This window comes from Melospiza melodia, chromosome 8 (assembly GCF_035770615.1).
Source record: "Melospiza melodia melodia isolate bMelMel2 chromosome 8, bMelMel2.pri, whole genome shotgun sequence".
In the NCBI taxonomy this organism is placed as follows: domain Eukaryota; kingdom Metazoa; phylum Chordata; class Aves; order Passeriformes; family Passerellidae; genus Melospiza; species Melospiza melodia.
The window spans coordinates 36,868,937-37,008,616 of NC_086201.1; the positions used below are offsets into that span (position 1 = coordinate 36,868,937).

The following is a 139,680-nucleotide window of genomic DNA, read 5'->3' on the forward strand; positions in this document are numbered from 1 at the left end:
CTCCAGAACACCCAATTCTCAGTTCATCCAAAAGGGAGGAGTCCTTCTTGTAGCCATTGTATCTTCTTCCTTTCCATGTTCAGTGCTCTCAGCACCGAACTTTGGAGCCAAGCTGTCCTGAGGGTTGTCTTTTAAGGATGCATTGTCACACTCCAAAAGGCACAGTCTCTCCTTTCGGGACTTCTGTCCCCCCCATATTTCTAGCACCCCCTTGGGCCGAGGGGTATCCACACTGCACTCCTCCTGGTTCTGAGGCCCGGGCTCCCCCTCGAATACAGTCTCTGCATCGCACGGAAACAGTCCATAGCTACACAAAAAGCGTCCAGCAACAATGCTATTTCATCATCCTTTCCACCCCCTGCGGTTCTTCTTTCTCTCTGTCTTCCTCAGACCTTCCTCTCCTTTACTCAGTTCCTTCTTCATCCTCTAAATTCATATCTTCTCCAGGGGAAGGTTAATGCTCTGCTAAGTTTTCATTATCCACAAAAGCGTTAGAAGCCCTTACACTCGGCTGGACACCTTGCAGCAGTTCCCCCCCCCCAGTCCTCCTCCACAGCCGTGTGGCCCTGCTGCAGGTGCATGTTTATGGAATTTCAAGATAAAAAGCACAGGCTGCCTTCTCTCTCTCAGTCTCCCGAGGCGGGGGTGGGGGGGTGGGAGGGGCGGGTAGAATAAATCTCGTGCTCCTCCATTCCTTCCATTCCTCCACCCTTGGGCCCCTCAGGGTCAGGCCTACCTCCCCCAGGCCACGCAGCTTTCCCCTCCCCAACCCAGCAGCAGACAGGTGGGCAGGGGAGAGCTCTGACCTCTTTCTCTGCAGGAACCCAAGCGATCTCCCTGGTGGGCAGCTCTGGTTTTTACCCCTGTGTTTTCTCAGAGGCAGATCTAATTTTCAGTGCCTGTGTTTTCTCAGAGGCAGATCTAATTTTCAGTGGTCGTACCAAGTGCCAATCTTAAAATCTGAGCATCCATTGGTGGTTTGGTGGTAATGACCGCAGCATCTCAGAAATCTCATTTCCAGTAAAATGACCAAACCTCCTCTCCCAGCTGCCTTGTGCACTGTTCATTTTCCCTCTCTCCTTTCATCCACAGTGAAGGTTATAGGAATGAAGAGTTTTCCTATTTTCTACCTCAGCCATCCCCTCGATTGATTCCTTTCCATCTGCCTTTATTGTCAAGGTGTCAATATCTAAGCCTCAAAAGAAATCCTCCTCCAGTTCCATCGTCTCCTTCTTTTTATATTATTGAATTAGGCTTTAAGCTGTCCTGGGTATGGATATCTCCTTTAAAATTCCATTTGGGCCTTTGTGGTCCAACATTCCCATGTTCATTTGGCAGCCTTATCTGAGTTTATGGCCTGTCTTCTGTGCATCTCCTTGCTCTGAGCTGTTTGAAAATTCCAGTTAAGTTAATCCATGCAGTAAACTACCAAGATGGGATCAGCGTGGGTGATGGAGCTGCTGTTCCTTTTGGAGGGCAGGTTCTCAGCAAAGTCCAAGATTTCCCACCAGGCTTGGGAAGAAACCTGCAGAAACTGCATGGGGGAAAAAATCCAGCAGGATTTTGAAGCCCAGAATGCCCTAGAGAAGGAAATTGCTTCGCGTATTCACCCGCTTTTATAGGCTTTAAGGAGAGTTTATCACCAGTATTAAACCCTAGCAATGTATAACCAAGAAGGATTTGGACACAGGGTTGAGGTCATGAACTGACCTAGCATTGGTCCTAAACTGACCCTTCAGTGGCCGTGAACGATTCCTGACCTGTGCACTCCAGAGGTGTTGTTGGTCTTTGTTATCTGGCATAAAAGGGTGAAATGCTCTTTTGTAACTTTATTTTATACCTGATAGGATAAGGAATTAGCTGAAATTCATATGGAGAGATGAGGAGAGATTTTCTGCTGGCTGCTTATGTTGCAAAAAAATGCAATTTTGCATTACAGAAAATTATTTTTTTCTCAGGGGTTCCAGCTGGTTTTGGTTTTTGAACAAAAAAGCAAAGCTCAAACCCCAGGTACTGTTACACAGATTTCTCGTATTAATCCTTACTATAAATTATGTTTCACTGTAGTACATGCTTTCATTTCATTAGGGAAAAATATGGTTTTAAAAGTGCCCAATTACCTCAGACTGTGACAACCCTGTCAGCCTTCAGTGGCAGCCATGGAAAAGAGTCCTTTCTTGGCTCTCTTTGATAGGCACAATCCTCCCATGTTTGCTCTGTCAGCAGAGTTTTTGTCCAGCCACTCTGTGGGTGCATTGTTTTCATGGGTTTTCCCTGCATTTTGCCATCAGACCTTGGGCGTGGTGGGCTGGTGGCAGGAAGTGCCACAAAGCCGGGGTCCTGCTGAGGGAAGAAGGTGGCGTGGAGCCAATAACTTTAGCTGAAGTGTGTGAAGGTGACACACCTTTCTTGACTCGCGCAATGCCACCTTTGTGTCCCAACGTGCCTGGAACCCTCCCTGATAATTTATCGCTTTCTGTGACCTTGGTGCAACATTCTGATGACGCGAAATGGGCGGAGAGTCAAAAGGGCAGAGGTGTGGCATGGCTACAAAAGCTGGTAAATCATCCTTCAGTTGCCTTCCAAAGCATTTTCAGGCTAGAACTTGTAGGAGAGATCTCTTATACAGCTCCTACTCCGACCACAGCAACATGGCTTTGAGACTTTGCTGTGCCTGGATTTCCATCCTCCTCCTCCTCCTCCTGCCTGGCCTCTCAGATGGAGGGAAGCTCCTGGTGGTGCCCATGGTGGGAAGCCACTGGCTGAGCATGCGGGAAGTGGTGGAGAAGCTGAGCGAGAGAGGACACGAGGTGGTGGTGCTGGTTCCTGAGGTGAGCTGGCAGACGGAGACCACAGAGGCCTACAAGGTGGTCACGTACCCGGTGAGCCAGACCCTGGAAGAGCTGGATAACGCCTTCCGGGAATACGTCACCGTGCACCTGACGCAGAAGCCTTTCCCCCTCAATGCCATGGCCATGTTCAGGTCCTCAGTGGATCTATTCAACATCTTCTTTGACCAGTGCAAGGACCTGTTCCGCAATCAGGAGACCCTGAGGTTCCTCAACCAAAGTGGCTTTGATGCCGTCCTGACGGATCCTCTCTTCATGTGTGGAACCGTTGTCGCGCACCATCTTTCCCTTCCCTTTGTCTTCTTCATGAGGGGATTTGGTTGCAACCTGCACTTTTCAGCCCCACAGAGCCCAAGCCCTCTGTCCTACATCCCAAGAGTCTTCAGCTTCAACTCGGACCGCATGACTTTTTTCCAGAGGGTGGAAAATGCTCTGATTTCCCTCCTGGAGCTTGATTACTGCAACGTTTACTATGAAGAAGCGCTTAAGCTTTCCTCAGAAGTTCTTCAGAGGGATGTGTCCCTGATGGACCTGGTGAACTCCGCTGCCGTTTGGATCCTGAGGTTTGACTTTGTGTTTGAGTACGTCAGGCCAGTGATGCCCAACATGGTCTTTGTAGGGGGGATCAACTGTGAGAAGAAGAAACCACTGCCTAAGGTAATGTTCCTTTGCCTAAAATTGTACATTTCCCATTGAAAATTCATTCTGTTGTTCCAGCACATTTATAGCTATTGATTTTTATTTTTTAAATTTTCCGGTAATTATTTCGTTCATGCAGGTTTGGGTAGTTGTTTCCCAAACGCTCAAATCAAACAACCTTTAAAGAGACTTGAACTAATTAAGTTTTTGTAACAAACCAAAAAAGAAAGGGATTACTTCTGCCAGATGGGAATTTCTGTCCACAGTGAATGTGTCTTAACCACCAACGAGATCCAGTTTTGATATCATTTTACTGGCACCGGACATCTGTTTCTGTTATCTGATCAGAAACCCAAGAGTCATCTTTTATTTTTAACACCAGGCTCAGCAGCATCAGTTGATTCACTTGAGTTGTATTTTCATGACAAATCATTTCCAAACTGGCTGTCTGTGTAAGGTTACTCCCGTTTGTGGGGGTGAAATATAAATGTAATGTTGAAATGGCAAGAAATAATCTTGGATTGGGTGAAAAATAGTCATGGATTGGGTGAAAAATACTTGAACGCAGAACCCAGATAAGTTCTCATAATTTGACATCTGCTTGTACTGGAATTGTTCTGCAGGGTCTTAAAGCTAATTGAGAAATCTAAATCTATTGTGATAGTCAACAATCTTTAAAATGGTAAACCTGGACATTTCTATCGTGGCACAAAGCAGGACATAAATCTCTTTCCGAGGAAATTGCTCCCTCACTTCGGAATGGTGGTAGTGCAATATCTCTGCACAATGTCTGTGAGGTGGAAGGGTGGGATTTTTCTTTCCCGTTTTAGATTCTTTTCAGATTTCTTTGATGATCTTTGACAGGCTGATGGAGAGCCCTCTACATGTGATAAACAAGGCACAGAATAATAGTATAAACTCAGATATTAGGATGAAATTTATCAAAGACATTCTACCACATTAGGGCTCAGGACAGTGTTTCTTGTTTGAGATTAAAGAGGCAAATTCTCGCTGGTTCCACAATATGTCTTCATTTTTATATCCTAAAGGACACAGAGCCATAAAGAGTTCATCACTTTGCTACAACTGTGGAGACATCCTGCCCTCATTGTATCCCTGCCATCTCGTGTCTTCAGACTCCTGTTAGGTGCAAATCACAAGTTCCACACCTGGACAAATCTTGTATTGGCCTTTTACAGCCAACTGCTGTTGCAATAGAAAGTGCAATCGAGTCCAGACTCAAAAATATACCAAGCAGCAACTTGCAAGTTAATTTGGTCAGCTCTTGTCACAGCAGTTGCAATGAAGTCTTTGCATCCAGATTTCTGGCAATTAATGACAATTCTTTGTAAATCCCTTCAGTGTCCTGCTTTCAATCTGGGCCGTCTCCCATCTCTCTTGCACTGGGCCTCTCCAGAAATTGGTTTTCCATGTCTAAAGGTTGTTCCTCCATGTGAAGAGTGACAGAGTGGAGCTACTCAGGGCAGTCGCAGCACCCTTTGGGTGTCATGAGACAAATGGCTTTGCCTCAGGCTGTAAGGATTTGCTTCTCCTGACTGAGGATGATGGAAGTCCCAGCACCATTAATAATAATAAGGGGAAAACATTGTGCTGATGACAGCTTCTCATCACGAGGACTCCTTCCTTAGCGCCCTCCAAAAGGTTTTGCTCTGGCATTGCTCTCACTTGCACAAAGAGCAAACATTCCTGCAGTGGCATTAGTGGGAGGTGTCACATCTTCAACTTGATTTTGTCTTGCTCACAATGCATGGAAAGGGTTTTCAAGACAGCATCCAAAGACCAAAACTCCTTCTTTATGTACCTGTGCCAGCCTCCTTTCCCTTTGTCTGCCTGAACCCATCCATTAGTTCACTTTTGTGTGTAGTGTCAGGAGGAAAATAGCCAGTGTGGATTGTTCTGCTCAGATTTGGGATTGCCTGGTACATCCTGGTGGCTGTTACATCTTTGTAAGAGGTGGAGGTTGTGCTGCTTCCAGGGGCTGGGAATTCAACATCAGCCTTGTATCCTCAATAATGGAGTTGCATCCATTCTGCTGAGTGTATTTTTATTATTTTCTCGCCATGTATTTTTCAGGTCAGTGATTTTAACCACGATTATTTTTGCAACATGCCATCCCTGCTGGTGGTGTCACAATCGTAGTGCTGACAGTGTCTTAGAGCTGATAGAGTATGAAGTTTAAACATTAACAGAAAGGACAAACGTTTCTGTAAGGACACAGCTTCCTTTCATTTGCACAAACACAGGCAAAACCACAGACTAATCACACCCGTATTGGGAAGTTAAATATTAATTTCTGCAGGCAATAAATTCCCTGCTTGCTCTGCATGTACCATCATATAAAGGAGTGCGTGGATCCCTGTGGAGCAGAACTCTCTGGATCACTCCCACCAAAATGGCTCTTTTTTACCAAGGCACCTGGATACTTCTCCTCCTGACGCTGTCTTTAATCCTGGCTGAAGGTGGAAAGATCCTGGTGGTACCTCAGGATGGAAGTCACTGGCTCAGCATGCGCCCTGTAGTGGAGAAACTGCAGCAAAAGGGACACGAGATTGTTGTGCTTGTACCCTCCACCAGTCTATATATGAAGTCAGAGGAACATCAGAATTACACAGTCCAAGCCTATCCAATCCCTTACACAGAGGAATACTTGGGGGAAAAGCTCAAGGCCTTTGTTCATGCCCATTTTCTTGAACAGTCTGTTTGGAATGTTGTTCTGACCTCGTATCAAAGCACAATAGAAATCTCCTCAGTCTTCTTCACCAACTGTAAGAGCCTTCTGCAGAACGAGGAGCTGATGCAGCACCTGAAAGAGAGCAAATTCGACTTGATTTTCACAGATCCCATCCTGATGTGTGGGCCCCTGGTGGCCGAGTATCTTGCCCTTCCTTCCGTCTACTTCCTGCGGGGCTTTCCCTGTGGAATGGATTCTGCTGCTACCCAGTGCCCAAGCCCTCCTTCCTATGTCCCCAGGTTATTCTTGGATAATTCAGACAGCATGACCTTTTCCCAGCGGGTGAAGAACATGCTGGTCGATCTGCTGGAGCTCTTCTACTGTAAGCCCATCTATGATAACTTTGAAGAGCTTGCATATGAGGTTTTCAAAAAGAAAGTGACAGTGACTGAACTCCTGAGCCGTGGATCCTTCTGGCTGATGAGATATGATTTTGTCTTTGAGTTCCCAAGGCCAGTGATGCCAAACATGGCTTTTATTGGAGGGATTAACTGTGTTCAGAAGAAAAAACTGTCTGAGGTACAAAATTTTCCTTTCTTTTTATATGGAAAAATGCAAAGTATAAAAGTGTCATAGAATGGCAGAATGGTTTGGGTTGAAAGGGACTTTAAAAATTATCCCATTCCATCCTGCTGCTACCCTGGGCAAGGGATGTGACACCCATCCTTACATTGAACACTGACTGACAACAGCTTGGTGTTCAAAGACTGAAATCCTGCACGGTGCAGAAATGGTATTTCCTAATGCTCAGCATTCAGATTATATCACATCCTGCCAGACCTCAAACCTTATCAGACTTAATTAGGACATTTTAAGTGACATGTAGCTTTTATGCAATTCATAGTCTCTTTTTTTGAGCTGAAGAACTTTGCTGTCCTCCTCTCCCATCTGTCTTGTGCGCTGTCCATTTCTCCCCTCTCCTTTCATCCACAGTGAAGGTTATAGGAATGGAGAGTTTTCCTATTTCCTACCTCAGCCATCCCCTCGATTGATTCCTTTCCATCTGCCTTTGTTGTCAAGGTGTCAATATCTAAGCCCCAAAATAAATCCTCTTCCAGTTCCATCCTCCTCTTCTCTTCTAGATGATTGAATGTTTTAAGCTGTCCTGGGTATGGATATCTCCTGTAACTTTCCATTTGGGCTTTTGTGGATCAACCTTCCCATGTTTATTTGGCAGCCTTGTCTGAGGTTATGGCCCTTATTCTGTGCATCTCCTTGCTCTGAGCTGTTTGAAAATTCCCATTAAGTTAATCCATGCTCTAAACGACCAAGATGGGATCAGCATGGGTGATGGAGCTGCTGCTGCTTTTGGAGGGCAGGTTCTCAGCAAAGTCGCAGTTTTCCCACCAGGCTTGTGAAGGAACTTGCAGAAACTGCATGGAGGAAAAAAAATCCAGCAGGATTTTGAAGCCCAGATTGCACTGGAGGAGGGAATTGTTTCCCGTATTCACCTTCCTATAGGCTTTAAGGAGAGTTTATCATCAGTATTAAACCCTAGCAATTTATAACCAAGAAGGACTTGGACCCAGGGTTGAGGTCATGAGCAGACCCAAGACTGGTCATGAACTGACCCCTCAGTGGCCGTGAACGATTCCTGACTTGTGCACTCCACAGGTCTTGTTGGTCTTTGTTATCTGGGGTACAAGTGTGAAATACTCTTTTTCAACTTCATTTTATACCTGATAGGATAAGGAGTTGGCTGAAAGTTTTATGGAGAGGTGGGGAAAGATTTTCTGCTGGCTGCTTAACTTCCAAAAAATGCAAGTTGTTATTATGGATAATTATTTTTTTCTCAGGGGTTCCAGCTAGTTTTGGCTATTGAAAAAATAGCAAAACTGAAACCAGGTACTGTTACATAGATTTCTCGTATTAATCCTTACTATAAGTTATGTTTCACTGTACTACATACTTTTGTTTCATTAGGGAAGAAAATGCTTTTAAAAAGTGCCCAATTACCTTAGACTTTGACAACTCTGTCAGCCTTCAGTGGGAGTGATGGAAAAGAGTCCTTTCTTCGCTCTCTTGATAGGCACAGTCCTCCCATGTGGGCTCAGCAGTGTTTCTGTCCAGCCACTCTGTGGGTGCATTTTTTCATGGGTTTTCCCTGCATTTTGCCATCAGACCTTGGGCATGGTGGGCTGGTGGGAAGAAGTGCCACAAAGCAAGGGTCCTGCTGAGGGAAGAAGGTGGCATGGAACCAATCACCTCAGCTTGGCATGTGTGAAAGTGACACACTTTTCTTGACTCACACAATGCAACCTTTGAAGTCCCAACTTGCCTTGAACCCTCCCTAATCATTGATTGCTTTCTGTGACCTTGGTGCAATGATCTGATGACCTGAAATGGGAGGAGCCTCAAAAGAGCTTAGGTGGAGTACGGCTACAAAAGGTGGCAGAGCACTCCTGGCCTCTCTGCTGCCAGGCTTCCACTCTGCACGGCTCACACCATGCTGGTGGCACTGCTTCTGCCCTTCCTGTGCCTCCTGAGCCCGGCTGCTGCTGGGAGGCTGCTGGTGATCCCCATGGAGGGCAGCCACTGGCTCAGCATGAAAAAAGTGCTGATGGAGCTGAGCAAGAGAGGGCACCAAATCGTGGTCATCGCACCAGACAACAAAATCCTGATTGATTCCTCGGATGTCTACGAACTGAAAACCTACTCTGTGCCATTGATGAAGGAGGATGTGGAAGAACATGTACGCACCTTCATTGAAAAATCTTTCAGCCAAGAGCATTTCCTGGTGAGATTCTGGAGGCTTTTGCTGGAGTACAGGCAGAGTGGAACCCTTTTTCATGCTTCATGTAAGTCCTTGCTGCAGAACCAAGAGCTGCTGAAGTACATTGGAGAGGGTCACTTCGATGCCCTGCTCACAGATCCTGTGTCACCCTGTGGGCAGATCATTGCCCTGCATTTCTCCATCCCCAGTGTTTTCTTCCTGCGGATGGTTCCGTGTGCCTTGGAGGTTCGCGCGGCTCAGGGCCCGGACCCGCCGTCCTACGTCCCACGCGGGTTCTCAGAAAACACCGACCACATGACCTTCTCCCAGAGGGTCAAGAACTTCCTGATTGCCCTTTCCGAGTCCTTCATCTGCAATATTGCCTATTCTCAGTTTGAGGAGCTGGCCTCAGAGTTCCTCCAAAAACCCATGACAATGACGGAGCTTTTAAGTCACGGATCCATCTGGCTGAGGAGAATTGACTTTGTCTTTGAGTATCCCATGCCTGTCATGCCCAACATGGTTTTCATTGGAGGCATCCACTGTGGAGAGAAGAAGAAGCCCTTATCTCAGGTCAGTGGCTGGCTGGGAGAGGTTGTGGGACTCACACACCTGCATGGTCCAAGTGAGGTGTTTGAGAGGGATGTATCTTATCTCTCTCTTGGAGGGAGACTATTTCCAAGAGCCGGAGGTGTTGGCACAAGGGCAGTGGCTTTAAGCTGCCAGAGGAAAGGATTAGACAGGATATTGGGAAGAAATTCTTCCCTGTGAGGATGGTGAGGCCCTGGCACAAGTTGTTCCGAGAAGCTGTGGCTGCCTCACCCCTGGATGTGTCTGTGTCCAGACTGGACAGGGGTTGGAGCAGCCTGGGATAGTGGAAGGTGTCCCTGGCCATGGCACGGGGTGGAACGAGATGAGCTTTAAGGTCCTTTTCAATCCAAACCATTCTGGAATTCTACCTAAGGATATTATTTCATTTAATCCCTTTAGTACAGCCAATCCTCATAAAGAACAAGGAGCACAAGATGTCATTCCAGGTCCTTTCTCTTGGTCTTCTGAACGTGGGGATTTTTTTTGGTGATGGCATCATGTGCTATACTGTGTTTAATTCCAGCTGAAATCTGGCACAGAAATTCTTAGGCAGGAATTAATGCCACAGTGGGCTGGTGAATTATAACAGCTCTTCCAATAATTCTTTCCCTCATGTAGAAGGCAGGAGAATATTTCTTCACGACCATTAGCTGCTTATATAGTCAGAAAAATACCTCACTGTGTCATGTGCAAGAGCATCATGTTCTCTTTTATATACCAGAAGTTTTTGAGTCATAGGCTTATATTTTCTGAAGGTTTTGGTCTAAGAGTTTCCATGAAAACCAGCTGAAATCTGAGCTGCTATTTTAGGACAGATTCAGTTAGGATTGGGAAATTGTGATGGGTCGCTGCTGGGGAATCTGTGGTCTAGAAAGCCCTTGATTATCTCGCTGGTGCTCAGGATGTACATTAGCTTCTTGCTGCATGTGATGTGTATTGTTGCTTGCTTGTGCTGTCAGTGGAATGGTCTCATGTGAAGCCAGGGATTAAGTGGAAAAGGAATGAAGGAGAAGGGCACTCTCCTCAGCGGTGATGGATCTGTAGTTAGTGTTATGCTGCTTCCTCAGCAATACATCATTTTGTTTCCTATAAAGTTTTCTTTGTGAACATTATTAAAAAATCAACAGTCTCCTCTGTTCTTCCCTCAAACTTTTTTTCACTTGCCAGCCTTTCCAAAGCCCTTTAGAATGGATTCTTCTGGCCTAGCACCACTGTTCCCCAAAATTCACAGTCTTTTGATAACATGAATGCCAGAAACTTCACAAGAAAAGACATTTGCTTTTCACACCTTCCTCAGAGCCAACTTTCCCTACCGTCAGGCTTTGCTAGTTCAGTTTCATTGAGTTGTTTCTGTTGCTCTTCTGCTTTTTCACAGAAGTCTCTTTCAAATTGCTACCGAACCCCCCTTTTATCAGGGCAGTGCTTTTTCCGCTCTCTTCTGTCCATCAGAGCTGCTTAACAGTTCCTCAGGGACAAAGCCAGGCAGATCCTCTGGGAAAGCAGCAGGACATCCTGCCTGCAGGCAAAGACATGGAGCAGCTTCAGCATGGAACCAGCTCTTCTCTGAGGGCAAGACTCCCTCTTCTTTTTTCTTTTTTTTTTTTTTTTCTTTCTCCCAGGGGTAAAGATCATGGTCCAGCAGCAATATTTATTGCAGAAATACTGATTATTCACTCCTGATTTCTTCCTATCTCTCCCGGAAGGAGGAAATGATGGAGAGAGATAGATTAGGATGAGAACAAGGAGTAGGGTATGTGACTCTACTCAACCCAGTGGTTTTCCTTTACTGATGTAAACCCTCTGCTTCTCCATTGTACTAAATTCGTACCTGGTGGTGTTCCTGGCTCCACTGCTGAGCTATATGTAAATACCAGAGCCTCTTCTTAAGGGTTTACATAGATATTGTGCTGTATAGTGGTGCACACTTATAATTTTAAACATGAACTTGCCAAGCCTTTCAAACAGCTGTAAAATCCTTCTCAAAAAGAAGGAAAGAAATATTTTAATACCTGGTTTCAGCAGGCCTGGTTACTTCCAAGTGCCAGCAGTATTCTTGGGGTTTTATTTTGGCAAAGCCTGGTTTTATTTTCAATCTAGCAACACCCAGCAGAGATTGAGGCCAAAGGGAGCCCCACTTACCAAGCCCAGTACCGTCCAACCCAAATTCATTAATCACTGAAATTATTCATCAATGCCTTCAGTGGTTACCAGTGAATGGTTCTGCTGGAAAAGCCGGGTCGTTAAGGGGGAATGTAGGAATCTGGCAGGGAGCTGTGGCTGTATTTAAAAGCTGCTTGAGGCAGATGAGCAGAATTTGGATTTCTGGGAACATGGCTCCTGTGGGTAAATACAGCTCCTCAGCTTTGGTGGGGATTCTGCTTTTTCTGTCCCTGCTGTGCCTGGCTTGTGGTGGGAAGCTGCTGGTGGTGCCATGGATGAAAGTCACTGGCTTAGCCTGCGCCTGCTGGTGGTGGCCCTTAGCTAAAAAGGACACCAGATTGCCGCCATGGCACTGGAAGCGAACTTGGGCATGGAGGCATCTGCATATTACAGCTTCAAAAGGTATCCAGTGTGGTTATGCAGGGACAAGGTGAGAGCACATGTGTGCTCCCTTGGGAATGTTATAGATGGATAATGAGATGACTGGCTCTCGCAATTAAAAGAAAACTATCGTGTGAATATTCAGAAAAGCTTTAGTGATGTGTAATTATGTTATTGTGGTTTAGATGCCCTCTGTTCTCCCCACAGTTCCCTTTCCCCCCTGTATTGTTGCCATCAGACAGCCTGGGCTCTCTGGGACAGGTACAAAGAAGGCTGCACATGTGTCCCTTGCATGGGGCAGTTGGGAATGGAAAAGCTTGGTGCTTAGGGGGTGCAGCATGACAACACCTGACCCCCAATCCAGTTATAAAGCAGTCTGCACTGATAAATGGCAAAGAAGAGCTGACTGACAGACTTTGGGAGAGGCCAGGGCTGGCTGATGCAACGCCCAGCACCTATCTTGACTGAGCACCCATCTTGAAGATGAACCAGCCACATGGTATGCACAAGGGCAGTTCCCAGTGCTGCAGCTTTTTCCTTATGTAGGCCTTTGTGGTATTTTTGTTAATGTTTAATAAACCTTTTTAAATTTTCAAAGTGAGCAGTTGATTCTCACAGGAACGATCCTTTTGAAAGAAAACCTTTCCGTCAAAGAATTACTGCTCTCCTTAAAAGAGTCCGGTTCACCTCCAACCTCTACACCTCCTCCTGTGGCGGTCCGCTGCGCAACAAGGATCTGACGCAGTACCTCCAAAGTTCTTGTGGATCCTCTTGTACCTTGCAGACAAATCCTGGTTCTGCATCTCTCAGTCCTGTTTTCTTTCTCTGGGGATTTCCCTGCAGTTGGGATTTGCAGGTTGTTCACTGCCCAGATCTGTCTTCCTTCATCCCAAAAACACTCAAGGACAGCTCAGACCACATGGTGTTTTCCCAGCATGTGGAAAACTCAGCTCTCAAGCTCATAGATTCCTTTCTTTCCCATTTTGCCTATTTCCCATTTAAACTTCAGGTCTCAGATGTTCTTCACAGACAATTAACACTGGAGGAGCTCTTAAGCCATGGATCCATTTGGCTTGAAAGAACAGATTTTGGGTTTGAGTATCCCATGCCAGTATGAGAATGTCTGCTCACCTTTAAAAAATTTTAAAGCTTTATTAAACCTTAAGAAAATATACAACAAAAGGACGAAGTAAGGAAAAATTACAGCACTGAGAGCCTCTGTGATTACCAGCCACATGCTCATCTACAAAATGGATGTTCTGCCTTTTATATCTTTGGCCCCTCCCAAAGTTTTGTCAGTCAACTCTTCCTCTGCCATCCATTGGTGGAGATCACTTTCTTACATCTTGATTGGAGGTCAGGTGTTGATATGCCCTGCCTCCTGGTAACAAGCCAGCCTCCTCTAAATGCCCTCACTACTAAGGCTGTTTACAAGGGGGAGGGGAAAGCGGACTGTGGGAGGACATATTACTGTAACATTACATTTTAACATCCACATAACCTCTATCTCTCAATTGTGAGAGCAAATTATTACATTACGTTTCTATAACACCAGTGATTCCCAACATATTTTTATTGAGGGTATAACCTGCAGAAAGAAAAAGCCATTATCTCAGGTTCAGTGGTTGCTGTGGTAGAATATATGGATGTTTAATGCTGTTTGCAAATGTTTTGTGTGTTTATAACTATGTCCATTAATTGGTTTTGCTGTCATAATTGATTTTTAAAAATGGAGAATCTTTTTGGTTAATAGATCCACCCTTTCATAATTTAGAAATAAAGCATCATAATGCACCAAGTGGTAGATAATGTTCTGGTTGCTCTGACAGCATCTGCATCTGTAAGAGCTTTGTGCTGCCTTCCCTTTCCCTACAAAGGATGTGCGTAGAGCTGCAGTAGTTTGGTAAATGTCCTTAAAAATATTTTGGTGTATGCTATCAACCACTACACTAAATTATTTTATTGTCAAAATTACTTCTGTGCAATAATTTTCATGATTAGGGCTTGTCTGCAAATCCTGTCTGTGCATTAATATTGTTTGCTTTCATGGCCCAGGGGCAAACCCTTCCCAGACTGATCTAGAATGGTATTTCTGAGTTCCTGATTCAGTTTTAAGTACAGCTGACAAAAACCATGTCTGTGTCCTTCCTCCTTCCAGGCCCTACTTCATCCTTCCAAAAGGAATCCTTGCAGGGTAATGAACTTTGATAGTCAATTTTCCATCTTCCTCGCAGTGTCATAATATAAGACTGGTGAAGAATCCAGACCATTTCCTGTGTGATGCTTTAGTATCTTTTCTAATCTTTTGCAAATGGAAAACAATATGGAATGGCAGGAGGGCAGGAATTATCTTACACTGAAAATTCATGTTTGGAAAATTAATGATCTGTTAATTAGCTCTTTTGAGCGGGCCACTTGTTGAAGGATCCCTCATTTGCTTAAATCATAGAATGTCTCCTAGGCAGGTCTGTTCCATGATCTTGCCAGGCACAGAGGTGAGGTTGACAGCTTGGTACTTCCCTGGGGATTCCTTTCTGTCCTTTTTAAAGGTGAGTGCAATGTTTCCCTTTTCCTAGTCACTGTGACTTCACCTGACTGCCACGAGTTTTCAAATGTCATGGAGAATACTTTGGCAACTCCATCAACCAATTCCCTCAGGACTCTGAGATGCATCTCATGGGGCACCACATGTTTGGGCCATCAGGTGCCCTTATGTTTGGGTTCCTCAAGTGGTCATGTCATCTTCTCTTACACTGAGTAGAATTTTGCTCCCCCAGCCACATCTTGCCATCCATCCATCCATCCATCCATCCATCCATCCATCCATCCATCCATCCATCCATCCATCCACTCAAGAGATATGGGAAGAGAGGTTGCCAGTGAAGGCTGAGGCAAGGAAAGTTCTTGAGTCCCTCAGCCTTTACTTTGTCCATTGTTTCCAGCATCCTAGTCTTGCTTACTGGGGGAGAAAGACTTCCTTTGACCTTCCTGTTGTGGCCCTTCTTGTTGTTATTTTCACCCCTGGCCAAGTTCAGCTCCACCTGCACCTTGGACTTCCTGACTTCCTCCCTACATAACCAGGCAGCGTTCCTCCAACCCACTGTTCCTCCAATAGAAAGAGGGGAGTGTTTCCCAGGGTAACTCTGGCCCTGATTTGCGTCTGCCAGATAAGATGAACCTTAACCTTTTCTGCTACCTTTGCCATGTCCAGGTTTAAACATTTACCAAATGCAAATATGTCTTAAGACCATCCATAAAAATCAGAGACAGATAACTTAAAATCACAAAGCTAGGGAACTCTTTCTGTGGAGGCTCTCAGCTGATCCCTGCAGGAATGGCCCTGGGGCTCAGTGCTTCTCCACCAGCTGTGCTTCTGCTCCTGTCCCTGCTGGGTCTGGCTGCTGCTGGGAAGCTCCTGGTGGTGCCAGTGGATGGAAGCCACTGGCTCAGCATGCGGGAGGTGCTGGACATCCTGAGGCAGAGGGGACATGAGGTGGTTGTAGTGGCACCTGAAGTGGCTTTGCACATCAAACCATCCAAGAACTTTGTGATGAAAATGTACCCGGTCCCCTACACACAGGAAGATTTGAAGAAACAATTCCAGGCATTTTTTCATTTTTCATTTGAACAAGGATCTTTTCTGGAAAGATTTGTTAAAGCCTACCAGGGTATCAAAAGAATCACTTACTTTGGAGTCACCAGCTGTGGACATCTCCTGGAAAACAAAGAGCTCATCAGGTACCTTGAGGAGAGCAAGTTTGATGCCGTCCTTACAGACCCTGTCCTACTATGTGGGGCAATCCTGGCGAAGCACCTTTCCCTTCCTGCTGTGTATTTCTTACGAGGAATCCCTTGTGGCTTAGATTTTGAAGCCACTCAGTGTCCCAAGCCTCCTTCCTATGTCCCCAGGGGATTTACACAATTTACAGACCACATGACCTTTCTTCAGCGAGTGAAGAATCTGCTTCATGATATCCCAGATATTTTTCTCTGCGATTTTGCCTTTGAACCCTACTCAAAACTGGCTTCAGAGTTCCTGCAGCAAGATGTGACTGTGCTGGATCTCTTACGCCAGGCTTCAGTTTGGCTCATGAGGTCAGATTTTGTGCTAGAGTATCCAAGGCCTTTGATGCCCAACATCATTCCAATTGGAGGAGTAAACTGTGCTCACAAGGAGCTGCCTCAGGTGGGTCACACTCTTTTAATTCATGCCATGATTGGTTTTTGTATTTAGGAGGGGGGAATTTTTTTTATGCAATAGGAAAGAGCTTCTGTTTCTGGTGAGTGAAGTGAATCCTCATGAAAGGAACCATTTATCTCTCCTTCTTCCTGATTTCCACTTCGTGTGTAGACAGCTGTTCCTTCTGGCATTTAAACAGCGCTCTGTTGAAGGGAATCACCAGGGTTTTCTGGTGAAGGTCTGTGATGGGACATTGATTCCCCCAGCAGAGCGCCCAGCTGTGATGCCTGGAGCAGATCTGATTTGACATGTCCAGCAGGCGTTTACTGGCACTGATGGTTTGGGTTTGGGAGCAGCCTTAGGGATGATGCCAAACTTTGTGTTCCCTTGGATGCTGGCAAGAGCCCTGGGCAGTGTTCCTCCTGGAGAGCCTCCTCTGCTGCTCCAGGGGAGAACCTAGCAAATTGGGTGAGTGCTTTTGGTGCCCTGGCTTTCTCTTCAGTCCTGTTCCCTAGGATTTGTGCGATGTGGGCTGGGATAATGAAGCCCTCATTATGGCTATTCCACTCATCCCCATGTGTGGGGGTGGCTGTGACAGACATACCCATGCACACTGGGATTGGCCACGTGAGCTTTCACACAACTCCACCACTGCTGGACATCATGGGTGCTTTGTCTGTGGCAAAAAGGAAGCCAGAATTAGGCCCTGAATTGTTCTGTGGAAAGTCTCCCTCAAAGAGTGCTGTCGGAATTTGACACTGGCTAGAAGCTAGGCACCCAGAAAAAAACCCATTTACTCATTCTGTTCTGCTATATTGGAAGAGAGGAGAGGGAAAGGAAAGACAAAAGGGGCTCATGAGTTGAAGTAGGGATTGGGAAGGAACACTTTAAGGGCAGAACAGGCTCAAAACTTAAAAGGTATAAAGAAAAATTAACAGAATTAAAAGAGGATAATGGTAACTACTTTTTGAATACCTTCCCCTGCACCCCTCGCCCTTCTTTCATTCCCACAACAATGCAGAGAGACAAAACATGAGGGTTGTAGTCAGTTTGTCACTTCTAAAAATCTTTCTTCAGTTTGCTTAGGGAGAGGGGTATGTTCTGCTATGGGGGGTCTTTTTCATGGAACAGTTCTCTGTGAACTTCTCCAACGTGGTTCTGATTTTCATGAGTAGCAGTCATGCCCCACCTGCTACAACATGAGTCCCTCCCAGGGGCAAAGCAATCTTCCTGCAACTGTTTGCCTGGGTCGTTTTAATTCATGCCATGTAGTCTTTTAAGGATGAGCTGTTCTAGTTTGGAAGCAAGGGTCTTCTTTTTCTATCTCTGGAAGCAAGGGTCTTTTCTCTGTGTTCAAATTCCTCACTAGATCACAGCTTTTCTGCATCCACACGCTCCAGCGTGAGCACTCTTTCTCACGGGCTGCAGGTGAACTCTGAATTCCCCCATGCACTTCATAAATTACAGGGAAACTGTTGTTTTTTAGACCTCATCACAGCATGCAGAAGCATCTCAGCTCCAAGGCCTGGAGCACCTCCTTTACCCCCTCCCTCCTTTTCACCAACCTTAGTGTCATCATGTTGTTCTCCTCACGTCTTCACTTCTCCCTTTTCTCTGACTCGCGAGAGAATTGCTGTCTTTGTATTCATTTCTTCTCATGTTCTATTAATTGAAAAGTTTCTGTAGAGTCCTGCAGCACTGAAAGGTTGATCTCAACCGGCCCCGCATCGGGGAATTGCTTGCCATGCTCCTCGCTGCTGGTCAAATGGTGGCCGCTGGCAGCATGCAAACCACACCGGCCACCGGCCTCGCTCAGTGCCTCTCGTCATGCCAGTGAAGCAGAGTGGAAATTTTCCGGGGTAGAAATCCATTTTGATTTAGGTTAAATGTGCATCTTTGAGTTAAGTCTGTAGCTTGCTGATTAGTCTGACTGCCTGTTCTCGCAAAAACCCTCTGCTTGGAGAAACCGCTTCAGCCGAAGGACAGAGATAAGGGGGGAGGGGGAGATCAGGCAGAGTAGGATAACCTGACCCAGGAGTTCTTTCTGATAAAGAAGAATTAGTGGCAAATGTCACAAAAAATCAGTAGAATGAATATGTGTGAACCTCTTGTGAAATTGCATGCATATGTATTTGAGAGGGAGATAAAAAAGGTCTGAGAGGTACGCATGTCATTTAAGGGGAACGATTCCCACATGAGTCCATCACTGTAGTAAACATACCGGCTTTACAACTTCCACAAAAGTTGTGGAGTTTGTTTGCTTCCGCAAATCACTGGGTGCCAAAAAGGAAAAGCTGCTGCCGCCACTCCTGTCTCTTCTGCCCACGGAGCATTGGCTGGCTGAAAGTGACCAAGGAAGCACAGCTCACTGCGGATGGTGCTGGCATAGCCCTGGCTGCATGAGCACTCCTGATACGAGCTCGTGGTATCAGACATATGGCCACTCACAGCACCAGGATGGCCCCACAACGTGGCATGGCCCTGGCCAGGCTGGGAAGGAGCCCAGTGGCCCCCTCACCACCCCACGTAGGAGAGGAGGAAAGAGAACTTGCACGCATTTTCTAGTTCTTAGTTATGTCCTCTCACAACCACCACTAACTTCTCAAATTGGGCCAGCCAATGCGTCAGTTGTCAGAGCCTTCAGGGATTGGCTCTGCTGGACTGAGTAGAAGTTTTGATGAGCTTCTCTCTCAGAAGCAGTCTCTGTGGCATCTCTGCCCCCACTAAAAGCCAGATTGTGTTAAACTAACACAAGTGTTCATAAATCTCTTCTCAGAAACCTGGTATCATCCTTCCACCTCTGCTGTTTTCTCAGGCAAGAAACCATCGTATAGAGCTGTTCCACAGCTGCCATAGGGTCTGGGTCACCTAGAGATGAGCTTTCCACGGGAGAGGGGACAGTCCTTGATTGTGGGAAAGGAGCAGCCTCTGCTAGTCCCAAGGGTGATGTGCATGTGACACATCTCCTACACGTGGCACATCTCCTGAACATACAGAAGGTCCAGCCGGAGGGAAAGGACCAAAGTGCAGTCTGAGAGCCACACCTGCCTCCTTCCTGGGGCGCTCTTTACTGTTTCTCTGATAGAGATAGCTGGGAGTTATCTGGTCGTTCTATGGACTTGGTAGGAGTTCCATGCTTGTTGCGCAGCATTTTATCATATCAGGGATTACACATTCACTGCCCAGCACATAAAATAAGGATCTGCAGTTGGGTTGTGCCACAGATTGCTTGAAAGCGCCGAGCAAGCACTGGTGTTGCTGCAGGTACCCTTCCCTGGAGGCTCTCAGCTGATCCCTGCAGAAATGGCCCTGGGGCTCAGTGCTTCTCCACCAGCTGTGTTTCTGCTCCTGTCCCTGCTGGGTCTGGCTGCTGCTGGGAAGCTCCTGGTGGTGCCGGTGGATGGGAGCCACTGGCTCAGCATGCGCGAGGTGCTGGATATGCTCCAGAAGAAGGGACATGAGGTGGTTGTAGTGGCACCTGAAGTCTCCATGCACATCAAACCATCAGAGAACTTTGTGATGAAAATGTACCTGGTCCCCTACAAAAAGGAAGAGATGGAGAAAGATTTTAAGGCATTTTTTCATGGTTCATTTGAAGAAGGAATTTTCTTTGAAAGATTTTTTCATATACTTGAAGGTATGAAAAGAATCACTAACTTTGGGGTCTCCAGCTGTGAACAGCTCTTGCAAAACAAAGACCTCATCAGGTACCTTGAGGAGAGCAAGTTTGATGCTGTCCTTACAGACCCTTTTGTGCCCTGTGGGGTGATCCTGGCTGAGCATCTTTCCCTTCCTGCTGTGTATTTCTTACGAGGAATCCCATGTGGGTTAGATTTTGAAGCCACTCGGTGTCCCAATCCTCCTTCCTACGTCCCCAGGGTATTTACACACCTTACAGACCGCATGACTTTTCTCCAGCGGGTGAAGAATCTGCTCTTTGATATCCCAAATGCTTTCCTCTGTGATTTTGCCTTTGAACCTTACTCAAAACTGGCTTCAGAGTTCCTGCAGCGGGAGGTGACCGTGCTGGATCTCTTACGCAAGGGCTCTGTTTGGCTCCTGAGGTTGGAATTTGTGCTCGACTACCCAAGGCCTTTGATGCCCAACATCATTCCAATAGGAGGAGTAAACTGTGCTCACAAGGAGCTGCCTCAGGTGGGTTGCACTCTGTTTTTAATCCGTGCCTTGATTGATTTCTGTGTTCAGGAGGGTGGAATTCTGTGTTGCGAGAGGAATCAGGAGGGTGGAATTCTGTTTTGGGTGAGTGAGCTGAATCCTCATGAAAGGAACTGTTTTTCACTCATTTCTGATTTTCCACATCCTGTGTAGGCAGCAGTCTCTTCTGGTTTTAAAATGGTTCTCAGTTGAAGGGAATCACCAGGGTCCTCTGGTGAAGGTCTGTGATGGGCTGTTGATGCCACCAGTAAAGAGATTGTCAGAATTTGTGGACAATAAGACAAAGTGTAGGGGTCCTTTAATGACCAGCTCCAATGGGATGTCCCAGAGACTGTTAAAAACTCTTTCCTGGCTCCAAATCCCAGCCCTGATACCTGGAGCAGATCTGATTTGACACGTTCAATACAGCTTTACTGGCAGTGAGGGTTTGGATGTAGCCTTGTGCATGATACCAACTGCTCCAATGTGCTGCATGCTTGGGTTCCCTGGGATGCTGGCAAGAGCCCTGTAAGTGTTCCTCCTGGACAGTTTACTGTTCTTCTCTGGTGGAGAGCCTGGAGAGTTGGGAAAATACTTTTGGTACCCTGGCTTTCTCTTCATTCATATTCCATAGGAGTTGTGTGGTGCAGGGCAGGATCACAAAGCCCAACATGTGGCAATTCCACCCATCTTGAAGTACAGAGGTAGCTGTGGCAATTTACAGACATCCCCATGTACAATGGGATTTGCCACCTGAGCATTCACACAACTCCACCACTGCTGGACACCATGGGTGCTTTGTCAGGGATCAAACCAAGGACAGAATTAGGCTCTGAAATGTTCTGTGGGAAGTTGCCCTCAAAGAGCGTTTGTAAATGTCCGCTCAGAAACCTGGCGTCATCCTTCCATCTCTTCAGTCTTCTCAGGCTGGAAACCATCTCAAAGAGCTGTTCCACAGCTGCTCTAGTGTTTGGGTCTCCTACAGATGAGTTTTCCAAGAGAGAGGGAGAAGGGACAGTCCTGGCCTGGAGGGAAGGAGACTGCTGATTGGAATAGGAACACGCATGTCATGCATGTGACACATCTCAGAATTTCCACAGCCAGAGGGAAGGAACCAAAGTGCAGGTCCCTCTGCATTCTTAGGGCACCCTTTACTGTTCCTCTGATAAACATATGGGAGTTACCTGGTGATTCTATGGACTTGGCAGGAATCTCATGCTTGTTCTGCAGGCTTTTATCACACCAGTGATTACACATTTACCACACAGCACATAAAATAAAGATCCACGGTTGGGCTGTGCCACAGATAATTTCACAGTGCAGAGCAAGCACCGGTGTTGCTGCCGGTTCCCTGCCCTGCAGGCTTTCAGCAGGAATGGCCCTGGGGCTCAGAGCTTCTCCACCAGCTGTGCTTCTGCTCCTGTCCCTGCTGGGTCTGGCTGCTGCTGGGAAGCTCCTGGTGGTGCCAGTGGATGGGAGCCACTGGCTCAGCATGCAGGAGGTGGTGGATACGCTCCAGCAGAAGGGACATGAGGTGGTTGTAGTGGCACCTGAAGTGACTTTGCACATCAAACCATCAGAGAACTTTGTGATGAAAATGTACCCGGTCCCCTACAAAAAGGAAGAGATGGAGAAAGATTTTAAGGCGTTCTTCCAGGCTTCATTTGAAGAAGGATCTTTTTTTGAAAGATTTTTAAAAGTGTACAGAGGTATGAAAAGAATCACTGACTTGGAGTTCTCTAGCTGTGAACAGCTCTTGCAAAACAAAGACCTCATCAGGTACCTTGAGGAGACCAAGTTTGATGCTGTCCTTACAGACCCTTTTGTGCCCTGTGGGGTAATCCTGGCTGAGCATCTTTCCCTTCCTGCTGTGTATTTCTTACGAGGAATCCCATGTGGGTTAGATTTTGAAGCCACTCAGTGTCCCAAGCCTCCTTCCTACGTCCCCAGGGTATTTACAGACCTTACAGACCGCATGACGTTTCTCCAGCGGGTGAAGAATCTGCTCTTTGACTTCCCAAGCATTTTCCTCTGTGATTTTGCCTTTGAACCCTACTCAAAACTGGCTTCAGAGTTCCTGCAGCGGGAGGTGACTGTGCAGGATCTCTTACACAAGGGCTCTGTTTGGCTCCTGAGGTTGGAATTTGTGCTAGAGTATCCAAGGCCTTTGATGCCCAACATCATTCCCATTGGAGGAGTAAACTGTGCTCACAAGGAGCTGCCTCAGGTGGGTTGCACTCTGTTTTTAATCCGTGCCTTGATTGATTTCTGTGTTCAGGAGGTGGAATTCTGTGTTGCGATAGAAATCAAGTTCCATTTCTAGTGAGTGAGGTGAATCCTCATGAAAGGAACTGTTTTTCTCTCACATCTGATTTACCACACCCTATGTAGGCTGCAGTCTCTTCTGGCTTTTAATTGGTGCTCAGTCGTAGGTAACACCAGGGTCTTCTAGTGAAGATTTTGGTGGGACATTGATTGCACCAGCCATGGCATTGTCAAAATTTGTGGATCTTAAGACAAAATGCTGTGTTCCTTTAAGGAACAGCTCCCATTGGCACTCCCAGAAATGCTTAACACTTTTTGATTGACAAGCCCAGCGCTGTTTCCTGTAGTAGGTCTGATTTAACAGATCCAGCAGGCCTTGACTTGCACTGATGGTTTGGGTGCAGCCTTGGGGATGATGTCATACTTTGGGTTCCCTGGGATGCTGGCAAGAGCCCTGATCAGTGTTCCTCCTGGAGACTCTCCTCTGCTGGTCCAGAGGAGAGCCTGGTGACTTGGGTGAGTGCTTTTGGTGCCCTGGCTTTCTCTTCAGTCCTGTTCCTTAGGATTGGTGTGATGTGGGCTGGGATAATGAACTTCAATATGTGACAATTCCACCCATCCCCAAGTGTGGGGTTGGCTGTGACATCTGACAGACATCCCTGTACACACGTGAGCTTTCACACAACTCCACCACTGCTGGACACCGTGGGTGCTTTGTCAGTGACTAAAGCAATGCTAAAATTAGGCCCTGAATTGTTCTGTGAAAAGACCCCCTCAAAAGTGCTCGTAAATCTCTGCTTAGAATGTGGCATCATTATTCCATCTTCTCTGTCCTCTCAGTCTGGAAACTGTCTTAAAAGAGCTGTTCCACAGCTGCCATGGGGTCTGGGTCTCCTAGAGATGACATGGAAAGGGTGAGAGAGGGGCAACAGGCCTTGAGTTTGGGAAAGGAGAAACCTCTGCAGGTCTGAATGGTGATGCGCATGTGACACATCTCCTACACGTGGCACATCTCCTGAATATGCAGAAGGTCCAGCCAGAGGGAAAGGACCAAATTGCAGTCCAAGAGCCACACCTGCCTCCTTCCAGGGGCACTCTTTTACTGTTGCTCAGACAGGGAGAAGGTGGAGTTACCTGCTGATCCTATGGGCTTGGCAGGAATCCCGAGCTTGTTCTGCAACCTTTTATTGTATCAGGGATTACACATTCACTGCCCAACCCATAAAATAAGGATCCACAGCTGGGCTGTGACACAGATCGCTTAAAAGTGCAGAGTGAGCGCCGGAGCTCCTGTGCTGCCGCGGGTTTCCTTCCCTGGAGGCTCTCACCTGATCCCTGCAGGAATGGCCCTGGGACTCAGAGCTTCTCCACCAGGTGTGCTTCTGCTCCTGTCTCTGCTGGGTCTGGCTGCTGCTGGGAAGCTTCTGGTGGTGCCGATGGATGGGAGCCACTGGCTCAGCATGCGCGAGGTGCTGAACATGCTCCAGCAGAAGGGACATGAGGTGGTCGTGGTGGCACCTGAAGTGAGTTTGCACATCAAACCATCCGAGAACTTTGTGATGAAAATGTACTCAGTCCCCTTCACACAGGAAGAGTTGGAGAAAGCATTCAAGGCATTTTTTCGTGGTTCATTTGAAGAAGGTTGGATTTTACAGAGATTATTGAAAGTGTACGAGGGTATGAAAACCCTCACTGACTGTTGGATCACCAGCTGTGAGCAGCTTCTGCGAAACAAGGAACTCATCAGGTATCTTGAGGAGAGCAAGTTTGATGCAATTCTTACAGACCCGGTAGCAGCTTGTGGGTTGATCCTGGCTGAACATCTTTCCCTTCCTTCTATCTATTTCTTACGAGGAGCCCCATGTGGGGGCAGCTGTGTCCCAGTCCTCCTTCCTACATCCCCAGGTCATTTTCAGACCTTACAGACCGCATGACTTTTCTCCAGCGAGTGAAGAATCTGCTCTTTGACATCCCAAACGTTTTCCTCTGTGATTTTGCCTTTGAACCCTACTCAAAACTGGCTTCAGAGTTCCTGCAGCGGGAGGTGACCATGCTGGATCTCTTACACAAGGGCTCTGTTTGGCTCCTGAGGATGGAATTTGTGCTAGAGTACCCAAGACCCTTGATGCCCAACATCATTCCGATTGGAGGAGTAAACTGTGCTCACAAGGAGCTGCCTCAGGTGTGTCTTAATCCATGCTGCGATGGATTTCTGTGTTCAGGAGGCTTGAATTCTGTGTTGTGATAGAACTCAAGTTCCCATTTCTGGTGAGTCAGGTGAATCCTCATGAAAGGAATGTTTTTCTCTCATTTCTTTCTGACTTTCCACATCTTGTGTAGGCAGCTGTTTCTTCTGGCTTTTAATTGGTGCTCAGCTGTAGGTAACACCAGGGTCTTCTAGTGACCCTGTACTAAGGATCTGTGATGGGACGTTGATTCTGCTAGCCAAAGGGATTCTGAGAATTTGTGGATAGTAGAACAAAGTTTTGTGTTTTTATAATGGGCAGTTCCAGTGGGATCTTCCAGAGAAACTTAAAAACATTTTTCTGGCTCCAAAGCCCAGCTCTGATGCCTGGAGCAGGTGTGCTTGGACACATCCTGCAGGCCTTAACAGGCACTGAGGGATGAACTGCAGTCTTGCCCATGGTACCAGCAGTCAACTATGCCATGTGCTTGGGTTCCCTGGGATGCTGGCAAGAGCCCTGGGCAGTGTTCCTCCTGGAGAGCCTCCTCTGCTGGTCCAGGGGAGAGCCTGGTGACTTGGGTTAGTGCTTTTGGTGCCCTGGCTTTCTCTTCAGTCCCGTTCCTTAGGATTGGTGTGGTGTAGGGTGGGATCCCAAAGCTGCAGTAGCAATTACACCCATCCCCAAGTGTGGAGGTGGTTGTGACATCTGACAGACATCCCTGTGCACACTGGGATCTCCCGTGTGAGCTTTCACACAACTCCACCACTACTGGACACCATGTCCACTTTGTGAGTGACAAAACGGAAGCCAGAATTAGGCCCTGAATTGTTCTGTGAAAACGCCCCCTCAAAAGTGCTCATAAATCTCTGCTCAAACCTCCTAGCTCACAAAGCCAACCCCTGCAATTCCTTGAGGCACGTCTGGGGCACTGGAAGTGCCGCTTCATGTCGATCACATATCCTGCAGAAACCTGGCATTGTCCTCTCCACCTTCTCTGTCTCCTCAGTTTAGAAACCATCTTAAAGAGCTGTTCCACAGCTGCTGTGGGGTCTGGGTCTCCTAGAGATGGGTTTAACAAGAGAGAGGGAGAGGGGACAAACCGTGACTGGGAGAAAGGAAAAGCCTCTGCAGGTCTGAGCGGTGATCTGCATGTGACACATCTACACGTGTCATATCTGAACATGCAGAAGGTCCAGCCAGAGGGAAAGGACCAAAGTGCAGTCCCAGAGCCACACCTGTCTCCTTCCTGGGGTGCTCTTTACTGTTCCTCTGATAGAGATAGTTGGGAGTTATCTGATCATTTGATGGACTTGGCAGGAGTTGCATGTTTGTTCTGCAGCCTGTTATCATATCAGGGATTACACATTCACTGCCCAGCACATAAAATAAGGATCGAAAGTTGGGCTGTGACACAGATACCTTGAAAACGCGAAGCCGGCACAGGAGATCCTCTGCTGCCAGTGGTTTCCTTCCCTGGAGGCTCTCACCTGATCCCTGCAGGAATGGCCCTGGGGCTCAGTGCTTCTCCACCAGCTGTGCTTCTGCTCCTGTCCCTGCTGGGTCTGGCTGCTGCTGGGAAGCTCCTGGTGGTATGGGTGGACGGGAGCCCCTGGTTCAGCATCCGGGAGGGGCTGAACATGCTCCAGCAGAAGGGACATGAGGTGGTCGTGGTGGTACCTGAAGTCTCCTTGCACGTCAAACCATCAGAGAACTTTGTGATGAAAACGTACCCGGTCCCCTTCACACAGGAAGAGATGGACAATGCAATCAAGGCATATTTTAATATTACATTTGAAGATGGATCTTTTTTTGAAAGATTTTTTAAAACAGTAGAAGCTTCGAAAAGATTCACTGATTTTTGTTTCTCCAGCTGTGAACAGCTCTTGCGAAACAAGGAGCTCATGAGGTACCTTGAGGAGAGCAAGTTTGATGCCATCCTTACAGACCCTTTTATGCCCTGTGGGGTGATCCTGGCTGAGTATCTTTCCCTTCCTTCTATCTATTTCTTACGAGAAATGCCATGTGGGTTAGATTTTGAAGCCACTCAGTGTCCCAAGCCCCCTTCCTATGTGCCCAGATCATTGTCAGACTTGACAGACAGCATGACCTTTTTCCAGCGAGTGAAGAATCTGCTCTTTGACACCCAAAACCTTTTCCTCTGTAATTTTGTCTTTGACCCATTCTCAAAACTGGCTTCAGAGTTCCTGCAGCGGGAGGTGACTGTGCAGGATCTCTTTCGCAAGGCCTCTGTTTGGCTCCTGAGGATGGAATTTGTGCTAGACTATCCAAGACCCTTGATGCCCAACATCATTCCAATAGGAGGAGCAAACTGTGCTCACAAGGAGCTGCCTCAGGTGGGTCACACTTTGTTCTTAATTTGTGCTGTGATGTAATTTCTGTGTTCAGGAGGCTTGAACCTTGTGTTGCAGGTGGGAATTGGCTTCCCATGATGTGTGGTTGGATGAATGCTCCTGAGTTTTTATAGGAAGCAGTCTTTTACCTTCTCACCTCCAAAGTGTGCTCTGCATTTGCTGCTTTCGTTTCACATATTCAGAGATACGTTGTGTGACTTTGTGTAACTTTGTACTCTCTTAGTGAGAGACGAACGCGTCTGAGGGGCTGTCAAAGCCTTGCAGACAGGTGCAATTCCTAATTCACAAATTGTTGTAGTTGGTTCTGGTGTTCACTGAGAAATGCACCTAAGGCTTCCGTCCTTGTTGCCTCCATACGTCTTTCTTTGCCATTGAATTTTTGTGCTTCCTCAATGGGATATTTCCAAAGCTGGAATCCGGAGGAAGGTTGCAGGCTGGGGGCTCTCAGGCTGAGAAGCAGGCTCTTGGTTTGCTGGTAGATCTAGGAAAATTTTGCCAGGGTGATGGGAGTTTGCAATCTAGCAGCAAATTTGAGGAGTCTGACAGGGATCTGTTGGCTTGGCACGTGGCAGTAAAAGGTGAAAGATCTGCAAACATATTTTAATAGAAACATGAGGCTTGTCGGTTGCATCCCCATATTATCAGCTGCCTGAACTTTTCTGCTGGTTATGCAGCCTTTTATCACAGCAGTGATTACACATTTACCACAGAGCAGATAAAGCAAGGATACAAAGTTGGGCTGTGGCAGAGATTGCTGAGAAGCGCGGAGCGAGCGCCGGAGCTCCTGTGTTGCCGCGGGTTTCCTTCCCTGTAGGCTCTCAGCTGATCCCTGCAGGAATGGCCCTGGGGCTCAGAGCTTCTCCACCAGTTGTGCTTCTGCTCCTGTCCCTGCTGGGTCTGGCTGCTGCTGGGAAGCTCCTGGTGGTATGGGTAGACGGGAGCCCCTGGTTCAGCATGCGTGAGGGGCTGAACATGCTCCAGCAGAAGGGACATGAGGTGGTCGTGGTGGTACCCGAAGTCTCCTTGCACATCAAACCATCAGAGAACTTTGTGATGAAAAGGTACCCGGTCCCCTTCACACAGGAAGAGATGGACAATGCAATCAAGGCATTTTTTAATATTACATTTGAAGATGGATCTTTTTTTGAAAGATTTTTTAAAACAGTAGAAGCTTCGAAAAGATTCACTGATTTTTGTTTCTCCAACTGTGAACAGCTCTTGCGAAACAAGGAACTCATCAGGTACCTTGAGGAGAGCAAGTTTGATGCCATCCTTACAGACCCTGTAATACCTTGTGGGGTGATCCTGGCTGAGCATCTTTCCCTTCCTTCTATCTATTTCTTACGAGGAATCCCATGTGGGTTAGATTTTGAAGCCACTCAGTGTCCCAATCCTCCTTCCTATGTGCCCAGATCATTTTCCGACTTGACAGACCGCATGACCTTTTTCCAGCGAGTGAAGAATCTGCTCTTTGACACCCAAAACCTTTTCCTCTGTAATTTTCTCTTTGACCCATTCTCAAAACTGGCTTCAGAGTTCCTGCAGCGGGAGGTGACCGTGCTGGATCTCTTACGCAAGGGCTCTGTTTGGCTCCTGAGGTCAGAATTTGTGCTAGAGTACCCCAGGCCTTTGATGCCCAACATCATTCCAATAGGAGGAGCAAACTGTGCTCACAAGGAGCTGCCTCAGGTGGGTCACATTCTGTTTTTAATTTGTGCTGTGGTGTGATGTTCAGGAGGCTTGAAATTTGTGTTGCGGATGGGAATTTTCCTCCCATGTTGGGTGGTTGGATGAATGTTCCTGAATTTTTGTATGCAGTAGTCCTGTACCTTCTCACCTCCAAAGTGTGCTCTGCATTTGCTGTTTTTCATTTTACGTATTCAGAGCAACGTTGTGTGACTTTGTGTAACTTGGTACTCTCTTAGCGAGTGACAAATGAGTCTTTTGGGCTGTCAAAGCCTTGCAGACAGGTGCAATTCCTAATTCACAAATTATAGATGGGTCTGGTGTTTACTGAGAATACACCTCCGGCTTCTGTCCTTGTTGTCTCACTACATCTTTCTTTGCCATTGAATTTTTTGTGCTTGTTCACATGGGTATTTCCAAAGCTGGAATCTGGAGGAAGGTGGCAGGCTGGGGGATCTCAGGCTGAGAAGCAGTCCCTCTATTTGCAGGCAGATCTAGGAAAATTTTGCCCTGATCATGATGGCTGTGTGAGACGTAACAGCAAATTTCAGATGTGTCAAAGGGCTACAATGGTTTGGCAGGTGGCACTCAAAGTGACAAAAGTGCTAAAGGTTTTGTTATAAAACACAAAGCTTATCTGGTACATGCCCCGCATTTATCAGCTGCCTGAACTTTGCTGCTGGTTATGCAGCCCCTTATCACACCCGTGATTACACATTTACCACAGAGCAGATAAAGCAAGGATACAAAGTTGGGCTGTGGCAGAGATTGCTGAGAAGCGCGGAGCGAGCGCCGGAGCTCCTGTGCTGCCGCGGGTTTCCTTCCCTGGAGGCTCTCAGCTGATCCCTGCAGGAATGGCCCCGGGACTGAGTGCTTCTCCACCAGCTGTGCTTCTGCTCCTGTCCCTGCTGGGTCTGGCTGCTGCTGGGAAGCTCCTGGTGGTGCCGGTGGATGGGAGCCACTGGCTCAGCATGCAGGAATTGCTGGACATGCTCCAGCAGAAGGGACACGAGGTGGTCGTGGTGGCACCTGAAGTCTCCCTGCACATCAAACCATCAAAGAACTTTGTGATGAAAATGTACCCAGTCCCCTTCACTCAGGAAGAGCTGGACAAAGTTTACAAAGGGTCGATAATGGATTTATTTAAAGGAGGACCTTTTCTGGAAAGAGTCATTAGACAGTATCAACAGGCAAAGAAGGCCTCTGTTCTGTTCCTGGCCACCTGCTCCCACTTAATCCACAACAAGGAGCTCATCAGGTACCTTGAGGAGAGCAAGTTTGATGCCATCCTTACAGACCCTATCCTCCCCTGTGGGGCAATACTGGCCGAGTATCTTTCCCTGCCTTCCGTGTATTTCCTGCAGCAAATTCCGTGTGGTTTGGAATATCAAGCCACCCAGTGCCCCAATCCCCCTTCCTATGTCCCAAGAGTATTTACAGACCTTACAGACCGCATGACCTTTCTCCAGCGGGTGAAGAACATGCTCTATGACATCCCCAATTTCTTCCTCTGCGACGTTGTCTTCCAACCTTATGCAGAACTGGCTTCGCAGTTCCTGCAGCGGGAGGTGACCGTGCCGGATCTCCTGCGCCCGGCTTCCATTTGGCTCATGAAGCTGGACTTTGTCTTGCACTTCCCAAAGCCCTTGATGCCCAACATGGTTCTGATTAGTGGAGTAAATTGTGCTTACAAGAAGCTAAGTCAGGTGGGTCGCGCTCTGTTTTCTCTTCTTGTTCTTGCAGGCTTTGGAAATCTCAGGGAAGCTGAAACACAGCTTTCATTAGAAAGGAGGATTTCAAACTGCTCATGCTTTGCAGGGAGGTGCTTGTTCTGGTATCTGGGAACAATTATCAGAGTAGAAAGTTGGAGAAAGTACTGTATATGGAGTTATCTCTAGTAGATCCCCATTGGTCCTGTGTCTCTGCTCCGAGACAGCTTTGGATCGAAGTGGGTTCCTCAGAGCCTCTTTCATCAAGGTAGTTGATGTGACGCAAGACACACTTTAAATTGAGGACATGTTCATTCAGAATCTGATCCAATCAGGCAGATTTCCTCTACAATTCTGTCTCCTTTCATTCCCTCAATGAGGGATTTTCAATATTCTAAATTGCCATAGGCGCAACAAACATTGTCACCTGGAAGAACGTTTCAAGTCTCTCTGAGAACCTTCTGTCAAAGCATGCCCAGTGAGCACCGGATTTTCTTTTCTCTGTCACGTCCAGTTTTAAGTGTCCCTACAATCTCTAGTTATTGGTACCTTTGTGTAACTTGGTACACTCTTAGTGACTTAGAAACCCATCTGTGGGGCGGACAAAGCCTTAGAGTCAGCTGAAATCCATAATAAGCAAATTGTTGTAGTTGGGTCTGGTGTTCACTGAGAAATGCACCTAAGGGTTCTGTCCTTGTTGCCTCCCTACGTCTTTCTTTGCTGGTGAATTTTTGTGCTTCCTCAATGGGATATTTCCAAAGCTGGAATCTGGAGGAAGGTGGCCGGATCTGGGCTCTCAGGTTGAGAAGCAGCCTCACTGATTGCTGGCAGATGTAGGAAAATTTTGCCATGGTGAGGCATGTTTGCCAGCTAACAGCAAATTTGAGGAGTCTGAAGGGGTTATGTTTTCTTGGCACGTGGCGCTCAAATGTGAAAGAGCTGCAAAGATTTTGCAATAGAAACATGAGGCTTATCAGTTGCATCCCCCATATTTATCAGCTGCCTGAACTCTGATGCTGGTTATGCAGCCTTTTATGACACCTGTGATTACACATTTACGACAGAGCAGATAAAGCAAGGATACAAAGTTGGGCTGTGGCAGAGATTGCTGAGAAGCGCGGAGCGAGCGCCGGAGCTGCTGTGTTGCCGCGGGTTTCCTTCCCTGGAGGCTCTCAGCTGATCCCTGCAGGAATGGCCCTGGGGCTCAGTGCTTCTCCACCAGCTGTGCTTCTGCTCCTGTCCCTGCTGGGTCTGGCTGCTGCTGGGAAGCTCCTGGTGGTGCCGGTGGATGGGAGCCACTGGCTCAGCATGCAGGAATTGCTGGACATGCTCCAGCAGAAGGGACACGAGGTGGTCGTGGTGGCACCTGAAGTCTCCCTGCACATCAAACCATCCAAGAACTTTGTGATGAAAATGTACCCAGTCCCCTTCACTCAGGAAGAGCTGGACAAAGTTTTCAAAGGGTCGATAATGGATTTATTTAAAGGAGGACCTTTTCTGGAAAGAGTCATTAGACAGTATCAACAGGCAAAGAAGGCCTCTGTTCTGTTCCTGGCCACCTGCTCCCACTTAATCCACAACAAGGAGCTCATCAGGTACCTTGAGGAGAGCAAGTTTGATGCCATCCTTACAGACCCTATCCTCCCCTGTGGGGCAATACTGGCCGAGTATCTTTCCCTGCCTTCCGTGTATTTCCTGCAGCAAATTCCGTGTGGTTTGGAATATCAAGCCACCCAGTGCCCCAATCCCCCTTCCTATGTCCCAAGAGTATTTACAGACCTTACAGACCGCATGACCTTTCTCCAGCGGGTGAAGAACATGCTCTATGACATTCCCAATTTCTTCCTCTGCGACGTTGTCTTCCAACCTTATGCAGAACTGGCTTCGAAATTCTTGCAGCGGGAGGTGACCGTGCCGGATCTCCTGCGCCAGGCTTCCATTTGGCTCATGAAGCTGGACTTTGTCTTGCACTTCCCAAAGCCCTTGATGCCCAACATGGTTCTGATTAGTGGAGTAAATTGTGCTTACAAGAAGCTAAGTCAGGTGGGTCACGCTCTGTTTTCTCTTCTTGTTCTTGCAGGCTTCGGAAATCTCAGGGAAGCTGAAACACAGCTTTCATTAGAAAGGAGGATTTCAAACTGCTCATGCTTTGCAGGGAGGTGCTTGTTCTGGTATCTGGGAACGATTATCAGAGTAGAAAGTTGGAGAAAGTACTGTATATGGAGTTATCTCTAGTAGATCCCCATTGGTCCTGTGTCTCTGCTCCGAGACAGCTTTGGATCGAAGTGGGTTCCTCAGAGCCTCTTTCATCAAGGTAGTTGATGTGACGCAAGACACACTTTAAATTGAGGACATGTTCATTCAGAATCTGATCCAATCAGGCAGATTTCCTCTACAATTCTGTCTCCTTTCATTCCCTCAATGAGGGATTTTCAATATTCTAAATTGCCATAGGCGCAACAAACATTGTCACCTGGAGGAACGTTTCAAGTCTCTCTGAGAACCTTCTGTCAAAGCATGCCCAGTGAGCACCGGATTTTCTTTTCTCTGTCACGTCCAGTTTTAAGTGTCCCTACAATCTCTAGTTATTGGTACCTTTGTGTAACTTGGTACACTCTTAGTGACTTAGAAACCCATCTGTGGGGCGGACAAAGCCTTAGAGTCAGGTGAAATCCATAATAAGCAAATTGTTGTAGTTGGGTCTGGTGTTCACTGAGAAATGCACCTAAGGGTTCTGTCCTTGTTGCCTCCCTACGTCTTTCTTTGCTGGTGAATTTTTGTGCTTCCTCAATGGGATATTTCCAAAGCTGGAATCTGGAGGAAGGTGGCCGGATCTGGGCTCTCAGGTTGAGAAGCAGCCTCACTGATTGCTGGCAGATGTAGGAAAATTTTGCCATGGTGAGGCATGTTTGCCAGCTAACAGCAAATTTGAGGAGTCTGAAGGGGTTATGTTTTCTTGGCACGTGGCGCTCAAATGTGAAAGAGCTGCAAAGATTTTGCAATAGAAACATGAGGCTTATCAGTTGCATCCCCCATATTTATCAGCTGCCTGAACTCTGATGCTGGTTATGCAGCCTTTTATGACACCTGTGATTACACATTTACGACAGAGCAGATAAAGCAAGGATACAAAGTTGGGCTGTGGCAGAGATTGCTGAGAAGCGCGGAGCGAGCGCCGGAGCTGCTGTGTTGCCGCGGGTTTCCTTCCCTGGAGGCTCTCAGCTGATCCCTGCAGGAATGGCCCTGGGGCTCAGTGCTTCTCCACCAGCTGTGCTTCTGCTCCTGTCCCTGCTGGGTCTGGCTGCTGCTGGGAAGCTCCTGGTGGTATCGGTGGATGGGAGCCCCTGGTTCAGCATCCGGGAGGGGCTGGACATGCTCCAGCAGAAGGGACACGAGGTGGTCGTGGTGGCACCTGAAGTGGCTTTGCACGTCAAACCATCAGAGAATTTTGTGATGAAAACCTACCCGGTCCCCTACACACGGGAAGATATGGACAATGCATTCAAGGCATTTTTTAATATTACATTTCAAGATGGATCTTTTTTTGAAAGATATTTTAAAACAGTAGAAGCTATGAAAAGATCCTCTGATTTATTTTTCTCCAGCTGTAGGCATCTTCTGCAAAACAAGGAGCTCATCAGGTATCTTGAGGAGAGCAAGTTTGATGCCATCTTTACAGATCCTATAATACCTTGTGGAGTGATCCTGGCTGAGCATCTTTCCCTTCCTTCTATCTATTTCTTTCGAGCAATCCCATGTGGGTTAGATTTTGAAGCCACTCAGTGTCCCAATCCTCCTTCCTATGTGCCCAGGTTATTTTCCGACTTGACAGACCGCATGACCTTTTTCCAGCGGGTGAAGAATTTGCTCTTTGACACCCAAAACCTTTTCCTCTGTAATTTTCTCTTTGACCCATACACAAAACTGGCTTCAGAGTTCCTGCAGCGGGAGGTGACTTTGCCGGATCTCTTTCACAAGGGCTCTGTTTGGCTCTTGAGGTCAGAATTTGTACTAGACTATGCAAGACCCTTGATGCCCAACATCATTCCCATTGGAGGAGCAAACTGTGCTCACAAGGAGTTGCCTCAGGTGGGTTGCATTTTGATTTTAATTTTTGCTGTGATGTAATTTCTGTGTTCAGGAGGCTTGAACCTTGTGTTGCAGGTGGGAATTGGCTTCCCATGATGTGTGGTTGGATGAATGCTCCTGAGTTTTTATAGGAAGCAGTCTTTTACCTTCTCACCTCCAAAGTGTGCTCTGCATTTGCTGCTTTCGTTTCACATATTCAGAGCTACGTTGTGTGACTTTGTGTAACTTTGTACTCTCTTAGTGAGAGACGAACGCGTCTGAGGGGCTGTCAAAGCCTTGCAGACAGGTGCAATTCCTAATTCACAAATTGTTGTAGTTGGTTCTGGTGTTCACTGAGAAATGCACCTAAGGCTTCCGTCCTTGTTGCCTCCATACGTCTTTCTTTGCCATTGAATTTTTGTGCTTCCTCAATGGGATATTTCCAAAGCTGGAATCCGGAGGAAGGTTGCAGGCTGGGGGCTCTCAGGCTGAGAAGCAGGCTCTTGGTTTGCTGGTAGATCTAGGAAAATTTTGCCAGGGTGATGGGAGTTTGCAATCTAGCAGCAAATTTGAGGAGTCTGACAGGGCTCTGTTGGCTTGGCACGTGGCAGTATAAGGTGAAAGATCTGCAAACATATTTTAATAGAAACATGAGGCTTGTCGGTTGCATCCCCATATTATCAGCTGCCTGAACTTTTCTGCTGGTTATGCAGCCTTTTATCACAGCAGTGATTACACATTTACCACAGAGCAGATAAAGCAAGGATACAAAGTTGGGCTGTGGCAGAGATTGCTGAGAAGCGCGGAGTGAACGCCGGAGCTCCTGTGCTGCTGCGGATTTCCTTCCCTGTAGGCTCTCAGCTGATCCCTGCAGGAATGGCCCTGGGGCTCAGAGCTTCTCCACCAGTTGTGCTTCTGCTCCTGTCCCTGCTGGGTCTGGCTGCTGCTGGGAAGCTCCTGGTGGTATGGGTAGACGGGAGCCCCTGGTTCAGCATGCGTGAGGGGCTGAACATGCTCCAGCAGAAGGGACATGAGGTGGTCGTGGTGGTACCCGAAGTCTCCTTGCACATCAAACCATCAGAGAACTTTGTGATGAAAAGGTACCCGGTCCCCTTCACACAGGAAGAGATGGACAATGCAATCAAGGCATTTTTTAATATTACATTTGAAGATGGATCTTTTTTTGAAAGATTTTTTAAAACAGTAGAAGCTTCGAAAAGATTCACTGATTTTTGTTTCTCCAACTGTGAACAGCTCTTGCGAAACAAGGAACTCATCAGGTACCTTGAGGAGAGCAAGTTTGATGCCATCCTTACAGACCCTGTAATACCTTGTGGGGTGATCCTGGCTGAGCATCTTTCCCTTCCTTCTATCTATTTCTTACGAGGAATCCCATGTGGGTTAGATTTTGAAGCCACTCAGTGTCCCAATCCTCCTTCCTATGTGCCCAGATCATTTTCCGACTTGACAGACCGCATGACCTTTTTCCAGCGGGTGAAGAATCTGCTCTTTGACACCCAAAACCTTTTCCTCTGTAATTTTGTCTTTGACCCATTCTCAAAACTGGCTTCAGAGTTCCTGCAGCGGGAGGTGACCGTGCTGGATCTCTTACGCAAGGGCTCTGTTTGGCTCCTGAGGTCAGAATTTGTGCTAGAGTACCCCAGGCCTTTGATGCCCAACATCATTCCAATAGGAGGAGCAAACTGTGCTCACAAGGAGCTGCCTCAGGTGGGTCACATTCTGTTTTTAATTTGTGCTGTGGTGTGATGTTCAGGAGGCTTGAAATTTGTGTTGCAGATGGGAATTTTCCTCCCATGTTGGGTGGTTGGATGAATGTTCCTGAATTTTTGTAGGCAGTAGTCCTGTGCCTTCTCACCTCCAAAGTGTGCTCTGCATTTGCTGTATTTCATTTTACGTATTCAGAGCAACGTTGTGTGACTTTGTGTAACTTGGTACTCTTTTAGCAAGTGACGAATGAGTCTTTTGGGCTGTCAAAGCCTTGCAGACAGGTGCAATTCCTAATTCACAAATTATAGATGGGTCTGGTGTTTACTGAGAATACACCTCCGGCTTCTGTCCTTGTTGTCTCACTACATCTTTCTTTGCCGTTGAATTTTTTGTGCTTGTTCACATGGGTATTTCCAAAGCTGGAATCTGGAGGAAGGTGGCAGGCTGGGGCATCTCAGGTTGAGAAGCAGTCTCTCTATTTGCAGGCAGATCTAGGAAAATTTTGCCCTGATCATGATGGCTGTGTGAGACGTAACAGCAAATTTCAGATGTGTCAAAGGGCTACAATGGTTTGGCAGGTGGCACTCAAAGTGACAAAAGTGCTAAAGGTTTTGTTATAAAACACAAAGCTTATCTGGTACATGCCCCGCATTTATCAGCTGCCTGAACTTTGCTGCTGGTTATGCAGCCCCTTATCACACCCGTGATTACACATTTACCACAGAGCAGATAAAGCAAGGATACAAAGTTGGGCTGTGGCAGAGATTGCTGAGAAGCGCGGAGCGAGAGCCGGAGCTCCTGTGCTGCCGCGGGTTTCCTTCCCTGGAGGCTCTCAGCTGATCCCTGCAGGAATGGCCCTGGGGCTCAGTGCTTCTCCACCAGCTGTGCTTCTGCTCCTGTCCCTGCTGGGTCTGGCTGCTGCTGGGAAGCTCCTGGTGGTATCGGTGGACGGGAGCCCCTGGTTCAGCATCCGGGAGGGGCTGGACATGCTCCAGCAGAGGGGACACGAGGTGGTCGTGGTGGCACCTGAAGTGGCTTTGCACGTCAAACCATCAGAGAATTTTGTGATGAAAACCTACCCGGTCCCCTACACACGGGAAGATATGGACAATGCATTCAAGGCATTTTTTAATATTACATTTCAAGATGGATCTTTTTTTGAAAGATATTTTAAAACAGTAGAAGCTATGAAAAGATCCTCTGATTTATTTTTCTCCAGCTGTAGGCATCTTCTGCAAAACAAGGAGCTCATCAGGTATCTTGAGGAGAGAAAGTTTGATGCCATCTTTACAGATCCTATAATACCTTGTGGAGTGATCCTGGCTGAGCATCTTTCCCTTCCTTCTATCTATTTCTTTCGAGCAATCCCATGTGGGTTAGATTTTGAAGCCACTCAGTGTCCCAATCCTCCTTCCTATGTGCCCAGGTTATTTTCCGACTTGACAGACCGCATGACCTTTTTCCAGCGGGTGAAGAATTTGCTGTTTGACACCCAAAACCTTTTCCTCTGTAATTTTCTCTTTGACCCATACACAAAACTGGCTTCAGAGTTCCTGCAGCGGGAGGTGACTTTGCCGGATCTCTTTCACAAGGGCTCTGTTTGGCTCTTGAGGTCAGAATTTGTGCTAGACTATGCAAGACCCTTGATGCCCAACATCATTCCCATTGGAGGAGCAAACTGTGCTCACAAGGAGTTGCCTCAGGTGGGTTGCATTTTGATTTTAATTTTTGCTGTGATGTAATTTCTGTGTTCAGGAGGCTTGAACCTTGTGTTGCAGATGGGAATTGCCTTCCCATGATGTGTGGTTGGATGAATGCTCCTGAGTTTTTATAGGCAGCAGTCCTGTACCTTCTCACCTCCAAAGTGTGCTCTGCATTTGCTGCTTTCGTTTCACATATTCAGAGCTACGTTGTGTGACTTTGTGTAACTTGGTACTCTCTTAGTGAGAGACGAACGCGTCTGAGGGGCTGTCAATGGCATGCAGTCAGGTGCAATTCCTAATTCACAAATTGTAGCTGTAATTGGTTCTGGTGTTTACTGAGAAATGCACCTAAGGCTTCTGTCCTTGTTGCCTCCATACGTCTTTCTTTGCCATTGAATTTTTGTGCTTCCTCAATGGGATATTTCCAAAGCTGGAATCTGGAGGAAGGTTGCAGGCTGGGGGCTCTCAGGCTGAGAATCAGGCTCTTGGTTTTCTGGTAGATCTAGGAAAATTTTGCCAGGGTGATGGAAGTTTGCAATCTAGCAGCAAATTTGAGGAGTCTGACAGGGCTCTGTTGGCTTGGCACGTGGCAGTAAAAGGTGAAAGATCTGCAAACATATTTTAATAGAAACATGAGGCTTATCGGTTGCATCCCCATATTATCAGCTGCCTGAACTTTTCTGCTGGTTATGCAGCCTTTTATCACAGCAGTGATTACACATTTACCACAGAGCAGATAAAGCAAGGATACAAAGTTGGGCTGTGGAAGAGATTGCTGAGAAGCGCGGAGCGAGCGCCGGAGCTCCTGTGTTGCCGCGGGTTTCCTTCCCTGGAGGCTCTCAGCTGATCCCTGCAGGAATGGCCCCGGGACTGAGTGCTTCTCCACCAGCTGTGCTTCTGCTCCTGTCCCTGCTGGGTCTGGCTGCTGCTGGCAAGCTCCTGGTGGTATCGGTGGACGGGAGCCCCTGGTTCAGCATGCGTGAGGGGCTGAACATGCTCCAGCAGAAGGGACATGAGGTGGTTGTGGTGGCACCTGAAGTGTCCTTGCACGTCAAACCATCAGATAACTTTGTGATGAAAATGTACCCTGTCTCCCACACACGGGAAGATATGGACAATGCATTCAAGGCTTTTTTTAATATTATATTTCAAGATGGATCTTTTTTTGAAAGATTTTTCAAAGTAGTAGAAGCTTCGAAAAGATTCACTGATTACTGTTTCTCCATCTGTGAACAGCTCTTGCGAAACAAGGAGCTCATCAGGTACCTTGAGGAGAGCAAGTTTGATGCCATCCTTACAGACCCTGTAATACCTTGTGGGGTGATCCTGGCTGAGCATCTTTCCCTTCCTTCTATCTATTTCTTTCGAGCAATCCCATGTGGGTTAGATTTTGAAGCCACTCAGTGTCCCAATCCTCCTTCCTATGTGCCCAGATCATTTTCCGGCTTGACAGACCGCATGACCTTTTTCCAGCGGGTGAAGAATCTGCTCTTTGACACCCAAAACCTTTTCCTCTGTAATTTTCTCTTTGACCCATTCTCAAAACTGGCTTCAGAGTTCCTGCAGCGGGAGGTGACTGTGCAGGATCTCTTTCACAAGGGCTCTGTTTGGCTCTTGAGGTCAGAATTTGTGCTAGAGTACCCCAGGCCTTTGATGCCCAACATCATTCCCATTGGAGGAGCAAACTGTGCTCACACGGAACTGCCTCAGGTGAGTTGCACTTTGATTTTAATTTGTGCTGTAATGGATTTCTGTGTTCAGGAGTCTTGAACCTTGTGTTGCAGGTGGGAATTTTCTTCCCATGTTGAGTGGTTGGATGAATGCTTCTGAATTTTTCTCTCCCTTTCCATTTGTAGGCATCAGTCTTTTGCCTTGTCACCTCTAAAATGTGCTCTGCATTTGCTGCTTTGATTTCATATATTCAGAGCTACACTGTGTGTGTTGTGTGACTTTGTGTAACTTGGTACTCTCTTAGTAAGTGACAAACGTGTCTGTGGGGCTGTCAAAGCCTTGCAGACAGGTGCAATCCCTGATTCACAAATTGTTGTAGTTGGTTCTGGTACTTACTGAGAAATGCACCTAAGGGTTCTGTCCTTGTTGCCTCCCTACGTCTTGCTTTGCCGTGGAATTTTTGTGCTTCTTCACCTGGGTATTGCCAAAGCTGGAATCCGGAGGAAGGTGGCAGGCTGGGGGCTCTTAGGTTGAGAATCAGCCCCTCTGTTTTCTGGCAGATCTAGGAAAATTTTGGCTTGGTGATAATGGATCTTTGCCATCTAGCAGCAAATTTGAGGAGTCCAAAGGGGTTGTGTTGCCTTGGCAGGTGGTGCTCAAAGGTGAAAGAGCTGCCAAGATTAATAAAAAAATGAGGCTTATCTGGTGCATCCCCTACATTTATCAGCTGCCTGAACTCTGATGCTGGTTATGCAGCCTTTTATGACACCTGTGATTACACATTTACGACAGAGCAGATAAAGCAAGGATACAAAGTTGGGCTGTGGCAGAGATTGCTGAGAAGCGCGGAGCGAGCGCCGGAGCTCCTGTGCTGCCGCGGGTTTCCTTCCCTGGAGGCTCTCAGCTGATCCCTGCAGGAATGGCCCTGGGGCTCAGTGCTTCTCCACCAGCTGTGCTTCTGCTCCTGTCCCTGCTGGGTCTGGCTGCTGCTGGGAAGCTCCTGGTGGTGCCGGTGGACGGGAGCCACTGGCTCAGCATGCGCGAGGTGCTGGACATCCTGAGGCAGAAGGGACACGAGGTGGTCGTGGTGGCACCTGAAGTCTCCATGCACATCAAACAATCAAATAACTTTGTGATGAAAAGGCACTCAGGCCCCATCACACAGGAAGAGATGGAGGAAGATTTCAAGGCATTTCTACATGCTTCATTAGAAGAAGGATCTTTTCTGGAAAGATTTCCTAAATTGTACCAACATATGAAAAGACTTGGTAATTTGGCAGTTAGCAGTTGTGAACATCTACTGCAAGACAAAGAGCTCATGAGCTATCTTGAGGAGAGCAAGTTTGATGCCATCCTTACAGACCCTGTAATACCTTGTGGGGTGATCCTGGCTGAGCATCTTTCCCTTCCTTCTATCTATTTCTTGCGAGGAATCCCATGTGGGTTAGATTTTGAAGCCACTCAGTGTCCCAATCCTCCTTCCTATGTGCCCAGATCATTTTCAGACCTGACTGACCGCATGACCTTTTTCCAGCGAGTGAAGAATCTGCTCTTTGACACCCAAAACCTTTTCCTCTGTAATTTTGCCTTTGACCAATTCTCAAAACTGGCTTCAGAGTTCCTGCAGCGGGAGGTGACTGTGCAGGATCTCTTACGCAAGGGCTCTGTTTGGCTTCTGAGGCTGGAATTTGTGCTAGACTATCCAAGACCCTTGATGCCCAACATCATTCCAATAGGAGGAGTAAACTGTGCTCACAAGGAGCTGCCTCAGGTGGGTTGCATTTTGATTTTAATTTGTGCTGTGATGTAATTTCTGTGTTCAGGAGGCTTGAACCTTGGGTTGCAGATGGGAATTGCCTTCCCATGTTGGGTAGTTGGATGAATGTTCCTGAATTTTTCTCTCCCTTTCCATTTGTAGGCAGCAGTCCTGTACTTTCTTACCTCTAAAGTGTGCTCTGCATTTGCTGTTTTCATTTCTCGTATTCAGAGCTACATTGTGTGACTTTTTGAAACTTGGTACTCTCTTAGTGAGTTACAAATGGATCTGTGGGGCTGTCAATGGCATGCAGTCAGGTGCAATTCCTAATTCACAAATTGTAGCTTTAATTGGTTCTAGTGTTTACTGAGAAAAGCACCTAAGGCTGCTGTCCTTGTTGCCTCTCTACGTCTTTCTTTGTTGCTGAATTTTTTCTGCTTTTTCACCTGGGTATTTCCAAAGCTGGAATCTGGAGGAAGGTGGCAGGCTGGGGGTTCTCAGGCTGAGAAGCAGCCCCTCAGTTTGCTGGTAGATCTAGGAAAATTTTGCCATGGTGATAATGACTGTTTGCAGCCTAGTAACAAATTTGAGGAGTCTGAACAGGTTGTGTTGGCTGATCTGGTGGTGCTCAAAGGTGAAAGAGCTGCCAAGATTAATAAAAACGTGAGGCTTATCAGTTGCATCCCCCACATCTATCACCGGCCTGACCTTTGCTGCTGGTTATGCAGCCTTTTATCACAGCAGTGATTACACATTTACAACAGAGCAGATAAAGCAAGGATACAAAGTTGGGCTGTGTCAGAGATTGCTGAGAAGCGCGGAGCGAGCGCCGGAGCTCCTGTGCTGCCGCGGGTTTCCTTCCCTGGAGGCTCTCAGCTGATCCCTGCAGGAATGGCCCTGGGGCTCAGTGCTTCTCCACCAGCTGTGCTTCTGCTCCTGTCCCTGCTGGGTCTGGCTGCTGCTGGGAAGCTCCTGGTGGTGCCAGTGGACGGGAGCCACTGGCTCAGCATGCGGGAATTGCTGGACATGCTCCAGCAGAAGGGACACGAGGTGGTCGTGGTGGCACCCGAAGTCTCCCTGCAGATCAAACCATCCAAGAGCTTTGTGATGAAAACGTACCCAGTCCCCTTCACTCAGGAAGAGATGGACAAAGTTTTCAAAGGGTCAGTAATGGATTTATTTAAAGGAGGACCTTTTCTGGAAAGAGTCATTAGACAGTACCAACAGGCAAAGAAGACATCTGCTCTGTTCCTGGCCACCTGCACACACTTAATCCACAACAAGGAGCTCATCAGGTACCTTGAGGAGAGCAAGTTTGATGCTGTCCTCACAGATCCTGTCCTCCCCTGTGGGGCAATATTGGCCGAGTATCTTTCCCTGCCTTCCGTGTATTTCCTGCAGCAAATTCCGTGTGGTTTGGAATATCAAGCCACCCAGTGCCCCAATCCCCCTTCCTATGTCCCCAGAGTATTTACAGACCTTACAGACCGCATGACCTTTCTCCAGCGGGTGAAGAACATGCTCTATGACATCCCCAATTTCTTCCTCTGCGACATTGTCTTCCAACCTTATGCAGAACTGGCTTCGGAGTTCCTGCAGCGGGAGGTGACCGTGCCGGATCTCCTGCGCCAGGCTTCCATTTGGCTCATGAAGCTGGACTTTGTCTTGCACTTCCCAAAGCCCTTGATGCCCAACATGGTTCTGATTAGTGGAGTAAATTGTGCTTACAAGAAGCTAAGTCAGGTGGGTCGCGCTCTGTTTTCTCTTCTTGTTCTTGCAGGCTTTGGAAATCTCAGGGAAGCTGAAAGACAGCTTTTATTAGAAAGGAGGGTTTCAAAGTGTTCGTGCTTTGCAGGGGAGTGCTTGTTCTGGTATCTGGGAAGGATTATCAGAGTAGAAAGTTGGAGAAAATATTGTGTATGGAATTAGCTCTGGTAGAATCACCATTGGCTCTGTGCTCCCTGCTCAAGGCAGCTTTGGGTTTGGAGTAGGCTGTTGATGTGGTGCAAGACACCCTTTGATTTGAGGAGCACTCCATTTATCCTCTGTCTGATCTCCTCAGCAATTCTGTCTTTTTTTTTTTTTTTTCCTTAAAGAAGGATCCTCTCTGCTTTGACTTGTCTTAAACTCATAAAACATTGTTACCTGGAAGGACATTAAAGTCTTCTCCAAGAACTTTCTATCAGAATATGTCCAGGTCAGGTTGTTCCTTTCTCTCTCTTGTCAAATTTCATGTATCTCCTTTAGAGAACACACTTTATTATATCAAATTGATTCTTGAATCCTGTTTGAATTTTCCATGTTGCAGTGATTTTTACCTCTTGTCCTGTCACTGTTAATCTCATTTATTTTCTTTAACTTTTTGTTATCTCCTGCATTCAAGCTATTGTGCACCTGTCTTGTGGCATGAAATTATCCTGTTTCAGAGGCACAACTTTGCATCTGCCTTTGCTGACCTTTATGAGGCCTTTATAGGCCCATTTTTCCAGCTTGTATATCCCAGGCCAGTGGTGCTCTATAGTTAAATTTATATCCAACATCGAAAAAACAAAGTATAAGTTACTTTATTCTTCTAAAATGAATTCATTTCAGCTGGTTTTTTAATGTGCTTTCAAATAGATTTTGGGGTATGCAGAGTATCCTCATGGATTCTATTTTTAATAATAACTATTCCTATTGGTTTTTTCAGATATTTGCTTTACAAAATGCTGAGATAAGTCAGATATTTCAGAAAAAGCTCAATCTCACACAGAAAAAATGGAGGATTTTTAAGACTATTCAAACTTGGCACTCAGGCTAGAAAAGCAGACAGGCAATAAAGTGCACAGCTAAACCTATGATAATTATGGCAGAGGTCTGTAAAATCTGGAAAATCATAGCTAAAGGCGCAAGGGTTACTGATAGTTTTTCCCAATATTTGTCCTATGACTAACACTGAAATGCAACAAGCTTAGAGCAAACAAAGGGGAATATTTTTTCACACCATGGCCCAAAAAAACCCAAATCAGCCACTCAAGAGGTGCAGATTTTCTTTTTTGTAGACAAACCCTGTGAATTTAAAAGGGATTTAGGGGGTTAATAAGAGGTACAGGCTGCCTGCCAGGATTTGTAGGCTTACAGGAGAGATAATCATGGATTGCATTAGCTCAGATATTTGCTGTACTGTTTCCAGCTTACAACCTTTGCACTCAGTTCTGTACTTTTGCTTGACTTTCTCCTGCTGTCTCACCTTTGGAATGGGCTGGGCTTGTGGACTTCAGTCTCTGCACTCGTAAACACATGGAGGGTGTTGATGTGCTGCTCAAAATCCAGTGTCACAGCTTCTATGAACTTTTGCTGAACTCTTGTGAACTTCTTTTTTTCTTTCAAACTTTTCTGAGCTTGGCCTCAAGGGTTTGGGTTGAGGGGGTTTTCTTACCTCTTTAGTGTTGTTTTATAGGGTTTTGTTTTAGTGTCTCACAGATGATACAAGTTTGGCTGAAATGTTAGCAGAGCTTAACTAGGTGGGAGTGATTTGGTACCAAGTACCAGGATTTGAGAGGCCTTTATGCAGAGTGAGAGTTTTTGAGAGTTTTTGCAACTCTGAGCTCACTACTTGAGTATGTACTGCCACCTTAAGGCTTGTTGAATGCTGCGTCACCTCATTACTTGAGATCTTTTTACCACAGAAAATGCACCCCTGGCAGGTGAGAATCCCTTCCCTCCACCTCCTGTCATTTTTGGTCTTTCAGTGCTACCCCACTGCCAGCTAGAGCCACAGTTCTGCTTCACCAGCTGCAGAATGGGACTGCATCAAGTTATGGAGCTGTAAAATTGGAAAAGCCCTCTAAAATCAGAGTCCAACCATTAGTCCAGCGCTGCCAGGTCTACCACTAAACCGTGGCCCCAAGGGCCCCGTCCAGGGATGGTGATTTCACCACTCCCCTGGACAACCCCTTTCAGTGCTTGACAACCCTTTCCATGAAGAAATTTTTCCTAATATCCAATCTAACCCTCCCCCCGATGTCTGAAATTCCTTCCTATTTAGTTCATTTTCCATAAACATTACTGTCCTTCTTGCTGGCTTTTAAGAACCCCTTTTCTTTAATTGGCCACATGGAAGACCTCCTCTCCAAATAAACATTTTAGGAAACACTTAGTCTTAATCTTGGAATAACACTTAGGATTAGCCCTGGAAGTGTATTTATCACACTCAGGTACCTTTGGCAAAGGTAGCCATTTCATGGATCAGATTTCCAATCATTCCTACCTGCTCCAAAAGAACCCTTCCAGGCCTGCAGAAACTGATCAGATTTCACTCTGTTCAGGAGTGCTTGGTTGGGGGATCTAAAAGAATCTGTCTTTTCCAGCCAGCTCTTGTCCAGGTACTATTCCTGTATCTTGTGTTGCTCTTGTAAACTTGCAAACTTTTGGCATCCAGCTTTTCCCTGCCCGTGTGGAATATGCCTTAATGGCAGGTGAGATCTGCTTGGCCAGGCCCTTCTGTCCAGGAGTATGGACTTCCACATACCATGTACCACAGCCAAGACTTCTGAAATTTGGGAAAGGGACTGTTATTAAGAGCCTTCAAACCCATTTGTCCTGTAGCCTCTCACCCCGAACTCCCGTGGCCCCTCTTGAGCAAGAGCCCCATATTCTGCTGTATCATTGCTTTTCAGAAAGATGTTTAGCCTCGAGCCATTCACCTATGAACTCTGATGGCCCCTCTTGAGCACAAACTGTGCTTTCTGCTCTATCACTGCTTTGCTAAGAAGGTGAAAGGTGGTTGGTTAATGTGTTACCCAAACTTTGGTGACTCCGCTGCTCCATGTGCCAGCTCCAGCTTGCCATGGAGGACATTCTCTGTGAACTCCAGTCACCTTCCTGAGCAAAGTTTGGGGGTTAGGTCTTGCTTGTCAACAGTGCAACACAATTCTTGTGATATAAGCTCTGTGGAGTGGCCTCAAATTTGATTACTGATTTGAATCTGGCCCGGGTCAGTTGAGTGCACAGTGAGTCACTTGAAACAACCCTGACACAGCAAAACCCCTCCATGACAACTGCTTTTTCTACTGATTATTGTGAATAATCTGAGATAACCTAAATGAATAGCAAAGCATAGGTGCCTTGATAGCACTTTAATCAAGGCTTTTATCAGCAATATGGTCTTTGAACTCCAGTAACTTGTATCAGTAAACATTTTGTAGAGATAAAACATTGGTGTCCGCCACAATATAAATGAGGTACAAGGAGCTTTTTCTTCATATGCTGCTGAACAACGCAAGGAGGAGCAGCTAGTTTCTTTGCCTGCCCCCATGACAGTTATGTGGAAGCATCAGGTACATGCTGGGCTTGTGCTTTTCCTTGCTTTCTGGAGTCTGGCAGATGGTGGGAAGCTCTTGGTGGTGCCTCAGGATGGAAGTCATTGGCTGAGCATGCGGATGGTCCTGGAGAAACTCTGGGAGAAGGGGCATGAAATCGTGGCTGTGGTTCCTGATGCTGCCTTGCTCTTGAAAAGCTCCCAGTCCTTCACCATCAAAACATATTCGGTGCCTTACACCCAGGAGTTTGTGGACCAATACTACCAGAAGTTGGGGGAAAATAGCTTTGAGAGTCTAACGCTCTCACTTTTACTCAGAAACATCACAGAGCTGACCAACATGTTCACTTCTGCTTGTCGGCATCTCTTGTCTGACAAAGAGCTCATGAAGTACCTCCAGGACAGCAAATTCGATGCCATCATGATGGACCCTGTGCTGCCCTGTGGGCCCATTCTGGCTGAGTATCTCTCCCTCCCCTCTGTGTACTTCATGCGCGGCCTTCCTTGCACCTTAGACTACAAAGCCGCGCAGTCTCCCAGCCCTGTATCCTACGTGCCCAAGACTTTATCATCTCTTTCCGACCACATGGCGTTCCCAGAGCGAGTGAAGAACTTCTTGATCGGGCTCTCCGAGCCTTTGCTTTGCCACCTGTTTTATTTGAAATACGAGAGCTTGGCCTCCGAGTTCCTGCACAGGGATGTGACGATGCAGGAGCTGTTCAGCCAAGCATCAGTGTGGCTGATGAGATACGACTTTGTTTTTGAGTATCCGCGCCCCATCATGCCCAACATGGTCTATGTTGGAGGCATCAACTGTCTGCAGAAGAAGCCACTCTCAAAGGTTTGTCGCTGCTTACCCTGAGGGTGCTTGTTCAGCATGTGCTTGCTTCAAGTGTTTCATGTAGTGATATTTGTGTGCTTGAGGCAGGATGTGATCAAATCCAAGGATGGCATGGGAGTGGGAATCTTAGGCTTTGAGATGATCACAAGGCTTGCTGAAGGGTTTTTCTCCAGGAGAGCATAGGCTGGGTGGTCACCATCTCTCGTGGCACGCTCTATGTCCAGGCAAATGACAAAATAATTCTAGGTCAGAGGATTTAATATCCCTAAGGAATGTGGAATGCCAGGTAATTGCAGGAGACTTGATTGAACAAAAATTGGAAATATAGTATTAACTCTGTGGATATACCCAGGCACTTTTGCTGTGCCACTGAACAGGAAGCTGGGCAAAGCACAGAACACCAGGAGAGGGGATCAGCTTGGGTTTTAGGGAAAGGTTCTTCCCCCAGAGGGTGCTGGCACTGCCCAGGCTGCCCAGGGAATGGGCTTGGCCCCAAGGCTGCCAGAGCTCCAGGAGTGTTTGGACAATGCTCTCAGGGATTCGCAGGGTGGGATTGTTGGGGCTGTCTGTACAGGGCCAGGGGTTGGATCAATGATCCCTGTGGGTCGGGAAATTCTAACTTGGGATATTCCGTGATTCCATGTGCGCCTACAGCCCAAAACTAGGGGTGTGCAAAGACAGCAGAGGGAGCTCTTCTGCCTCTGGATTTGTGCGAGCAGCAGTGCAAGATAGCAAATAAGAGGATGGTTGGGAAAGGAAGCGTTCAGGATTGTAACTACTCTCCCTTGTTCAGAATCCCGTCGTGCTGTGCAAATAGTGCAGATTTCCCTGGGTTATTCTGCTTTCAGACACTGTGGTGTTGTGACAGCAGGAGTTATTGCTCTGCTTACAATACATTTACTACTGTAAATTCAGGGCTTTCACTTTGATAACTGCTGTGATAGAGCAACAAATCTGGAGATAAACCTTTACAACCCCCTCTTATCAAACCTCTGTCAATCTTAGCTCCTTGGTTACACTCTGGGGGCACAAAGCAATCCAAAGGTCAGATTTGTGCCGAGTTCCATGTCCAATCAGTGCAGTGGACTCAAGGTAGTGGGTTGATCATTAACTGGATGTTAATGATGTAGTGATTGCTGGTCAGCCCATTCATGGCTCTCATTCAGCCTCTCAGCCCCACAGGCTGTCGGTCACGCCTCCCTCCTGGTGTCAGTCCAGACATTCATAGCTTCACCTCACGACAGCCACTCACTGAAAGCCTTCTCTGTGAACAGATGATAAAACCAATATTTACCCACAGTTAAAAATTACCCCAATTTCTGCCTGTTAAAAATTAAAAACCCACCTTAGTTAAAATTCAAGTGGGAAGCACCCCGTGATTCACTCCTCATCCCCAGCCGCAGTTTCACCGCCGTTTATAACTTCGCTAGCGGCACTGGAGAAATGGTTTCTCCAAAGCCAGGATTTCTTTCTCTTGCCTCTTGGGCTGTGTTTTTCCTGCTGCTGTGGACTTCTGGTGAAGGTGGGAAGCTCTTGGTCATACCCATTGATGGCAGCCACTGGCTCAGCACACTCCCGGTCATAGAGAAGCTCAGGGACAAGGGACACGAAATCGTGGTGGTTGCGCCGGAGATAAATTTGCGGATCCATTCATCCCCAATTTACACCTTGAAAACCTACCCTGTGTCCTACACCAAGGAGTTTGTGGAGGCAGAATTTAAAGAGATGGGCCACAGGAGTTTCACACCTCAGCCCTTCTTGAAAAAACTCTCCAAAATTGCCAATTTTACAAGCATGTTCTTGGATTCCTGCAAGCGTCTGCTGTCCGACAAAGAGCTGATCCAGTACCTCGAAGGAAGCAAATTTGATGCCATCTTTATGGATCCCTTCTTCCCATGTGGGCAGATACTGGCAGAACATCTGTCCCTGCCCTCGGTGTACTTCCTGCGGGGGCTGCCGTGCAGCGTGGAATTCCAGGCCACAATGTGTCCCAGCCCTCCTTCCTACGTCCCGCGGTTCTTCACGCGCTCCACGGACCGCATGTCCTTCGGGCAGCGCCTGGGCAACCTCCTGGCCACCCTGGGCAGCTCGCTGGCCTGCTCTGTCCTTTATTCCCCCTACGATCCCTTGATCCGGGAGTTCCTGCAGCGGGAGGCGACCATGCCCGAGCTGTTCAGCCATGCCGCTGTTTGGCTCATGAAATACGACTTTGTCTTTGAGTACCCCAGGCCCCTCATGCCCAACATGGTCTTGGTCGGAGGCATAGGCTGCACTCGGGGAAACAAATTATCCCAGGTTAGTTCCCGTTTTTGTCCCGAGTTTAGCTGTTGGGTGCGCTGTGAGCTCTCTCCAGGAGATGGAGCTCCCAGGCTGGAATAAAGGATGCCAGGTGGAAGTGGCTGGGAGTGCATTTTGCGCCGCTGCATTCCTTCAACAATGAGGGAAAAGTTACTTTGTGGGATGCCTCGGCATTCCCAGTCAAACCTGCACAAAAAAAAACTAAAAAAGGATTTTTCTTTTCCAATTTTCCTGTCTATTTCCATTCCCTTTTCCTTTTTCCTGTCTCCAGCTTTCTTAAGAGGGCAGTGGAGGGACAGCTCCAATCTCTGTTCTCTGTGGCCAGGGACAGCACCGGAGGGAATGGCTGGAGCTGTGTTGGGGATGTTTAGGTTGGATTTTAGGGAAAGGTTCTTCCCCCAGAGGGTGCTGGGCACTGCCCAGGCTGCCCAGGGAATGGGCACAGCCCCGAGGCTGCCAGAGCTCCAGGAGGGTTTGGACACCAGGGATGCACAGGGTGGGAATGTTGGGGTGTCTGTGCGGGGCCAGGGGTTGGATCAATGATCCTCGTGGGTCCCTTCCAACTGAGGATGTTCCATGAACTTCAGACAGTTCAGACAGGCTGGAATTAAATCCCCATCACCAGTGAAGCAACGCTTTTGCCACTTTTGTGTAAAATACTCTGCGCTGCAACTGTATTGTGCTTCAGCTGTGCCAAAATTTCTCAGTATGGGATATCCCCCACTTTCCATTGAGAAATCCTGCTAATTTTCTTATTTTTTGCATGAGTCTCTACTGCAGATATTTTGTAAAAGTATGAGCAGGTGCTGATTAAAACCACTACTAAAATAATGTGCATAACCCCAAAGCAGGGCTGCAAAGCACTTTCTCATAGCAGGAGAACTTCTGAGCAGAAAGTCAGACCTTGGAACTCAAAACCATCTAAAAAACAAAGTAAAACTGATGTCCCACAGAATATAAAAAGGATTAAATAGGCCTTGAGACAGCCACAAAAATATGGAAAAGAGCATAAACTGACAGAGTCAGTCTCTGTTGTCCCTGCCCATGGCAGGGAGTTGGAATGAGACAATCTTCAAAGTCCCTTCCAACCCAAAGCATTCCATGGTTCTGTGGTTATCCCCTCAGATCCCAGAGATAACATCTGGCAATTGCCAGACTTACAGAAACATTTAGTTCATTGTTTCTCTCTTATTTAGCTTTGATGCCTGCAACAATTTCCTCCAGTTTTGCCTTTCCTTCCTTGGCTCATCCAAACATTTTTCTGTTTAAAAGAATTTTTGCTCCAGCCTTGGGCTGGTTTTTTCTGCTTCATTGGAATCTTTTTGTTCCTGGATTCCAGTGCTAGATCTCCTTCTATTATTTAAATCACTCAAACAAAAGAGAGACAAAACTGGCAGCAGTTCAATGTTATCACACCCAAAGCAGATACAATAAATCCAGATATTAGAAATTTGAGATATCTGCTGTCAGAACCCTCTTCCAGGATTTTAATTCTCTCTTGTAGCTGCGTGGCCTGGAGAGAAGAACACCAGCTCTGAATCCAGGCTTGGGTTAAGTGTGCCAATTTTTACTTCCCAAAGACTCATTTTCTTTAGGATCATAGAACAGGTTGGGGTGGAAGGGATGTTAAAGCACATCCAGTCCAATCCCCTGATGTGGGCAGGGACAACTTCCACTATCCCAGGTGGCTCCAAACCCCATCCATCCTCCCCTTGGGCACTCCCACGGATCCAGGGGCAGCCACAGCTTCTCTGGACATCCTGTGCCAGAGGCCTGTGAGGCCTCCCCACCCTCAGAGAGAATTTCTTCCTGATACCTAACACAAATTTCCCCTCTTTTGGTTTGAACCCATTGCTCCCTGGAAGAGCAGGGAGTACTCTTCATGAGGAGTCCTTCTCCAGCTTCCTTCTGGGCCTCTTCAGGCACTGGAAAGGGGCTCTGAGGTCTCCACACAAAAATCTTCTCTGCTCCAGGCTGAACAGGATGTCCCAGCCTGTCCCCCCCAAGGGAGGTGCTCCTGACTCCCTGTCAACTCCATGGTTCTCCTCTGGACTTGCTCCAACAATCCCATGTCCTTCTCATGCTGATGATCCCAGAGCTGGATGCAGGATCCAGGTGTGGACTCACAAGAGGAGGAGAATCCCATCCCTGGACCTGCTGGCCGTGCTGCTTTGGATGCAGAACTACCAATAACCACTCGTTTTCCTGGTCCCAGTTTTGTCGTGCTCACTGCTTGTTCCGTTGCCTTTCCAGAGAGTTCTGTGGGAAGGTGGCAGCAATTCCACCCCTGACAAGAGAAAGGGCTTTAACTAAAGGCCTGCTTTCCTTTGGCAGGAATTTGAAGCCATGGTGAACGCCTCTGGAGAGCACGGCATCGTTGTCTTCTCGCTGGGCTCCATGGTGTCCGAGATTCCCATGAAGAAAGCCATGGAGATCGCGGAGGGCTTGGGAACAGTCCCTCAGACGGTACCAATCCCCTCTTCCCCCTCCAGCAGAGCAGCTCCACGCTGCTCTCAGCTCCTCCCTCCCTTCTCCTGCTGGGATCTGACTTGGCTTTGCTTCCCCTGCCAGGTCTTCTGGCGCTACACAGGCAAGGCACCCCCCAACCTGCCCAAGAACGTGAAGCTCGTCAAGTGGCTGCCTCAGAACGACCTCCTGGGTAGGTCTGGCACCCTGGGCTGACACCAGGCTGCCGTGGTGAGGCCCCAAGGGCATCATCTGTGCGTCAGGTGTGAGTTACCATCCCCTGACTCAGCACTGTGGGTCACAAACCTTCCTCTGCTGGTGGAGCCAGAGCTGGTCCTTTAGGAACTTAGCTGGGAATTGCCAAATTATGACACAAATCTGTTTGAAAAGGCTTTCCAACACTCCAGTAGCAGACAAAGATGAGAGTATGTCTCATTAAGCAGTCTCAACAGCCAGCTGTGGTTTTGTCCTGTCTTCTGGCTTGAAAAGAAATTTCATGGTCCTCAAGGGAGCACTTCCAGACAGGTCTTTGGGATTTTAAAGTGGTGGAATTGTTGCCAGATTTGCTGGTAACAGAACAGGTTCAGCTGTGAGAGACCTTCACTACCATGGAAGAGATGGTGAAAAACTAATTAGTGGTAACATCCTTTCTAACCTCTCCTGGCTCTGGTTTAATCCTAAAGTTGGAGGATTACCCCAAACCAAGACAGAGAATCTACAAAGTTCCAGTCCCTAAGTCTGGCCATAAGGGATGATGCTCTCACAACAGCCCCAAATCCTTGATTTATCCCAACCATGGCCCTTTCTGGTGCATGTTCTTTCCCCAGGGACGTGTTGCTGGGAGTCAGTAATTCCAGGAGCTGACACAAGCCTGTGCTTCCCTCCACAGCCCACCCCAAGACTCGTGCCTTCATCACCCACGGAGGCTCCCACGGCGTTTATGAGGGAATCTGCAACGCTGTGCCCATGGTGCTGATGCCTCTCTTCGGGGACCAGATGGACAACGCCAAGCGAGTGGAGTCCCGCGGAGCAGGGCTGACCCTCAACATCCTGGAGATGACTTCCACCGACATCTCCAACGCCCTGAAAGCCGTGATCAACGACAAAACGTCAGTACCGGAGGCACAGCCTTCCCCCTTCTTACTGTGCAGCCCCAGCACGTTCACTTCCAGCTTAGCAGGGTGTTTTGCTCTTCCTAAATGGCTTCTTGGATCAAAAGTTTGGATTTGATAGCAGCTGCTTCCATGGAGAAGCTGATGCTCGCCCTGGATTAACTCCAGGCTGTCCCCTTCAGTGGACAAGAGAAGGGAGGCTGCAGGGAGCAGGGCAGATGGGCTGGGAATGCAATGGAAGTAATCAAGTTGCCAAAAAAATTGTGTCACCTTCTTAAAGCCAAGGCAGTGACAGAGAGGGCTTTGACACAAGTGGCAAGCAGCTTTTGTTCCCAAATCTCTGGTGACACAGGTCAGTGGGGTTAAATATCAAACATATTTATCACTCATTTATCTTACAGGTGAGTTTTCTCAGGCATTTTTCTCCCCCTCGGTGCTCATGAGGAATTCAGTGAGCACAGAGAGCCTTGCCTGGCTCAGCAAGGCTGGGCAATCCCAGCACAGAGCAGGAGGGACATGCAGGGATGCACTGAGGAAACCCAGGGAGCATCACAGGGCTGCAGTCAGCACACCCAAGGGGCTTAAAGGCAGCACAGAGATTTCTTTGAGACATGAGAACTCTTCCCTGCTCCCATTTAAAGGATGCCAAGGACTAGAAAACTCAACATTCCTGAGAAATAGCAGCTTATTGACATTGTTTCCTATCCAATTTTTATGGCATTTAAATTGCCATATTTAATGGCAATTAAATTATTAATAATAAGTATTATTATAGCACTATAACACTGCATCTAACAAAAACAATAATAATGCAGCTGGAAAAGCTGAGCTGGCCAGCTTTTCCACCCCCAGTCTCCCCTTTCAGCCAGAGACCTTCACCCCAGAGATTCTGCTGAGAGCTCAAACTAAGCTTCCATCTTTTTTCTTTTTTTCATTTTTTTGTCTCTTCCTGGGCCTCTAACTTTGCCATTATCCTTCTCAAGGGGCTCAGTAGCACAAGAGCTGCGACTGCCCCATCCCTGGAAGTGTCCTGGATGGGGTTTGGATCAACCTGGCCTGATGGAAGGTGTCCCTGCCCATGAGGGATGAGCTTCAAGGTCCTTCCAACCCACCCCACCCTGTGATACTGATGCCTTGGGGTGGCTACCTAGAACAGAGGCTAGAAAAGATTAAGAGAGTTAAGAGGGAATTTTTAAAAGCTGAATTTTTCTCTGGTCCAAGGGTTTTCCAGAAGCTTTTCTTGTCCCATCTGGGGTGCCAGAAAACTGATCCTTGGAGTGGCCCTCTAGAACAGAGGCTAGACAGGGTTAAGAGAATAAAGTGGGTATTTATTAAAGGCCTTCAGTAGATACAGCTTGGGCAGTCAGAAGCCTCCTAGACACTACACCCAAGACAAATGATGGTCACGAGTTTTTCCAGACAATTATAAGTTTGGTCCATTTACATATCAGGGGTAAATATCCCAATTACACCTTCAGGCTATGAGGGCACATATCCCCAGTTTGCCCCTCCAGTTCACTGCTGTTTACATTTTTCAGGGCCTGAGGCTGTAGGGTATCCCTGAGTTTCAGGCCCAGAGGAATTGTGCCTGAATAAAATGGGAGAACAGCAGCTGACAGGGTGTAGAGTTGGAGAGTTCCACCCAAAAGCAGTTCAGGATTTTAATAACATAAAAGCTGAAATCCCAAGGCATCAACTCCATGTTTGAGCAACACCTTCTCTTGCAGCAGCTTGGGGTTTAGGTGGTGGGTGCTGATAGCTGTTTTCCTGTAAGCATCTCTGTGGCATTCACATTCTCTGAACAGAGAGAGACATAATTCCCTCTCCCAGGATTTTTTCTAGGGAGGGCAGTGAGAAACCTCAGAGAAGAAAACAATTCTTATCTCTATTCACTGCTCCTGTTTTTGCACATGTGGAATATGTTATGGAGATTGTTTACCAAAAATGATTTTGTTAATTGGACACCAGTGAAAGCTGGGTGATTAGCCAATCACTAAAAGCTGTGTCCTGGCTGTCTCAGTCATGGGTTTTTCTGTAGTGTAGTATAGTATCTCTTTAGTATAGTTTTAAGTTAGTATTAATGTAGTATAGTATAGTTTTGCAATTTTTCAGCCTTCTCCTGCAAACCAGTCTTCAAGTGAATTTGTGTCATTTCTTGTTCAATGGTGACACAACTCCTGTGGAAAAGCCACCTGGGTGAGCATTCAGACAGTCAAGTCCACACAACCCACACTCACCAGGGCTAGCTCAGCCAAGAGAGGCAAAAGGGCCTTTATATGGTCAGTTCCAGTGAAGGTTTATTTCTGCACGATTGTCTTGGTTTGGAAAGAGGAGTCTGCTAAGGAAGGCAGGAGCCTCCTCTGAAATGGAAAATGTAAACCCCCCTCCCTCCAAATTGTTATAAATTTGAAATTAAGGGGCTCTCAGGCAAAAATGTGGGAACAGGAAATAACAGTTCTTTATTAGGGAAGAAAATAAAAAGATAAATAAACAATGCAGTAAACAAAACCAACACTGACAGAGTCAGAACCCAGCCTGACACCCTGTGGGTCAGGGTGTTGGTGGCAGTCCCATTGGAAATGTGGCTGCAGCCCTCCTGCAGTGTCAGGGGTGGTTCTGTTGGAGCAGGGATCCAGTAGAAAGGTGCAATCTTCTTCTGAAGATCCAGTGGAAGGGGCAGCTGTTCCTCTGGGAATCCAGTGGAGAAGCTGCCTTGCTGTCCCACGAGCTCAGATTATATCCAGTTAGGAATGCTTGGCTCCTCCCTCTGGGCTCACATCTCCCAATGGGATGCTGCAGTTCTTATCAGCCATGCAGTGACATTCAATAGCTGTTATCAGCAGATATCTCCTCAGAGGGAGGAGTGATTGTGGGAGAGATAAAGAAAACTGCCCAATTAACAGAAGACATCTGCCACACCTCTAACAGATGGCAAACAGAACACGCATTGCCTTGCAATCTGGGACAATGATGAAGAGGAAATCAGGGACAAAGCCCTGTCCATGTGCTCTGCACAAGGTTAACTGTGGGGTCAGTGGCAAATGGTCTGAGGACAGTGCCCTACAGGGAAGACAGGGCTGGCCACCAAGGGTACCACAAACAATGAGGGAACAGGGAAAGGAAAAACCATGAGAATCTGGGACATACGGGGGAAGGAGCTGGGGTGGATCATAGTGCTGCAAGGCTCCATGGGGAGGTCTCCTCTTCCAGCCTAGACTCTCTGGTGTATCCTGCCAGGGCGGGGCCCTGGGGATTTCGCTGAGGGGTTCAAAGGGCCCCACGTTCTCTCGGCAGGTACAAGGAGAACATCCAGCGCCTCTCCGACCTGCACCTGGACAGACCCATCCACCCTCTGGACCTGGCCGTGCACTGGGTGGAGTTTGTGATGAGGCACAAGGGGGCCCCTCACCTGCGCCCCGCCGCCCACGACCTCAACTGGGTGCAGTACCACTCGCTGGACGTCATCGCCTTCCTGGCCGCCGTCACCCTCCTCTTCCTCTTCATCTCCTTCAAGTGCTGCCTCTGCTGCTGCCGCAGGTGCTGCGGCAAGAAGGGCAGGACGGGCAAGGCCACCAAAGCCAAGTCCCACTAGCACCTGGGGACGGTGGTGGTGACCGAGCTCCTGCTCCAAACACGGCAGCGGGGCCGGGGAACAGCTCGAATTGCACTGCAATGAATCAAACACTGTGATTTTCAGCCAAGGAATGATAGGGATCCTTTGAAATAGCAGCACGAGATGGGCTGTTCCGCTGATCTAATTTTGGCTTTTTAATTAAGAATGGGTTGTTGAAAATGCCTTGTGTAGGAGTGCTGCAGTCACTTGGGAAGGTCTGAGTGTGAAATCCCCGGCCCCTGGCTTCCACCTGTCAGTGTGCAGAGGACTCAGTGACTTTTTCTTTCAACCTCTCCCTGCAGCAGAGATAGGTAGGGATTTTGGAGGACTTTAGGAGAACCATCTGGTCAGACAGATTCCTGTTTGAAATCTCTGCGTGGCTGCTGTTGTAGGAGAGGCAAATGTTGTACACTCGCAGTTCCTGTCACGCAGACAAAGATCTATGCACATCCTCATGGGTTTACAAGGCCCTGAACAATATCAAGCTGCTGGAAAAGCACTGGTGTTTCCCCCAAATTGCCCATCAGGCAGATGTGCTGTAGCTGGAGCTCACCTGCTAGTGAGAAGAGTTTGTGAGCTTTGCTTATAAACCCCCACAACTGATTTGTTCTTTGTAGGTGATGCTCAGGGAAAGACCCCCAACCCCCAGCCCTACAAATAAACCCCAAATACCAAAAATAAAGGCTGCTGTGTTTTCTGTCTTGAGAGTTATGGGGGGGAATGCTTGTTTGCTGATGGAAAAAGAGCTGGAGAAGGGACAGATTGAATCCCCATGGTTTGATGGTGTGAAAACCACCTTGGTACACAAACCCCTTCTCAGCAGTGCTGTCCCTGCTGCCTGTGACCTGCTCCTTGCTGAGAGGTGCCATCCTGAGGCTGCCACAGCTCCCAGGTGAATGTTCCAGGCTCTGAGCTGGGGGGTCCCAGTACACCAGGGCAGCACAGGTGTCCTGCTGAGCACCTGCTGCTGCTCCTTTCCCTGGCAGTTTGGAAAACCAGGGATTTCAGGGGAAGCTGTGTGAAATCCATGGCAGGCTCTGTCCTCAGCCTGTCCCCACTGTAGTGCCCAAATCTCCTGGACACCCACAACCTGCCCAGCACTTTTCTTCCCCTCCTGCTGCCCACCACAAACAGAAGGAGACCTTTCTTTGGGGTGTGTGAGGGCTGAGCTGCTTGGAAATGCAGCTCCTGCAGCTCCACACCGTCCTGAGGTGACAGCTCAGGCTGTGCCCGTGGCTCTGGTGACAGCTGCAGAGGAGACCCTGCAGACCTCTCAGGGCTGTCACAGCACAGCCACGGTGGCTCCAGCGCTCTCTGAGCATCCCTGGCTCCCAGCAGTGTCCAATGCCAAAAAAAAAAAAAAAAAATTCCCCATTTCAGAATGTCCTTGAAGGGGAGTTCTCCGAGTGCCCTGCTGCAAACCGGCTCTGGATCAACCCAGTGACTTTCTCTGCATGGACAAGGGGAGAGCTCTTGGGTTTCAGATCAGAGGAGCACAACTGAGAAAAAAAAAAAATAAAAATATCCCAATTGCAGCTCCAACCCCCTTGTGCAGGGGAAGTAAAACTGAAAGGAAGGAAGTTTCAGAATGCCCATCCCATGACTTATTTAATTTCAGAAATACTTTTAACACAGCCAGAGAAAAACAACAGCAGAATCCAGGTATCCTCTTCCTCCCTTGGCTCTCCTCACCCTCACTGCTTTATTTTTGATTTTCTTTATTTTTTACTCTTGATTTTCCCTTGGAGAAGGAATGAGCAGGGCCAGGGCTGGAGAAGCCTCCCAGTGCCCAGCAGAGGCCACTCTGGGATCACCCAGAGGCAGGAGCAGGGACAAAGCCACCATTCCCAGCCAGCCAGCCCAGTTCCATGGCTGGAACTCCACGGGCACTTGTTCATCCCCCAGCCAGGTGCTCCAGGAGTATGGACACTGCTGCCAGCCAGGAGAGGATTCCCAGAGGCAATTAGGAGCCAAAGTACTTGGGACAAGAGGCTCTGGCTCAGAGGAAGGAGCTGGATCCTCACTGCAGCTCGGGCTCTTCCCAGGAAGGGTTAATCAGGGATGATGTCCCCTCTTATTGCCCCTCAACTGGGGCCAAAAACCAGGGCAGAGCCTCCAGCCCAGCTTCCCTTGCTGGGAGATGGAGGAATCCACTGTGGTGGTGCTCACAGGGGTCTCAGGTTGAGGGAAGAGACGAGGATTTCACTCCACGTTTCAGAAGGCTTGATTTATTATTTTATTATATATATTACACTAAAACTATACTAAAAGAATAGAAGAAAGGATTTCCTCAGAAGGCCAGCTAAGAATAGAATAGGAAAGAATGATAACAAAGGCTTGTGGCTCACACTCTCTGTCCAAGCCAGCTGACTGTGATTGGCCATTAATTAGAAACAAGGGCCAGCCACAGATGCACCTGTTGCATTCCACAGCAGCAGATAACCACTGTTTACATTTTGCTCCTGAGGCCTCTCAGCTTCTCAGCAGTAAAAATCCTAAGGAAAGGATTTTCGTGAAAAGATGTCTGCGACAATCCACAGCCACAGCCCAGACTGAAGCACCAGAGCTGACAGTGGGGCCCTTCCCAAAAGGGGAAACTGAGGCAGGACCAGCCATTGCTCCACTCCCCGAGCTCCTCAGAGCCCCAGGCACTGCAGCCTGAGCTTTCCCAGCAAATCCTTCAAACCTTAGGGAAAAGGCAGCAGCCAAAATGCCCTCCCTGCCCTTGGAGAAAGGTGGTACAAACACCTCCCACCTTAGCAGCTCCCCCACCCAGAGCTGGTGATTTCTGCTCCCACCCAGGAACCTTTTGAGTGTTTCTCCCTTTTTCCCCTGGATTTTAACACCCAGTAAGTCTGGGAAAGAGCCAGTGCTGCTTCCCAGCTCTTCTGCGCTCCTCAGACCCAGCCCAGCTTCAGATGATGGCCCTGAAGCTCTCTGGGTTTGGGATGGGGTGTCCTGGGGGACACAGCAGCCCTGGCCCTGGGGGAGAGGATGCAGCCACCATCCCTGCCTGCTTCCCACCAGCCAGACCACGGGAAATGACAGGAATTGCTGGCATTTTTCTGCAGCCGCAGGGTTTCTCAGCCCCAGCCCAGTCCCCAGGGCCAACAGGGAGGTTTTCCCACTGCTGCCATGGGAGCTCTGGGTGGATCTCGGGCTCCTCCACCCCCCCAGTGTGGGGGTCCATGGAGACCCCTGGCCCACAGGGGTGTCCAAGCTCTGTCCAACCTGGCCTTGGACATTCCCAGGGCTCTAGGGCAGCCACAGCTTCCCTGGGAAACCTCACCACCCTCAGAGGGAAGAATTTCTTCCTAATATTCCGTCTAAACCTATTCTCTGTCAGCTGAAAGCCATTGCGCCTTAGAGGGGGGAATCTATAAATAAATATTTATATATTTATAAATACTAAAATAAATTTTATATTAATTAATATTTATATATTTATAAATAAATATCCTTATAAATATGTACATGTTTATAAATAAATATTATTCCCAGACACAAAAACACTCCCTCTTCCTTACCTGGGGCCCTTCCTTACCTCTACCCCTTGCCCTGGACACTCTCACTTGGACGCTCACACTCAGACCTGCAATTACCCATTTAATTCATTTATTTGCTAATCTGCCTTTTGGGTGGCTTTGTAAAAAGCAAATACTCACTGCTGCTGGTGCCCAGGCAATAATCCAGTTCGGGGAGGTTTTCCCACTATGGGGAGCTCATTTCCCACAGTGGGAAACCATGGAAGCACAACTTGGGAAGATGAGGAGTGCATCCCACCTCCCTGAGGAGTGTGGACGAGGGAAACCAGCCTCATTTAAACAAAACCACCCAAACTCACCCCAAACCCCTGCGCATCCACAAAAATCTCTGGCTTTGGGATTGCAGCTGAGATGGTCCAGCCTGGGGAGCAGTGCAGGGATAATGCAGTGGGAACAACCATGGGAAGGGGTCCAGAAGATGCTTTGGGCCCTGCAGCATCCCCCAGAGCTGTCCTGCAGCATCCCAGATGGTTTGGCACTGCAGATGCCCCATTCCAGGGCAGTCTGGATCCCTGGCACTGCAGATGCCCCATCCCGGGGCAGTCTGGATCCCTGGCACTGCAGATGCCCCATCCCGGGGCAGTCTGGATCCCTGGCACTGCAGATGTCCCATTCCAGGGCAGTCTGCATCCTTGGCACTGCAGATGCCCCATCCCGGGGCAGTTTGTATCCCTGGCACTGCAGATGCCCCATCCCGGGGCAGTTTGGATCCCGGGCACTGCAGATGCCCCATCCCGGGGCAGTTTGGATCCCGGGCACTGCAGATGCCCCATCCCGGGGCAGTTTGGATCCCTGGCGCTGCAGATGCCCCATCCCGGGGCAGTTTGGATCCCTGGCACTGGAGCTGGCACGAGCAAGCCCAGGCAATCTCAGCTGGAGCAGCCACAGAGCCCTCAGATTAATTATCACCTGCAGAGGTGTTTTCAGGAGTTATTTATAGGTGAGTGGGATGAAACCTGGGGAAAAGGGGTTGCCAAAATCTCTGAGACAAAGGGCAGGACAGACTCTCCCTCCTCACAGGAGGCAGCATCAATTCCCTTCTCTTTTCAGGAAGGGTGAGAGGTCTCCTGTGCCAGATCTGACTGCTCGGGGTGATGAAAGGGAGTCATGGAGCAAATCCCAAATCCCTGTTGAGCCTTGTCCCCAAAATCCAGCCTGAAGCAAAGGAGCAGAGCCCTTCCCAGGAATGCCACCAGCCTGGGTCAGTTTAGGGGAAGGGGAGACAAAATCCCGGCTCCACTGGGGCAGATCCCTGTGTGGTTGAGCCCCAGGGGCTCGGTTTGTGCCGGGCAATGCCACAAAGGTGGAAGCTTTAATGGATGTTCGGCGGGGCAGGGATGCCCCAGGGGCTGCTGGAGGGGCTGCTGGGTCGGTGCCAACCCCTCGGAGATGATCTCAGCAGAGCAGGAGGGTGACTCAGGGCTGGAGGAGTCAAGGGCAAACCACAACCAGCGTCACTCCCAACATCCCAACATCCAACACCAAGTGAGGCGTTTAAACAGTAGGAATTTACACATTCCTCCCCCAGCCAGAGCCCTCTTCCCTTGGACATCATCCTCCCACCCCAAATCCTGCAATCAGCCACCCCTTGGGAAAAGCATACCTTTACATCCCTTCTTTCACCCCCGTCATTATAATAAAGTGTTTTTTTAAAAGCCCAAAGGTGCCATTTGTTGCTCAGAAGCCCCTGAATTCCAGCCATGGATTAAACCTGCAGAGCTGCGAAGAGGGGAGCCCCAGGGGATGCTTTGGGCAAAGCCTGTTGCCAAAAAAGAAAAAAAAAAAAAAGAAAAGAAAAAAAAAAAAAAAGGCTTTGAAAGGAGGCTTGAGTGGGTCCTGCTGTGAGCATGGGATGGGAGCTGCATTTCCTGGGATGATCACCATCATCTCCCTGAATTTCCAGCCATTCAAACCCTCTTTTGGTGAAAATTCAGGCCTGATTAAGTCACCCCGGGCTATTAAGGCAAAAGAAATTAAAGATCCAACAAAAAAGGAAATGAAAGATCCAACAAACAAGGAAATTAAAGATCCTACCAACAAGAAAACCCAAAGGTGGAACAGGGCTGCTTGGAACACCAGCAAATCCCAGGGCTGGTGCAGAATTCCAAGGATTCCACTGTGATCCTCACTGAAGGTGCTTCCAGCACGGTTTTCCACAGAACAAAAGCATCACGCCGCCAGCTGGCACCCCAGAGGAGGCTGGAAGCAGGGGACAGCCCTGGGAATGGAGGGATTTGGTGGCAAAAGGAAAACCTGAGGAAGATTTGGGAGCAGCCCTGCTCCTCTAAGCACTCACAGCGTGTCCTGGTAACCCACAAGAGGCTGTTCATGAGGGGCTTCAAGGGAAGGCAGCAAATCCTGCAGGGATTTTCAGCAGGGATTTCTGGGCGTGGAAACCAACACCCAGAGAGCTGCAGGGTCTCATCAGGCTCCAGATTTCCCTGCAGACCAAGCTTTGTGTGGAGACACTGATAGCCAGGGGGTGATTTTCCTCTCCCTCCCCTCAGCCTTTTGGGGCTGGGTGAGCCCATGGAAGGTGATCCCTCACTTGTGAGGGCTGAAGCAGAGGAGAAAATGCTGTGAGGATGCATTTGCAAGGTGACCTGTGCTGAAGCACTGAGGAATAAAAACTCAAACCCTTTCTTTCCCTGAAGCTGAAATATTCCAGGGAGCAGGGGGAAGCCAAGGGGGAGCTCCCCAAATCACCTGGCTGCTGTCCCTGTTTCCCAGAGCAGGGTATCCATGGTGAGAGCCCCAGCAGAAACCAGAATATTTCCCTTCCCTGCCTTGGGATCTGACCTCCACTGGGACTGGGAGCAGCACAACAGCCTTGGCTAAACACAGGGGTGTTTTCTCCAGCCAGAAAGCAACCAGGAAAACTCCTCTGTGCCAGAAGAAATCCTGCAACCACACCTTGTCCCACTTCAGGAAGTTCCCGACCTAGAGCTTGAGCACAAGCAGCAGGCTGGGGGTGAGATGGCTTCCAGGCACTTTTTCCCTTGGAGACAGTGGGGTGGAAAGGCTGAGGGAGGAGATTGGATTCAGGAGCACCGGCTCTGGGTGCTGGCACAGTGCAAACCCCACTAAATTAACCCCACTCTGCTTTGGGGTGGAGAGACAACAGCAGGTGACGTCTAACTGGGAGCCCTGGAGTGCCGCAGACAACTTTTATGGAAAATCCTTTCCTTAGGATTTTTCCTCCTGAGAAGCTGGGAGGCCTCAGGAACAAAATGTAAACATTGATTATCTGCTGCTGTGGAATGGAACAGGTGCATCTGTGACTGGTCTCATGTGGATGTTTGTAATTAATGGCCAATCACAGTCAGCTGGCTCAGACTCTCTGTCCGAGCCACAAACCTTTGTTATCATTCCTTCTTTTTCTATTCTTAGCCAGCCTTCTGATGAAATCCTTTCTTCAATTCTTTTAGCATAGTTTTAATGTAATATATACCATAAAATAATAAATCAAGCCTTCTGAAACATGGAGTCAAATCCTTGCCTCTTTTCTGATCCATGAACCCCTGTGAACACCATCACACTGGAGAGTAACAGCTTCCACTGGAATGGGGTTTTCCCAAAAAAAAAAAAAAAAATCTCCTTTTTCTTTAAAAAAATGACCATGAATGATAAGAACAGTTACTGCACAGGGGTGGCAATGCAAATCCCAGACAGAATTTTGGGAGAAGGCCTTGATTTAATTCAGAAGGGGGACACACTCCCAGCCCCAGCATGGGAGGAAGGACTGGATTTCAGACCAAAAATGGGGAGAAATTAATTCACCCTCATCCCACAGCCCCCAAAACGTGCCGGCCATGTTCCCAAGGCTCTGGGGAGGGCACAGGGTAGTGAGGAGAAAAAAAAAAAATGGGATTATTCATGGATCAGGGGAGGCTCCAACTACTGCCACTCTGCCAGCACAGCCTCCTGCAGAGCTCCGGAGCCAGGGGGGAAAGCCCAGATTGGGGTAAAAAACCCAGATTTGGGTAAAAGCCCAGGGGAAAGGCATCCTGCTGGCTGCACCTGGAGCTGGCCCTCGCTGCAGCAGGGATTTTAGCTCCTGCATGGAAAAGCAGGGACAGGGAAAGGGGCTGGGCTGTGGGGACCTGCACAGGAAACCCCCTAAAGCCCCTAAAAGGAAAACCCTTAAGCCCCCTAAAGGACAAATTTAAGGTTGTGGGGTCCATAGAGAGTGATCACTTCTGGGGATGGGATTTTGGGAAAAGGCACCATTCCCTCCACCAGATGATGCCTTTCCTACTCTTTTTTTTTTTTTCCCCACTGTTTATTTTTAAATTCACCTGAAAAGAAACAAAAAAAAACACCCATCCTTTAGGAACCTCTACACGTCCTCTGGCTGCAGCTTTCCACCAAAAGGAGCCTTTGCACTTAAAATAATCTTTCTGTGCAAAAAATATTCCCCTCCCAGGAGGTGAAATACCTGAAAGCTGGGGAGCGGAGGGAGGGAAGGAGGAAAGGGAGGAAAGGAAGTCACTCAAAAAACTCAGGTTTAAAAGGAGGAGGAGAAAAATAATACGGGCACTGGGTGACACAAATATTGAGGGTTTTGGCACCAGGTTTATAGCAAAGGTTACTTACAAGTTAAACTGGATTTGAGGAGCCTTGAGGAATTAGAAATCAATGGCAAAGAGCACCTGGAACATCCCCAGCGAGCTCAGATTTCAAATTAGGAGAAATAGTCTTTCTCTTGTCTCTTTTTTTTTTTTCCTTTTTTTCCCCCTTTGCCTGTAGAGGGATTATCTGCATGGCAACAATTTCCTCCCCCTTTCTGGCCTCTTCCCCCGAGCAGGGGCACCTGGGGACTTTGATTCCCTCTCACCATCCTCCTGATCCATCTCCTGAGGTCTCTGGAGAGCCCCAAACGTCCAGCTTCTTCCAGAGGTGTCCTGCACCACATCCAGGTGGGAAGAAGCTCCTCCTGGTTAAAAAAACAGGAGCAGGCAACTCCCTGGCCACAAACAAGAAAATCCACATCTGCAGAGACATGGAAATAACCCAAAAATCAACCAGGGCCTGTGAATAAAATAAAATAAAATGAAATGAAATGAAATGAAATGAAATAAAATAAAATAAAATAAAATAAAATAAAATAAAATAAAATAAAATAAAATAAAATAAAATAAAATAAAAGTTGGTTTTGGTGCAAGGGCTGAGTACACCCCAAATTTAGGGACAGCCCAAGTTCCTGTAGTGCTTTAGTCACAGCTGGTAACCCAAAACCTGCCTGTAGTGGGGGGAAAGGGCATTTACCGTGCTTCCTCTTAAAATATATATTTACAGGACTCATATTTGTCTCAAACCCCATCATTTCAAAGCAGTTTCTGCAACTTAAAACCAGCCACAGCTTCCCCCACCCCTCCCCCAAAGTGGTCACAACTTCTACTGCTCGTTAAAAAAATTAAACTTTTATTTGTAAATGCCTAGAAAACATGATTTCTTTTGGGATCCCTCCCCACCCCTTCGCCCTCCTGAAAGTTTTTTTTTTTATTTTTTCAGTAAGAAATAGTTTAACTGGATGAAAAGCCATCCCCTTCCAGATGAGCTCCCATCAGGGTGGGATATCTCCTGCTGATTTCCAGTCCGGGTGGAGAACTTGCAGACTTTGGCCTCTTCAAACCCAAGGGAAGGGTGTGAAGGCCAAACTTTGGCCTCTTCAAACCAAACCTCCACTTCTTCTCCTTAAAGCCAAAGTCTGGAGAGCAGGGGGGGAAAAAAAAACAGAGGGGAAAAAAATTCCCAGCCAAGGAGAAGAGGACAACCACGGGCTAGATGGCAAAATCCTCGTGGTCCTGGGGGCTGAAGGCCGCTGCCCTCAGCATGTCCAAGGAGTTGACGAGGATCAGGGTGCCCGTGAGGTGCTTCCAGCGCTTGGTGATGGGGTTCTTCATCTTGTCCAGCCCCGTGTGCAGCTCCTGGATGACGTCCCTGTAGCTGTCCCCCATCTGGCTGCTCCAGGTCAGCAGGAAGTCGTAGGCCGGCTTCCACATGGCCTGGGGAGAGGGGGGGACACAGGTGGGAGGGGATCAGAGCTCAGCCAGCATCCCAAAACAGGCACATTCCCAGGAAAACAGCCCCCCAACACTGTCAGAGCCCTGTGTTCCTCCGAGGGGAGTGTGCTCTGGAGGAACCTCCAGAGAAACATGGAATCCTTTGGGTTGGAAAGGCCTTCAAGACTTTGGGCCCAACCATTAACCTGGTAAGTCTGGCAGTGCTGCCTCAAAGGTTGGACTCCAACACCTTAAGGGTGTTTTCCAGCCCAGAGAATTCCAGGAACTGTGGAGATCCAGGTGTGCCTGCCCTCACCTTGCTGTCCACCAGCACTGTGGGCCCTTTAACACCATTAAGGCCCTTTAAGACCATTGGGCCCAACCATTAACCTGGTGGGTCTGTGTCACAGACATTTTGTGAAAAATCCTCTCCTTAGGATTTTTCCTCCTGAGAAGCTGGGAGGCCTCAGGAACAAAACGCAAACAATGGTTACTTGTTGCTGTGGAATGCAACAGGTGCATCTGTGGCTGGCCCATGTTGGTTGTTTTTAATTAATGGCCAATCACAGTCAGCTGGCTCGGACTCTCTGTCTGAGACACAAACCTTTGTTATCATTCTTTGCTATTCTATTCATAGCTAGCCTTCTGATGAAATCCTTTCTTCTATTCTTTTAGTATAGTTTTAATGTAATATATATCATAAAATAATAAATCAAGCCTTCTGAAACATGGAGTGAAATCCTCATCTCTTCCCTCAACCTGAGACCCCTGTGAACACAGGCCTGGCTCAAAGGTTGGATTCCAACACCTTGAAGGTGTTTTCCAGCCCAGCCAATTCCAGGAACTGTGGAGAGCCAGGTGTGCCTGCCCTTACCTTGCTGTCCACCACGCTGCTCTTGTCACGCTGTGGGGCCTTGTAGGCCCTTGAACACCATTAAGGCCCTTTAACACCATTGGGCCCAACCATTAACCTGGTAGGCCTGGCAGTGCTGGCTCAAAGGCTGGACTCCAACACCTTGAAGGTGTTTCCAGCCAAGACAGTTCCAGGATTTGTGGAGAACCAGACGTGTCTGCCCTCACCTCACTGCCCACTGTGCTGCTCTTATTGCGGTGCGGGGCCTTGTAAGCTCTTTAAGACCATTAAGGCCTTTAAGACCATTAGGCCCAACCATTAACCTGTGGGTCTGGCTCAAAGGCTGGACTCCAATATCTTGAAGATGTTTTCCAGCCCAGAGAATCCCAGGATCTGTGCAGATCCAGGTGGGCCGGCCCTCACCTCGCTGTCCACCGAGACACTCTTGTCGCAGTGCGGGGCCTCGTAGACCCTTTAACACCATTAAGGCTCCCCCATTAACCTGGTGGGCCTGGCAGTGCTGGCTCAAAGGCTGGACTCCAACACCTTGAAGGTGTTTTCCAGCTGAAAGAATTCCAGGATCTGTGCAGAGCCAGGTGTGCCTGCCCTCACCTCACTGTCTACCATGCTGCTCTTGTCGCGGTGCGGGGCCTTGTAGGCGCTTTAACACCATTAAGGCCCTTTAAGACCATTGGGCCCAACCATTAACCTGGTGGGTCAGGCTCAAAGGCTGGACTCCAACACTTTGAAGATCTTTTCCAGCCCAGAGAATTCCAGGATCTGTGGAGATCCGGGCACGCCTGCCCTCACCTCGCTGTCCACCGAGCCGCTCTTGTCACGGTGCGGGGCCTCGTAGGCGTCCATCTGCTGCTTGGACACCTTGGCCAGCTTCTCGGCCAGCTCCCGCCAGCGCTGGGCCACCTCCACGGCCGTGGTCAGCAGCACAAAGTCCTGGATCAGCCTCACCACCAGCCCCTGGCAGTCCATCTTCAGCAGGGCCTGCAGGACACGGGGAAAAGCAAAGGCCGGGTTAGCTCCCCCCTGGAGTATCCCAAAAATCCTTCTGCCTCCTTTGTAGTGACAGCTGGGGAAATGAGGCCAGCAGGCTTGGCAAGAGAATAATCCCATTAATTGAACAAAGTGCTGTACCCCTCTGGATGAGGTTTGCAGCCCGGTTCTCCAGGCAGCCCCTCCTGAGATGTCCAGGCCTCACCTTAAGCAGTTTAAAGCATCCCAGGGGCTGAGGACAACAGATGCTTTTAATCAAGGGAACTAATCCAGACTCCACCCCAGAGCTGCAGGATCCTTCAGAGCAGTGGGCAAGGCACAGCCAGGACATTCTGGGATGGGACCTGGGGGGCACTCGGTGACTGAGACCCAGGTAAGGACTCTGACACTGCAGGACCATTGCTCGGCTTGGGATGCTCTTCCTCTTCTCCTCCTCCTCTTCCTGCATCATTTATTGTCCTAAAAGCTGAGGTTTTCCACAAATGGTTTTGAAGTGGAAAGAGCAAATGCATCAGTCTGGGTTTTCTAGGTAGGAATGATTTAGTCATGCAAAAAAAGGATGGAGTGGGGTTAGCTCCTGTCTTGAAATGTCAAATCCCATTAAAATCCCTTCAGAGTGGGATGAAGCTGCAGTAGGGGAGAAGCTCCAGTGCAGCCCTGGAAAAGGAAGGGTTTAATGGCAGTGTTCACTCTCAGAGGATGGGATCTGACTGCCAGGATCATCATCCCACTCCCCTGCGCTCCCACAGATTCTGGACCACAACAGTCCCAGCAGCAGCAACCCCAGACCCTGGGCAAATCCCACCCTGAACCTCAAGGGGGGGGCTTTGGTGTTATTAAAAATGGAAATTAAGCAAACAGACCCCACCCACTCCTTCACAGCAGCACGGGGATGGTTCTTGTGGAAATCATCTGGATAAGGTGATTCCCAAAGTGACCTTTCTGTCCCTCTGGGTCCTGACACCCCCTCCCAACACAGGGGTCTGGGAAAATCCAGGTTTGGCTCTGGGGCAAAGAAGGGTTAAATCCTCCCACTGGAGACTGCACAGGGACAGTTGGGGGAGGGAAGATGGGAACATCTGAAACCACTCCAGCGATTTGCAAAGCAAATGCACGCTGATTTTTTCCCCTTATCTGCTCCCAGCTCAGAGCTGAGCTGGGCTCTAATCACAGCTGCAGCCCAGCACGTGCCTGCTCCTCCAAAGTGCTGACACCAGCTTCCTGTGGGAGCCAGGGAGGCCATAAACCCCCTTGTCCAACGAGCAGGGAAAATCCAGCCAAAGGAGCATATTTGGCATGGCAAAAAGACGTTCAGGAGTGTTTAGATCTCACACACCTGCGCCAGAACCGAACCACCTCCTCTCCTACAGCCCAGGGATCAGCTCCCCTCTGGATCCAACACCTTCTCTGGATCCAGCATCTCCTCTGGATCCTGCTCCCTCTCTGGATCCAGCTCCCTCTCTGGATCCAGCTCCCCTCTGGATCCTGGGCCCCCTCTGGATCCAGCTTCCCACCAGCTCCCTCTCTACACCCAGCTCCCTCTCTGGATCCTGCAGCCCCTCTGGATCCATCTCCCCTCTGGATCCTGATCCCCTCTGGATCCTCCACCCTCTCTGGATCCAACTCCCCTTGGGATCCTCCACCCTCTCTGGATCCAGCTCCCCTCTGGATCCTCCACCCTCCCTGGATCCAAATCCCTCTCTGGATCCAGCTGCCCTCTGGATCTTCCATCTACTCTGGATCCAGCTCCCCTCTGCAGCCTGCTCCCTCTCTGGATCCTCCACTCTCTGTGGATCGTGCTCCCCACTGGATCCTCCACCCCCTCTGGATCCGGGTCCCCTCTGGATCCTCCACCTTCTCTGGATCCAACTGCCCTCTGGATCTTCCATCTACTCTGGATCCTTCTCCCCTCTGGATCCTACACCCTCCCTGGGTCCTCCACCCTCTCTGGATCCTGCACCTCTCTGGATCCAGCTCCCCTCCCTGGATTCAGCTCCCCTCTCTGAATCCTCCACCTTCTCTGGATCCAGCTCCCCTCTGGATCTTCCACTCTCTGGATCCTGCTCCCTCTCTGGATCCAGCTCCCTTCTCTGGATCCAGCTCCCCTCTCTGGATCCAGCTCCCTCTCTGCAGGATCCCAAGGAAGGGAGCAGGCTAAACATCCCCAGCCCTGCCTTTCCAGGCAGCTGGATGCCAATCCCTGCACAGCCTGGCCTTTGGGGGAGCAGGATGAAGGAGCTGCTCCCACCTCCTGCCCGAGGTCAGAGGCAGTGCCTGGAGCTGGGCTCAGAAGGATGGAGCTGCAGGAGATGGATTCTCCTGCTCCAGGTGAACAACAAAGCAGCAGCAGGGAAAACACCCAGGAGGGCACCCCATCAAAGAGCTGCAAAATCACTCAAAATCAATCAAAACAACAACTCTGGGAGAAACGGGTGGGTCTGCCTAACTCTGAAACCTTCTGATGGCCACAGCACCACCTGCCGTGCCCTGGCAGCTCCAGCCCCATGGGGACAGGTGACAGGACACCAGGGGATGGGATGCAAGGCAGCCAGAGGGGGAATATTACTGGAAACACGGCGAGACACCAGGATTAGCTCAGCAGACCTAATCCTCCAGTGGGATTATGCCACAATTGCTTCCATCCTCCTCCCTTGCCCTGGACAAGCCTCCCAGGATAGCTGGGTCCACTCACCGTGTCTCCATCCCTCATCACCCAGGTGTGACCTGGGCTGTGCTTTGCCAGAGCCCTTGGAAATATTTATTGTTTATTGTTTATTCCCCTGGGAGCAGCTGGGAACCGGCTGGGCCAGCCCAGCAAAGAGCAAAGAGGGTGTTTGATATTCAAATCCCAGTTCAAAGCAGAAACACCTCAACTTGAAAGGCATCCAGGGGAGGCTGAATTTACATCCCAGCTTTGAAATGCAGAATCCCATTTCCTAATGAAGGAAAGCAGCATTGTGGAGGAAAACAGCTCCCCCCTGGGACTTCCTCAAACCTGGGGGATAAAGGCCCTGTGTCCCCAAGCAGACCATGAGAGCCACGGGGCGAGAGGATGCTCCTGCTCAGGCTCCTGGCTCACCATCCTCTCCAGGATACAGGTCAGGTTTGGACCCAAAGAAGTTGTCTCTGTACAAGTGTTCCCCAAAATAACCCTTGTTTGGGCATCAAACATCTCCCTCGCTCACTGTTTTGGCTGTCACCACCTCCAAAGTCATCTTGCATGTTTAAAATACACACTCTCAGCCTCAAATACTGATTTTTTTTTTTTTTTCGTTTACCTCATAAAGTCTTGCACTGCCTCCCACGGGGAGTGATGCCCAGCTGGATCTCAGCATGCTGAGGGTGGTGAGGCCCCCCTGGTTGCTCAGAGATGTGGCTTCACATCCCTGGAAGTGTCCCAGGCCAGGCTGAACAGGGCTTGGAGCAGCCTGGGATAATGGGAGGTGTTCCTGCCCATGGCAGGGGGTGGAAAGGAATGGGCTTTAAGGTCCTTTCCAACCCAAAGCTTTGGACACCCTGACCTGCAGGACTCTAGGACAGCTCCACAGCTTTTAGGAACACACCAGGGACAAGCAGAAACTCTTGGCAGGAGCCAGGCAGCAGCACATGGATACCTGGATACCGCGAGTCAGAGCAAACAAAACAACGGGAGGGGAAAAAAAAAAAAACATCCCAAGCTCATCTCCTGTGTGACCTTTACAAGCTGCCTGGAGAAGAACAAGCTCAGAGTTTCCTCCCCACAGCTCCCCGCTGCCGTGCCAGGGGCCGTTCCCAGCAGAGCCGTGTTTTTCCCAACAGCAGAGTCTGTTGGAGGGATGATAAATGAGAGTCTCTCTGACAAGCAGGGAGGCACAAAAGCTGCGTCTCAGGGCAGGTCTAACCCCACGGGCCAGGCACCAGGGGCAATGAAATCTTCTTGAATCCATGCCCAGCTTTTTTAACCAAGCCATCCATGTGCTGCCTGCTTCCGAGGGGCAGAGAGGAGGCAGGGAGGGAGAGCTTTCCCTCTCTGCTGAGCAACCACATCCCCCCCAGTTACCTTCACACTCCAGTGCTGGTGCCTGATTAGAGGAGTAGTAATTAAAGGCAGATTACTGATTAACCAGTCATCATGACCAGGCTTTTCCTTGCTTGGCTGCTGGTGCACGACTCTGCCACTGGTGCTTTGTGTACTCAACACTGATAATCCTGCTTCTGCTTCTCCCTTCCCAGCCCTTCTGAGGGGAGACAAACCAACTTTCCTTCAGCTGAAATGGCCACGCTGGAGCTTAGTGCAGCTGGCTCCCCTTGCCAGAAAGCCAGTCCATTTGTTACAAATAAAATCAGATTTGAACACAATAAAATCCATTACTGCTCCATTGCCATCCCCTGAAACATCATTATTTTCTTCTTTCAACAGGCCCAATCTAATTTCTCCATAGGCTAAGGAGGATTTGACGGCAGCCAGGGGTTTTGGAGGCAGCATCACGTTCCACCAAGAAGGGAGCTCATCCTTGATCCACAGGCTCAGCCTCACAGAGAGCAGGATTAGACAAACAAGGAGAATAAAAGCTGCCCTGGGACTCTGCTCTCCTGACAGCCACAGGGGAGCAGGATGTTTTCCTGCAGCTCCCAGCCCTCCCCTGGAGCCAGCAGCTCCCTGAGCCTTATCTTTCCCTTTGTCTCCTCGTGAGGATTCTCCATGACCTACAGGCTGCCTGGGATCCCTGAAAACAATGGGGAGAGATAAAAGCAACACCTAGGGGGCTTGCAAACAGGTAAAGCAAACAGTCCCGGGAGCATCCAGCAGGAGCAGCACGGATTTCATCCCAACAATCATTGAGCTGATGATTAAAGGAGCAAGCCCTCCCTTGGGGGGGAAACAGGGCGGGTTGTCCAATCCTGGGTGAGGAAAGGGTCACTGATGGCCAGGAGAACCCTGCAACAGAAGCAGTGTTGGTGGCATGACCTGAAACTGAAAGTCAGAGCTGAAATGTCACCCCACAGGCCCCAGAGTGGTACCCGGGCACAGGGAACTCTCCAGACAACATTTCCATGAGTAACAACGGATTCCATACTCTCCGTAACACCTTCTACTCAATCCTTAAATTCCCCCCTTCTCCCTAAAAGGAATGTGGGAACCGAACTCCTCCACTCAGCCCCAGCCCCCTTTTGCCATAATTTCATTTTGCCAAGCAAGGCCGCCGCTATTCCTTAATCCAATTGACATTTTAAACCATGCTCTTCTCCATAACTCAGTTACTCTGCTCCTGTGGGACAGTACGGAACCGGAGAGAGCTGCAAATCTCTCCCAGACACTTTGCCCTGTATTTTCTTTGGCTCACTTCCTATTAAGTGCTAGAAAGGATCGTGGAGGCGATATTTTGTGAGGGATTTACTTGCTAACGGCATCCTAGGAATATTGGCAGGCAGCACTTCTCCCAGATTCCTTTCAGGACATGGAGCAAGTCACACATTTCCGTTTGTAACGTATAAAACATCCCAGCTCAGAGGCGCCACTCAAAAACAAGGCTCCCCATCCCTCAAAGTGTTCCAGGCCAGGTTGAACAGGGCTTGGAGCAACCCGGGACAGTGGAAGGTGTCCCTGCCCATGGCAAGGGGTGGGACTGGGTGAGCTTTGAGGCTTCTTTCAACCCAGGCCATTGTGTGATTCTGGAATTCCAAGCACCTTAGCGCAACCCTCATTATTGCCATGATCCTGCTAAACCAAGATCCCACCCACCACAGGGCTGGACTCCCACCTGGCAGCGCCCAGCAGTCCTCAGAAGACATTCAAGGTGGATTTCACGCCCCAAAGACTGAACTAGGGAACTGGCACCTCCCCTGATGCCACTGCAGAGCCAGGAACGAAGCCCCCCTTCGCCAGGCCTCAGACTCACCGTCATCAGCTCCTTCTGGAAGGACTTCCTCTCCTTGTTCTCCACGCTGTTGCAGTCCTCCTTCAGCTTCTCCAGCACGGAGGCCACCCTCTCCGGCTCGCTGTCCAGCTCCGCCCGGCAGAAGAAGGAGAGCGGCAGGTTCAGGTAGCCCAGGGCGTCAGCAAAGGAGCGCCAGCTGCTGAGGTTCTCCATCAGCAGAGTCCTCACCGAGGCGTAGATGTAGGTCAGGAACTTGCAGGGCCTCAGGATCTGCTCCAGCAGCAGGCTGGTGGTGAGGTCCGGCCCGGAGAAGTAGCTGGGTTTGACCTTGCCCACCACCAGCACGTTTTTGGTGTGCACGAGGCCGACCTTGCCCTGGTAGTAGCCGATGTACCACTCCTTGGTCCACAGCTGCCCTTTCAACCTGACCTTCTCCTCGCTGAGGAGGGCGATGACGTCTCCCTTCTTGTACTCCAGCAAGTAGTGGTTCTTGCTCTGCCTCACCACCGTCTTCAGCAGCTTCCCGTACTTGAGGCTCAACACCGGCCGGTCCTGAAAAACCGGGTACTTGGCGGTGGCAGCCAGCGGGGAGAGGATGATCTTCCCCACCTCGTTCTTCTTCAGGAACCGCCTCTGCCCCGTGGGTTTGATGGCGCTCTTCGGCGGCGGCTGCGGCGTCTGGACGCAGAACTGGGTGAGGATGGCATCCTGGTCATCCTTGACCTGTATCCTCAGCGTGAAGTCCGACAGCTCGTTGGGGTCGTGGGAGGAGATGGGGAAGATGAGGCGGCTGACCTTGCCCAGCTTCATCTGGAAGCCCCGCACGATCTTGGCCTGCTCGCTGGCCTTCACCTCGTAGTTGGTCATGTTGGAGAACATGCAGAGCTTGAGGTCCTGGGGCCGGGACAGGGAGAACTGGTGCTTGCCCCAGAGCTGCAGGGCGACGGGAGCCGGGCTGTGGCACTGCCTGGTGACCTCGTTGACCAGCAGGGTCTTGGGGGCGCACTCATGGCCGAACATGGCCACCACGGTCTTGAAGGAAGGGTGGATGTGCTTGGGGCCGTAGACGCCCACCGTGATCTTCTTGCTGATGTAATCCCACACGGTGTAAGGGTAGAGGATGTTCTGGCCCTGCGCCACGGCCGCGATGTACATGCAGGGCTCCAGGTTCTCCAGCTGCACCTGGATGGTGTCCCCATAGGAATAGCTCAGCTGCAATGGCGTGTAGGGCCCTTCCTTCATGTCGCTGCGCAGGCACTGCAGCCCCACCAGGCTCTTGCTCACCGCGTCGCTCTTGACCTCCGCCGACACCTTCATCTCCAGGATGATGAAGGTCTTCACCTCCATGTTGCTGAGCTTGATCTGCAGCACGGGGCTGATGGTGCTGCACTTGTCGCTGTTGAGCTCCAGCGGCGGGTCCAGCATGGCCTTCATGGAGATCTGCTGCGTCTCGCCGGGGCACACGTGGCCCTCGGGCACGTGGATGCTGATGTTGGTGTCGGGCAGCTGCACGGCCCCGCCGGAGCTGTCCAGCTTGCACACGATGTTGGTCTCCACCGGCTGCGTCTGACCCCAGCCGGGATTCTGGCCAAGCAAATCCAAGTCGTGGCAAGACCGGGCCAGCTTCCTGTGGTTCAGCCACGCTGTCCTAAAATCCTCCCTGCTCTGGAACTGCTCGGGGGTGGGGGACTTCAAACCGCTGAAGAAACCCGAGGAGGCCGGCGCGTCCGACTTGGCCTGGAGGACAGACAGCTCGGACAAGCTGTAGGAGCGTTTGCTTCGGAAGAAGGGGTTGTCCCTCCTCACGGGCTGCTCCACATCCAGCCTGTTGGTGGAGGGAAACTCATCAAAAAGATTCCCCAGGCTGCTGTTGGCAGCTGAAGTGGGGAGCGCCGCCGTGGGAGCTGCCGTATCAAAGAGCAACAAATCCACGGCCACGCTGGAGTCGGACTCTTTGTCCGAGCCGGGCGCCGCTTGCGAATTCCCGTTCAGGAACGGGTTGGTGTGCACTCCGTTCAGGAAGGGGTTGTTGTGGTAGGATTTGGCAGAGTTTCTCTTCCCTTCAGCCCACTCCCCAAGCAGGTCCAGCTCCTTGACACCCTCGTCGGGGCTCTCCAGCAGGCTGTCGATGACGCCGCTGTCGGTGAGCGAGGAGTCGCGGTGGCCGACGGGCTGCACGTAGGAGGAGGGGATGTAGCCCATCTCCGTGGTGTTGTGGGCGTACCACCACTCCCCTCCCGACGTGTCCAGCACGTACAGGTGGTCCCCCTTGGAGAACTTCAGCGTGGTGAAGTTGGTGGGGCAGTAGTCCTTGATCGCCACCACCTCCTTGGCGTTCCCGAAGGACGTGGGGTTGTCCACCAGCAAGGCACTGGGAGAAGGCACTGAGGAGGCAAGGAGGAGACAGCAGTGTGAGAAATGCTCAGCACAGCCACCACTGACTTGGAGGCCTTCATTCCAGGTCACCATTCCACACTGTTTTTAGTGATGAAGGTGGTTTTGAGATCCCCGAATCATTAAAGTTGGAAAAGGCCTCCAAGACCATCGAGTCCAACCATTAACCCAGCACTGCTAGGTCCACCTCTAAGCCAGGTCCCCAAATGCCACATCTATGTGTTTTCTGAACACCTGCAAGTCCACTGATTCCCTAGGCAGTCTCTCAAGCCTCCAGGTATTTTTCTCCATAATTTTTTTTCAAGAAAACTCCACTATTTCTGGTAGATTCACACCTCTCTTCCCTAAAGGGTTCATCCAAACCCAAGATAACTCTCCCTACAGGCTAAAAACCCTCTTGCTCTGCTGCAACCCCTCTCCTGCACATCTGAAACATGCCCAGAGCAGCTGTGGCTGCCTCTGAATCCCTGGAAGTGTTCCAGGCCAGGTTGATGGGGCTTGCAGTAACCTGGGCTAGGGGAACATGTCTTCTGCTTTCAGGTCCCTCCCAAATCAAACCAGTCTGTGGTTCTGAAGGTTACCCAGGTTGAACCCTCACAGAATCCCACCCCTCCCTCCCACACTGCTGTTCTGGTGCTGGCAGCATCTCCAAACCCCATTCAGAAGTGCCAGAGTTTTCTGCTAGAGAATCCCAATTTACATCCAGGCTGGGCTGAGCCCACACTGCCACCCTATTTATTGGCTTAGCTCTCATTTTCAGGATGTGTTTCTGTAAAAAGCACTAAAAAAAAGCTGCAGATGATGCCACATCAATGGTTAAATGTGTGCTGCCTCCCCAGAGAGTCTGAGGAAAACAAGGAAAGCTGGATATTCACCAACAGGGAGCTGCAAGGGAACTGGGACAGCACCTGCTTCAACAGAGCTCTGTGGGAGGAAAAGGGAGTTTAGAAAACACAGGAAGCCCTTAAAATCCCAGAGACAAAGGGATGGGAGCTCAGAATGCACATCCCTGCAGCCTCCACTCACAGGCTGGCAGCACTTCTCACTTCCCACAATAAAAAGGGAAGATACAGCTGAGCAAAGAGAGGCCTTTAAATATAGCCTGGGGGGCTGAGTATTCCAAGGAGAAGAGTTTTGTACACATCCTCTGCCAGCAGGCAAAGGTGTGGGGGCATTCATCCAGTGGGAAACTGCACAGAAACTCCAAACTGGAATTCTTTTGGCAGCCTGCTAGGTTGGAAGCCGCTGTTAACTCAGTCATGCTGGAGGATGGAGCATTTTTAGTGCCAGATCAGACAGGCAAGAGGCTGTTCCCTTGTCCCTCCAGCTGGGCATGCAGGGGTTAACAGGGATGTGCTGAAACCCCTCGGATAAGAGGAGCAATTCCTGGTTTTGCATTAAAACCCATCTAATTTGCAGCAAGTGTTTGATGTTCAGGTGCTACACCTGCAGAAACAATCTCCTTTGTGCGTGTTTACTCTCAAGGCCCTCAGCTGCTCTCCAGCTTCCACCTGGAGCTTTTCCTTGGGATGCTCTCCTGCCAGGGGAGCAGCAATTCCCCTCCCACCTGACCGCAGCATAAAAGGAAAACACAGCAGGGAAAAAAAAAAAAGCAATAAAAGCTGGAAAAAAAAAAAAACAAACCTAAAAAGGATTATTGGAGGAGCAAGCTGCAGGCTCCCAGCGCTGGGGAGAGGGAAACACTTTTGTCACCACCTTGTTGGTGTCACCAAGGCTTCCCAGGGGTGGGGATGGGCCTGGAATGAGGAGGGGGGGATGCCCAGGCACTTTTTGAGCCCTCCCAGTGGGTGGGGATGGGTCTGGAATGAGGAGGGGGGGATGCCCAGGCACCTTTCCAGCCCTCACAGGAGGTGGGGATGGCCTGGAGTGAGGAGGGAGGGATGCCCAGCCACCTTTTGAGCCCTTCTAGGAGGTGGGAATGGGCTGGAGTGAGGAAGGGGGGGATGCTCAGGCACCTTCTGAAACCTTCTAGGGGGTGGGGATGGCCTGGAATAAAGAAGGGGGGATGCCCAGGCACCTTTTGAGCTTTCCCAAGGGTTAGGATTGCCCTGAATGAAGAGGGGGGCACGCCCAGGCACTTTCTGAGCCCTCCCAGGGGATGGAGATGGGCCTGGATGAGGAGGGGAGGATGCCCAGGAACCTTTTGAGCCCTTCCCAGGGATGGGGATGGGCCTGGAATGAGGAGAGAGTGATGCACAGGCACCTTCTGAAACCTTCTAGGTGGTGGAGATGACCTGGAATGAGGAGGGGGTGATGCCCAGGCACCTTTGGAGCCCTTCTAGGTGGTGGGGATGGGCCTGGAATGAGGAGGGGGTGATGCCCAGGCACCTTTGGAGCCCTTCTAGGTGGTGGGGATGGCCTGGAATGAGGAGGGGGGCATGCCCAGGCACCTTTCCAGCCCTCCAAAGGGATTGGGGATGGCCTGGAATGAGGAAGGGGGGATGCCCAGGCACCTTTGGAGCCCTCCCAGAGGATAGGAATGGGCTGGAGTGAGAAGGGGGGGATGCCCAGGCACTTTTTGAGCCATTCTAGGTGGTGGGGATGGTCTGGAATGAGGAAGGGGGGATGCCCAGGCACCTTTGGAGCCTTCACAGGGGATGGAGATGGGCCTGGAGTGAGGAGTGCGGGATGCCCAGGCACCTTCTGAGCCCTGCTAGGGGTGGGGATGGGCCTGGAATGAGGAGGGGGGCATGCCCAGGCACCTTTTGAGCCCTTCTAGGTGGTGGGGATGGTCTGGAATGAGGAGGGGGGAATGTCCAGGCACCTTTTGAGCCCTCCCAGAGGATGGGAATGGGCTGGAGTGAGGAGGGGGGGATGCCCAGGCACTTTTTGAGCCCTCCCAGGGATGGAGATGGGCCTGGAATGAGGAAGGGGGGATGCCCAGGCACCTTTTGAGCCTTCACAGGGGATGGAGATGGGCCTGGAGTGAGGAGTGCGGGATGCCCAGGCACCTTCTGAGCCCTACTAGGGGTGGAGATGGCCTGGAATGAGGAGGGGGGGATGCCCAGCCACCTTTTGATCTCTTCTAGGTGGTGGGGATGGTCTGGAATGAGGAAGGGGGGATGCCCAGCCACTTTTCCAGCCCTCCCAGAGGATGAGGATGGGTCGGAGTGAGGAAGGGCACGATTCCCAGGCACCTTTGACGTCGCAGAGGGCGCTCTCGGCCGCGAAGGCCTCGCCCAGGTCGATGAGGGCGCCCTCGGAGCGGCAGCGCGGGAGCCCTCCCGAGTTGGCCGCCCGGATCCTCTGCGCTGCCATCGCCGCTCCCGGCGGGCCCTACATGGCCATGGCCCCTCTGCCGCCGACGGGGAGCCCGCTGTCACCTCGGGGAACCAGCCTGGGGGACACAGACAGAGGCCAGGCTGTTAGAAAGGCTCCCCACGGCACCCAGACGCTGATCCCCGTACAGGAGAGCCTGTCCTGCTCTCCTTACCCCATCCTGGAACACAATCTGGATGCTCCCAGGGAACCCTGGACAGCCTGGGCCTGCACCATGAGGGACACAACTCCATTGAAGCAGCCCTCTGGCCTTCAGGAGATTTTTGGGAATATGCTGCTTCCAGGACTGCAAATTGTTTCTTCTCCCCATTTCCCAAGCATCTCCAGGTTGCTGTAACACAATTATAAAAGCACCAAGCACCAGGCTGCTGTGGGAGCAGAAAGACCCACAGGACTGGGCTTTTTCCCTGTTCACATCCCTCTCTGCCACTGCAGCACCTCCTAGGATGGGGACCGGCTCTTCAACCACTTGCTCTCCCCTCACCCGGCCAACCAGGCAGAGAAACATCCCTTCCTGCACTGAACACGATTAAAATAAAGGGAAAAAATAAGGAAAAATAAACTTTTCCCTCTTTCTTTCCAGAAGCACTTGCAGAAACACTTCCAGAAGCCCTGATGGGGATGGGGAGCCCACTGTCACCTCGGGGAACCAGCCTGGGGGACACAGACAGAGGCCAGGCTGTTAGAAAGGCTCCCCACGGCACCCAGACGCTGATCCCCGTACAGGAGAGCCTGTCCTGCTCTCCTTACCCCATCCTGGAACACAACCTGGATGCTCCCAGGGAACCCTGGACAGCCCGGGCCTGCACCATGAGGGAAACAACTCCATTGAAGCAGCCCTCTGGCCTTTAGGAGATTTTTGGGAATATGCTGCTTCCAGGACTGTAAATTGGTCCTTCTCCCCATTTCCCAAGCATCTCCAGGTTGCTGTAACACAATTATAAAAGCACCAAGCACCAGGCTGCTGTGGAAGCAGAAAGACCCACAGGACTGGGCTTTTTCCCTGTTCACATCCCTCTCTGCCACTGCAGCACCTCCTAGGATGGGGACCGGCTCTTCCCACTTGCTCTCTCCTCACCCAGCCAACAACATCCCTTTCTACACTGAATACAACAAAAAATAAAAGAAAAAATAAGGAAAAATCAATTTTCCCCTCTTTTTTTTCCAGAAACACTTGGAGAGCCCCTGTGGATGAGTAGCTGGATGAGCCCAGTGGAGCTGAGAGGAAAAAGAGCCCATTCCCAAAGGACACTCCGACCACCAACGTGGTGGCTGATGCAAGCATGGGCAAGAGCTCCCCTGACGTCACCCGTGTCCTCTGCAGCTGGGACAGGGGCCAGATGGGCCAGGACGAGCAGGAGAGGCTGAGGCACGGCTGGAGCACAGCCTGAGCCATGAGTTGCTACTCCAGGTTTGCACCAGGGAGCAGGAATGCTGTCGAGATCATCCTGGAAATTCTGGATTCAGCCCCTGCCTCCCGCTCCCTCAGAGCTGCCACAAAGCTCCAGCCTGGCTGCAAAACACCAGCAGGTCCTAACCATAAAAGTTTTAATTAGAAGTTATATCCAAATCCCTTTGTTTTACAAAGGGATTTTCATCCACTCTGAATGCTGCTCTTCCTTTCTCCCCCTCCCATGTAAATTTTTTTTTCTCTTTTCCTCCCTCTGCTTGAAAACGAAATCCAACAGAAAACAGCAGCCAGACCCAAATTCCTGAGGTGGGAATACAGAGCTGATGTCTCCTCAGGCACTGTGAGGGGGAGCAGCAATTCCTGAAGGATTCGGTGCCCTTTTCTGGAATGCAGCAAGAGGAAATTTTGCAGGGGGAGAGCCTGAACAGGAGATACTCCAGCCTGCTTGAATTGCTTCCCAAGCCATCCCCAGGGCTGGTATGCCAGGAATGTGGCTGGCTGGAAGGGGATGCACAGAGCCAGAAAAGGGAAGGGAGAACTTGTGTGCAAACATTTTCCCCTTCGAGGAGAGCCTCCCCTCCTGTCGGGTCCTGCTGGGAATAAACACAGGGGAAAACCAGGCTTGGAGTCAAGGCTGAGCTTATCAGAGCTGGGACAGGTAAGAGAGAAGACCTGGAGCTGCTGCCAGGGGCAAGACACAGGAATAACCAGGAATAATCAGGAATAAGCAAGAATAAGCAGGAATAAGGAGGAATAATCTCCATTAGGATGCAAAGAAGGGAGGAAGGATGCTCCACTTGGCTGGCACTGTTCACCATCCAACCAGTTCCACCCATTAATGTCATTTGGGATTGCTGCTTTTCTAGGTAATGTGGAAAGAGCCCAAACACACAGTGCCTCCCTCCAGAGACCCCACACCTCACTGATTTTGGCAATTCTTGTTTAAAAAAATAAAATAAAATAAAAATAAAATAAAATAAAACAAATAAAATAAAACAAAACAAAATAAAATAAAATAAAAATAAAATAAAATAAAATAAAATAAAAACAAAATAAAATAAAATAAAACAAAATAAAATAAAATAAAATAAAATATAATAAAATAAAATAAAATAAAAATAAAATAAAACAATAACAAAATAAAACAAAATAAAATAAAATAAAATAAAACAAAATAAAATAAAATAAAACAAAATAAAATAAAATAAAATAAAATAAAACAAAACAAAACTGCTGCGGCTTCCCAAAATTCCCCCCTGCTTGGGCAGCACTGCACAAAGTAGGGAAAAAACCCATGTGTAAGCCACGAATGTGTTTTGAAACACCTGCACCAAATGAATTTTATACTAATTATGGCAGCTACAGCCCTGACAGCTCTCACTGACAGATCCACAGGCCTGGAATTTGCAGGGATGCTTCCCCGCCCCACCTCTATTTATATAAGGAGATGGGAAACTTCCTGCTAAAGGCCTCTGCCAGATGTGGCTGTGTGGAGGAACAGCTGGAAAAATCCCCTCTGCGTGGAACCCTGAGGCCTCCAAAGGCAGTGGGAATCTACACACAGACGAGGGATAATGGAAAGGCATTTCCTGTCCTGACAGCAGCATCCCGGGTCTGTCTGTCCCTCCTGGATGCAGGGATGCTCACACACACTGAAGGATGGGGGCCAGGCCCTCCCTACAACTGGATTTGGGATATTTTGGGGCTGGGGATGGACCCAAAATGTTTCTGAATGCAGAGATCACCAGCAAAACCTCAAATCCGGGCTGTGTGAGGAAAAAAGGGATAAGTGGGGGGGGGGGAAACAAAGGGTGGAAGGGGCAAGAATTGTTTAGAAATGGCCGAGACAATGGTCTGCAAACTCCTCTGGAAGCGCTTTAAATTTAGCCTGGGGTTAAATATAGAGCAGGGGGAAACCCAGCCCCATCTGTTTATACCCCAAGCCACAGACAGCATCCGAAATGAATGGTGGGGGGGGAAGGAAACCAGTGGGCCACCAGAGCACACCCTGACAGCGCCAGCAGCTCCTCAAAGGCACCCACACCTGCTCTTCACGCTGCTTTTTTCCCCTCCTGTGAGGGACAGGGAATGCTGCAGGGTGAAAATCCAGCCCTAGGAGCCCAGGGGGACCTGCTGCCTGCTCCCCCCCCATCCCAATAAATGCATCCCAACAAATCAGGGCCCCACGGAGGGGGACATTTTTCTTTCCCAAATCCTAAGCAGGCTTTGCTGGGAGCTGGGGAAAGCTTTAGGGCAGCCCCGGTGAGCAGATTTCCATGGGTGCATCCTCACAGCTTCCTGGCACGGATGGCGCTGCCCCTGCACTGAACCTTCCCTGGGCAGTGCCCAGCACCCTCTGGGGGAAGAACCTTTTCCTAAACTCCAACCTGGACATCTCCAACACGGAGCTGCTCCCTCAGGTCCCCCCAGGCATGGAGCAGCAGCAGGTCTGGGGCTGGTGACAGTGTCACATCTTGCTAAAAATACCACGCTTACTAAAACTCCACTGAAAACGAAACCAAACTTCTCCTGCCGCGCTTGAACACGGAAGGTTAAAAACAACTCCTTGCAAAAATGTCTGGTGGAATTTATCCCAGAAATCCAACTCCGCAGGCCCCCAAGACCCCCTGGCACAGCAGAGCCCCGTCCTGCCCAGCTCCAGCCATCATTCCTGATGGGATTATGGGATGGACCCACCTCTGGCTGGACACTGAGCTATCAAACACACACCACGGGCACCCAGCCACGCTAGGACAGGGAAAAAATCCTGGGAAAAAGCCCAACCCCACGTCTTGGAGCAAAGAAATGCAATCATAAAACCACGGGAACACCCAAAAGCGCGCAGCCCGAGGGTGGGAGGGAGGGAAGCAGGATCTGCTGCTGGCCAAGGGAAGGTCCTCTCCAACAAGCACTGACGTGGTGCAGGTGGGAGAGGAGCCCTCAGTGAGGGGAAAACCCTGGTGCCAGGAATTTGGGCTGATAAGAGGCAGGGCTGGGTGGTACCAAGCACCAGCAGGGCTGGAGATGGAGCCAGGTCCTTGCAGGGGCAGCCAAGGGACATCCCTGCACATGCCTGTGCACATCCCTGCCCATCCCACATTCCCAAACCTCCATCCCTGGTGGGATGGATCCCCTGGTCCATCCCGCCATGGCAAATCCATGTCCGTGGGAAGCACAAGGAACGGAAGCCACGGTGACACAGGACTGGTCAATTCTGCCATAACTACCACCCTGTTGTCCCTGGAAAATCCATCATCATCCTCTCCCCACAGCAGAGCCAAGATCAACTCCAGGCACTTGCTGCTTTATGGCTTTTAATTTGCTTTTTCTTCCTCCAAAGTCGAGTTCCTCTGGCTCTCCCACAAACACAGAAGTGTTTTTGGAGGTTTCTTTTACAAACAGTCGGCTTTGCTTGGATATGAGCAAATTTCAACTTTTCCCAGGGAGGAATTCATGTCCCAGAGCCACAGCTCTCCCCACAATGCTTGTCCCACACAATTTGAATTTACTGCAAATGCTGCTTTTATCAATCACAAAACCCCCAGTAACTCAAATCCACGGGGGCAGATGCAGAAATGACCCCTCCACACCCTGGATGACACCAACCCACTGCAAGGTGCAATGGCCCTACAAAAACAGCTGTCAAAAGCCCCAGAGTGACCAAAACTTCCAAATTTTAGCCAACAATCTGATTTGGGAACTTGGTTTTGCCCTGTGAGTTCTTCACCTTCAAGATCTCCCTCATGGCTATGACACAACACAACTCTCTCCACACATTTTTCCCCCAGTGGCAACGGATTCCATGGAAAAGGAATTCCCTCCTTTCCCCATGCTTGTACTGACAGATATCTTCAGGCAGGTAGAAAAAGCACAATGCCCTTGAAACTGGTGAGGTAAATCCAATTCAAACATCAGCACGGCCCCTCCCAGCTCCTCTGCAGCCTCCTGCAAGGCTGGGATGCATTTGGAAGCAGCTGGTGGCAAGGAACAGACTGATGATAACATTGTGGCTCATCTCCTGGTGATGCAGGTCCTTTCCATGAGCCTTGCTGATGGTGATGGGTGAGGAAGAGCCGGCTGCTGTTGGGATTTTCCCCTCAGAGGGTTGGCCCAAGCATTTTCCCAGCGTGGTTCCAGCCATGCCCGGTGATTCCTGACCCCGCTGCCTCTCTCTTATCTCCTCCTCCTCCTCCCTCACCGCTTGTGTTTGCCAAGCCAACGCTTTCATCTTCCAAAGAAAAGGAAAACAAAAAACCCACCCAGGCCAAGCAGAGATAAAACCACCCCTAAAGACAACACCGAACACCAGCTCTTTGTACCAGGAGGAACAGCCTGGTGTGAACCCACACGTCCGTCCCAGCGCGAGGAGCTGCCAGGAACACGACAGTAAAGGGCTCCTTTAGTCCTTTTCCCAGCAAACAAGAAGGGACTTGTGGAAGCATCAGGACCTCCCAGCCCTCCTCACGTCCCAAGGCTTCGCTTTGGAGCCCGTTCCCAGCGTGTGATGTGGGAAGGGCTGCACCCAACGCCGTGCCACACCGTGCCCTCCGCTCCCCGCGGAAAAATCCTGCCCTGGAGCTCCAGCTTGGCTCAGCTCCTGCTGCCAGGCAAGGGCAAGCCAAGCTCCATGGAGAAGGGAGGGGAATGAAGGCAGAGTGTGTGCTGCTGGTGCCTGGTGTCCATCACAGCCTCCCTGTCATCCTTCACAGGCAACGGGAGAGCTTCCTTTTATAGCAGCCACTCTGGAGCACGAGGAATATCCCCCTGAAGATCCATCCCCAGCTGCATGAGACTCAAATATAAATCAGTCCTGAGGATGGGAAATGGGAGTTTTCCCTGCAGGACCTCCTGTACTGCCCAGCACTGATGCCATGGCACAGGAGAGTCCTGGAGATGCAGGAACCACCCTCGGGCATCCTCAAAGCCCACCCCAAATCCCTGGAAACGGTGCTGGCATGGCATAGGTTTAAAGAACCTCTAAAGGAAGGTGCTGCACAGGGCAGGAACACCTGTGAGGTTCACAGAGAAACAAAAAAGCTTTTCCTGGGACAACAGCCCAAATCCTCACGCTCCACAGCAACAAAACCACGACACACATGCCCGTCCTGATAACACAGGGAAGCAAAGAAAGCTGGACCTGCTTCCATGGTTTCAACACTACCACGGGCTGAAAGACCAGCCACCCCCTCTGAGATTGCCAAAAACAACCAAGGCAGAGGGATGCCACCAGTGGGACGGTCCTTGGTGCAAGGGATGCTGGTGGAATGCCGGCACGGAGAGCGCGGCGCTCCCCGAGAACAGATTCCTGCATTCCACAGAGCCAGGTAAAACCCCAGAGGTGCTGGCTGCCCAAACGTTTCTTGGTGAGGCTGTGAGATCAAAGGTGACCTCAGTGGGGACTGCTCTGCAGCCTCACCTGGACCTCTTGGCCAGGGAAGGGAAACTCATCTCCACCAGGAGCAGAAGCCCATCTGATATCCACCAGCCCTCGTGTCAGAAGAGGCAGAGTTCAGTCCTGGTCTGGCCCTGCTGTGTGCTCAATGTTCTTCCCAAGAGAAAGAAACAATTCCTAACTCAGGCAGGGCACTCCTAAAGGTGTTCTAGGTTTTTATCTGGATGGATGCCCCTCTGGCAGGGCAGGGAGTTTAATCCAGGTAAGTCCCATGGGCACCAACAAAACCACAAAAAACCAAAGTCACATCCAGTGCTGTGCTCCCAGAGGAGTTAAACACAAAAGTCATAAAAGCTTTAAAAGCCTTGGATGGAACAGGAGTCCAGGAGAGAACTGTCCTCCTCCAAGCCCTCACAGCCCCTCCAAAGTCCTTCCGAAGCCCAAGAGTTTGGCCACAGCCAAAGCAAGGCTTTGAAGGATGCTTAGGGCCAAAAGAATGGTCCAAATGTCTCTCAAAGCAGGGAAACTCAGATTTGAGCTGGATCAGGCAACAGCCCAAGCTCACACAGGCAATCAGTGGTGGAGGAGAAGTGAAACCCAGATTCCCAGAGCAACACAAAAAGACACTTCTAAAGAAAAGATCCTGCCAGAATCACCAGGACAATGCGCACAGACACCATGGTGATCTCAGGAGATCTCAGACCAACACCCACAAAGAGCAGAGCAAGGGAAACCATGGAAGTCAAAAAGAGGGGAAACAGCTTCCCACCTCTGAGGGTGCCGCAAGAACCATCTCATGGCCACCCAAGGGGGGGGTCACTCAGCCCCTCTTCCCCATCTCAAACCAACCAGATCCACAAAAGCTTGAAGGCAAAGGGCATTAATTGAGAAAATCCTGGAGCAGCTCCCCATCTTCCCACCCTCCAGCCGCAGTCCCAGCAGCTTCTCCTTCCTAGGATAATTTGGATGCTAATTTGGCCATCAAGAGCTGTCAAAACCAAAAGTCCCTGAACTGCTGAGCTTCCCCCAGGAGGAGATGATGACAGAGCTTTGGACACTTCAGAGCCCTGTCCCCATCACCCTGCAGTGGCTCTGCCCTTGCCTGGCGCAGAGGAGCTGCTGCAGTGCCACGTGTCCTCCTCGCTCCTGGCTGGAAAACCAGCCCCACCAGCGTGACCAGGGAAGGGCAGGCACAGCAAAGTCACCCGTGCTGCTGGCTGGACAGGCTGCCACCACAGCTGGTGCAGAGGGGACAGCACAAAGCTCCAGGGATGAGCTGCAGAGCACCAGAGAGATGAGGCGCCTCCCAGCAGGTCAGCACAGACAGCTCCACGCTGCTCTCCCCGCCCAGGCACTCCACCAAGACTGATCCATCTCCAGGTATCCTCAGTCAGGAGGCCCATTTTGGGGGGAAGACAAGGGGTTTTGTTCCCAGCTTGCCACCTGGGCACCAAGCAATGATGAATGAAACCTCTCTGGATTCCAAGAACTGGTCCAGTTAATCCAAGAACTGGTCCAGTTAATCCAAAATTAAGCCCTCTTGGTTTAATTTTCTAGCACACCTTCCTGATTAGGCCATCAGTGATCTGCTGCTGGATTACAGGACACCCTCAGCTATGCTGAAAATGCTGACAGGAGCCAAAAACCTTCCTTTCTTTCCTCTCTTTGAGCAGAAACAAACAGAATCAGCACATTGCAAAGAATTCCCTCAAAACAGCTGGGTTCTTTTAAGCTCCTCTTTGGTAAACATTCCCAAACCAGATTGCCAGGGACACCTGGGTTTAAGCAGCTTAACCCTTTGCTGGAGTTGATGGGAAAGGAAAGAGGGGGTTGCTTCATGGGATGCTCCATGCTTCACCCAATCTCATAACCCAGGGATTCCCATGTCAAAAAGAGGGCAGGGATACCCGGAGAGCAAAATCCCAGGGGATGATGCAAGGATGTGGGGTCAGATCAGAGAATCTGGAATGGTTTGGCTTGGAAAGGACCTTAAAGTTTGTCTCATGGGCAGGGACACCTTTTACTAGCCCAGGTTGCTCCAAGCTCCATCCAGCCTGGTTTTGGGCACTTCCAAGGATCCAGGGGCAGCCACAGCTGCTCTGGGCATCCTGTGCCAAGGCTTTGCCACCCTCACAGAGAAGAATTTATTCTTCATATCTGATCTAAACCAACCAGAGCCTGGATTACGACCTCTCAGGTTTGACCTCACCTGCAGACCCATCCCAGGACGTGTCCCTGCCTCCATCCAGAGCAGGCTTTGGACACCACACCCATTCCGAGGACACAAAGAGCACCTGCCTCGTTTCAGGTGGCTTTCAGAATCTCAACTCCTCACTTCAACACAGTCCAGAGCTTCTCCAGGGGTGGGGATGAGCTTTCCAGGTGCAGACACCTACCTGTGCCAGCCAGGAGAGTGCCTGAGATGCACCAGAGCCGGCTGCTGTTTATGCAACACAGGAGCAAGCGCCGCGCCTGCTTGTTTAATTAATTACCCCCAAATTAAAGCCCAGCAGACTGCACAGAGACTCCCTGCAACCTGCAAATTAACTCAGCCTGGGGGTGAGGGAGGTCAGACAGCACCCAAGCAGTGGCTCCAAGCGTTTTCCACAGCATCAGGAGTGCCGTGAAGGGGGAAAAAAAACCCCAAAACAACACCACTCACCCCCATCTCAGGTTTTGTTGTTTCGGTCCGGCCGTGTTAAGAGCTGCTCAGTCCCATCACCGTGGGTCAGATGGCTGATAAGAAACCAATTTCATCATTTTTTAAGCCCCAAATGTTTATGGGCAGGCTTTATCTGCAAACAAAGACACGAACTTTGAGCCGCAGCTTTGCGTCAGTTTGAGAACAGGCGAGGCCGTGCTGGGATTAACGCGGTGCCAAAGAGAGCCAAAGTCCCCTCCCTGCAGCCCCCATCGTGTGTGATGGCAAAGCTGCCTCTCTGGGCCAGGACACAACCCTTGGCACAACGTTTTGGGCATAGATGCCCCTTATTTAGCAAGATGCTTTGGTGCAAAAATAGTAATTTATGCGAATCTGGCAAAAACCTTAGCTCAAAATTACTCTCCTTGCTGGACGGAGCAGGGCGGAATCTCAAACACGTTTTTTTGCAGCAAAACTGAAATGATACCTGAAAGCCATCCTAGAGCCACGGCAGGCTGTTCCCTGCTCACGGCAGAGCTTTATTTCTTGAGTGGTGCAATTTCTACAACTCAAGGACGAGACACCTCCCACGAGTGCATCAGACACAGGAGCATCCCTTAACAATCGAGCCACCACGGAGGGGACATCTCCAGAGGACAAGTCATTCCCCAAGAAGTCACCCCCAGGCAAGGCTGGAAGGGGACAGACCTGCCCTTGGGCTTCTCCTTGCCCAAGAGGAACCTCGGAGCCACGCGCTCCGTTCATTCCCACTGAGATTTCACAGAAAATCCCAAAAGGATTTGGGTTAGAAGGGGACCTTAAAGCCCTTCTTGGCCCATCCATGGGCAAGCAAGCCTTCCACCAGACCAGGTTGCTCGATTCCCGTCTGTAAGACAGAGCAGAGCTGAATTTTGGGGTTTTGGAGCTTGAATGAGGGATGAAGCGTTATCAGCTGTGATAAGGGGTGGTTTGGGGCCAACCAAGTGCCCAAATTAGAGGAGACAAGACATAGCTTGTCCTCTCTCTCTACAAGAACAGCTCTTTTCAAAAAGCAAGGACTAAACTGAGCTTAGAAAGCCCTGCAAAGCACCCCTGGCTCACATTCCCTGTGAGCAGCACAGAACCCTCCCTCCATTTGTGGGTTCCTGTGGAGAACAACTCCAGTCCCACCACCAGCCCTGCTCAGAGGCTGCTCTGACAAGCTCAGAGATGTGTTTTTCAATTTCCAGACCCAAAACATGGGGCTCTGAGGCTGCTCTGACAAGCTCAGAGATGTGTTTTTCAATTTCCAGACCCAAAACATGGGGCTCTGAGGCTGCTCTGACAAGCCCAGAGATGTGTTTTTCATTTCCAGACCCAAAACACGGGGCTGCCAGCAGCAGGAGAAGGAGAATCCATGGCACCTCCTGCTCCCAGCATCTCCCACAGCAACATCAACATCCCAGATGACTTTTTTTCCCTATCAGGATGGAGCTTTTCCACATCTCATTGTTGGTCGCAGCAGATGTTGTGTGCGGCAGTGATGGGACAGCCCTTCCAGGAGAAGCAGCACTGACTGAAAAGCCAGGAAAAGAGCTGGAATTCCAGGGAATTGGAGGTGGTTTACAAGGGCCTGGAGGGACAGGGCAAGGGGGAATGGCTTTAAAGTGACAGAGGTGGGATATTGGGGAGGAATTGTTCCCCATGAGGGCGAGGTTGCCCAGAGAAGCTGTGGCTGCCCCTGGATCCAAGGCCAGGCTGGATGGGGCTTGGAAAACCTGGGATAGTGCAAAGTGTCCCTGCTCTGCAATGAGGTGAGCTTCTAGGTCCCTTCCAACCCAAAGCACTCCCTGATTCCAAGCAGGACACAGCAAGAACTTTCCAGGAGCTGAGGATGCTCTGCAGGGTCAGGCTGGAATTAGACATGCTCCTGATGAGGGAAAAAACTCCCTAAATATCAACCCAATGCAGATGGACCTTTCTTTTTTTTTCTTTTTTTTTTTTTTTTTTTTTTAGTTTTTAATTAAAACTTGCTTGAAGTGCCACATAAAAGAAGTGAAATCCCAGGCGCAGCTGACGCATCAGGAGAGATTTATATTTAGAAGAATGACTTAAGTACTCAATCAACAGGGGGAAAAAAAAAAGGGAACTTTTTCAGCAGGGTCCAGAAGGAGGAAAGAAAACCAACAAGGAGACAGTCACCACCACCACCCATTATTCCTTAGGGCAACATCCACTTTGGATGGCATTTTAGCCTCCCAACAAGCCACTTTTGCAGTGAATTCAGCTTTTTTTTTTTGGCCTGTAAACAACATTTACAGCCAGAACACATGATGTGCATCACAAGACAACTGGCACCAGTATTATTTTTAAATACCATCAGCTCTGCTTTTAACAGGACAACGGGAAATGTGTTATTGCTCGAGCATAAAACAAATATATTGAGGCGATTTAAAAAGAGAAAAAAAAAAAAAAAAAAAGGAAAAAAAGGAAAAAAAGCCATTCCCAAGTTCCACAGAGTGAAGATTTAAAGAGAGATAAACCAGAGCACCACCAGAAAGACATAATCCTTCAAAATCTGCCATTCCTCCTGCTGCATTTATTCATCTGGGAGCTTTCAGTCCAAAAGTCAGAGCCCTGCTTAGCCGGATATCCGATCGTTTGCTGGGCCTCATCCCAAATTTCTCCAGCATTACTCACTTTTTTCATTTTTTTTTTTTTTTTTTTTTTTTTGGTGTGAGCAGGAAGGGGGATGAGGATTTTCTGGTGAAAGGCAAAAGTGAGGCAGAAGTGTTTGCAGCACTGTGGAGCGTGGGATTTCCATGGAATAGGCTCAGACCTCTGCTTCCAAATGATTCCCGTGCACAGAAGAAGAAAAGGGATCAAGGACATGCACAGTTCTGGAGCTGAGGCTGAGCTGGGAGCCCTTCTGGAATGATTTTAGAGCCCATTTTTGGAGAGATGAGCACCACAACTGCAGGGACCACTGCTTAACCTCCCCACGGAGCAACGCTGTGCCTCAGTTTCCCCGCACCGTTCCCCAGTGGTATCCAAACCCTCCAGGACACACATTCCTCCCTTTTGCCCCAAGGATTCATCTCCACCTGCCAGCACTGAGGTTCCCATCCCAGCCAGGAGAACCAGCTTCCCTCAGGATGAGGGTAAAGCCAAGCTTTACAACAGGGAGCTGGGATGGGGATGGAGCGGTCACAGAGCAGAGAAAGGGTTAAACACTCCCCCATCCCAAATCCCTGCTCCAGGGCCCCATCCCTGCTCCAGACCCCCGCATTCCTCTGCTCAAACAGCCTGCAGGGCTTCCCCCTGCTCACTCTTTCCATGCCTGGCCGTGTGTCCTGGATGTTTTGGATGTTCCAGGAGCTCCTGCTCTGCCCTGGCAGGAGCTGCAGGGATGTGCCAGCAGCAGGGGCACGGAATGCTCTGGGCTGGAAACACCTCAAAGCACACCTCATTCCCATGGCAGGGACACCTCTGCACTGTCCCAGGCTGCTCCAAGCCCCATCCAACCTCTCCTTGGACACTCCCAGGGATCCAGGAGCAGCCACAGCCTGCCACCCTCACAGGGAACAATTCCTAATTCCCAATATCCCATCCACCCCTGCCCTCCAAACCTGTGAGTTTAAAGCCATTCCCCCTTGTCCTGTCACTCCATGCCCTTGTCAAGCAGCTCCCAGGAGCAGGGATGGATGCTCTGGAGAGCACAGCACATCCCATGGGGATCTGGATGGGTCCCTGCGTCCTCCCCATCACCAGGGTGGAGCTGCTGCCACCTCATTGCATGGATCTCAGCAGGCTCTGCAGGAGCCCAGATGGACCATCTGGCTAATTGAGTTAATTAAAGCGTTTTTTTTCCAGCAGCCATTAACTCTCAGGCAGCTCTCCCTGGGGAGCAGGGGCCACAGCTCAGGAGCAGCTCAGGAGAGATGGAAAAAACTGCTTGGAAGAAGCACTGAGGGCACCGAGCTGCTCCTCTGCAGCACGGGCTGGCTCCAGCAGCTCCCAGGGGAAACAAAATAGCCCCAAACCCCCCAAAACGTCACCAATTTGGCAGGATGTGAAGAGCCAGGCAGGGGAGGAGAGCACCACAGGGATGTCCCCATCCCAGAGCACCCTTCCCAAGCAAATCTTGGAATTCTGAGCTGGTCAAGGGCAGCACTGGCAGCACAGGGGCTCTGCTTTGCTGACGAGGTAATTGCCACCCTCCAGGGGTAACAAACTCCTTGTCCATTCCCACAAAGGCAAGAAAAACACTTCCAAAGACTCCAGGAAAGCCTTGTTTGGGGTCTCACTCCCTGATAAGCTCAGCTGCTGGAAGGAGATGCTTTCCAGGAAGCTGGTATCAAAAAAACAAAAAAAAAAAAGACACAAAACATCCTAAAATAACCCATCCTGGTGCTGGGGATGCCAGGTTTTCATCCTTTTTCCTGAAAAAACCCTCTTGTCCCACCTGAGCAATCCCTGCAGAGGTACCACAGGAACCTGCAGCCAACAGCAGCCACGGGGAAGGAGGAGCTGGAACAAGGGAGGACAAGCTGTGGGATGCACCCCTCCCTTCTCCTCCTTCCTTTTCCTGGGATGCACTTGGGCATCTTCTCTTTTGTTATCTGGGATGCACCCCCATCAGCTTCCCCTTTTTTGTGTGATTTGCTCACATCTCCCCCTTTTGAGGGATACCCTCATCTCCTCATCCTTTTTTTAAATTTTTTTAAATGGGACACACTCGCGCAGCTCCTCTTTTTTTCCAGGACACACCCAAACCATCCTTTCTCCTTCTGTGGGATGCACAGCTCTTTTTGTCCCCGTCCCTCCAGCTTTTTCCTGGGATGCACTCATGCATCTCCTCCTCCTTTTTTGCAGGATGCACTCCCCACCTCCTCCTTTCTCTGGGATGCATTTCCTACCTCCTCCTCCTCCTTTTTTGTTTGCAGGATACAATCACACAGGTCCTGCTTTTGTGGGATGGACTCGCAGATCTCTTTTTATTTTTTCCAGGATGCTCTCAAGCATCTTTTTTTTTTTTTTTTCCCCCCTTTTTATTTTTTTTGCAAGGACCAGTTGCTCCCAGGCCCACTGGGAACGATTCCCTGCACTTCCTCAAGGGTTCCAACAGCTCAACCTGCCCCAAAAGTGAAGCCACACACACCCAAAAACCTGACCCAAAAATCCCCACTGAGGCAAAATAAGCAGGGAGGGGATCTGGGGCAGAGAGCAGAGCCATTCCCAAGGCTGGCTTTCCCTGCTTTTCCCTGGGAAATGCTTCCCAGAGCAGCCCCACCCCGGGAGCCCTAATCTGATGGCAGGTTTTCAATGGAGCAGCCAGGATGGGGAGGGAGAGAGGCTGGACAAGGGGGGGGAAAGAAAGCAAGGAAATGCCTCTGAGGTGAGGACGGTTTTTTTTCTCTCTGGCTGGGGCCGCCTTGCTTCGCTTTGCTTTGTTTTGTTTTATTTTATTTTGTTTTGCTTTGTTTTGTTTTGTTTTGTTTTGTTTTGCTCGCCCGCCTCCAGCGCTGCCATTTTCCGGAAGCCGGAGCAGCGCTGGCTGGCTGGCAGGCAGAGAAATGGGAAGTTTCTCTTTGTTTAATTCCAGCAGCCTCTGCTCCGAGGGACCCAGCAGAGCTCCCCCCCAGCTGCTCTGGGAACGGATGCGAGGCAGGAGCAGGGAGCAGCAGCAGGGAATGGGGCAGGAATTGGGGATTTCACATCCGACACGGCTCTGGGTGCCAGGGACGTGTGTGAGAACGGGGAGGCTTTGGCTGAACTCCCTGGTGACCACTGCATCCATTACTCCACTTCCTGGGGCTTTTTCCTGCTCCTTTTCTCCATGCTTTGACCTGTGGAGGTGATTTTAGGCGGGTAACTTGAGCACCTTCCCCGCGCCACACCAACAAAACGAGGGATGCTGCACCCAGCCCTGCACACGCTAAGAAATCCAACCAAACCCACTCTCGGACTTATCCCAGATTCACAACTCAGGGTTACGAATCTGGGATAAAGAAAAAGCTGTGATCCCAAGGAAAGGAACCCTTGGGATCACATAAAACAACTCCTGCCCCACTCCTCTCCCCATTGTTCAACTCCAAAAAAGCCTTTTTCTCCCTGTTCCTAAGGAAACAGCCGGTGCTGCTCAAAGGAGGCCACACACCACGCTGACCCTGCCCTCCAAAAACAACCTGGAACACCTCATGACTTCATGGGGATGGCCTAAAGCCCTTGATCCAGGCAGGGTAGGAGGAGGGCAGCAGCTGGATTTACCCCTGGAGAGAGGGAAGCAGGAATCTGAGCTGAAACCAGGAATCTCTACTGGGCCCAGGTTTTCTGGAGTCAGCTGGAAAACATCTGGTTTGGCTCCCTGGCTGTGATTTCCTCTCCCAAAAATGCTGGGATGGTCCCCAGGGCGACCCTCCCATGGGGCAGGAGAGGAAGCAACTGCAGGGAATGAGCAGTGAAAAGCAAAATCATAATCATCATCATCGTTATTATTACTATTAAAGTTTTCATTATTATTATTATTATTATTATTATTATTATTATTATTATTATTATTATTATTATTATTATTATTATTATTATTATTATTACTACTACTACTATTACTATTACTATTATTATTGTTAGTTTTCCCCATCATTTAACGGGACTGCAAACCAGATGTGCATCACCACCCCTCCAACTTACACAGAGGCAGCCAGGTGATAAAAAATATGGAAAATATGAGAAGTAGGAAAAATATGAAAAATATTGAAAGTATGAAAAATATGAAAAAATCACCCAGTGGCAGAATGGTTTGGGTTAGAAGGGACCTTTAAAGCCCATCCCATTCCATCCCCTGCCATTCCAGGGACACCTTCCACTGTCCCAGGCTGCTCCAATGTCCAATTCTGGGCAATTCCAGGGATCCAGGGGCAGCCACAGCTTCTCTGGGAAAACTGAGCCAGCACCTCACAGGGAAGAATTCCTTCCTAATATCCCATCTAAATAATTTCTCTTTCATTTGGAAGAAACACCAGAGAAATCACAAAATAAGTAATGACTGGGCCACCTTCCACCTCTGCATTTTCACCTACAGAGGTTTGAGGCTACCGATTTACTCTCCCAAACTGAAAGAAACTGGGGAATCAGGCCGGAATTGGGAAAGTCCCTGCCCATTGGAATGGGATGAGCTCTCAGGTCCCCTCCATCCCAAACCAGTTCTGGAATCCTGTGGTGATCCTGCAAGCAGGAGATGGGATGTGCCAGCTTCCCACAGCTGGATTTGACACAAGCTCTCCTCTCCTGGGTGGAGCAGGAACAACCACTCAGGTAGGGAAAAAGCAGGAACACTTTTCTAGCCCCAGGAATGAGAGAGAGCATCATGACTCTGCCATTGATATGCCAGCTGGGAATGGGAATGAGAATGGGAATGGGAATGGGAAATGGGAATGGGAACAGCTGCCTCCTGGCACTGAAAATAAGCCCCTGCACAAATCCACCAGCAGGTTAAAAATATAAATTTCCCATGGGGTTCCCAATGGAGGCCACCAAAGATTGGGATTAAAGCCAGGAAATGTTGCTGGTGGCACACTGATTCCTCCCAAAAACATGCAACCCACCCAAAATGCCAACTTCCCAGCAGAGGGACAAAAATCCACTCCAGGGGCACCATGGAGAAGAGTTGAAAGTTTTATGGTCTGCTCTTTGATCCATGAAAAACTGACTTTTCCCTGGGAAACTCCTGGGCCTGCAGCCCCCCTGAGGCAGCAGAGGGATTCCATGTGCATTCCTGCATTCCCTGGAGCCATCCCACACATCCCCATCCCGACTCCCACACTTTTCTTTAGGAGCCCACAGGAACAGAAATACACAGAAATCACCCCAAGGACGCCAGGGTGCAAGGAGGAGCACAGAGAGGGGGGAGAAGCCACAGGTACCCTCAAAAATCACCCTTCAGCGTGGACGGTTGTGGTGTTAATGTGCTCACTGGAGCACTAAAAGCCAGATCCGAGCTGCTGGGAGCAGGTCCTGTTTTTGGGAAGCAGAGGGACTTGTCAGCACAAGCAAGTGCCAAAGCTGCAAGAGCCTTCTCCCTTTCCCCCCTTCCTCAAACCCCAAACATTGTTTGGGGCCACGGAGGCAGCTGGGGCTGCAAATCCCTCTGAAAGCAGCAGAACTCATCATTAATGACCAGCACAGCTGCCCTGGTGTCCCCACAGGCTGGGGACAGGGCTCAGCCCCACCACCTTCAGGGCTTCTCCTGCCCCTTCTCTGCCCCCCAATTCCATCAGAGGGATTTTCCCAGTGCCAGCACCGGCACGGCCACGTGCTCCCGGCCCAGCCAAGGCTGGCACAGCCCTGCCAAGGCCCCCAGACAATGCCAGCCCTGTGCCCAAGCCCTGGGCAGGGCCAGTGCTGGCCAGGAGGGAGCCCAGGGCAGCAGCTCCTGCTGAGGGGAGAGACAGGGGACACGTTCTGTGCTTTTAAACCTCGCTCTGGAAATTTTGGGGCGTGGCTTGGATGGGTCCTGAGCTGGTGCTGGCAGTGGAGAAAATGCCCAGAGGGCAGGGAAACCCACACTCTGCTCTCCATGAACACCCTGCTGCAGCCATCAGAGAGTCCCAGCATGGTTTGGGTGGGAAAGGACCTCAAAACTCATCCCATCCCACCCCTGCCATGGGCAGGGACACCTTCCACTGTCCCAGGCTGCTCCAAGCCCCATCCAGCCTGGCCTGGACCACCCCCAGGGATCAGTCAGAGCTGCTCCAAAACCTGTGCCAGCACCTCACAGAGCAGAACCCCTAATTCCCAGTATCCCATCCATCCCTGCCCTCTGGCAGTGGGAGCCATTCCCTGTGTCCTGTCCCTCCATGCCCTGTCCCCAGTCCCTCTCCAGCTCTCCTGGAGCCCCTTCAGGGACTCTGAGCTCTCCCTGGAGCCTTCTCCTCTCCAGGTGAGCACCCCCAGCCTGGCTCCAGAGCAGAGATATCCCAGTTAATAAGATTTCCCAGTTAATAAGATATCCCAGTTAATAAGCAGGAACACACTTCCCAGTGGGTTGATCCCTTGTTCCAAAGCTGACTCACCACTGGTCACTGGGGAAGTCAACATTTGGCTACCAAACTTTCCTGGGTGTTTCCATCTCCTGCTCCCTGTGACAGGGACAGAACACGAGGGAGTGGCTGGAGCTGTGTCAGAGGGGGTTTAGGTTGGGTTTTAGGAAAAGGCTCTTCCCCCAGAGGGTGCTGGCACTGCCCAGGCACCCCAGGGAATGGGCACAGCCCCAAGGCTGCCAGAGCTCCAGGAATGTTTGGAAAACACTCGCAGGGATGCACAGGGTGGGATTGTTGGGGTGTCTGTGCAGGGCCAGGGGTTGGACCGGACAATCCCTGTGGGCTCCTCCCAGCTCAGGAAAATCCATGATTCCATAAAAACCCATCCTGCCTCCTCACCACCTCCTGTGGAGCCCTGGGGACAGCTCACAAAGCTCAGGTGCTTCCAGGGCAGGAGAGAAGAGGCAGGTGCCAAACATGAGGTGAGGGTATTTGCATTCCCTCCTGCGCCAGCTGCCAGCAGAAATCCACCCAGGAGGGGACACAGCTCTCAGACCCCCCCCTGGAAAGAAGGAGACTGAGGAAGATGCAAATCCCCCGGCACAGACAGCCCCGGCCACAAAAAGCCACATTTAAATGCTTTTCCCATTAAAACAAAAACAAAACCACACACACACAGTGTCTAAACCACCTCCTTACCATCCCCACAAGCTCTTGAGAGCAACCCCACCAGGCTAAAATAAATATTTTAGCTTGGCAAATAGTTTTCCCCCTCATTAAAAGGCAAACACAATTAGGACGTCGAGCGCCGGCTGCAGTCGCTCCACGCTGCTCCGGCTCCGGTTGATTAAAAGTAAGGGAGATGCTATTTTTGAAAAGCACGTTCCCTTCCGCAGCCTGAACGGGGTTATTTTGGACATGCAGAGCCATGGAAAGCTGGCATCTCTGCCTGCAAAATTCCCCAGCCAGGAGGGGATGTGCTCGGGACGGGGGGTGGTGAGAAAAATGGGAATTTTGCTGTGAGCGACCAGCGGGGTGAAGCTCGCCGTGGGAAGAACATGGAAAGCTGAGGGAATCATGGATGGTTGGGGAGCAGAGATGCTGTCCCCTCTGCAGGGTCTGGGACCAACACAGCTGTGCAGGAGGAAGAGCCAGGAAGGAGGAGATGCGAACATTCCGAGGAGCCCGGAATTCTTTAGGCTGGAAAAGCTCTGTGAAAGCTTCAAGCCCAAGCATCAACCCAATGCCAAACCCACCCCTGTCAGACCTACAAGCCACCCCAGGGGGATTTATCCTCAATACCAATAATATTTTTCTACTTTAAGGCAAATTTAAGCATCCAGGCTGGAGGAATCCAAGGGTGGATCCTTATTCCAGAGCCCAGCTGGCAACACCACACAGCCCCCACTCCAACTCCTACCCAAGCTCCACTCAGCATTATTACCTTTTAATTTATGTATTAATTAACAGCCAAAAGTTAATCATTGCAAATCTCAGGGAGGCTGGAGAGGGGAGGAAGGCAGTGATGGGCATCCCAGGGCTGGGAATTTGCATCCACCCGATCCCACACCCCACAGAGCTCCTCTGGGTTTGGGGGCTTTGATGCCACGTGGTTTCATTTGGGCACAGAACAACCTCACAGTCCCCGCTGTCCCAAAGTTATGCCGAGCCTAAACTCCCGAGCAGGCAGGGATCCCAGGAAACTGGTGTTCCTGGGAGCCTGCAAAATTCCACCTCTTCCACCCAGCAGCAACAGCTGGGAACTGAGGCTTCACAGCATCCCTGGATCCAAAGCATCCCTGGACCCAAAGCATTTCTGGATCAAAAGCATTTCTGGATCCAAAGTATCCCTAGATCCAAAGCATCCCCAGCTCCCAAAGCATCCCTGGATTCACAGCATCCCTGGCTCCCAAGCATTTCTGGACCCAAAGCATCCCTGGACCCAAAGCCTCCCTGGACCCAAAGCATCCCTGGACCCAAAGCATCCCCAGCTCCCAAAGCATCCCTGGATCCAAAGCATCCCTGGATTCAAAGCATCCCTGGACCCAAAGCATCCCTGGACCCAAAACATCCCTGGACCCAAAGCATCCCTGGCTCCAAAGCATCCCTAGACCCAAAGCATCCCCGGACCCAAAACATCCCCAGACCCAAATCATCCCTGGACCCAAATCATCCCTGGACTCAAAACATCCCTGGACCCACAGCATCCCATGACCCAAATCATCCCAAACCGAGCCCTGGCAGCATCCCTGCCCCCGCAGCATCCCCGGGCAGCCGGCAGGGAGCAGCGAGGGCATTGGGCGAGCTGGGCAAGCCCTCCTGGAGAAGGCACGCCGGGCACAGCCGCTGGAATGCGGCTCGGAGCGTCCCGGCGGCGCCGATGGGGAACGGGAGCGCTGCTGGCCGCGGGACACGAGCGGCGACAGCGGCAGGGTGACAACAGCCCGGGCAGCCGTGTCCATGGCCGTGGCAGTGCCAGCGCGACCCGGGGGACAACGGGGGTGCACACACAGGGCACAGGAACGGGGACACGGAGCCGCATGTGCACCCTGACACGGCACATGGCAGCGGGGACAAGAACACCGAGCACAAAATGTGGTCACACACCCAGGGGACACGGGGACACAGAGTCACACACACGCAGGGGACACAGTCACACACACACACAGGGACACACGGGGACACAGTCACACGCAGGGACACGGTCACACACAGTCACACAGGGTCACAGTCAGAGTCACACAGGGACACACAGGGACACAGTCACACACACACAGGGGACGTGTGGCACGCACAGTCACCCGGGACACACGCACAGAGTGGCACACAGAGGACACTCAGAGTGTCACACACTCAGACACCAACAGGACACACACACACAGTGACAGCCCCACGGAGGACACTCAGAGTGTCACACACACACAGTAGGAGGACACTCAGAGTGTCACACACACACACACACACACAGAGTGACAGCCCCACGGGGGACACTCAGAGTGTCACACACACACAGTGACAGCCCCACGGAGGACACAGCGACAGCCTCACGGAGTACAGAATGTCACACACACACACAGAGCCCCACGGAGGACACTCAGAGTGTCACACACACACACAGTGACAGCCCCACGGAGGGCACTCAGAGTGTCACACACACACACACACAGTGACAGCCCCACGGAGGACAGAATGTCACACACACACACAGAGCCCCACGGAGGACACTCAGAGTGTCACACACACACAGTGACAGCCCCACGGAGGACACTCAGAGTGTCACACAGACACAGTGACAGCCCCACGTAGGACACAGTGACAGCCTCACGGAGTACAGAATGTCACACACACACACAGAGCCCCACGGAGGACACTCTGAGTGTCACACACACACACACACACACAGTGACAGCCCCACGGGGGACACTCCGAGTGTCACACTCAGAGTGTCACACACACACACACAGTGTCACACTGCCACACGCGGACACGCGACACTCGCACACAGCCTCACACACACTTCACACGCGGTCGCAAGCCCACTCCCGGTGTCACACACACACACACAGAGCCACTCTCGCTCCCTCTCTCCCCGGCCGCCTCCCCGCGCTCCGCCGCTGCCTCAGCCCCGACCCTCCGCCGCCACCGCCTTCCTTGCTCCCTCCCTCCCTCCCTCCCTCCCTCCGCCGCCGCCACAAACTTTTCCCCGCCGGCCCCGGGGTCCCTCGGGAGCCGCTCCCGCATTCCCCGGGCTCGCCCCGCTCCCGGCTCTCACCTGCGCCCGCTCCGTCCCCGCCACCGCCGCCGCCGACACCGAGCCCGGCCCCGCTCCCGCTCCCGCCGCTCTCCGGGCGCGCTCCCGCCGCCACCGGCCGCGCGCGCCCGCCCCGCTGACGTCACGGGGGCGTGGCGGGGGCGTGGTCGGGGCGTGGCCCCGCGGAGGGCGGGAACGAGGGGGGTGCCGGGCGGGGGGGGGGGACGGGGGATGGCCGGGGGGGGGGGGGTGTAAAACACGTGGGGAGGGGAAAAGGACGGGAAAAGCGGGATGGGGGAATGGGAATGGTCCTTGTGCAAGGGGGGAGTGCGAGCCACGCCCAGCCCGGTGTGAGCGCGGGCACTCTCGCCGTGGTGACACTCGCCGTGGTGGTGACACTCGCCGTGGTGGTGACACTCGCCATGGTTACACTCGCCGTGGTGGCCGCACTCGCCGTGGTGACACTCGCGGTGGTGACACTCGCCGTGGTCACACTTGCCGTGGTGGTGACACTCGCGGTGGTGACACTCGCCGTGGTCACACTCGCCGCGGTGGTGACACTCGCCATGGTTACACTCGCCGTGGTGACACTCGCGGTGGAAAAAGGGGGAAAAAGGGGGTTGTGCTCCCTAAAATCCCATAGACTGAGGGAGCATCCCAGCCTGGGATGCAGGGTTAGGAAATGGGCTACCAGGACAGGCATGGACACGACGTGCAGTGTGGGCACACTCGTGGTGGTGACACTCACACTCAAAACTTGGGGGAAATGAGGGTTTATCCTCACCCGGCTCCCCTCCCTCACTTGTTTTTTTTTTTTTTTTGGCCTTTTTTGTCAAGCTGCAAAATCCTGGTCAAGCAGAAATCCCGCCCCTGTTGCTCTCCCCGGGTGGGAAAGGCAGGAGAAACGCGGAGGAAAAGGCTGAGCTCTGGTTTCTCGTGTTAAGCACTCTCAGAGAGTGGCTTCCAGCTTTTTCCGCTGGAAAAAGGGGCTTGTGCTCCCTAAAATCCCACAGACTGAGGGAGCACCCTGGCTGGGATGCGGGGCTAGGAAATGGGCTACCAGGAGCATCAACCCAGCAGGACAGGCATGGACACAAAGTGCACCCAGAGCTGGTGGCCACCAACAGCCCCACGGTGGCCATCTCCCATTGGGACACCCTTTGGAAAAGCGGCTGAGTGAGAAATACCGGAGCAGATGGGTCTGGGCTGCTCCAGCCGCTGCTCTTCCCACCCCCCTCCTTGTTTTTTCCTGGGTTTAATCGGGATCTGATGATTAAATTTCCTCTTCCTGGTGCTGGCTCCTCCTGCGCCCAGCACGGCAGAAGGAGACGGAGTTTTGGGACAAAAGTGGGGTGGCAAAGGGGTGGCTGTGGGTCCTTGTGTGGCCAGACCCCCATCCTGGGGGTCAGCTGGGGCTTGCCAGCCTCATCCCAGCTTTTTCCTGGCTCCCCAGAAGGAGCCACACAAAACCACTTCAAAGCAGCCTTGGGGGCTCTTTTCTGCAGTGTGATTTTGGGAGCTTTGGGGGTTTCTCCAAGGGGAGCTCCCTGCAGCTGGGTAACCCGGTTCTCTAACTGCAACAGGGCACTTCCATCCTGTTTTGCCAGTGGAAAACACTGGGATGGCACCTGGGATGAGCTGGGCTGGGTGCTGCCCCCATCTGTGCCTTGGCACCAAGCCTGGGGTGCTCCTGTCCCTCTGCTCCTGCAAAACTCTCATTAAAATCAGTATTTCAGTTGCTGGTTTACTCATCTTTTCCATCTCTGGTGTGATTCCCCATCTTTTGGATACTGAAAAGTCCAAGTTTATTCCTGTCTTGGGCTGGCACCTCGAGTGGCTTTGAGTACAAAAATGTTTTTTCCAATGGGCAGGAGGAGGTGTATGAGAATCTGCAGTTCCAGCTCAGCATCCCTTGGGAAAAAAAAAACACATCTCCAGGTGCCAGAACCGTGCTTGGACTCCATTAAAAATCAGCAATTTGTGGGTGACAAAAGTTGCAGCTTTCCCAGCGCTCAGGATGTGCCTTGGGCACGTTTCTGGTGCCGAGCCCGGGATGGAGGGATGAGAATTTCACCTGCACCCATCCCTCTCTGCTTCCTGAGAGGTTTGCAGTGCCCAGGAGCAGCTCAGAGCAAGGCAGCAATCATGGGGAGCAATTAATATTGGACAGAATGCCCCGAGCAGGCTTTTCTGTGGCGCTGGGATTCCATCCTGCAGGAAATCCATGGTAAAGTTCATTTCTCTGTGTGTTCCCCTCTGGGGTGTTTCTCAGGCACAAATCTGGGTGGAAATTTTTGGTCTCAGCAGTTCCTAGGAACAGGGCTGCTCCAGGATGGCATTCCCATGGGTAAGGTGTGTGAGTGTAGCCAGCTTATTTTGGGAAGAGAGCAGCTCCTTTCTGCTCTGCTGCTGCCTTGGGAATTGTGGACAGGTGTCGCAGACATCTTTTTATGGAAAATCCTTTCCTTAGGATTTTTCCTCCTGAGAAGCTGTGAGGCCTCAGGAGCAAAATGTAAACAATGATTATCTGCTGCTGTGGAATGCAACAGGTGGGTCTGTGATTGGTCTCATGTGGTTGTTTCTAATTAATGGCCAGTCACAATCAGCTGGCTCAGACAGAGTCTGAGCCACAAACCTTTGTTATCATTCCTTCTTATTCTATTCTTAGCTAGCCTTCTGATGAAATCCTTTCTTCTATTCTTTTAGTATAGTTTTAATGTAATATATATCATAAAATAATAAATCAGCCTTCTGAAACATGGAGTCAGATCCTCATCTCTTCCCTCATCCAAGAACCCCTGTGAACACCACCACAAACAGGAGCTGGACATCCAGACCTGGCTCTGCTGAGCCCCAGCAACACCAATCAGGGCTGGAGCATGGATCCCCCTCACCAGGGGGATCACAGAACCCCAGAACCATGGATTGGTTTGGATCCCATCTCATTCCAAGCCCCGCAGGGCCAGGGATGCTCTCACAGACAGAGCAGCAGCTCAGCCACGAGCCCTGAGCTCCCAAAACCTCCCAGAAGGGAGAGCTCCCAAACCTGACCCTGATCAGATCCACTTCCATGTGGAATATCAGAGCACCCCAAGCCCCAAAACCTCAGAGCCCTGAGCTCCCAAAACCTCCCAGAAGGGAGAGCTCCCAAACCTGACCCTGATCCACTTCCACGTGGAATATCAGAGCACCCCAAGCCCCACGTTTGCTGCTACGGCCACAGGGAGTGTTTTTCCACGATCCTGCAGTTTTGGTTGGATTCCAGGGAATCCCTGAGCCTGGATCATGCTGGTGGGTGGCTTTCTGGAGCTGGGGGAGCCACCACTAGCCCAGGGTTGTTAAATCTACCTTGGCTGCCAAGGTAGGTTTAACAACCCCAGGTTAGTGCAGCGCTCCCCTGGGGCGAGCTCTTCCCAGGCCAGCCTTCCCCTTGCTGAGAATTAATTACAGCCCTGATGGTTAATGACAAATAACCGGCAGGGTTGGATGTCCTTCTTCTCATCTGGAAGTTATTGACTCCTCCCTGGGAAGCAGCAGCAGCAGCAGCACATCTTTGTTTGCATCCCGAGGCAGGGATGGAGGCAGCGCTCCCAGGTGTTTGCTCAAAGGGGTTCAGGAGCTGCGTGGAGCCAATAAATCCCAACGGGATTTGTGTTCTGCAGGTATAACATTCCTGCTCCAGAGCCAATTACCCTCAGAAGTGCCTCGTAAACGAGGCTTGCCTCATTAGGAGCTGGCAAACAAACCCTCTGCCAGGCTCCCCGCGTGGATTATTTCTGCTTCCCTTTTTGGAATTCTGTTATGCCAGGCTGGAATTGAAGCAGATTTGCTCCTCCTTCACAGGCGTCCACCCCACCTGATTTCCTCCCGTAGCTGGGAGTCTGGAGGGTTTGTTCCCGTTCCATGCATGGCAGTGGCTGAAGGCAGCAATTCCCTGTGTGATGTTGGCAAGCCTGACCTCTGCTTTTACCAGAGGGCAGGGATGGATGGGATTTGGGGGGAAAATCCTTCCACAGGGTGCCCAGAGAAGCTGTGGCTGCCCCTGGATCCCTGGCAGTGTCCAAGGCCATGCTGGACAGGGCTTGGAGCAACCTAAGATAGTGGGAGTTGTCCCTGCCCATGGCAGGGGGTGGAATGAGCTTGAAGGTCCCTTTCCAACCCAATCCATTCCCTGATTCCATGGTTCATAAATCTGTGGCTCTGTTGGTGCCAGAGCTCCCAAAGCTGTGGGAAGGGAGGGCTGCTATCACCCGTGATCACCCCTGGAAGGGGTTTGTGAGGTGACAGGAACACCTGGCCAGGTGACAACCACTTCCTGCTAATAACAGGGATTAGTTTTTTAAGCCTGATGAGGACGTGCACGGAGCAAAGGACAGAGCTTCCGGAGAGGCTTTTAATATCTCTGCCTGCCTGGCATCAGCTGAGGGAGGGAATGAACAAAGGACAGCGTGACCGTGGTCACAGGGGTCTCAGGATGAGGGAAGAGACTGAGCGGATCTGACTCCATGTTTCAGAAGGCTTAATTCATTGTTTTATGATATATATTACATTAAAACTATACTAAAAGAATAGAAGAAAGGATTTCCTCAGAAGGCCGGCTAAGAATAGACTAAGAAGGAATGATAACAAAGGTTTGTGGCTCAGACAGAGTCTGAGCCAGCTGGGCTGTGATTGGCCACTAATTACAAACAACCAACATGGGCCAATCACAGATCCACCTGTTGCATTCCACAGCAGCAGATAACCATTGTTTACATTTTGTTCCTGAGGCCTCACAGCTTCTCAGGAGGAAAAATCCTAAGGAAAGGATTTTCCATGAAAAGATGTCTGCGACAGGACAGCAAAGAGGTGGAGGGGAGAGGCGAAAGAGCTTGAACAGGGACAGCTCTTGAACCTTCTGTGCTCCTCGGGGCAAACCCTGCAGTGCCCTTCCTCAGCTCTGCACACAGATCCTGCCCCCAGCACGCCCCTCACCCCTGCCAGGGTACAAATCCTGCTCACCCCGTGGGAAGGGATGGGGTTTGGAGAGATTTGCACCAACCTCTCCCGTCCTGGAAGACTAGTCCACATGGGAAAGTCCTTTATTAAAACCAAAATCCTAGAATTCTGGAATGGTTTGGGTGGAAAGGAGCCTTAAAGCCCATCCCATTCCACTCCCTGCCTTGGGCAGGGACACCTCCCACTATCCCAGGGTGCTCCCAGCCCCATCCAACCTGGCCTGGGACACTGCCAGGGATCCAGGGGCAGCCACAGCTGCTCTGGGCATCCAGCACCATCCCAGGGAAGGATTTCTTCCCAATATCCCATCCATCCCTGCCCTCTGGCAGTGGGAAGCTGTTCCCTGTGTGCTGTCCCTCCAGGCCTTTGTTCAAAGCCCCTCTCCAGCTCCCTTGGAGCCTCTTTAGGTATTTTTTTGGAAACCAAAATCCTTCATTTTAAGCCACCATCACCCAGTTCCCTTTTCCTTGTCACCCTTTGAGAGCCCAGGAATCCCTGTCCTCCCCTCCCACTCTCACAGCAGCAGGACCCACATCCCACAAGTTAATTCTGCCCTTCCCCTTCTTCCCTTTCCTCCCCGAGTCCCATCCCACAAAATAAAACAGCTTTTGTTCCCTCTGGAGATTCTCCTGGCAACAGAACCACGGAAGCTGAAAAAAAAAAAAAATTAAAAAAAGGAGAAAAAAAAAATTTCCCAGCCTCAATGAGAGCTCTATCTAAAACCAACCATCAGGATGGGGCTGTTTCATCATCCTTAGGGGATAATGGGAGCAGGGCAATCATTGCTGGCTGTGAGGGCTTCCCAGGTGGATGAATATCCCTGCCTAGCACAGGGGGATGCAGTTGTTGGTGCATCCTCGTGGATTTTGATGTGAGTGTGAGATGGCTCCGACCTCCTCCCTCTGTGCACCAAGAGATTCCAGGCTGTGGGGTTTCCTCAGTCAGGCTCCAGCAGATTTCTGTGGGCCTGGAAAAGGCCCAGGGCTTGCAGGAGGGGGTTGGAGGAGCAGAAAGTCCTGTTTTTCAGCCAAGAATGCTTTTGTCTTTAGCTAAACACCCTCCCAGGCTGCCTTTCCCTGTCCCTCAGAGGCTCAGAGCTGCCCTTTCTCCACCTCTTTTGTGCTTCTGATTCCCAAATTTTCCCTCCACACCTAAAGATTCTCTGGGGCAAAGGCATGGGGAGCAAGAGCCATTTAGTGGTGCTTGCATCTTTATTTATTATGATCATTTATTCCCCTCCCTCTCTGCCAGAGCCCTTCCACTTCCCAGACACCTCTGTGATAAAATGAGGGGAAAATTTCCCTCCTTAAGCAGCGTTAAGACACAATAATTCCCCGTGTTCAGTGACAAACAGCCTCGTTTATGGCTGCTACGCTAATCAATGGGGTTAATTGAACTGATGACTGTGCTGGCTTGTGCTCAGAGCAGCTGCTTCACATCATTAGCCCTGTTGGGATCTGCCTGTGGTCATTCCCACCTGGATTTCCCCCCACTGCACACCACTGTGCCTTGGGACAGGGACATTTAGAAGGCATTGAGAACAGCCTGGCACAAATACAGGGCAAGCCCAAAACAGGCAGCATTTTCTACAAATTCATCCCAGGAATACCAGGTGGAAGTGTCCCGGGATAAAAGCAGAGTTGATAAAATATCAGCACCCTCAGCTACCTGCTTTTCATTTTGGTAAAGGGCTCAGGACTCAAAAGATAAAGGAGAAAATGAGAATTCCCTCAGTTTTAGAGGCAGGGGAAAGTGAGAAAGAGGAATTAGACCAGGTTGGGCAGGGAATGGAATGAGATGTGAGATGTCCCTGACCATGGCAGGGGAGGGGAAGAAGATGAGCTTTCAGATCCCTTTCCAAACTATCCCGGGATTCTCTGGTCAGCCCCATGCAGCACAGCAAGGGCACAGTGCTGAAATTTGCCATAATTCAGGGCATTTCCAGTGGTGATCTCAAACCCAGAATGAGGGGCTGGCGAATCTTCCAGCCCAAAACTGTGCTGAGATAAATCTGGGGACATTTATAGCCAGGACCAGGGGGACAAAGCAATGATGCTGACACTCAGATTTCCCTCATTTCTCCTGGCAGGGTTTGAAATCCACAACCACAGGAGGTGGTGGCTGTTTTGCCCCACAGGTGCCTGTCCTGGGCGCTTTTTTGCACCCTGCCAAGGACGAAGAGCATCCCAAGTGAGTTTGATCATTCTGAAATGATGTTAAACATCAGCTGCCAGGTACAGCCCTGCCCGCGGCTCTCCCAACAAAGCCTGGCTTGTCCAAAAGCTGAGATTTAAGCCAGCCAGAGATAACCACTCGGCTGTTCCTTCCCTCAATGCCTCCTCTGGCCTGGGGGAACACACACACTTCCTTTCTGTGCCGCCGGATTTGCTTTTCAATGCCCCATTATGTCCCGGATCGAGGAGTTTGCTCGGCTGCCCTGCAAAGAAACAGGGTCAAAAGAATTATAATTTTTTTTCTCCCCCCAGTTAATAACTGAGCGTGCTGAGCCCGAATTGCTTTCTTTAAGCATGTCAAGGGGAGCAGCGAGCGCTCAGCTCCGCGTTTTTATTGGCACTCCCTCTTTTCTAAGCCCATTATTTGCCCTCCTTTTCTCCAGCAAAGAAATGCCCAGTTCCCTTCTTTTCCAGCTCATTTAGCTCCCAGTGCCATGGGATTATGAGCATTAAGAGACCCTCCCTGCAATAGCAGTGGCCACCAACCCGTAAGCTGAGCACGAATGGCACAATTCCCATTTTTGAAGTGGGGGAATTGGAGCGAGGCAGCATCATCTACCAGGCTGCTTCTGGTGTGGTGGGCACCCTGCGGAAAAGATCCGGGATTTGTGTGGTCCGTTCGTGCCAGGGAGGGAGCAGCAGATGGGAGCACCAGGGTTTTTGGGGCAGAATGTGGGTTTCTTTGAAGTGAAATGCCTGCTTGGCTTTCAGGGCACGGCCAGGGCTCTGCAGAGCTGCTGAGGGTCAGAGCCAGGGCTGGAGCCTGTCTGGTGGCGTCCCCTTGCCAGCCTCTTTGTACTATTAATTATGGCCATGAGTCTGCAGCCTTTCCAAGCTCTCTGGCTCCAGTTTGCCATGTGGGAAGGAGCTGGGATGCAAACTGAATTCCCCCTCTGACAATTCCCGACAGGTCCCGCATTATTTATGCCTCTAACAACACTCAGATCCATCCTCAAAGCATCCTCAGAGCGGCCTTTTTTTATGGGGCGGAGTGTTTCGTGGGATGCAGAAACCTTCCTCTCCCCTGGACTTGGCATTCCCATCCCTGCCAGGGCTCCAGCTGCTCAGCCAAGCAGCCTGACCGGTTTTCCACCTGCGGATTTTCTGGCAGATCTCCCGACACACAGAGCTGAGGGTGAGCAGTTCTTGCGCACTGGCAGCCCCCAGATATGCCTGGAAACCTCTCTGCAGCCCTCCAAAGGTGAGGTTTATGCAATTCCTTCTGTGCTGCAAATCTCACCTCCTGGGCTATGAGTTTTCACCGCTCCTCCACGCTGATGGTTGCTGGAGGTGAGGTGCCACCACAATTCCTGAGGAGCCTTTAAGGTTGGATTTGAGGATCTTGGAGGTCTTGTCATGATTCACAAGATGGTGAATCATCTTGTCCAGCCCTCATGATTCTGTGGTTCCATTTACAATCAGATCTGACACAAGGATAAATCCATCCTGGCAAAGTTTTATATGGAAAAACATGTATAAATTTCTTGGCAAAGAAAAAAATCTGCACGAGGTGCTCGTACCTTATTAAACACCAAAAAACCCACATCGAGGGAGATGTAAAAGCTATAAACATCCCCAAATCCATTGCTGGGTGAGTTTTTTGGGGACTTTGAGACATGGAAGGAGCAAGTAAACAAGCTGGGATTTTCCCCTCTGCATGCAGGAACGTCTCCAGCACGGCGGAAAGCGCGATCAATAATTGAGTGAGAAGCCACACGGCTCAGAGCTCTCACAAAGCACAGCCTGAGCATCCAATATTTATTTTCAAGCCTTAAATAATGCATCTGCAAATGCTTCTAACTGGATATTTTAAGGCAAACAAATTTATGTCATGAAAAGTTAATTGGTGAGAGCTTCTCTGAAGGAAAATCACCGGCAACCATGGGAAACACCCCTCAGCTCCTCATTGCATTAGTGCTGTTCTTCCTTGTAAATTAGGGGGCAATTCCATAATTTCTAATTAAGGAATCATTTGCTATCAATTAGCCCATGTAAGTGGATTTCACTCGCTCCCAAAGCTAAATCACTTAAGCCCTGGCATTTCCTCCTCGCTGCCACAGCGCCGGCGGAGCGGAGTGGGAATGGGAGGCAAGGGATTCTTCTGACACTCGTTCCCATGGGATCTGGGTGGGATGGATCCATCCCCATGGCTCAATTCACTGTGCAGACGTGTGGCAAATGCTGTAGGCAAACAGAGGGAAAATCACCCATTGTCCAGGGAGGTGGGATGGGTTGGACTTGGGTGATGCAGGTGGTTCGTTTGTAACTCAGAATATTCTGTGATTCTGTGGTGGAAGGTGGTGGGATTTGCATGGCATGGAAGGGAGGGATATGGCCAGGACAGCAGTCACAGGTGGCCCTAGAGGGGTCCTGGGGTTCATTCAGGTGGAGTTACCACCATTAAGGACAGCTTGAGCTGGAGGTGAAGGCAATGAAGCTGCTCCACTCCTGCTCCCAGGCACTGCTGTGTCCCAAAACACTGCTGGGCATGGGCAGGAGCTCTGGAGGAATGACCTTGGCCAGGGCTGGCACCTTCCCACAGGTGTTTGCTTCCACCTTGGCAGCAGATTAAGGGTTTGCTGTTAAATCCAGCACGGCTGGCATGTTCCCTCCACACCTTGTCCTTCAGCCCCTCTGTCCCAGGGAATGAGTAAACACGGCCAGGGACACAAGGACCTTCCACTTTTCCTGCCCCAGCCTCATCCCACATTACAAACCTGGGGAGCAGAGCTGGCTCAGCATCCCCAGCCACCCCAGGTACCCTGCCTGTTCAGCTGCTGCCACCTCACGCTTCTCCTTATGAAACCCAAAGAGATAAAGGTGAGACGAGATAAGAAAGGTTCACAACCTCTCATCACAGGATGAGATTTCTCATCTCCAGCCAGGCTCTCCTGCCTCTGATGTTTATTTGCTGTTCAAGCCAGCATCCAGCAGGAGATGAGTTGCCTCCGCTGGGATTTCAGCTCGGTCTGATCAGAAGAAATTGCTTTTGACAGCTTTGTGATAGAAACACCTTGGGCGAAACTCGCCCCTGGTTGAAGCTCTCTGGGGTCCCTGGGGCTGGATTTGGCTCTGGCTCTGGCTGGGAAAATTAAAACCAGGAATGAAAAGCCTGGAAACGGAGTAACCTGGATCCAAAAACAGTTAACAAGGGATGGCTTAGCCCACAACAACCTCAGGAGCTCAGAGGGTAATGGGGGGAGAGCCTGGCTGCAGCTTCATGGGCTGCATGACGTTGGTGTTATCCCCTCGGGTGCTTAGGCACAAACACAGCCTTAAAAATCATAAACTAATCCCAAATGCTCCTGTGCAAACCCAGCTGACCTGGGAGAACCAGTGCTACCACTTCTGCAGGAGTTATTCCTTCCTGGCCTTCAGAGAGCGAGCCAGGGTCATGCTGACACAGAGCCCTGAACATCCAAGCGCTGCTGCTCCTCAATTTCTTTCTCGTGGCAAAACGCTTGGGCTGAGGGAGGTCTCCCCACCCTGCAAGACTTGCAGGAGGTGGGAGGAGTGGGGAAGCAGAAATGAGCTTTTCATGCCTCGCTGCCCTCAGTTCAAAAGGCTCTCACCTCCCCAGGAGCACGTTCACCGCTCCTATCTAGTCCCAGCAGCTCTCCTGCTCGTCAGGGGCTGGGACAAACAGGAAAGCATGGAATTACTTTGATCCCAGCCTTTAATACCTTCAAGGCTTTATGTTACTCTTGGATTGTGGGAGCTGGGTGCTGTCAACACATCCAAGCTCAAGGATTTTTCCTTGGAGCCTGGTGGAGGTATCAGGCCCACTTGGATCTAGCTCCACCAACCCTTTTGATTGGGGTCCAAAACTCTTTTTTCCTCCTTGGAGGGAAAAAAAATTGGTGGGGAGGGTGGGGAATGGGTGTCAGATAAACATTTCTATGGCAAAATTGCTCAGTTTTGCTTCATGGTTTTATTTTCAAGGAGCTAGTAGAATCCTGTATCCCTGTGTCCATCCCAACCCATCCCAGATGGATAACAGGGCTGTGGTAGTGGCAAAAGCAGCCTGGATCTTGGAGCAGCTGGAATGAGAGAGGGTTGTCACAGCCATTTTCACAACACGAACTAAATTTGGGATGAAAACACCACTTTAAAAAGTTTATCAGGAATTACGTCCGAGCATCGCAAAACTTGAGAAAAGCATAAATCTGACAGGAATTCAATGGTTGCAAAAACACCCTCATCTCACTCTCCTTTTCATCCCTGTTTTTCTGCCCATAATTCACCCACTCTGGCTTCATTAAAGACTCCAGTAAATCATTCCCAGGGTCGGAGGCTTGCCAGTTTGCCTACAGCTTAATGGCACCTTTCACTTGACTCTTGTTTTCTTTATTTGCTTCACACTGCGGGGAAAATACTCAAGCCTGACTTAATGTCAGTGGGAGGAGCACGAATAATGGGAATGGGAAGTTTAGCCCTGGTCCATTTAGCAATTACTACACTGAGGGCTCATGGATTTTTAGGATATGCTTATTAAAACACATATAAAATGGCATTTGTTATATGTGTGTATATATTGTGCCCAGAGAAGCTGTGAAAGCTCCATGTGTAGAATTATTCCAGGCCAAATTGGACAGGGTTTGGAGAAACTTGGTCTTGTGGAAGGTGTCCCTGCCCATGGCACTGGATGAGCTTTGGGGTCCCTTCCCACTCAGACCACTCTGGGATGATTTTTATGCACATTTACTTTAATGCACACTAAATCCTCCCTGCCCTCCATCAAACCCAACAACAGAGAACTGAGGTTTTGCTCTTTGGGGTCACTGGTCATTCTCCAGATCCCAGCCAAGACCTCTGGGACCTGCTGGAGCACCACTTCAACAAATGCACATCTCCTGGTGGATTTTCCCAGCCCTGCAAAGGAGCTGTGACCCTCATGGACAAGAGAGAATGAGACCTGGCAAGGATCATGATGGGCTTCCAGGTGCCCGTGTCCCTCATTTTGAGACTTTCATTTGGTCCTGGAAAAGCAGTTCAGCTCCCTGTTTTCCACCCCTGACCTGTCCATGAGGGTCACAGCCATCACCACCGCGTGCTCAAGGGGAATTTCCATTAGGGCCTTGTGAAAAGGTCTCAGGAGAGAACCATCAGAGATGCCAAACCCTCATCCTCCCTCCCTCTGCAGGCTCTGCTGCACCACCCCAGGGGAGCAGCAAATTTGGGTGGCCCGGGGGCAGTCACAGACCCTAAGCAGAGCGTGATCACCTTTCCTGATTAGTGCCACCACGCTCCACTGCCCTTCCTGGCTAATTCACCATTAACATTCCCCTCCCTATCCCCAAATCTCCTGCCTCTCTGCTTGGCAGACCTGGTGTATCATTTACTGAGTGCATGAAACTCTCCAGGATTTTTCCCTAATTTTTTGGGATTGGGAAGAGTGCAACCCCAAACGAGATCATGGTATCCTGTGATGGAGCAAGGTCTGGCAAACAAACAAGGAACAGGAATGGCATCTCCACAGGATTAAAGGTGCAAAGGAGCAGTGGGGTGCTCCTCCTGCACTGGTTTGGGAGAATCTCCCAAGAAAATCAGGATTGCTCCCCTTCCCTCCATGGCAATGTGGCTCCAAAACCTGGTGGCCCCAAGGGGAGAAGTTGTGGCTTCTTCTCTGCCCTTGTTCCAGGAGCCTGCACAGCTCCTTATCCTTATGGATAAGGGCTGCCAGCCTCCATTTCTGCCACCCCAGTGGCTTTCACAGGGCTCAAAGGGCAATTCTCAGTTTACAAACACTCACTGGTCTCCCGATGGACCCTGAAACAGGGCACATTCATTGTTCAACCCACGTGGGCGGCCACAGGAATGCAGAAGAAATTGCAGCCTGGACCCAGGATCATGAAAACTCCTTAATTCTTGGCTCCTCTACAGCTGCAGAGTCTGGATGGTTTTCTGGTTCGGTTTAATCTAATCTGGGTTGGAGGAGCTGCCCCCGAGGAGGGGAGGATTGTGAACAACTGTTCTCCCAGCTCCCTTTAGATTGGGACAGGATTTCCCAGAGCAGTGAGGGGTGAGTGGAGAAGCCTTTTCCAAAATGCTGTTAAAAGTGATCGAGGGTGTGGATTTGTGCCAGCACCCCTGAGCCCTGAGGTGCTCAGGTGAATCTGCTCCAATGACAGTAAAACTCCTTTTCCCAGAAGGGGCAGGTACTGACGTTGCTTGACAAGCAGTAAAGTTTTACAACTTGCTGTAAAAGGAGGCACAGAGGTTGGTTTTTCCCCTCCCACAAAAAAATCCCCATGCAGTAGTCAGAGGGAAGAAATCCCCCTGGGCTCCATCCACATTTGTGCCTTACAAATACCTGTCCTGGAGGTGTAGATTCCCCATCCATCCCCGAGTGCCCTGGATGTGATCACAGACTCATTAGGTTTAAATTCCTAACGTGGACCAGAGCCAGGAGAGACAAAAAAGACTCACTTGGGATACCCTCATCATGTCAGGAAAGGAAAGAAAGCATCAATCTGTTGCTTTGCCCTTGCCAGGAGCCCCTTTCCTGCAGGCTCCGGGTTGCACTCTGCCTGCAGAGAGAGGCCAAGGACTTTTGGGATGCTGACTGGGATGTTTTCCTGCCAGCTGTCCTCCTCAGGTGGCTTTGGGGTAGGAATTTTTGTGCAGGAATCAACCGATCCTCGGACTGTATTAAGTGGAAAAGGGCAGATCAGCCCAAGACCCCCGGAGAGGGTGAACTGAGCCAGCAACATCTGAACTCCCCCTGCTCAGCGAGCCCCTTTCTAATGCTAATATCCTGCGGGGAAATCCTGCCAAGGAATTGCTCGCATTCCTCCCTGCAACAACAAACCCGCAAGAGCCAAACCCCCCCTGGCCCGGCCCCCCACATTCATCCCCAGCCCGTGCTTGCTTCAGGCCCTGCCTTCTGCTGTCTGTATTCCCTTTCTCTCCCAAACTCCCAGCGATCCTGGGGCAGTTTTTCCATGGAATTCGGTGGGTGTGCACACCCATCCTCCCTTCCCACCACATAGCCCAGCTCCCCTCATCTCCCTTCATCCTGCCTTCCCCTGCACCTCACCTGCAAAGCCTCAGGCTGATACTGGTCTGGAATTCCTGCAAGGAGAAAGGTTCTGAGGGGGTTTCAGAGGCCTGAAGCAGGAGAAGGTCAGTGCTCCCCTTTCCCAATGAGGTTGGGTTGACCAGCAAGGGATGGGACCAGCCAAAAAGCAGCCTGGGAGCGGAGCACAGACCCAGGCAAGCCAGAGCAGTGCAGGGTTGGAATCACAGAATGTCCCACAGGGATCTTCCAGTCCAACCCCTGGCCCTGCACAGACACCCCAACACTCCCAGCCTGGGCATCCCTGGGAGCGTTGTCCAAACACTCTGGAACTCTGGCAGGATTGGAGCTGTGGCCTCTTGGACTCAGCCCAGGTGGCAGAGGAGGAAGGTGACCTGGGCATCATCATCCACTGAGACCCTCTTCCTCCTTCAGCTATCACTGCAATCAGCTAGGAAGGCCTGGGTTCCTTCCTGGTGAGCAATTAACTGTAATTAACATGCAGTTAGAGGGCTTCTATTCCATTGTATCCAACCAGTGGGATTGGAGGCGCTAACCATGGCTAACCCCAGGAGGCTGCAAGCCTGGGGTGAAGCTCTTTTGCGAGTTCTACCAAATTCTAGCTCCTGATCCACAATTCCCTTCTCTCATTAGGGTCCAGATGCACAAAGGGACTGAACATTGAGTGGCTACAGTGGAAGCTCCCTCTGAATATGTCTGCTTTTCCAAGGGGAGCCATTCCTTGATGGGCTCTGGATTCAGATAAGCAAATTCCCACATGAGGGACAATTCCAAGAGGAGCCCCTGAGGACAATGCCATGGTCTGGGAGTGAGAGTGAGACACTGCACGTGGGCTCTCCATTGTAGCTTGATGGAAAAGCAGGGACAAAACCCAAGTCCTACTGAGCCTGTGTTCCTGTACAACTCCGAAAATAATTGTTCTGGAGGCAGATGAGAACATAAAGAAGAATGAAAACACTTTTATGTTGTCCAGGCACTTAATCCCAAGGAAGAGTCCATTGACAGAGCATGGCAGGGTGCACGGTGCTTATCAGCCCCTCAATTTTCTTTGGCATCAGGGCCATAAACAAGAACAGAGCAGCACTGAGTCTCTGAAGTCCAGAAGAAGTCTCCTGGCTTAGGGAGGACTCTGTAAACATCGGGGCAGACGCTATCTTAAAAGGCTCAGTGCCTTTGATTATGTTCCCGTGTTGAGTTTCCTCCGCTTATTTTTGTCTCATCGTCTCTAAAGTTGGACTGTGTTGCCTGTAGAGAAGGTTGTGAACTGAAACACCACTGTGAGTTTCTTCTGATGGAGCCTGAGCTCCAGCAGAGAAATTGGCACTTAGTTTGGATTTTGTCAGTATTCCCAGCCACAGGCTCAAAAGATGATTTTTTTTTCCTAATGGCAGAGCTGTTGTGGCTCTGATAGTCCAAGGTCACCGGTAAGACAAGATCTGTGAGAAGAGCTAATATATTTTTTAACCCAGCAAAACCCTCAAGCCCCCCAAAACCAGTAAAAATTTAGACAGGCTTGGCCTTCACAGGATCTGTCTTACTTGTAGAGAGTAAAGTGTTTCCAGTACATGACAGCAATTTCCCCAAAAGACTTTTAGACTTTAAAAAATGAGAGTGGAAATTGTGAAGTCACATGAACAAGGAACAATCTGGGGTTTCCAGTGGACTTCAGGTTGGGCTGGGCACGCAGCAAAGCCATGTGAGGTGATGACACCTGTGTGACTCTGATCATGGCTGTGGGCTGGATAGAGAAGGATCTGTAGGTTAGAAAGTTGTGGGACCTGTGGATTGGGTGGTATAGGATGTCTAGGTTGGGTGGAGATGAACCTGTAGGTTGAGATGGTGTAGAATCTGTGGGTTGCATGGAGAAGGATCTGTGGGTTGGGATGGTGTCAGTCCTGTGGGTTGGATGGAGAAGAGCCTTAAGCTGGGAAGGTGTAGGATCTGTGGGTTGGATGGAGGAGGATCTGTAGGTTAGTAACATGTAGGGCTTGTAGGATGGGCTGTAATCGGACCTGTGGGTTTGGATGGAGAGGGACCTGCAGTCTGGGATGGTGTTGGACCAGTGGGTTGGTCAGTGTAGGACATGTAGGTTGGGTGGAGAAGAATCTAGATGGGATGGTGTAGGACGTGTGGGCTGGAATGGAGAAGAATTTGTAGGTTGGGATGGTGTCAGACCTGTGGGTTAGATGGAGAAGGACCTGTTGGTTGGGATGGTGTAGGACGTGTGGGTTGGATGGAGTAGGATCTGTAGGTTGGGATGGCATTGGACCTGTGGGTTGGATGGAGAGGGACCTGCAGTTTGGGATGGTGCTGGACCTGTGGGATGGGCAGTGTAGGATGTGTAGGTTGGCTGGAGAAGAACTTGTAGCATGGGATGGTGTCAGTCCTGTGGGTTGGAATGGAGAAGGACCTGTAGGTTGGGATGGTGTAGGAGGTGTGGGTTAGATGGATTAGGAAGTGTAGGTTGGCAAGGTGTAGGATCTGTAGTCTGGGATGGCATTGGACCAGTGGGTTGGATGGTGGACCACCTGTAGGCTGGGATGGTGTCGGACCTGTGGGTTAGATGGAGAAAGACCTGTATGTTGGGATGGTGCAGGATGTGTGGGTTGGATGGTGGAGGAACTTTAGGTTGGGAAGGTGTAGAATCTGTGGGTTGGGATGGAGAAAAACCTGGACGTTGGGATGGTGTAGGACGTGTGGGTTGGGTGGTGTAGGATGCGTGGGTTGGATGGAGAAGGACCTGTAGGCTGAGATGACCTCGTTGCTGCAGCTCTGGCTCTGACCAGCCTGTTGCTACTGGTCTGGGAGCTCCTGTGACAGCTTTGCTGTCCCCTCTCTGGGCCAGGTGACCTCTCCCACAGCTGCTGTCCCACAGGCCACCACACAGAGCCTGGCTTTGGCCATGTGTCCCCTAGAAGAAATGTGCCCCTAAGACCAAGAGGATTGTCCCAGGGCCCTGCTGGTCCGATCACGTTCTCTCCAGACCGTGGCAGAGTTCCCACTGCCTCCAGGGAGAGCGGGGACCCAGCCATTGTCCAACACCTTTGATATTTTCTGTGGCTGAGAGGAGCTATTTTTGGGCCGGGAGGGTCAAAGCCAGAGCAGGGTGGACAACTTCAAAGGCCAGCTCTGAAGTCTCTACGGGCAGGAACACACGTGGAGACATCCAAAGCACCGCTGAGCAACCTCTCTTTGAAGGAGGAGTCTGAACTCTGCTTTCATGGTGGGAAGACCTTTCCAGAAGAAGGTTTCATAACCCCCCAGAAGGCCTCACCCACTTGGCTTGGTCCTTCTTTGCTGTCAGTTCAGCCCCATCTCCTCACAGCATTGTCCCCTGCCTGCTCTGAGGATATTTGCGATATCAAGGCCATTAAACTCCTTCCCAAAGGAAGTCACAGCTTGTCCCGCTGGCTCAACCTCTTGCCTTAATTAATGTTTGCCATTAACCACGCACTTGATAAGTTAACAGAGGGAGGAAAACGTCCCTCGCAGCCATCAGCCCCGCAGTTGGGATGTCTGCTTGGCTGAGCCCTCTTTAGTCCATCCAAGGAACGATTATTAGGAACATAAATTCGCCTGGAACATCAAAAGCCAGCCCTCCCTGCCGTTTGCTGTTGGCACCTGGATGTGGGTGAGTCACGCCGGCAGTCGGGATCTCCAAAGGAGCCGGCAGGGCGGCAGGGAAGGGGGAAGGGAAGCTGCTGATTTCCCTGCTTTTTTTGTGCAAGAGAGATGTCAAAGAAAAGTCTTTTAGCTGTCTGCCAGCTGTGAAGTGTTGATGTTTGGGGCAGACGTGCCAAATACCTGCTAAAAACCCGGGGCTCGCTTTGTGAGGAATCTCGGAGGAAATGGAAAGGAAACAGGGAGGAGACTGAGCATCTTTCTTGGGCAGCAAAATTCCACGAACCTGTCCAAAGATTTACCAGCAGCAGCAGGCCTTTCTGCCTTGAAGATGAGTAGAAAAACAAGTGAGAGGTCCCATTAAAAACCTATCAATGCTGATGTGTTGAGGGTTTGGGCTCAAGAACCAGGACACCACCACTGCCCATTCTTTTCCTTGTTTCCACAGCTGACACACCCCTGTGCCTCTTCTCCCTCTGAAAACGTCCCCGTCCCTTTGGCATTACCGAAATAAACTCACACCTTTACCAGATATATTTGACCCCCCCAGGCACAGCTTTGGGAAATACTAATAGCCAGAACTTTTCCCTTGGGAACTGAATTCCTCGGAAAATCAATTCCCCTGACCCTGCTTTAAGTGCCCTCACAATGGTGGGTGCCAACAAAGTCAAGGCAAAGAGCACTCAGTGCTTCCTGCAGCTCTCCAGATCCCACCAGGACCTACATCTGCCCAGGGAATGCCAGGACAATGTGCCAGGAGCTGGATTATCTGGAAAGAAGGAATTCTATTAGAATGGAATAATAGAAACTCAGAATCATGGAACGGTTTAGGTTGGAAGAGACCTTAAAGCTCATCTCATTCCATGGCAGGGACATCTTCCACTGTCCCAGGTTGCTCCAAGCCCCGTCCAGCCTGGCCCTGGACACTTCCAGGGATCCAGGGGCAGCCACAACTTCTCTGGGCACCCTGTGCCAGGGCCTGCCCACCCTCTCAGGGAACAATTCTTTCCCAATATCCCATCTAACTTTACTGTCCCTCTTGCCCACGTCCAACCTCCCTCTGCAGCTCTCTTGGAACACCTTTAGATGCTTGTCTCAGTTTTCAGCTGGGGGAGATTGTCTCTCTCTCCTCACATCCATGAATCCCACGAGCTCAGCCTTGTCTGAAGGCAAGGCCCTCTTCCAAAACCTCTCTGAGATGCCTGGTGAGGAAGAGGATGGGGAAGCTGAAATTCTCTCCAGCCTCAGTAAGAGCAGGGCTGAACTTGGCCTGGTTTTGACCCCACTCTTTCCTGCTGCTCAGTCATCACTGCAAGAGGATTTTTGCCTTGATCTGGACACAGACATGAAGCTTTCCCTGAAAAATCTTTCCTGGGAAGTGGAAAATTTGGAATTGGGTGGTGGCTTAATGGCTTGACTCGGTGATTTCAGAGGGCTTTTCCAACTGAAAGGATTCCAGGGTTCTCTGAATAGTGCTGAGGTTACTGCAGCATGGCTGGACCTCCAGGGACAAATCCACACTTCATGGGCATCCTGGCTTTGTAGCAAGAAAACAAAGAGCTTTTGGGCTGTGTGAAAAAAAGAATTCTGATAAGCACAATTCTTGTTAGAAAACATGGAAAACTACTCAGCACAGAAGTGGTGAAATGGGGCTCCCCATCCCAAATCTCATCAGTCTTCCAGAGCCTGAGGGCTCTTCAATCCCATGGGACAACTCACATTCCTCAGTGTGGGGTGGATTAGTTTCCTGAAGGATTCACATGCTTGGCAAGGGAGATTTAGGAGCAGTTTCTTCTTTTATTGCATTTTTTTGCTTATTGTTCTTTAGCTTGCTAATAAATAAGTACATTCCACGGGTTTGAGATCACAAAAGGGAGAAGGAATGAAGGTAGGAAATGAGAACACAAAGGCAAGCAGAGCCACAGGCAGAGGCTTTGCCCCCTGGCTTATTTGGTGGCCAATTTCCCAAATTCCAGGCTCCTTCAGGATTATCTGTATCATGACTCAAGCAAACATCTTTCCATTGTGTGGGTCTTGAGCAGGTAAAATATCTCAATGTCACAGCAAGCAAAGGTGAAAATACATTTGAATAAAACATTGTTTCTATTATTAAAATAATACTTTTTCAAATATTTAATAACATAATTAATATTTAATATTTAGTTTAATGGAATTTCTTAGGAGACATCAGTGCTCCATTTCTGGTAAGAAGACATCAGTAGGACTTTCAGACTTTGGTAAGCTGAACACCAGCTTTCAATTCTAGCATCTCTGATGTACAAACTTGGGTTTGGTTGTAACTCAAAAAAAAAAAAAAAAAAAAGGGAAAATTTTAGAAATCAAAGTTTTGAAATCCTAACAGGCTGCAGAATGGAGGGCAGGTGTATTTGAGTTTAAATTTAAAAGTGTTCTATGCCTTTTATCCATGGAAAATCCTTTACAGAGGTGAAGTGAAGCACCACCTTCCTGGAGGTTGGAGATTAAGCTCTAAATGAGTTTTTAAAACAAGGTGAACTCCCTTGCTCCAGGGCATGAACCAGTGAAGACCTGGAAGAAACCTCAGCCAAGCACAGTCATTCCCTGCCTGCTTCCAAGATTTTTATCCCTTTTTTACAGGCTGGCTATGCCAACAAGCCCCGGGGATTGAAAGAGGTATCAAACTATGGATTATTGTGTGTCTGTTCCTAAAGATTCCTCGGAAAGGCTCACGGAAAAGCACACTCCAGTGAGTTTTTTGTCTGCTGCTCCTCTCATGTGTCACCTAATGAGCTGCCACAGCCCCAGAACAGGGCCAGGCAACTGCTTTATTTTTATTTCAGTGAAATGGGACGTGAGAGCAGCGTCCTGGCACCTCCACCTCCAGACCGACAGCAAGGTATTGATTACCGAAGGAAATCAATTAAGTTTGGGCCTGGAATTGGCAGTGCATTCAGACTTGTGAGAGCAGCAGGGTTATTCCTGGGCTGAAAAGGAGGTGAAGGCTTAATTACGTGGCTGAATCCAGGGCTGCCTGCGTGGAGAACTCGGGCATTGGATGTCAGCATGGAAGCGGATTCCTATGGCCGGTTACAAATCACTGGGATTTATAATCACTTTATAGTCCAGGAATGCTGACAGCTTTAAATATAGCGCCGTGCCTGTGATAAATTGCTGGCATTTTATTCTTGTTAGCCTTTTGTAACTAAATTTAAGGTATCCATTTCAGCGTGATCCAATTATGGAAGCGTAGTCGGGAACGGCTCCCCGTGCAAGAGGCCACATCTATTTTTGCCTGGCGAAGCTTAACTCTGCATTTCTGAGCTCATGATTTATGGCAGGCTTTAAATTAATAATGAGGCATCCATCCACAGGCAAATATTTGTATTTGGAGAGCCATTCGGGCCCCAGCCAAGGCTTCCCGAGCAGCCAAGGATCAGTTACAACAATGCCCACACAGATCCTATTTCAAACATCACCTGGCCCTGCACAATTAGCATCAGCTCCTCCTCGCTAACGAGAGCCTGAAATTAATGGCATGTCAGCCAAAATTACTGAACCCCTGTGAAACTATTCATTCCTGAGACCAAGAAAAAGGCTGTATTTCAGCTAAATTTTCTCAGGTTTCTGTGGTTGAGATGGCCCCCGAGGTATTAGAAAGTCTCTTTTTTCCCAGCCCCATGACCAAAGAAGAAGTTGAGGTTCCTCAGTTCTGCTTTTCAAGGTTGTTTATTTGCTCTTATCTCTTCCATTCTTTCTCTGACCTGCTGAGATCTGTCCAGCAGGCTGGGTTATGGCTCAGCCCCTGCCCTTGGGGTGGTGTTAACTTTTTATACTGAGAACTACGTGTACTTTATTTACAATAATTTTCCAATACCTATCACTTATGGTAGACACTCTGTCTCTAATGCAATCCAAAAGTGCCACTATCCCAGCAGAAGATGGAGGACAAGAAGAAGGAGAAGAAGGACAGGACATGCCCAGATACCTCCATCTTGCCCCATTCTAAATCCCCAAAATTCTACTTTTTCACCCTGTGACAATTTCACTATCATTCTACTCAAAACTCTTATGGCTTGTAAATCTTCACACAAAGTTGGTAATTTTTTCCATGGGCTAAAATCAGGCACAGGTGTTTGTGACTCTTTGCCAAGGTCTCTGAGCCCCCTGCCAGGGTCTGGAGTCACCCAGGGCAGCCAGAGGATTTTCCTGGGTCCCAACAAAATTTCTGCCAGGCTAGACCCTTGTCTCTGTTGCTGATGGATAAATTCCCATAAATATTTCCAGGGAGACTCAATGCAGGTGTCCTGCAGATGTTGTGGGATCAAGCAGGCAGCTGAGCAGGCACAGACATGACCACACAGACAGACAGACAGGCAGACAGACCCCAGGGGGATGCAAAGCTGAGAGGGAGAGGGATAAACCCTGCCCAGGCTGTTACCTAGCAAAGACACGAGTTTGGGGATGTTTTGAGCCATCCCTTCTGCATTAATCTATGGAAAATACACTGATTTCCTCTGGGAAGTGCCTGGAGACCTGCTGGTGGCAGAAGCCCAGAGCCAACCATGGTCAGAGTTCAAGAAACCTCCTGCAATTAGTCCTGACTAGAGCAGCTTGTCCTGGAGACAAGGATTTATTTATTTTTAAGCAGCTGGGGCTGTTGCAGCTTCAGGTTACCTGTGGAAATTGCAGCTCAGTTTTCTTTCTCTCGAGTCACCATAGAAGAGTTTGGGTTGGAAGGGACCTTTAAAGGAGCTGGAAGATGCCATGAGGAGTCACAGCAATATCCATGGATAACCTTTCCTGGCTGGCTTTGTGAGTAGAGGGTTGTGTTGCCTGCTTGGTGATCAGATATTAGGAGAAGTTTCTTTGTGGAAAGAGTTGACAATCCCTGGCACAGGCTGCCTGGGGTGGTGGTGGAGTGGATTTAAAACAAGTGGTGGGTGGATTTAAAACAAGTGTGGATGTGGCACCTGGGGACATGGGTTAGTGGTGGCCTTGGCAGTGCTGAGGGAAGGGTTGGACTCTATCTCAGAGGGTTCTTCCAGCTGAGATGTCTGAGCTGGGCTGCCCTTATGGCTGAGGACAGGGCAGGAGGCCTGAAGGTGCTCCCTGGTCCATCTGCCCCAAAGGAGACACAGAACAAGTGCTTGCTGTGTGTCCCACCATGGTCAGTGGCAGGATCTGGGTGTCCCACGCCGATCCCTGTGCCATCCTTCCTCTCAAAAAGTCCATTAACTCCATGGCTTGATGGTCAAAAAGTCCATTTACTCCACAGTCTGGAGTAAATCTCCTGGTGCCCTCCTTGAGCACCCTGGGCAGCAGCACCATCACTGGTGGACATTTTTATCAGTAGTTAATTTAACGATGCTTTGAATCACATTTGTGTGTTCCTCTCCGTTGATGTGGGACCATGGAAGAGTTCACCTGCTTTATTCCTCTTTTTTTTTTTTTTTTTCCTCTGGGCATGACCAGCTTCCTTTAAGATACTTTTCCGTGTCTGCATGGCAGGAGGTTCTTTGGGGAAAATGATGTAATCCATGGAGGTCCTGCCTTGTTTGCCTGGCAGCCCAGCAGGAATGTGGGCACCACACAGCCTCAGCTGAGCGTCTCCAGGCTCTCCAGGCTGCAGCAGCAGAGATTAATAAAAGTGGTGAGCAAACATCTCTGCCCAGCCTGGCAGCCAGAGCGGAAAGCTGAGCTTAGCAGGGAAGGACAGCCAGGCTGTGAGTGACTGGGATCATATGGAATCCCTAAATCCCAGACTGGGATGGGCTGGAAGGGACCTCAAAGCTCATCGGGTTGCACCCCTGCTCTGGGCAGGGCCATCTTCCACTCTCCCAGGGTGCTCCAAGCTCTGTCCAGCCTGGTCTGGATTGGATGTTATGGAACATTCCTTCTCTGAAGAGGGACAGAAAAGCCCTGTGGATGTGGCACTTGGGGACATGGCTGGTGGTGGCCTTGGCAGTGCTGGGGGAATGGTTTGACTCAGAGAGCTTCTCCAGCCTTAGTGATTCTGTGAGTCAATGATTAAAGGTCCCTGCTCTGCTCTGAGCTCACAACCCCCAGCACCCAGCAGGGAGGGACCAGAGCAGTGCTGAAAGCCCCTGGCCTGGGCTGGAAGCTCCCTGAGGAAGGGATTTCCAGCAGATCCCATGCTGGCTGTGGCTGTGTCCCATCCTCTGAGGAGGAGCACTGTGACGGTGTTCACAGAGGTCTTATGTTGAAGGAAGAGATGAGGATCTGACTCCGTGTTTCAGAAGGCTTGATTATTATTTTATGATATATATTACATTAAAACTATACTAAAAGAATAGAAGAAAAGGTTTCATCAGAAGGCTGGCTAAGAATAGAATAGCAAAGAATGATAACAAAAGCTTCTGTCTCGGACAGAGTCCAAGCCAGCTGACTGTGATTGGCCATTAATTAGAAACAACTCTATGAGACCAATCACAGATCCACCTGTTGCATTCCACAGCAGCAGATAACCATTTTTTACATTTTGTTCCTGAGGCCTCACAACTTCTCAGGAGGAAAAATCCTAAGGAAATGGTTTTCCACAAAAGATGTCTGTGACAGAGCACATCCTTGGGCACCTGGAAAGGCAGCTCTGCCCTCCAATGCTCATCTCCTACACCCCACATCACTCAGAGCCTGCTCTGAGCTGTCCTGCACCTGAGAGAGCTCAGCAGAGCACCCAGAGGCCAGCCCCTCTCTGGACAGTGCTGCATTTTCCTCTCCCTGTGTTTCGCCCTGTGCAGGGAAGGGCAACAGGCACTTCAGCCAGGCAGGGGCTTTATCCAGTGTCTGGGAAACACCTCCCTGCTCCAAAATGCAGCTGGCTGTGGGCAGGTCTTGGGTCGGCTGTTCTGTTCTCTGCCCTGAGATGTGCAGGATGTCTCTGCTTCAACCCATGCAACTGAAGAACGAGTCTGGACTCTTCACTTTTTGGTCCTGGGTTGTTTATTAATTCTTATCTATAAAATTTTCTGTCTGCCCAGCTGAGGTCTGCTCAGCAAGGCAGCCACAAGCACTCTGACCCCCCCAAGGCAGTGTCGTCCATTTGTACTACAAACTATGTACATCATATTTACCTTTAATTCCCATACCTATCACCTATGTTAGACAGTGCAATTCTACTCTAAACCAATCCCCAAGTGCCAACATCACTGCAGAAAATGGAGAGCAAGAAGAAGAAAGAAGAAGGACTAGACACGCCCTGATTCCTCCATCTTGTCCCCATAACCCCCATACAAAAATCCTAAAATCTACATTTTCACCCTGTGGATATTTTGTTATTCAAACCTGTGTGACTTTCACGTCCTCATACAAAGCTGGCAACTCGCTGCAAGGGTTGAAATCAAGTGTCCAGGTGTTCTGGGCAGAATGCCAGGGTCTCTGAGCCCCCTGACGGCGTTCTTGGCAACTCTGGACATCCAGAGGGATGTGCTGAGTTTCCACAGGGAGGCACCCATTTGCCCACAGCTCCATTCCTGCCCGCAAAGCCGGGGCAGCACTGCCCTGGGGTGTCCCCAGCTGACCCCAACCCGTTGGATGTAATTCATTAATCACTCCTCACCGCTTATTAACATCATTAATGCAGCAGAGCCCGCCAGTCCTCACCACTTCCCCCTCCATCTGTTCACGGATTGCTCCCTGTTTTTCACACTGCCTCGTTCCCGCGGCGCTGAACCGAATGTTCTTCCCTCCCCTCCCTCCTCACCCTGTCTGCTGACAGCCCCACACACCCAGCCTGATCTGCAGCAAGGTCAAAATTATCTGACAGACTCGAAAAGATGGGTGAGCCTTCCCTGCAAGACAGCCTGGCACTGCCAGGGGGGGATGGATGACAGCAGCAATTTGTTTCTTTCACATAGAAAACTGAAATATAGGAGTTTTTCCTATTTTTTTTTCCCCCTGAGGTGTTCCTGAGGTGATGTTTTCCCTCCCCAGCTTGTTTGAGGGTTCAACCAGAAGCTCACTTGGTGGCACTGCCCCAGTTTCTAATGGGCCCATGCCCAGTGAAATGTCATGTCAAACCAAGTGTGATGCTTTTCCTTCCCCTTGATGATCTGAGGGCTTCTCACCTCTGCCCAGAGCCTAATCTCAGCAGCACTGACAGAATGCGCCCAGAGAAGCTGCAGAATTCGCAGGGCTCACATTAAAGAGCAAAAACCCAAAGACACCTGAAGGCAGGAGAGATCCCAGAGCTCCCTGACTCTGGGGCACAGGCAGTGGCGTGGAGCTGCAGTGCTGAGCCCTGCTGTGATTTCCCAACAGCTCATTTATTCTGTCCTCACTGACTGCTGGGCTCTGCAATTATTTGTCCTTGCTTTTAGCAGCTCGGGACACGCAGCCTTTGCTTCTCCCGCCTCACAAATCTTGCTGTGCAAGGGGCAGAGCGAGCCCTGGCAGCAAGGACGGCTGTTGCGAGAAATCCAAGGCTTCAGGGGGGCATTTACAGAACCCTGCCTGCTTTTAAAATGCTCTTTTTCCTGATCCTTTGTGGCTCCTGGTTGGACAAACCACCCCATAAATCCCAGGCACTGGTCCAAGGCAGTCTGCAGCACAGACCCAGACTGGGCTTAATTTTCAACCTGCAAAGCAGTGACCTGGGGTGACTTTGTGATGCTGAATTGTGCCCCCCATTCGTCTGTTTAGCCCAGAAATAAGTTTTGCACCTTTAAAACTAGATCTGAGTGTGAAGGAGGGGAGAAGGAGAAGGGGTGGAATGGCTGGGGTGGCTGTATTCAAAAACAGAGAGAAGAGCTTGAGCTTTCCTGTTCATGGACTGTGTTGTCTGCAGCACGGACAGAGGGAGAGAGCTCTCCTTTGCTTTTTAGTTAGCTAAAGTAGTTAGGTATTTTTTTAGCTAGCTGAAGCAGGGAAAAAAAATCTTTTAACTAAAATTAAAATTAATTAACTAAAATTACCTTTTTAGTAAGGTATTTTTAGACAGGGCCCAGGCTCCTGCTGGAGCCCAAGTAAAGCCCTGCTAAGAGCATCCCAGTGCACCTGGAGCACACCAAGCAGGTTTGCAAGGCCTGGGGAGGAGCAGGGATCCATCAGCACTGGTTCTTCCCAGCTCAGGGATGCAAATCCCTCCCCACTGCACACTTGGAGCGTTGAGTTTGGCCTGGGAGCATTTATGAGACAGCCCCAGGGCTCTGTGGTGAGATGATGCATGAATGGTGATAACCCAGGCCAGTCCCTTGGGATGGGGCCAAAGGAGCCCTTCCAGGGGTTGCAGGAGGAACTTGACCTTTAATATGGGCTGAGACCAGGCCAGGAGAGCTCACACTGCCCTCTCCTCATGATAAAATCAGCTTTTCCCAATAAACAGCAGCTTCAAGGAAGAAAAACCCCTTGCAGAGTAATTTCTGCCCCAAGATTCCCCATACTTCAGTAATTTCAGCATAAAGAAAGATTTGGGTGACATCTAATTTTGGAATAGCATCTGCCCCTGGGGACCAAACCCTTTCAAACTACTACAGAAACTGCAGCATTCCAACAAATCTAACCCTGATAAAATCCCAGCTTCCTTGGCATCTGGACAGCTGGGTGGGGGGTAAAAAAACCCAGCAGATGCAGAAAGCAAGCAATCAGGGCAGAGTTTATTTTAATAAACTCTTGTGACTGCAATAATCTCAGCTCTGATTAGCAGTGGAGATTAAAAAATGTAAATATTTACCAGAACATCTTCAATATCCTCGTGGAGTCAAAAGGGCAGTTTCTGCATGCAGCGTGTCAGAACTACTTGCTCTGGCAAACTCCCTCAGACAACTGTGGGATTATGCAAAGAGCTTCAGCATAATTAATTGCATTCATTACAAAGCGAAAATATTGGAGTTTTATTTGCTTTCTGTTCCAGCTCTGCACTCTCTCTGCTTTCTGCCTCTTGTGTGAGACTCCGACAGCTCCTTTAACAAAAGCTGTGATTCCCACTTGGCTCCAGGAGCTGCACTTAATGAAAACTAACGAGTTGCATGATGCCTGCAGTAAATTTGGGCTGCCAGACCTCCTCTAAGGCCCTTCAGGAGGGATGTCTTTGCTTCTCCTTCATTTCAGCAGCCCAGAGAAGCTGTGGCTGCCTCTGGATCCCTGAAAATGTCCAAGGCCACGTTGGACGTTGGGGCTGGGAGTAGCCTGGGATGGTGGAAGGTGTCCCTGCCCATAGCAGGGAGGGGAATGAGATGGGTTTTAATCTCCTTCCACCCAGACCATTCCACAACTGCATGATTTTGTAAGAACACAGTGTGGCTTGCTCTGCAGTGGGGACAACTCTCTGCCCTGACGCTGGTTTTCCCAGTCAGCTCTGGATGTAGCACATCAAAAGCAAACCAGCGGCCTGGCTCCTTCCCCAGCTTGCCAGGCACCTTGTTTGAAGAGGCTTAGAGCTGGTCTTAATTAACAGAGGTGCTGTGAATGGGCTGGGGCCTGTGCTGCCCTCAGGAACGGGATTACATCCCAATGAACTCACCCTGGCACCGAGCCTGCTGCGTGCGTTTGGGGCAGGCTGGGAATCTGAGCTGAGGCACAAGGAGCAGTGTCTCCCTGCTGGCACATTCCCATCCTCTGCTGTCTTCCCACCTTTCTGCTCCATTCCCACCTTTCTGCCATGATCCCACCTGTCTCTCAATGCACAATTCCCAGTTTTGAGCACGAGCAGGAGGTAAAGATGCCACAGGTGCCACCTGCCCTTTGGTCCAGGTCTCCAAACTCACCTTCCTGGGCCGTTCACACCCACCCAGCATGGAGGGCTTGGAGCTGCTGCTTTTGCTGCTGCTGGGGTTGGGTCGCTCTGCATCCTGGATCCAGCCTGGGCATGCAGCACACGTGGAGAAAACAGAGCAAAAAGCATCACCCTTCTGCCCTTAAACTTGAATTTTCTCCTCCTTGCCCCCCTTGTGCTCCAGTGCCACAATGCCAGGTTTAAAATCTTGATGGGATTGGGTCTGTTGCTGTTGCAGAAACCGCCTGTCTGGACTAAGAAGGAATGGAAGCTGTGCACCGAGGGAGTGCCACAGAACAATACATCCAAAGAGGGTTTTTATTGCTTAAAAAATTCCCAACAGATGCCATGGGCCTGGGTGAGGGGAAGGAGGGAAACTTCCCTCCTTTCCAGAGGGTGAGAAATGCCAGCAAGAGCCATTCCTGGATGCAGGGTCAATCCAACCTTGTAATTGTGGTTGTTAAATCATGCAGTGAACAAAGATGTGCTGGTGAGTTTGGCCAGGAGAGGCCTCTTTGCCTTCCCTGCCTCCAGTGAAGGGAAAATTCTTGCTTTTTGGGGCAGCAAAGGTGCTTGGGGGGCTCAGCAAGACGCAGATTTTGTGCCATGGCTTTGCTCTTATGGAATGAAAATAAAAATTAAGTCAGACAGATGGGGTGCAATTCTTAATAAGGGGTAGGTTGCAATAAAGCAGCTGGGACTCAGTTTCTTCATGCAGAAAAGCCAATTCTTTATTCACAAAGCTGATATTTATAGGAAATATCAGAAGGCACTGTGTTAGACCTAACTGGCTGACAATGCACTGACACTCAGTATGTTGGTCTGTAAATGGCCAAGGTGTGTGTCTGTCAAATCTCTCTATTTTTGCTCAGTTCACATATTTTTTTCACTGATTCCCATGGGACACATTTCTTGTTTATTACAGGTGCAAATGGTTTTCTTACCAGAATAGTTTGTTGTGCTAACTGCTTTCATTCTTATGATTTTTGACATTGACATTACAAGCTAACCTGCTAGCTTAGCTAGAGTAGCAAGGCCTAAACTATATTCTAAACTATATTTTATAAGGTCTTTTATTATTGTATGCAACAAGTGGTAAAAGCCAGCAGCTTGCTGAGCTGGAGGCAGAAACCACAGCTGAGGGCAGCCCTGCAAATCTTCCTGCTGAAGATGCCACCACCTGCAAAGAGCAGGGCTGGCAGAGTTGAAAAGAAGGAGAAGGAATCCCTACCTCTTCCTGACATTAAAAATAAATCCTTGGAAGTATGATTTTTATATTTTTTTGGATACATATAAAATCGGACTTGAGTTGAGCTTGTTTCAAGGCAAGCAGAACAAGAAGAGGCTGAGCATGATGAGCTCACACAGCCACTGCTAAAAACAGGGGGTGAGCTGTCAGAAACTGTGAAGCAAGAAGCCAAGTGGGATTTTTTTTTTTTTTATTTTTTTGACCTGCTCTGTCCCTGGATCCCTTCCCACTCAGGCTGAGCCTCACAGCAAGCCAACCATTTGTGCTCAGGCCAGGCCTGCCTTTTAAGTAGTGCTGAGCTGCTAAAAAAGAAAATACACAGCCCCATAATGCAGGATGTGAAAAATTTGTATTTTATTATTGGCTTTTTGCAAATATTCAAATGAATATTATATGTGTTGTGTTAGAAAGTTATGCCGTATTAATTTTCTTAAGTAGTGTGTTAAATATAGTTTTAGGCTATAATATAATGTTAAAATAGATATTATGCTATGTAAGATACTTTTTTAAAGAAAGGACTCACAGCCAGATAGCAGCCACAGGACACCTGAATCTTTCAGAGAAAAAGAATTTTATTGCTCCCTTATCAAAAGAAAAGAACTTCTTCCCACCTTGCTCAGCCCTGAAGAGGATTCAGAGGAAGAAGTTGACACTGACCAGACAGAATCCTGTGTTTGAATGGAATTTATGCATCACTATATTACTGTGAAAAACGCCAGTCACTTGTTTTTTAAAATTTTAAAAGTTCAATAGTAATAAAATGGTTATAAAAATAGCAATATAATTGGACTAATAAAAATTTGGACAATTAGGAAATTTAGGAGAATTTAGGACAATATGAGACAATAAAAACAAAGAGTTAAGGACAGTCCGGGTACCTTTTCTGGGCAAAATAAGCCTGAAAAAGGACACACATTAACAGAGGATTAACCCTTAAAAGCAACAGCCTGTTGTATATTCATACCCCTCATACATGATGCATAAATTCCATTCAAACACAGGATTCTGTCTGGGCAGTGTCAGCTTCTTCCTCTGAATCCTGACAGCATCTTCAGAGCTGAGCGAGGTGGGAAGAAGTTCATTTCTTCTGATAATGGAGCAATAAATTCTCTTTCTCTGAAAGATTCAGGTGTCCTGTGGCTGCTATCTGGCTGTGAGTCCTTTCTTCAGAAAAAGAAATTATCCTACATAGCATAGTTTATATTTTAACATTATGTTATAACCTAAAATTATATTTAACACATTACTTAAGAAAATTAATGCAGCACAACTTTCTAACACAACACATATAATATTGATTTGAATATTTGCAAAAAGCCAATGATAAAATACACCTTTTTTTCACAATTACTATTTTTATTTTATTACTACTAAACCATTTTATTACTATTAAACTTTTACAATTTTAAAAGCAAGTGATTGGCATTTTTCACAGGGTGGGGAGGGAGGGCAGGGCAGAGGGACAATGGGTCTCCTCAGGCCAGGAGGAATCAGCCTTTCCTTCCCCCCAGTCCATAAAGGAAGGGACAGGCCCAGCCCAGAGTAAACAGAGGTGAGCTGCAAAGCTGTCTGCGGGCCCAGCCCTCGAACAATGAGGCCCAGGGGGAAATGGAAAAGCAAATATTAATGTTTTGCCATTTGCATGGCCCCCAAGAAAAGAGAACAATGCCTCTGGTTGGACACCACCTTGATGACTTCCTCCTCCTCCTTCTCCTCCTCCCCTCGTATTCTAAAAGGTCACCTCAGGAGCTTTGGATGATTCCTTAGGATGGAGCAAGGCAGAGCTGAGGGCTTTCCTGGGGTTTTTTTCCCACACCAGAGGGAATGATGGCTGCATTAAAAACCTGTTCTGTGCCCTGCCCCTCCAAAGCCAGGCTCCTCCTCATGAAGGAAAAGCCAGAAGCACATGAGGGCCCAGCAATGGATCCCAGCAGCTCAGTGAGAGCTGAGGGAACACAGGCACCCAACTGCTCTTAATCCTGGCAAAAAGGGTGAGCACAATTTCAGAAAACAGGGAATGTTTCCCCAGGGAGAAAATAACGTCTTTGGTTGGACACCACCTTGATGACTTCCTTCTCTTCCTCCTCCGCCTCCTCCTCCCCTCGTGCTCTAAAATGTCACCTCAGGAGCTGTGATTCCTTTGGATGGAGCAAGGGAAAGCTGAGAGCTTCCTGCTTTTTTTCCCCACACCAGAGGGAAGGATGGCTCCATTACAAACCTGTTTCTGTGCCCTGCCCCTCCAAAGCCAGGCTCCTCCTCATGAAGGAAAATCCAGAAGCACGTGAGGGCCCAGCAATGGATCCCAGCAGCTCAGTGAGAGCTGAGGGAACACAGGGACCCAACTGCTCTCAAACCTGGCAGAAATGGTGGACACAATCCCAGGGACCAGAAAACAGGGAATGTTTCCCCAGGGAGAGGCAGAGATGAGGACCTGGCTTGTTGTTTACTTTCTTTATCTCTCCAATGGGGCCAGGCTGGGAGGGCTGGGGGTGCTCACCTGTCATTCCTCTGGCTGCCCTGGGTGACTCAAGACCCTGGCAAGGGGGTCAGAAACCTTGGTACAGAGTCACAAACACCTGTGCCTTCAATTTTAGCCCATAGAAAAAATTACCAGCTTTGTGTGAAGATTTTGTGAAGGCCACCAGAGTTTGAGTAGAATGATAGTGAATCTGTCACAGGGTGAAAAAGTAGAATTTTGGGGATTTAGAATGGGAGTTCAAGAGGCAAGATGGAGAAATCTGGGTGTGTCCCGTCCTTTTTCTCCTTCTTCTTGTCCTCCATCTTCTGCTGTGATGGTGGCACTTCTGGATTGGTTTAGAGTAGAGACAGAGTGTCTAACATAGGTGATAGGTACTGGAAAATTATTGTAAATAAAGTACACGTAGTTCTTAGTATAAAAAGCTAACACCACCCCAAGGGCAGGGGCTGAGCCATAACCCAGCCTGCTGGACAGATCTCAGCAGGTCAGAGAAAGAATGGAAGAGATAAGAGCAAATAAACAACCTTGAAAAGCAGAACTGAGGAACCTCATCTTCTTTGGTCACAGGGCTGGGAAAAAAATACTTTCTAATACCTGGGGAGTCATCTCAACCACAGAAACCCAGGAACTCACCTGGAGAGGAGAAGGCTCCAGGGACACCTCAGAGCCTCTTGCAGGGCCTAAAGGGGCTCCAGGAGAGCTGGAGAGGGACTGGGGACCATGGACGGAGGGACAGGACACAGGGAATGGCTCCCAGTGCCAGAGGGCAGGGATGGATGGGAGATTGGGAATGAGGAATTGTTCCCTGGATGTTCCTCTGGGATGGAATTCCTAGAGCAGCTGTGGCTGCCCCTGGATCCCTGGCAGTGCCCAAGGCCAGGCTGGACATTGGGGCTTGGAGCACCCTGGGACAGTGGAAGGTGTCCCTGCCATGGCAGGGGTGGGATGGGATGATCTTTAAGGTCTCTTCTAATCCAAATCATTCCATGACTCCATGAGGAAAATGCCTCTCCTGGCTCCACCAGCAGCCCCTGAAAGGATCTCTGGAGCAGGCAGGTGACCAGAAATGGCACTGGAAACACAGGCCAGGCTCCTTGGCCCCCTCAGGGCTCAGTGCCGAGGGAGGAAGGCTCCTGCTCCTCCTGTGCCTGCCCAGAGCTGTGCAGCACAGCTGGGCTCTCATCCTGGCCTAATTGTTCCAGAGGCAGGGAAGAAAGGAGAGGAGAGCAGAGAGGCCTTGTGCTCGGCCATTTGATTGGGGAGGTTGCCATGGAAACTGCTGTGTAATTAAAGCCTCCCTCTCTGCTCTTGGAGGCTTTGCCTGTGCTGGGCTGAGGCATTTGGGGCCTCTCAGCTGTTGCTGGTTCCAAAGCCAGGTGTCCTCTTGGAATGAGGCTGTTCCAGCAGCAGGATCTTGTCCTGGGAGGGATGTGCCATGGATAAATGTTTGTTGTCTTCAAACAGGAGCAGTTTTTGTGGCTGAGTTTCTGTGTCCCATCCTATCCTTTAGTCCCTCTCCTCCAGAGCAGCAGGAATAAGGGCCGGTGGCCTCCCAGGACACACTGCTATGGAATATTGGTATGGTTAAGGCTGGAAAAACCTCCCAGATGATCACATCCAACCTTTAACCAATGCCCGCTGAATCACGCGGCCACATCTGTTCCATTTCTTGGACATTGCAGGGACGGTGACTCCAGCACTGCCCCAAAGCCTGGCTGCTCCTTCAGTGAAGAGATTCTTCCTAAAATCCAACCTGAACCTTCCCTGGCACAGCTTGAGGCCCTTCCCTCTCATTCTATTGGTAGTTTTTCCTGGGAGAAGAGGCCAAGGACATCAGGAGAGGGGCTGGCATGTGCACGCTCTCTCATAACACACTGATGTTAACATGTTTCTCTTCACAGAGAAAAGCAAAGCACAATTCTTCTGAAAAATTTCTAAAATTCACATTCTCTAAACCTCAAAAGAAACCAACCAACCCACAATTTTTATCACTTGCTCTACCTGTATTATATCAAAGTAAAATACAATATAAAAATTATTTATCTAAAATAAAAATGTTTTGTTTCCTTAACCTATCAAAACCAACTGTGTATGTGTGTCAAAGCTGTCAACCGACAGTCACAAAATTCAATGTAGTATAAGAAATATATACAAAATATTATATATATACAAAACTTAATATACAAAATATTGGATAATATACAATATATAATATGTTATATATAATATAATATAATATAATATAATATAATATAATATAATATAATATAATATAATATAATATAATATAATATAATATAATATAATATAATATAATATAATATAATATAATATAATATAATATAATATAATATAATATATATACAGATCTTAATATACAAAATATTATATATATATACAAAACTTTAAAAATTCAGTTTAAATAAAATGTATATAGTATAATATAATAAAGTAATTAATTCACCTTCTAATATCCATAAAGTCAAATGCATCATTCTCTCCCCTTCGTCAAAATCCCCATTCATTTACAATACACTGAGTTTGAGCCCTTCTGTCTGGCATAGAAGGAATCTCTTTAGACACAATTGTTTTTTCCTTCCTTTTCACACATGTAGCTGAAAGGTCAAGGTTTTGCTGGGTTTTTTTGTCTTTTTTTTTTTTTTAAATAAACCTCCCAGCGTGGGATGAATCACTGTTTTATCATTCCATCTCTCACATTCTTCCCCCAAATGGCACAAGATAAGTTGTAACTTATTAAAATCAGAGGAATAGATCGAAAAGCCTCACCAGCAGTGAGGGTTCCTTTCCCCTGCATAGCAGCCAGCAAATTATGCTGCACACTGTAAGGGAGCAGGTTCATTAAATTGTACCACTTTGATGTTATCTCTTGGGCTGAAAGTCTGGGGAAACACATGACACTTCTGGGGGAAAACACTTGTTTTCTTCATTAGTATGCATTAAAGGCTGGCTGCCTGGGAGCCAGGCATCACCAAGTCAATAAAGCAGCTCTGATTTCAGGTGAAAAGCAATATCCACCCTAACAAGGCAGCTGGGAGACACCCTCCAGCTCAGGTTTTTTTGCAGAGACCTCCAGCAATAACCCTCGTGGCCAAATGCTGCAGGCCAGGGGGTAAAAAATTCACATCCCACCAGCTCCTGATGGAGCTTTGTATGACACAGTCACAAAATTCAATGCAGTATAAGCAAATATATAAAAAATAAATACTTAACAAATTAAGTTTAAATAAAATGTACATAGTATAATATAATAAAGTAATTAATTAACCTTCTAATATCCATAAAGTCAAATACATCATCAGGGGGTGCAGGATGTCTCTGTATGACACAAAGTGCTGCAGGTGCTCAGGGAAGGCCTGGAGTGAGGGTGCTGAGGTGGGAAAAATGTGGTGACACACCAAGGGGAAGGGACTGGCCACCTCCAGAGAAATGATGTCTTTGGGGCCAAGACTTTGGGGAAAAAATGCTTCAAACCCACTCCTTCCACTCCTTCCTGAGCTGTGGAAAGGAGCTCATCCCTCTGGGGCAGGCAGGCACTAAAGGATCCTGCTTTCATGTGGATGGGAGTGACAGCATTTTAAAAAACCAGCCCAAATCCCACTGATACTCATTACAGTGGAGAAGTCTGATCTCGCCTTGAAAAAATTGAATTGTCTCTTGATATCTCAATTCCAGAGCAGGGTAGGGAGAAAAGCTGGAGCTGGCTGTGATGAGCAGCTCCAGCCTTCGCTGCTGCTGGTCAGAACCAGAGGAGGGTTAATTTTTAATGACGCTGTGAATGTAGGCAGGATAATTTAGCTCAAACAGGGAAGGTGGTGAGGAGAGGAGCACAGAGGATCAGCATCTTGGATGAAATGCTCACCTGGCCAAGGTGAGGGGACAGGGGAAGGTCCTGTGAGAGAGCCCAACTGGTAGGAGAGGCAAATGGGGGATGATAAGACTCTTCATGTCCCACTGCATACCCAGGGTGAGGATGGGGCTGGTATTTCCCCCCCCAAACACTGTGCTGAGCTCCAACGTGCCTCCTGTGTTCCCAGAAAATGCCGATGTGCCTGTTCTCTGATGGATATCTCTCATCCCTGCAAAACACTTCAATAGCAAACATGAAAAAGAGGCAGCTCCATTACCATTCCCCTCTCTTTATGTGACAATTTGTTTTGCAGCCTGATTGCCAGCAGCAGAGGCAATTCTGCCATCAGCTTTATGGAGTCTCCCTGCTGGAAAAAAAGTAAAAATGAAAAAGAAAACAACAGCAAAAAAAAAAAAGAACATTGAGAGGCTGCACGGTCAAGTGCTCTGATATTAAATTGTGCTGAGGCAGAGATCACCTCCAACAGCAGAATTCTGGGAGTTTCATGTGGATCCTCAGCATTTCACAGCAGCAGAGACAGGAAGGTGGAGGCAGCACTCCCAGCACAACCATCCCTCCCCAGCCCCTTTCCCATGAAGGTTTTGTCCTTGTCCTGCCCAGCTCCTGGTTTCTGCAGCACCCTGGAGGTCACTGCGCCTTTTGGGCACAAGCCCTTCACACATCCCATGGAAAAGGTAGAAAAACCAGGAATGCAGAGATGGCAAACTGCTGGATCCTGGAAGGTTTGCAATGAATGTGGAGAGCAGCAAATGGAGATGATGTGGCTGATCACCTCCCGTGGCTGCAATCAGGCTGTGCTGCCTCCCCTGGGAAAAGCTGGGATGCAGGCACAGTTTCTCTTCCTCTCCAAGTGTGCCATCCCAAAGGAATACAGCTCACTTCATCAGGCTGTGCTTTGCCTTTGCAAAGCCACCCACAGCTTCTCTGGGGGGAGGTGAGGGTGGAGGCTTGTCCCAGATTATCTCCTCCCATCCCACAGCTTCCCCAAGCCTCTGGCAAACCCAGCTCTCCATCCCCAAAGGGTTAAAATCAACAGACCCCAGAGCCCCTGCCAGGGCCTGAAGGGGCTCCAGGAGAGCTGGAGAGGGACTG

The 139,680-nt window shown here is 49.7% G+C and overlaps 8 protein-coding genes across 17 annotated transcripts; 7 read left to right on the top strand and 1 right to left on the bottom strand.

Annotated features, from left to right (window-relative positions):
- The first annotated feature begins 18,936 nt into the window (after window positions 1-18,936).
- LOC134421056 (uncharacterized) lies at window positions 18,937-22,743 on the top strand. The gene is made up of 3 exons (XM_063161425.1): window positions 18,937-20,525; window positions 21,874-22,647; window positions 22,699-22,743. Exons 1-3 carry the CDS (start codon window positions 19,569-19,571, stop codon window positions 22,741-22,743), a joined length of 1,776 nt encoding a protein of 591 aa, XP_063017495.1. The 5' UTR covers window positions 18,937-19,568.
- A 3,553-nt stretch (window positions 22,744-26,296) lies between these two features.
- Window positions 26,297-27,391, top strand: LOC134421567 (UDP-glucuronosyltransferase 1A1-like). The gene has a single exon (XM_063162721.1). It carries the CDS (start codon window positions 26,374-26,376, stop codon window positions 27,262-27,264), a length of 891 nt encoding a protein of 296 aa, XP_063018791.1. The 5' UTR covers window positions 26,297-26,373; the 3' UTR covers window positions 27,265-27,391.
- Window positions 27,392-27,999: 608 nt separating this feature from the next.
- Window positions 28,000-29,142, top strand: LOC134421057 (UDP-glucuronosyltransferase 1A1-like). The gene is made up of 2 exons (XM_063161426.1): window positions 28,000-28,932; window positions 29,128-29,142. The coding sequence occupies exons 1-2, from the start codon at window positions 28,081-28,083 to the stop codon at window positions 29,140-29,142; spliced, it is 867 nt and encodes a 288-aa protein (XP_063017496.1). The 5' UTR covers window positions 28,000-28,080.
- A 562-nt stretch (window positions 29,143-29,704) lies between these two features.
- Window positions 29,705-30,827, top strand: LOC134421058 (UDP-glucuronosyltransferase 1A1-like). The gene has a single exon (XM_063161427.1). It carries the CDS (start codon window positions 29,784-29,786, stop codon window positions 30,825-30,827), a length of 1,044 nt encoding a protein of 347 aa, XP_063017497.1. The 5' UTR covers window positions 29,705-29,783.
- Window positions 30,828-31,758: 931 nt separating this feature from the next.
- LOC134421059 (UDP-glucuronosyltransferase 1A1-like) lies at window positions 31,759-32,873 on the top strand. The gene has a single exon (XM_063161428.1). It carries the CDS (start codon window positions 31,830-31,832, stop codon window positions 32,871-32,873), a length of 1,044 nt encoding a protein of 347 aa, XP_063017498.1. The 5' UTR covers window positions 31,759-31,829.
- Window positions 32,874-33,829: 956 nt separating this feature from the next.
- On the top strand, window positions 33,830-34,788 carry LOC134421060 (UDP-glucuronosyltransferase 1A1-like). Its single transcript, XM_063161429.1, has 2 exons — window positions 33,830-34,727; window positions 34,780-34,788. Exons 1-2 carry the CDS (start codon window positions 33,876-33,878, stop codon window positions 34,786-34,788), a joined length of 861 nt encoding a protein of 286 aa, XP_063017499.1. The 5' UTR covers window positions 33,830-33,875.
- A 775-nt stretch (window positions 34,789-35,563) lies between these two features.
- LOC134421565 (UDP-glucuronosyltransferase 1A1-like) lies at window positions 35,564-57,875 on the top strand. Of its 10 annotated transcripts, none has more exons than XM_063162718.1 (6): window positions 40,639-40,940; window positions 47,069-47,704; window positions 52,337-52,468; window positions 52,574-52,661; window positions 53,358-53,577; window positions 56,875-57,875. In XM_063162718.1, the coding sequence occupies exons 1-6, from the start codon at window positions 40,728-40,730 to the stop codon at window positions 57,170-57,172; spliced, it is 1,587 nt and encodes a 528-aa protein (XP_063018788.1). In that variant the 5' UTR covers window positions 40,639-40,727; the 3' UTR covers window positions 57,173-57,875. The 10 variants fall into 10 exon arrangements, with proteins under 10 accessions (XP_063018782.1, XP_063018781.1, XP_063018783.1 ...); XM_063162717.1 differs by lacking the exon at window positions 40,639-40,940 and adding an exon at window positions 42,366-43,216 and having other exon boundaries at window positions 47,611-47,704; XM_063162716.1 differs by lacking the exon at window positions 40,639-40,940 and adding an exon at window positions 42,366-43,031 and having other exon boundaries at window positions 47,426-47,704.
- Window positions 57,876-66,142: 8,267 nt separating this feature from the next.
- Window positions 66,143-102,427, bottom strand: SH3BP4 (SH3 domain binding protein 4). The gene is made up of 5 exons (XM_063162722.1): window positions 102,393-102,427; window positions 80,015-80,214; window positions 74,484-76,846; window positions 68,407-68,595; window positions 66,143-66,746 (listed from the first exon to the last, which is right to left on the bottom strand). Exons 2-5 carry the CDS (start codon window positions 80,133-80,135, stop codon window positions 66,522-66,524), a joined length of 2,898 nt encoding a protein of 965 aa, XP_063018792.1. The 5' UTR covers window positions 80,136-80,214; window positions 102,393-102,427; the 3' UTR covers window positions 66,143-66,521.
- Between the last annotated feature and the right edge of the window lie 37,253 nt (window positions 102,428-139,680).

Bases quoted from the DNA above. Each gene is read 5' to 3' on its own strand.
- LOC134421056 (XM_063161425.1), top strand. From the start codon at position 19,569: ATGGCCCTGGGGCTCAGTGCTTCTCCACCAGCTGTGTTTCTGCTCCTG. The intron at 20,526-21,873 runs GTGAGTGAGCTG...GCTGCTGGGAAG, and splicing joins AGGGTGGAATTCTGTTTTGG to CTCCTGGTGGTGCCAGTGGA. The intron at 22,648-22,698 runs GTGGGTTGCACT...TTCTGTGTTCAG, and splicing joins CTCACAAGGAGCTGCCTCAG to GAGGTGGAATTCTGTGTTGC.
- LOC134421567 (XM_063162721.1), top strand. From the start codon at position 26,374: ATGGCCCTGGGGCTCAGTGCTTCTCCACCAGCTGTGCTTCTGCTCCTG.
- LOC134421057 (XM_063161426.1), top strand. From the start codon at position 28,081: ATGGCCCTGGGGCTCAGAGCTTCTCCACCAGTTGTGCTTCTGCTCCTG.
- LOC134421058 (XM_063161427.1), top strand. From the start codon at position 29,784: ATGGCCCCGGGACTGAGTGCTTCTCCACCAGCTGTGCTTCTGCTCCTG.
- LOC134421059 (XM_063161428.1), top strand. From the start codon at position 31,830: ATGGCCCTGGGGCTCAGTGCTTCTCCACCAGCTGTGCTTCTGCTCCTG.
- LOC134421060 (XM_063161429.1), top strand. From the start codon at position 33,876: ATGGCCCTGGGGCTCAGTGCTTCTCCACCAGCTGTGCTTCTGCTCCTG.
- LOC134421565 (XM_063162717.1), top strand. From the start codon at position 42,456: ATGGCCCTGGGGCTCAGTGCTTCTCCACCAGCTGTGCTTCTGCTCCTG. The intron at 52,469-52,573 runs GTACCAATCCCC...TTCCCCTGCCAG, and splicing joins TGGGAACAGTCCCTCAGACG to GTCTTCTGGCGCTACACAGG. The intron at 53,578-56,874 runs GTCAGTACCGGA...TTCTCTCGGCAG, and splicing joins GCCGTGATCAACGACAAAAC to GTACAAGGAGAACATCCAGC.
- SH3BP4 (XM_063162722.1), bottom strand. From the start codon at position 80,135: ATGGCAGCGCAGAGGATCCGGGCGGCCAACTCGGGAGGGCTCCCGCGC. The intron at 76,847-80,014 runs GTGCCTGGGAAT...TTGCCTCCTCAG, and splicing joins CGCCCTCTGCGACGTCAAAG to TGCCTTCTCCCAGTGCCTTG. The intron at 66,747-68,406 runs GTGAGGGCAGGC...CCCTCTCCCCAG, and splicing joins GCGGCTCGGTGGACAGCGAG to GCCATGTGGAAGCCGGCCTA.